This window comes from Chlorocebus sabaeus, chromosome 20 (assembly GCF_047675955.1).
Source record: "Chlorocebus sabaeus isolate Y175 chromosome 20, mChlSab1.0.hap1, whole genome shotgun sequence".
Taxonomy (NCBI): domain Eukaryota; kingdom Metazoa; phylum Chordata; class Mammalia; order Primates; family Cercopithecidae; genus Chlorocebus; species Chlorocebus sabaeus.
The window spans coordinates 26,927,371-27,053,804 of NC_132923.1; the positions used below are offsets into that span (position 1 = coordinate 26,927,371).

The 126,434-nt window shown below is 44.8% G+C and overlaps 4 protein-coding genes and 1 non-coding gene across 11 annotated transcripts; 2 read left to right on the plus strand and 3 right to left on the minus strand.

Moving 5' to 3' along the window:
- Positions 1 to 4,122: 4,122 nt before the first annotated feature.
- AMPD2 (adenosine monophosphate deaminase 2) lies at positions 4,123 to 16,302 on the minus strand. Of its 4 annotated transcripts, XM_007977676.3 has the most exons (19): positions 15,855 to 16,273; positions 14,866 to 15,372; positions 10,705 to 10,835; positions 10,347 to 10,477; positions 9,912 to 9,980; positions 9,713 to 9,821; positions 9,228 to 9,414; positions 8,824 to 8,965; positions 8,622 to 8,711; positions 8,237 to 8,366; positions 7,863 to 8,057; positions 7,645 to 7,776; positions 7,356 to 7,519; positions 6,924 to 7,050; positions 6,669 to 6,832; positions 6,241 to 6,361; positions 5,752 to 5,925; positions 5,383 to 5,493; positions 4,123 to 5,233 (listed from the first exon to the last, which is right to left on the minus strand). In XM_007977676.3, exons 2-19 carry the CDS (start codon positions 15,116 to 15,118, stop codon positions 5,024 to 5,026), a joined length of 2,640 nt encoding a protein of 879 aa, XP_007975867.2. In that variant the 5' UTR covers positions 15,119 to 15,372; positions 15,855 to 16,273; the 3' UTR covers positions 4,123 to 5,023. The 4 variants fall into 4 exon arrangements, with proteins under 4 accessions (XP_007975867.2, XP_007975869.2, XP_072864609.1 ...); XM_007977678.3 differs by lacking the exon at positions 14,866 to 15,372 and having other exon boundaries at positions 15,855 to 16,302; XM_073008508.1 differs by lacking the exons at positions 10,705 to 10,835; positions 14,866 to 15,372 and having other exon boundaries at positions 15,855 to 16,016.
- A 44-nt stretch (positions 16,303 to 16,346) lies between these two features.
- On the plus strand, positions 16,347 to 32,821 carry GNAT2 (G protein subunit alpha transducin 2). Of its 2 annotated transcripts, XM_007977681.3 has the most exons (9): positions 16,347 to 16,655; positions 23,159 to 23,329; positions 25,582 to 25,624; positions 25,903 to 26,044; positions 27,024 to 27,181; positions 29,080 to 29,208; positions 29,417 to 29,546; positions 31,229 to 31,382; positions 31,785 to 32,821. In XM_007977681.3, exons 2-9 carry the CDS (start codon positions 23,212 to 23,214, stop codon positions 31,973 to 31,975), a joined length of 1,065 nt encoding a protein of 354 aa, XP_007975872.1. In that variant the 5' UTR covers positions 16,347 to 16,655; positions 23,159 to 23,211; the 3' UTR covers positions 31,976 to 32,821. The 2 variants fall into 2 exon arrangements, with proteins under 2 accessions (XP_007975872.1, XP_007975871.1); XM_007977680.3 differs by lacking the exon at positions 16,347 to 16,655 and having other exon boundaries at positions 22,998 to 23,329.
- Positions 32,822 to 40,185: 7,364 nt separating this feature from the next.
- GNAI3 (G protein subunit alpha i3) lies at positions 40,186 to 88,410 on the minus strand. Its single transcript, XM_007977682.3, has 9 exons — positions 88,150 to 88,410; positions 62,143 to 62,185; positions 61,885 to 62,026; positions 56,580 to 56,737; positions 53,380 to 53,508; positions 49,581 to 49,710; positions 49,043 to 49,196; positions 43,730 to 43,942; positions 40,186 to 43,639 (listed from the first exon to the last, which is right to left on the minus strand). Exons 1-8 carry the CDS (start codon positions 88,265 to 88,267, stop codon positions 43,752 to 43,754), a joined length of 1,065 nt encoding a protein of 354 aa, XP_007975873.2. The 5' UTR covers positions 88,268 to 88,410; the 3' UTR covers positions 40,186 to 43,639; positions 43,730 to 43,751.
- LOC119624536 (U6 spliceosomal RNA) lies at positions 44,345 to 44,451 on the plus strand. Its single transcript, XR_005240702.1, has one exon. It is a non-coding gene; the product is annotated as a U6 spliceosomal RNA (small nuclear RNA).
- Positions 88,411 to 88,640: 230 nt separating the features above from the next.
- GPR61 (G protein-coupled receptor 61) lies at positions 88,641 to 97,340 on the minus strand. Of its 3 annotated transcripts, none has more exons than XR_012089992.1 (3): positions 97,041 to 97,340; positions 92,350 to 94,572; positions 88,641 to 91,678 (listed from the first exon to the last, which is right to left on the minus strand). XR_012089992.1 is itself a non-coding variant. In XM_073008509.1 (2 exons), exon 2 carries the CDS (start codon positions 93,965 to 93,967, stop codon positions 92,612 to 92,614), a length of 1,356 nt encoding a protein of 451 aa, XP_072864610.1. In that variant the 5' UTR covers positions 93,968 to 94,572; positions 97,041 to 97,340; the 3' UTR covers positions 88,641 to 92,611. The 3 variants fall into 3 exon arrangements, 1 of the variants encoding a protein (XP_072864610.1); XR_012089993.1 differs by having other exon boundaries at positions 88,641 to 90,262; positions 91,600 to 94,572; XM_073008509.1 differs by having other exon boundaries at positions 88,641 to 94,572.
- Between the last annotated feature and the right edge of the window lie 29,094 nt (positions 97,341 to 126,434).

Genomic DNA, 126,434 nt, shown 5'->3' on the forward strand with positions numbered 1-126,434 from the left:
TAGGCCATTCTCCTGCCTCAGCCTCCCGAGTAGCTGGGACTACAGGCGCCCGCCACCTTGCCCGGCTAGTTTTTTGTATTTTTTAGTAGAGACGGGGTTTCACCGTGTTAGCCAGGATGGTCTCGATCTCCTGACCTCGTGATCGGCCCGCCTCGGCCTCCCAAAGTGCTGGGATTACAGGCTTGAGCCACCGCGCCCGGCCCCTCACTTGTATTTAAAATGCACCCACATCCCTCATTAAATAGAACTCTACTTTGCTTTAAAGGGGTTTTTATAAATTTGCTTTTGAAATTATTTGACTCTGAGTAACTCACTTAATTTACTATTGGCTATGATTTCTGTTTAATCATATTGCATATTCTGGAACTCTTGTCAAAAATCCAACTTACAAATTGTTTTCAAATATAATGGCATGTGACTTAACAAATATTAAAGCTGACGTGCAATTTTCTGAGGGCATTTCATTAAACATTTGTCAATTTCAACTTTTCTTTCTTTTTTTTTTTTTTTGGCAGCCCTCAAAGGTTTTCTTTCAGCCCCCTGTGTTGCCCGGGGGTGGGTGGCATTGAGGGTCTGCCAGGACAAGACAGGTATGCGCACAAAATCAAGGCATTTGGATGGTCCCCATCTCTAGACCTGCAGGCTGCCCGAGTCAGGTCCAGCTGCAGAGACCACCCACCCCAGATTGTTCAGGGCATCCTAATTTGGGCAATTTCACTCTCATTTTGAAAATAAAGTGATTTGTCAAACATTGAATTAAATCTGAGTTAATGCTTAGGCCTTTATTGGAATTTCATATGAATACATTCATAAGTGAGGCAATACTTTGATATGGTAAATGTTCTGATGTAGGGTTTAGAAATCAGGATTATTGTCACCCAACCAAACACCCTTACCCGTCCTCTACCCCAGCCTGGGGACCCAGATAGCTCCCCAGTTACTCTCCTCCACTCCCCCAGGAGTGGGCATGAAGAGGTGACCCCATGCAGGGCATGTGAGATGTGGCCTGGCACACAGCCCTCATGCTTCCGAGTCCGAAAGCTTTAGGGACAGATGAGGGACAGTCCCTCAGTGTCGACTTCACTCAGGACAGGCCCCAAACATTGGAAGGAGACAGGTTGGGTTGCCTGTTTTATTTACTCCCTCTGCCACCCACCCTCTTTCCCCCACCCCCCGATTCCATGTAAGATCTGGCCCCTGACCAGAAAGAAGATGTGGGCTCCTTCACACACACAGGCACACAGAGCAGGTCGAGAGGAAGGGTGGGGCGTGGGGCTCCAAAAGAGGAGAGGAGGTGACGGGCTGGCATGGAAGGTGTAGGCAAGGTCGAGGGCAAGGAAATGACTTTTTATTTCGGCTCACATACTTTGATTCATTTCTATCAAGAACAGTAAAAAAATTCTACCTTGGACCTGGTGATTTCACTCAGGGCATCTACACTAAGGGAATAATCCAGAGAGATTTATGCAAAGATAATAATAGCTAATATTTACTGAGTTCTTGCTTAGTGCTTTATATCCAGTGACCGAATGAATCCAAAATCAACCCATGAGAAAAGTGCTATTATTATCCCCATGAAATGGGTGAGGACCTGGAGGCACAGACAGGGGAAGTAACTCGCCTAAGTTCACACAGCCTGAAAGTGGTGGAACCAAAAGTCAAACCCAGAGTGCACATTGTTGGTCACATTAGGCCACAGTTATTCTTAATAGTGGAGAGCTGTAATCATAAACCACGGGAGGCTCACCAGGGGGTGGTGCACAGTAGTTCACATTCATATTTGCAGAGTATTTTAATGACATGTGGAAAGACATATGTTAAAATAATTTTTAAAATAGGCCGGGGTCAGGCACGGTGGTTCACACCTGTCATCCCAGCACTTTGGGAGGCTGAGGTGGGTGGATCAGCTGAGGTCAGGAGTTCAAGACCAACCTGACCAACATGGTGAAACCCTGTCTCTACTAAAAATACAAAAAATTAGCCAGGTGTGAGTGTCACGTGCCTGTAATTCCAACTACTTGGGAAGTTGAGGCAGGAGAATCACTTGAACCTGGGAGGCAAAGGCTACAGTGAGCCAAGATTATGCCACTGCACTCCAGCCTGGGCAACAGAGTGAGACTCCATCTCAAAAAATAATAATAATAAAAAATTTTACAAAGCCCAAATCATCCATGTGAAATCAACTCAAAAATACCATTTTAAAAAGAACTGAAAAGAACACACAAATATGCAGATATGCATTAAAATATCTACATATATCTCAGGCATGCAGCAAATATTTGGTGAATCTGAATATTTGGTAGATTATGAGTGGGCTTTTTACTTCTTCCTGTTTTTCTTTATTTTCCAATTTTTTTTTAAATGAAAATTATTTTCTTTTCAGATAGGAAGAAGTATTAAGGGCTTACTGTTTTAAGATTATTTTCTCTTCATAAATATTTGAAAGAGAAATTTCTGAGAAACTAAGAAACCAGAGGGAAGTTGTTTAAAAAATAAATTGTGGGTTGGGCGCGGTGGCTCACACCTGTAATCCCAGGACTTTGAGCCCAGGAGTTCAGGACCAGCCTGCACAGCATGATGAAACCCCGTCTACAGGTGGCACGTGCCTGTAGTCCCAGCTACTCATGAGGCTAGGGTGGGAGGATCACTTGAGCCCAGGAGGTCACTGCAGCCTGGATGATAGAGCAAGACCTTGTTTCAAAAATAAACCATGGAGAGGCTGCTAGGAACTTCAAATTAGTAATATTCTTAGAGCTAAGCCTCAGCACACACTAAGAAAAACAGGAGACAAGAAAGTGAACTGAAGGATTCTATTAAATGACAAATTCAACGAGTAAATATGGAGTTCTAAGTGCTGGCAGACAGGACAGGCAGTTCTTGCCTCGGAAAGACCTTCTAGAAAGATCTTTTAATCCTGCTTCCTTGTTAAAACAAAGACAAGACACAGCTCAGGTGTGTTATTATTCACCTACTTGAAAAGTGAGTTCCTCTCACCCTTGTAAAGGAGGATCCTTGGGCAGCCAAGGCCCAGCCTGGGTGGGGGAGCCCTGGACTCACCACCTCCCACCCTCATTGGGCTCCAGCATTCAATTCTGTGACATGTAAGTGGCCAGGATGAATTGGCAAGGGGTGTCTTCTGAACTGAAGGGCCTCGGGTCTTGACCGGGAGAGGGCTTGGCCAATGGGAAGTGAGGAGGGATGAGGAGAGCTTCTTCCCGGGGCACTTGCTGGGAGGCCCAGGGCCAGGTGCAGACCTGCTTGCTGAAAGAGGCTGGGGTGAGGGAGAGCAGCTGACAAGAAGGGAGGAGGAAGCCAGTGGCCTCCCAGCCTCCCCCTCCTGCTCCAGCTGCTCTGGCTCTGGGCAGGCCCTCAATTACACAGGCTCATGCTGTTCCAGGGCTAATCGCTTCTGAGGCAGCCAGCCAGGGGAGGACAGGCCTCCCCAGCCAGCAGCAGGGGCAGCGACAGGCTTCTCTCCACCCACCCAGGACCCTGCACAGCCCAGGGCACATTCCACTTTCCTTCTTTACCTGGGGAACAGACTCCAGCAACCTCTGTGCCAGGGAGGTGCTCCAGAAATTGTGTATTAAACATGGGACAGAGGCTGAGGTTGTGGGGGGAGGCGCTGGAATCAGAATGCACAGGCTTGTGCCAACCTCTTGCAATAGAATCTGCCCGAGAGTTTGCAGATGTCTGTGCCACACCTTCTGCCTATTGAATCAGAATCTCTGAGAGTATGGCCTCGAGAGGGCCATCTAAATAAGACCCCCCAGAAGACCCTGGCCTCGGGTTTGCCTGTAGGCGCACAGTCCCCACCTACCAGGCCATCCCCTCAGAGGCTGGAAGAGGGGAAGAAGTACAAGGTGGGAAACAGACACCAGCCCCCGAGCTGGTGTGACAGGGATGTGCTGCAGACCTGGGGCTAACTGTCCCCCTCATGGGGGACAGGCTAGATGAGGGTCCGATGGGTATCTCCTCTCTTCCACAGCTTCCTTTGTCAGTTTCCACAAGCACAACATACACATCACCCAAGACTAGCCCCTCCCCTCAGAATGTGCAGTGCCTCCATCCACAGCCACCTCCCACCATGGTGCTTCCTCTCCCAACAGAAACCCCACCTGCTTCATTAATTAAATAATCTTTATTTCTCATGCACTAGGAAAGATGGGTCGTATGAAACACTGCAGTTCACAGCAAAGGCCTCGGTCCAGAACATAACACAGGGGCCAGCTGGGATCAGGATCTGGTCAAAGCTCTGGGAGCCACACTGGGAACACAACTCCCAAGGCTGAGTGGCAGATCCAGGACCTTGCAGCGACCGTGGCCCCAGACATAACACAAGGCAGCTGCCCTCTCCCACAGAGGCACAGGAAGCTGACACCCAAGGAGCATGTGGGCTGGGGACAGGACGGAGAAGGCTGCTGGGCAGTGACTTGGTGGAGATGTGGTCCAGCACCTCTGCCACTTGCGTCGACCCACTTAGGCCAGGAAGCCCAGGGCTGTGACCGAGCTCTCAGCCCAGCTCTAGCCAGTGCGGAGCTGCTGGAGCTCCACAGACCCTCAGCAGCCCCATGCCCACAGCAGAGGTGTACAGGTCCCCCACCTGCCCCTCGGTTACATGAACAAGACAGGGGCCTAAACTCCAGCCCTGGCCAAGGCTTAGATTTGTCCAGGAAGGACCTGAAAGGCTAGAGGGGCCAGCCCCCCACAACCATCCCAAGCCCCTATGGACACTGGAGAAGCCCATAGGACAGTCAGGCTTCTGAGGACCCCAGGACAGGGCCACCAGCAGGGGGGACCCTCAATACCTGGGCCGTCAGGTGCTATCTGAGCCCGAACAACAACGAGCAGATTCCCAGGCTTTGCTTTCACTGGGCGGCTCAGGGACAGAGACATGGTCGGAGACATGCAAGACAGACACAGACAAGAACGGAGACATGCAGAGACCACACAGCATGGGAGGGGTCTGAGGACAAAACGTGGTAAAAGTGCTGCGATGTGGTGGGCACTTCATGGACCAGGCTCACTGAGGCCCTGGGCTCATGGTGATACCCGCCTCCTCCGGAATGGTCTCCAGCATCTCACTCTGGACTGCCTGCGTGATGAGTGCCAGTTCCTGGCACAGGGTCTCGTAGCGGTAACCCACGCGGATGTCTGGCACGTTGGTCCGGCGGATGTCATTCCCCTCAGGGCCTTCCTTGGTATAGTTGGGTCCCAGCCAGTGGCTCTTTACCTACAGGGAGCAGGGGTAATGGGCAGGGCTGCAGCCAGTGCTGAGGGGCCGTGCCCCACCCCAAGCCATCCCAGGGACAGGTCAGGACCCCAGATGCAAAGGAGGGGAGGAGCGATGCCATGCCAAGGTCCAGGCAGGCGCTGTAGTACCTTGTGCGAGAAGCCACTCATGAGCACGCTGTTGCGGGCCAGCTCACACATATCGCAGGAGCTGAGCTTCCACACCTGGGTGGCGATGCTGTATTCCTCCATCAGCGGCTCCTGCACGGGCCAGGTTCCCTCAGACGAGTGCGTCCTGGCTAGCTGCCCCTGCCTCCCTTCCCCCGCCTCCCCACACGCTCTACCCACCCCCGCCCCCACATCCGCCCAACCCCCCAACTCCGTAGGACTTGCCAATTGGCCTGCTATGCTCTACCACCAGGGGGCAGCACCAACCCAAGAGACCCCCCCACCCCCAACCCGAAAGACCCCAGCGTCCTGGGACCCGCCCACCAGCCTGGCTGCCTGCTGGGCTCTGACCTTGGTGAAGTGGAACTGCAGGGGATCATCAGTGGACAGGGAGACCATGAGGCCGCGGGACAGGTACTCCGGTAGCGGATTCCGGTGGTAGCTGAGGAAGAGGCTGTTGTTGCTGAGCGGGGACATGGCGATGCCAATCTGCGCCAGGTAGTACAGGTACTGCAGGACGGGGGCCTGGGCAGGCAACAGGGAGGGATGGCCTGTCAGGTGGCCTCAAGGCTGGGCAGGGCACAGTGGTTCTGGGGGTCCAGGCCACAGAAGAGGGAAGGGGGAGGAGAATCCAGGCTGAGCCTGATGTGCAAAGGGTGAATTAGTCAAAATCCAAGTTGGGGCCCCAGGCTGGAGGCTGGGTGGGGAAGGGTAGTTACATTGGGAAGGCAGAATCTAATCTGAGGGCTGGGTGGGAGGAGGATCGGTTACTGAAGGGGCTCGAATGGTTCAGAGGAAGGTGAACAATTGGGAGGGAAGGCTGGGCGTGCAGATCCTGACCTTGCGCAGAAGCAGCCCATGGGAAATGTTCTCAGCCAGCATGAAGGCTGACACCAGGTGGTGGATGGGTCCAGCCTCCCCACAGTGTGGCCTCAGCACAAACGTGTGGAAGCCCCTCTGCCTGGGGGACATGAAGACAGTGTCAGCTCCTGAGCCTGGGATCACCTGGGCTCACTGGAGCCCCTGACCTCCCAACCCAGCCTGCATATGTCCTCCAGCCGATAACTATGCAGGCCTGGGATAAGGGGGACAGGGGTAGGTTACTGGCTGTGAGGGGTGAGAGATGTAGCTCCAAGGGCAGAGAAAGAACCCATCTAGTCCAGGCAACAGGTGGGTCAGAGGTCTGGTGGCCCCAGCCCAAGGTGCCAAGAGTGAAGTTTGTTGGGCAAGAGACGGCACAGCAAACAGACACAGGGTGGTGCAGGCACCTGCGCAGGTGGTTCAACATGGCCATGTTGGCAAAGGTGTAGTACAGGTAGTAGGCATAGGGTGGGTTGTCCTCCTCCACCCACGCCTCAGGCAGGGGGCTCTCCAGGTTGAAGACATGGTTCTCAGGCTTGGACTCGTCATCCACACTGTCAAAACCATCCACCTAATACAGAACCCTGGGGTCAGACCCAGAGCTGCAGCTGGACGTGAAGCTGGCTGTGCTCCCCATACCCAGCCCTGTGCTGCCTGCTCACATGCTCCAAGAACAGATGCAGCTCCGGGTGGCTGGCAGGGTGCACAGTGGCCTCGAACAGTGGCAGGAAGATGTTCTCCAGCATCTCCTGGAAGTTGGCCAGCTGGCCCTTGGTACGGTACACATCACTGCAGGCGAGACATAACATGCAGGTATGTGCAAGTCAGGGCCAATGGGAGGAAACCCAGCAGGCCAGTAAGGGTCAGAGCTCAGCCCAAGAGCATAGGGGCACATCTGAACCACACTGGGAAAGCAAGGATACCCAGGTGGGCCAGGCTGGACAGACCATGGGTGGGACCAGGAAGCCCTTCCTTGCACTCAGAGGGGTTGGCAGGGACAAGGGAGGCTCAGCCATCCTAGGAGGGCAGGAAGCAGGCCCTGACCCCTTGAACATGACCCCACAGGTTCCCCTCCCACTCCAAGGGACACTCACAAGAGGCGGGGCACCTGCACCAGCCAGCGCACGTTGGGGGAGTGCACACGGTGCATGACGGCCCAGCGCGCCAGCTTGTCCCACTCATCCCTCGAGCGCCCGTAAATGGAGAGCCGCAGCTCTGCATTCTGGTATTTGCTCTCCTCCAGGTCTGACATCACCTCCTAGACATGAGGTGAGCTGAGTCAGAGCTCTTCAGGGGGTCATCTGCCCACCCTCCTTGAGTCTCACCCCCCAAAGCCCCCAGATCCTCAGGCTCGAGGCTTGGCAGGGAAGGCGGCCTCCTTACCTTAATGATGTGAGCAAAGTACTTCCCAGATACCCTGTTGTCCGTCTTGATGAAGATCTCTCGGAGGACGGACTCCCCAATAGGGTTGTATTTGGCATTAAACTTGTCAAAGCGATGGAAAGTGTTCCTGTCCTGGGGGATGTGGGAAGGCTCAGGTCACCCCTGACTCCTGGTCCCCTGACTGACTCAGTCCCACAGCCCACACCACTGGCACAGACCGCATGCACATCCAGCGTGTCCACACTCAGGTCGTAGGCCGTGAGATTCATGCTCTCAAAGACCTCCCGCAGCGTCTGTTCACGGCCCTGCTCCACGTGCACGATCTCCTCCAGGTGCCGCTTCATCGCCCGCTTGATGAAGCGCAGCAGATGCTTCTGGTTCATGCAGGACGAGGCATGGATGTGGGTGTCCACCTGGAGTGGAACAGGGCACTGCTGATCCACCAGAGGCCAGGAAGGTCTGGGGCCCAGGGCAGTGCGATGGGAAAGGACCCTCTGTACTGGATGCTCTGTGGGGGGCCTGGCCCTTGAAGGGGAGGCTGGGCAGAGGTGTGGGATGAGGACACGGAGAGGGTCATGGGGTCAGGGCCCACCTTGCGGATGTTGTAGAAATCTCGGTGTGGCACTTTCTTCTGGGCGGCCAGTTCCTTCATCTCATTGAGTAGCACGTGCATCTGGAACTTGGAGCTCAGGTACTGCAGCCGGCGGTAGCAGAATGACTTTCTGGGCATGAGGAGAACAAGGCAGGAACTTAGGCCCTGAAGGGAGGCACCTGGGGAGGGCTCGGGTAGCAGATCAGAGGGAGCAGGTGGGAGGGTAAGGATGGAGGCTGCCAAGAGGCCAGTAGACTGCAGGCAAGTCGAGGGCTCAGCAACTAGGAAGGGCAAGACACCAGGTGATGGGAGTCTGGGGCAGAACTGGGGCTGAAGAATCTGGGCTAGGAGGCAAGCGAAGTATCTGGGATGGCAGGGGACTCACATGGGGCCATTGATAATCAGGGCCATCAGCACATTGACATCAGCCACAAATTCCTGCAGGTCAGGGTATGGCAGCTCCACCTCTGAGCAACTGGCATGGAGGGGAGCTTGGGTGAGGAGAGCAAGCTGAGCCCTGTGGCCTCTCCCAAGCCAATGCAACCTCCCACGCTGCATCCCCCCAACACGCACCACACCCCTCTTACTGCTCGTCAGGTTCCCTTCGGGTGTAGACGTGCACCACACCCCGCACCATGCGCAGACCCAAGCCCAGGTCCCCAGGCATGGTGCTTGGCTCACAGTGCTCGTACGGGTGCTGCTCCAGTGCAGGGGGGTGCACCGGGGCATCTGCAGGGGTGAGGAGGGTAAAGTCAGAGCAGGGCTCTTCCAAGCCACCCACTGCCCAACCCAAAGTCCCCACAGAGGGCAAGAGATGTTGAAGACCCAGTAGGTCAGACAGCTCCTGCCCAACCTCCACCCCTGCACACCACGAGGTTGGAATGAGGCTGGGTGTAGGGAGAGGCAGGCAGGGCAGAGGTGCCCAGGCACTAGGCTGAGGAAGCCCAGGAGGTTAGGGCACATGGGGTGGGGCAGAGATGGGGGGTCCCACCAGCAGACACAGGGGTGTCGGGGCCCTGCTCATAGGTCCGGGTCTCCAGAGGCTTTTCAGCCAGCTGCTGCAGGTAGCGGCGCGTGGTGGGGCAGAAGCTCTGCAGGGACAGGGCCATGTACTTCTCCCGGATGAAGAGCGCCCGCACCACACTCTTGGCTGCATCCAGCAGGTCTGTGAATGGCACCTGAAGATGAGGACATGCAATCACCATCCTCAGTCTCGGACTCAGAGACCTCCTCCCTGAGGCTTTATCTCAGACCCCAAACTATCCCCACCTCCCACAGGCCCTGGCCCCCAGGAATACTCAGATCACCCTGGTCCAGCACATCAAGTGGCTCCCAGCCAGCCCCTCTGCCCCTCCAGCTGCTGGAAAGAGAAACACCCTCTCCAGCCCCCACCCCCAGGTCTCCAGGTTGGGGGAACCCACTAAGACATAGGTGATGGAGATTCAAGGCCCTGCCCCACGTGCACCCCATACTCACCCCACACTTCTCCTCGCCGGAGATGGTGACCCGCTGAAACTCCCGTTCCAGCACATCACGCTCCCGCAGGCTCCGGTCACCCTGCCCCTCACCCTGTTCCTTGTAGAGCCTGCAGGGGGTGCATTCAAGGGAGGGGTTTGGAGCCGGCAGAAAGGCAGACTCCAGCTCCGCATCCCCTGTGCCCCTCTGCCCTCCTCACTGTAGGTCTGAGTCACTGTCTGTCTTCAGGAAATCTTGCTTGGCCCGAAGCAGGATGTCTGGCTCCAGCCTAGAGGCAAGAGGGGTGAAAGGTCAGGCAGATCACGAGGGATGGCCCTTGCTCCCAGGTCCCAGCACCACACTAGGTGCTGTGCACATGTTGTCACATGTGATCCTCAAAGGCAAAGCTGCAGAACCCTGTGCTGTTCTCACCCACTTTAGAGATGAGAAAGCAGACCCGCAAGTTAAGCAACATGACCCAGCCACACCGGCGGCTAGAAGACAGAACAGAACCCAGCAGCCCGACTCCAAAGCCCACTCTAGGCTCCCTGTGCAGACCCCCAAGGGAGGGCGCGAGGGAAAGAGGCAGAGAAGGGGCTCTGAAAGGGTCTGGATGGGTATGGAGGGAGACTAAGCAGCTGCCTGCTGGGCTCACTTGACATCCTGGCTGATCTGCCGCTCCAGCCGCTGCCGCCGCTCCTCCAGCTGTTCAATGGGGCTCTCTTCGGGGAACTCATACGGGGCACTACGGAGCTCACTCTCAGCCAGCGAGCGGGTGAACAGCTCCTGCGGGGAGGGAAGGAAGGTCAGCATGGCTGGCCCTCCGCCCTCGGGCACTCTCCTACACAGTGTAAGGGTGGGGTGAGGGCAGCAGGACCAGGGGTACCTGGGAGAGGCTGAGGATCAGGAGACAGCCAAGCGTGAGGTGAGGGGACAGCTGAGGTGAGGGGTGTGGGGAGCAGAGGCAGGGCATGGAGACACAGGGTGAGGGTGCGGGTGGTGCCAGGTGATACCTCGGCGATCTCCTTGCATTTGCCATCCATAGACGTGCGCAGGTCGAGCGGGAAGTGCTTGAGGCAGGGGGCGGGGCCCGGCAGGGATCGGGCAGACTGCAGCGGAGGGGCCCCCAGACCACCCCGAGCCTCTGCAGAGACAGTGATGCCAGGGTCAAAGGGTGGAGGGGCAGCCCCTGAAAGCCCTGGGCCCCTGCCCTGACTAGGCCAGCTCCCGAGAGAGCCCAGGGTGGGGAAAGAGGGCAGTCTCTCCTCAGTAGCTGAGGAGTAGGCCTGTGTGTGTGGCTCCCAAAGGGCTCACCCTCACCTCTAACACAAGGACCCCTCACCATTTCAGGCTTGGGGTGGGGATTCTGAGTCTGCCCCCTAGGACAAGTAGATCCATTACCTCCACAAATGAGAACTGAATCCCAGACTAGAGCCTGCTCCCTCAGGCCATGAGAATCTCCACATGACTACCTCCCAGAGGCAGGTGCACGTGTACATGTGCGCACACATGCACGTACGCACAGACACCCACAGAGACACACACCAGGCGCCTGGTAAGGACCAGGCGGCCACACCAGGGACCCCCAGCTTGCAGCTGCCAGGGCAGGCAACCCAGGATCAGACCCGCCCCTGGACTAGCAGATTCTCCAGTCAAAGGGGCAGGGCCCTGCGCCTGACATCCTGGACCTGTGCAGCACAAGAAAAGCCACAGCTGCTGCTCAGCACTGACCTGGGGACCAGCCCTCAAGGGAAGAGGAGAGGAAGTGGAAGGCCTGGTTGGCAGGGGAACCCTACCTCCTCCCTGGAGGCCTGCCCTCTCCCCCAGGGCCCCACGGCTGCCAAAATGTGGCCTGGCCTGCCCCTCTAAAAGGAGCTGCCACAAACAGTCTATGTCACTCAGGCTCCAGGATCTGGGCTGGGGGCACCACAGAGGACCCTGGGGAATGGAGTGTCAGAAGCCAGGGGTCTTTCTCCATCAAGACTAGACTTTTCATCTGTGCCACCCGGAGGATGGCACCAGAGGGCCGTAAAGCCGCCGATCTATGGGGGCTGCCAAGGCTTCCAGCCTACCCCGAAGGACCCTCCCTGGGCTCAGCAGCCCCAGCTCCTCAGTGGGAAGCTTTCCACACCCAAACTGCCTCTCTCAGCCGGCTGTAAGGAGTGCTCCCATCTAGCACCCTCCACCCTGGCTTAGGGAAGGATTACAGGATCTGCCTGGGTAGCCGGCCTTAAAGTCTCTGCACCCATTTCCCAATACTCCAGGACTGGTCCCAAAGCTGGACGAAGGGAAGAGGGAGGGGCCTTCCCCAGATCCAAGACCCCATCCCCTGCACACCCTGGGCCCTGCCTGAACCCTACCTGCAGAGTGCAGGCAGCTCCAGCCAGCAGCCCTGTGCCCCTTGCCCGCCTGTTTGCCAGTGAAGCTGCAGCCAGTCCCTCAGGGGCTGGCACAGGCTGTACCAAGTGCAGCTGGAAGCAGGGGAGACCCTGAGATGGCCGTGAGCACAGAGCTAGGGGGAGTTCAAGGGAGCCCAGAAACCAAGGAAAGGAGCATCAGAGTTGGGAGATAAGATGAACTCCAGAACTGAAGAGGGCCTCTACAGTGCCAGGGAGGACCCAGCCAGATGTGAGGCTCCTAAGGGGGAGTAGCAGGGTAGGCTGATTTGGGCAGGGCAGGCGGCAGGGAGGAGCCAAGCCTCCTTAAAATCCACTGCCCTAGGGGACAGTCAGTGGACAGGGCCTGGCTGGCCAAAGAGTAAGAGGGGAGAAAAAGGAAGGGAACAGCCCTCCTCATCACACCCACAGCCCCAGGTCAGCCTCCCCTGGCAGTGGCCTTGTTGCTCACCACTGTCCTCTGGGCCCTGACTATGGGGTCCCTTAGGAGAGACAGGGCCTTTGCTGGGGAAGAAGCTAACTGGCAGCTGAGGAAATGGCCCAGTCTAGGTAGGGACCAGTCACTGAGGTTTCCCCACTGCCCAGCTGCTCAGGGGGCTGGTTCACAGGCCCCTAGACTTGCAATCCCTGATCCAAGCCTATCATCAGGGACAGGACAAACTGTCCAGAATAAGTTTGGGAGAAAGGGAGCTAGAATTTGGAGGACATGGGTCTGATTCTGTTCCTGCTTCCAGGCATGTCTCTACCTACCACTGGAAGGCTTTGGGTCCTCATCTACAAGTGGGGCAGTAAGTGCTCCCTTCCCTGCCTAGCCACAACTGCCATAAGGTTCACAGAGATAATGGCTCTGCAAGTGTTCTGCAAAACACCAGGCTCTGTGTTGAGGCGAGGCCTGCAATTACGAACTCCTGGGACCTTCAAAATACATCCTACTTGTAGCCCTGCCCACTGAGGACAGTGGGAGGTTCTCTGGGCCCAGTGCAGGGTGAAGGCAACAGGCCAGTAAAGGGCAGTGAAGTGAACTTGGCAGGGGTGGAGATGGGGTGACTCTATCTCTTTCTTGGAAAAGGACAAAGTAGAAAGAGGAAGAAAAGAGGGGAACCTGCCTCACCCCCAGAGTGTAAGATCTTTTCTTGCCCAAGAACCCTGATTCTACACACCTCCTCCCTACATATGGCCCCAGACCACTTCTAACTCCATCTAGGGGAGGCCGACCACAGACCTCCATGGCTGCTTCATATTGGGTTAGCAGGAGTTGAGTCAAAGGCCCAAATCTCAACCCCTCTCCTAGCACAGGGGTCTGGGGCTCCACAGCAGTCCTGGGGTGAGCAGGACAGATTCCAACAGCCAACGCCATCCCCCCAGCCTGCCAGGCCACTCTCCAGGGCTGCCACAGGCTCACTGAAGGTGACACACAGGCAGTAACCTCTACATTCTCAGAGGCCAGGCCTAGAAGACTCAGCTGCCTACTGGTCCTTTTTCTGGGGGCCAGCACCACACACATACACCCACACTTACAGAGAAGTCAAGCAAAAGCCAGAGTGGGCCGCTCCAGAGCCACTCCCACCAACTTTGAGATTCTGAGCACCCCATCTCCCCTCTCGACCAGGAGCCCCTAACACACTGCCAGGACTGCCTCAGTAGGCACAAGGGTGTCCACGGCTTTGACCCCACAAGTGTCAGATGCTCTTACCATCTGACCACTGAAGGGTATCCAGTTCTGGGCTAGATCCGTATCAGTTGCCCTACTGCTGAACCAAACAGGGTCAGGGAGGGCCCCACCCAGGGGACACCCTTTCTGGATGGCACAGACCTGGGCACAGAGAACACCCTCAGGGCAGTACAGACCTAGCACCAGGCATCTTCAATGAAACAAGAAAATATAGGAGGTTGATAATAGGGCTATGGCTACAGACAGCTGCAAGGGTGGGGGCAGTCAGCATGATCTGGTCATCAAAGTCAGGGTGGGTCTTTCCTTAGCCACAAGGCCTGGGAGCAGACAGCAGGCAGACAGCCCTCTGCAAGCACAGAGCCAGGCAGCCAAGCCCTCACTGAGAAAGGCACTGCCGCACCTCGCTGCCTGCTCCAAATGATGCAGAGATGCTTACTAGAGTGAGAGACGAACCAAAGGGTGCAGGAGCACACGCAGTGCGGGCGGCAGCCCCAGTCTGAAGCCTGCACGGACCTGACCAAGGACGCCCCATACTCCTAAGGAGGCTCATGACATAGACAAGGAACGAGCAAATAGCAAACGATAGATACAGTCAAGCCCCCAGTTGTGGGATGCCAGCCAACAATGGTTGTGCCCAGATGTCAGACCCCCAGTGAGGGGGATCTAGATGTGGGGTCCTAAAAAGTGGAACTAGTCACAGAACAGCCTGAGCCTGCCTGGTAAAGGCACAGGCACCAGTCAGAATGGCCAGTCCACAAAACAGTCCCACACACCCCCACTCCATTCACACATGCTCCACATGCAGTCTTAGCACATGCACACGCTGACACGTGTGCACACACACCTCTTGCTGCACCCACACCATGCCCACTCCTTGTGACAGAGGACAGCATCCCTGGCACAGATATCTCAGATCCACCCCCACCCCCGGCCACCCCTCACCCCACCTTCCAAGCCGGCTGTCCCTGGGACTGAGGTTAAGAGGCACCACCACAGAGAGGATGCCAGAGGAGGTGGCCTCCTCTGAGGGGACCAGCAGCTTGGGCGAGAGGTGGCAAGACGGCGGAGCCCAGCATCTATCCTGAGGCCAGGAAGCACACACTCACCTGGAGCTGCAGTGGAGGCCTGCAGGCTGGCCCGCTTCTTAAAGGGATATTTGGCCTTGGGCTTGCCAGAGCCAGATGGATAGGATGCCATGGCTGGGACCACGGCGGCGACAGCGGGGGAGTCTGAGCGGCACCGGCTGGGGCCTGGCTCTGCCACATCCAACCCCTTCCTCCGCCCCGCCCCCAGCGGGAGTGACTGATGCAGGAAGCAGCGGCTCCGCAGGCGGAAGAGGCCCTGGCCACGATTTCTCATGTTGTCTAGGCAACCTCGGGGAGTGGGGCCTCCATCTCTGCCCCCTATCCCTCCCCTCCCTCCTCAGTCCCAGGAGTGACGTGACTGATGGTGGCTGGGCTTGGCGGGGGTGGGGGGAGGGAGTGGGTAGAAAAGAAGATGGGGAAGGGCCAGCCCCCAGCTCTCCACTAACCCACCAAGAGCCCTCACCCCATTATGCCAGGGCTCCAGGGCAAAGAAGCCAAAGTCCAGGCTAGCTGGTCCTTCCAGCTAGTCTGGAAGAAAAAAGAATAACAAATAGGAATTCAGCAGCGAGCGAGTCCAAGCTCAAACACAGTCCTCCCGGGGCAGGGCTGGCATACTCCGTGAAAACCCAGCACCCACTTTCCTTCCACATCTGACCCTCAGCTCCGGGGGTAGCTCAGCTCTGGGAGGAGGGGGAAGAACCGAGAATCCCAGCCCAGGAGGGAGGGGCCTGTCTTGGGAAAATTCCACCGTCGCCAAATAGCTACCTCCTAGGAAGGCACGAAGGCCAGGAGACCCCCTTGTCTGGGGGTCTGGGACAGAGACCCTAGCCTCTTCGGATTTTTCCTCTGTCTCTGCACACTCTGGCTCTGCTCCCCAGGCCCTCGTAGGAAGAGCTGACCGCCTTCCCTACGTCCTGCTGCTGTGCTGTGACTCCCACCCTCTTGTCACCCTGGCCACAGCACTTTTCTGTCCCAGAGACCCTCCCTCCAACACACGTACACACACTCACCTGAGGCCATGCTGTCCGAGTTCCGAGGGGAGGCTGCCCACGAGGGTCTGCACAGCAGAAAGCCCGGGTCCTGAGAGAGGGCAGGGTGGTCGGGCCCCAGACTCCGGCCAAGTCACTCCAAGGGCCCCTGCCCTGGCACTGAGATGGGGAAAGTAAGGCAGTCTTTCAAAATTGCCAGCTGGCCGGAGGTGGACTCCCGCAGATCTCGGCAGCCAGACTGGCCTCAAGGCGACCCCGGTGTCGCGACCACCCAACCCGGCAATCGCAATCGAGAGACGGGTAGGCCACGTGCTCGCAAGGGAGCGGGACCCGGAACTCGCCCAGGTTTCTCTCAACACTCCCTGGGCATTCAGGGTCGGACTCCCGCAGCTGGACTGTGGGGGAGTCACGCAACAGGTGCGACCCCACGAAAATCTCGCCGGCTCCGCGCCAGGCTCTGCGGCCCTTGGCCCCGCCCCCGCCTGGCCCCGCCTCCGCCTGCCGACCCCGCCTCGCCATTTTTTTCTCTTCCTGGGCGCCACGTGGGCAGCCACCACACCGCGGTAGGGCTGGCCTGAGCTGACCCTTGATCTTGGGCCAGTTTCGTGCGTCAGCTTCCTCATCCGTAAGATGGGGTAATGACAGTACCTCACTCAAAGGGGTTACTGTGAAGATTAAACGTAAAGTCCCTTTACACAGTGCCTGGCACGAAGTCAGGGCCCAATGAAAGGTAGCTGTTGTTATCGTCCCAGGATTCATTTTAAGCAGAAGTCCTGCCCCTGCAATCTCACCTGGTCGTCTGTTTTCTTCCGGCCGGCATAGGTAGGAGGCTGTGCCCTGCAATTCTGGCTCCCCTGCCCACATTTCTGTATTTGGTGGTTAAGAGCTTTAACTCTAGCCAGAATGTCTGCGTTCAAATCCAGATTTCACCTACTTCCTGACTGATACTGGGCAAGTTACCTAACTTCTCTGTGCTTCTGTTTCTTCCATAAAATGAGTGTAAGAGTACCTGCTTTATATGGTGGTTAAGATGAATGAGTTAATATAAGTTAACTGCTTAGAACTGTGCCTGGCCTGTAGTTAGCACTTTTTTATTATTACCATTGCTTTAGCCTTGGCTTTGGTTCTCTATTGACACTCACAGGTTGATTCACTTACAGCCGTTCTGGGATCTGCAGACATCCTATCCAACAAGCATCCCCACTGCCAAGGGGTAGAAAATCCGACCTAAAGGGAACTTGTGGAGGGAAGTCCCTAAGACTTCACTGAATATAATTAAATGCATTAGCAGGAATTAATCTCTTCCCTATTTTCCCTCTTGTGGGAGGCCTTTGCCCCCCAAACCCAGTTGTTCTAATGCTGTTTGTCTGGCTCCTCCCAGTTCTCACCACCCCCACAGCAGAGTTCCTTCCCAAACTCTGCCTGCCTCTTCTCTCCCCACGCTGGATTCTGGACCTTGAACCCTGTGCTCCACCTGCATCTGGTGCCACTTCCATTGATCCCTGTCTACTGTTCCCTGAACAAACTTAAAAAAACTTGGCCTCTTCACCTCACACAGAATCCACAAAACTAAAAAGAGAACAGAGATAACCAGGTTTACCTATCAAAATAGCAAAGACTAAAAAACAAAAAAACAAACACTAATGCAGGTGGCAAGGGTATAGTTAGTGAGATGGGAGACACACACACACGTACATGTGCACACACATTACTGGTGGCCTTGAACACTGATATAATCTCTCTGAAAGCCATCTGGTAATATATAATCAAAAGTTTCAAAAAGGTTCTTATTATTTGACCCAGTAATCAATTTTCTGGAGTTTTTCTAAAAAGAGCTGCCAGAAAAATATGTATGCAAAAAGTTGCTCAGCACCACAATGTGTATTGCATAGGAAAGTTAGACACTTTAAAGGCCCAAAAGTAGGGGAATGTTTATGGAAGATTCATACCATGAAATACAGCCATTAAAAATTGTTCTTGGAGAAATGTTTAATGATGTGGAAATGTTTACAATATAAACTTAGGTAAAAGAATGGATGCAAAACACTATATACAGAATGGCCCTACTTATGTGATATACATGGGTAGAAAAGAAACACACCAACAAGTTTACCAATGATTATCTGTAGTGGTGGAATTATGGGTTATATTTTATTTATTTGCATTTTGAAAATTATAATACATACCCATAACTTTTATAATCAAGGGACTAGAAATCAACAAAAATCGGTACAAATCCATAATTGACTCCACAGTCCCCCCAACCCAGACTTCCCTGGGTCTTAACCCCAGACTTAAACTATTCTGTTTACATTTATGGCCCACTGAATTGGTCTTGGGGCCCTTAGGGATTTTGAGGCTGATGGACTCTCAAGAATGAATAAAATGAATCTCAAAAATCAAGCACCATGTAACTACATAGAATGTCATGTATCTTCTGATAAGATGCAAATGTTGACATAGTTTTAAAGATAGTATCTTGCATTGGGCCAGGCCTCTTGAGCATCCTGCTTAATGCAGACCTACCTACCTCAGCAGCCAATAGGTGGCAATCCTTGCCCTCCACCCAGCCCAGGCAAACCAGTTCATTAGTCCCTTTATGCTAGTCCCCTAGTCCCATCTGCAACAGACCCCTCACTCTACAACCCTCCCCTATTTCCAGGTCATCTGGTATATTGTCGCTGCTAGGAAGTCGGCCCTGATTACAGTTAAGCATCAGTCCCTCCACCCACTCAATACCAGCAAGAATCTCAGTGAGGTTTCATTGTCTATGCAGAATAGAGCTTGGGAAATAAAGGCGTGAGTCATCCTATGGCCTGGGCTTTTTTCACACTGAGGCCTTAACATTGCTTTTGAGCCTCTGGGATCTTCCCTAGCTCCAAACACAGCTTCCTCCCCTCCTAGCCTGTTCCCCACATGGCTCCTTAACTGACCCTCCTGGAATCCCAGCTCCCTAACGATGGTGCACTCCTGTTTCTCTGAAGAACTGCTTTTCTTTGCTTCTGGACTTCAGCTCACTGTGATGTCAGCCTCCCTAGCTAGGCCAGAACAATCTTCACAGATACTAAACTTGGGAGAGAATATCTGCATCTCCAAAAAGGTCCTTGGCCAGGGCAATTTCCCAAACCATACCTTATGCTTAGGCCCTTCTAGAAACAAGCTGTTCAGCTCTGCTTTCTCAGCTTCTCCCAGCAGCCAGCTCCCTCTACCCCCATCTCAGTCACCCAGCATTGTGTTTATAGCACTGTGCAGCTGTTTCCATCTATACTTGTTTATAAGACCCCAGTGGATTTTAGCCAAACCCCTTGACATTGAAGGCGCTTCACTGGCTGGCTCCAATTTCCCTTTCTTGTCCTTATCTTCACCTCCCAGCCCTCCACTCTATGCACCTTTCACTCCAGTCCAGTCACATCAAAGTCCAGGTCTTCTCTGAGCACACCTTGTACCTTGTACCTCTACCTGTTTTTTCATGCTCTTTCCTTTCCCCAAAACACTAATCTCCCATTTCCACTGTTGTTCTGCTTCTCTGTGGAAAGTCTATTCATTTCACAATCACCCTTTTCTTTCTTCTGCCATAGAACTTGTCAGACAGTCAGCTGTGTGTTTAATTGCCTTTCCTACCAGGGGTGAATGCTAGGTCTTAAATAGCTCTGAATTTCCCAGCACTACTGCAGTATCCCTTTCACTAATTTGTTTTTCTGTGAGTTTCCCCCATCTCTGCCTATGGACTGGAAGGTCCTGAAGGTAGTTCCTCATCCTTCATGTCCTCCCACTCTATCTGGGACAAGTCTTGACCCACAGTTCACTTAAGACAAGGCTTACCACGGATGTCAGACAGATCCCTTAACTCAGGAAACATGCCCAAATCACTGAGAAACAGTGATTTACTTTTCATCCAAGATGATATGGTTATAAAGGGCTGTGAATCAAAACAACTGAGCTCTGGCTTGGCTTCTGATACTACCTTGCTTATTAATGTGAGGATCACTTTTCTGTACTTCAGTTCACTCACCTCCAAAATGGAAATAGCACTACATACCTTACTTACTTCATCAGGAAACTGTCCCTAAATGTGATCATAAAGTGGAACAGCTACAACAAAGGCACAGAGTTGACAACAGAGGCAGAGGCAGGAGGTCACAGGCATCAGGATGATGTATGCACAGTAATGGATCTGTGTTCTCAGGCCAGGTGAGGGCTAGCAGTTCCCTCTCTCAGCTTTCCAGTGAGAATGGGGAACTTCCACCCAGTAGGTTAGGGAACAAAGCAGAAGCAGCACAGAAGCTTGCAGAGGTAGCAGTAGAAAAGGAACGAGCCCACTTTCCCTATGTGTGAAACAAGTTAGTGGTTCCTTTAACAAGGGCTGCTGTTATTGAGTTCATGCATTTGCCCATGCTTTCTCTCTCTGGCTACTTATGTGGGAGTAATAGAAAGAAGGATCACTGGTTTGTCTGTTCACTAGGACATATAACTTCGTTTTTTTGTTTTTGAAACAGAGTCTCACTCTGTCGCCCAGGCTGGAGTGCAGTGGTGCAATCTTGGCTCACTGCAACCTCCGCCTCCCGGGTTCAAGCGATTCTCGTGCCTCTATCTCCCAAGTAGCTGGATGTATGCCACCACGCTGGGCTTTTTTTTTTTTTTTTTTTTTTTTTGACAGAATCTTGTTCCGTCATCCAGGTTGGAGTGCAGCGCCTCCTGGGTTCAAGTGATTCTCCTGCCTCAGCCTCCCAAGTAGCTGGGATTACAGGTGCCTGCCACCATGCCCGGCTAATTTTTGTATTTTTTTTTAAAGTAGAGATAGGGTTTCACCATGTTGACCAGGCTGTCTCAAACTCCTGACCTCAGATGATCTGCCCGTTTCGGCCTCTCAAAGTGTTGGGATTACAGGCATGAGCCACCACTCCCGGCCTAATTTTTGTAGTTTTAGTAGATACAGGGTTTCACCGTGTTGGCTAGGAACTCCTGACCTCAGGTGATCCGCCCACCTCAGCCTCCCAAAGTGCTGGGATTACAGGCATGAGCCACTGTGGCCAGCCGACTTTAAATGAGTTACTTAACTCTCAAGTCTCTGTTAATCTAGTCTGTAAATTGGGGACGATAGCAGTTATTGTGAGAATTAACTGTTATGAGCCACTTACATTGTTCAGCAGTTATTATAATAACTATAACATAATAATTATTAATAGTTCCAGGCAGCCCCTTGAACAGTGTAGCCTTCAGCATAGCTCTGGCCTCAGTGTGTTACCAGTATTGTGGGTAGGCTACAGCACGTCTAGCAGTGGGGTATAATTACTGAAACCTTATAATGAAGATTCCAAGATAGTCACAATTTCAAAGAGACTCTCCTGTTTTCCCTTAGGTCAATAAGCACTTGCCAATTTGATGGGAAAACATGGCTACCACGGAAAGCCCCTCAGCAGCTGCCTATTTCTCCATCAGCCCGTACAGTCGCTGAAAGGTGGTGTGAAGGAGGAAGATAATTAGCTATGGCTCAGGGTACCTGATAGGCGGGGAGACCTAGATTCTACTCCTGACCATCCCAGTCCCAACTGGCCACTGCTGCACAAGTCCAGCTCTCAAATGAAAGAGCAAATTACATCCTTCGAGCTCAGTTCTCCACCTTGGCTGTACACTAGAATCAGCTGGGGATGTTTTTAAATTCTTGCGCCTGGACTGCACTCCAGACCAATTTAATCAGTATTTTTAAAAAAGCACTCCAGGTAAATGCTACCATACACTAAAAGTTGAGAACTGTTTCAGGGCAGGGTTTTTCAAACTTCACAGGCGTAATAACTACCTGTATTAGCTTAAAATATTTTCTCTGGCTCTGGAGTTTGATTCTAACATACCCTTTAAAAACATGTACACTATTTTAACATCTCAGAAAGCAGGGTGATCTTCTAGTCAGTGGCACCTAAGACTTGAAGACACACAGAAACCAGCAACCCAGCTGATTCTTAGGATTAGGCAAGTTGAGGGGAAACAGTTCCCAAAGGCAGTGCTTCCCAATCTTTAATGTCTTTAGAGTCACCTGAGATCTTGTTAAAATGCGGATTCCGAATCAGAAGTTCTGGGTTAAAGCCTGAGATTCTGTATGTCTAATGAGCTTCTGGGTGATCTGATGTTGCTGGCTCTTGATCCGCATTTTGGGCAGCAAAATTCTAAAACATCTCCACCTGAGGAGGCTCCGCCAGGAAGACTCATTTAAGTCAACTGAAATAACTGGCATAGAGGAGTACAACCTGTGGAGTCCTCAATGTCTGTGAGGCAGTTACTAGACCGCACCCTCATTTTTCCCCCAGGAAAGGGCAGCTGGGATGAGAGCCAGAGGGAGAGAGAGCTGCCCCGACCTTTGAGAAGCCAGAGTCTGGAGTCCAATTTCCCAAAGAAGCAGAGTTTGTTGTGTGAGGCAGCACAAACCCCACACTGAATACCAGCAAAGTTCACTTATGAAGTGAAGCTGGGACTCAGCTGGCTTTAGTGGGCCGAAAGGAAGCAACCCCATTCTCTTCACCATACACCCTTTTTCTACATTTATTCATTCACCAAACCTTTTGATCCACGAACAAACTACAGGTTCTGAGAGGTTCAAAGATGAGTCAGATTTGGTCCGTTGAGCTCCACGGGGAGAAATGCAGTGAGGGAAAAGATTTGTAAAACGACATACAATATGAAATGATAAGTGCCAATAACAGAAGTACAAAGAGAGGGGCCAGTACAAAGGAGCAATGCTAGTAGCTTCCTGGAGCAGCAGCCACTGTGGGACCTGAAACATTCCTAATCTTCCCAAGGAAGGGCACCACCCAAAACAAATTTCCTTGCCAGGACTAGCCTATGGTAAATGAGTATGCTTTGATACCCTGAGCCCTTGAAACCAAGACCTCATGATCTGGAGACTCAACATAAGGAATGTTTCCTACCTGTGTGCCCATAATCTCTAGCTCTATGATGCAAATAAATCCAAGGAAGCAAGAGACTTTCAAGGGATGAGCCCCTTAAAGGATGGAAGTGGTTGTGCATCCTATCCTTCTGCCAGAACCCAGCACATCATTTCCCTAGTTACATAAACATTTGAGTCTTTACCCCTTACCATATTGACAAAGCTCTTAATTGGCTTGACCTATCACATTGCTAGATATAAAGGCTACAATCCCCAGACTAAGAAGTAGGTCTCCAGTTGGAGTAGGGAGTCTCAGTCAATGTAGGCAGAGTACAAGACCCTACAGCCTGCTCTCTTACCTGGCCTCGTACAGACCAGCTTTTAGGGGAGCCAAGTTGGGATACTCAATTCCAACTCTTTTCCTTCTCTTCCGTCTCACATACAGGAAACCTTACGAGAAAGGTTTAGGGGCCTGAAAAAGGTGACAAGACGGCAAAGATGGGAAGTGGAGCCAGTGCTGAGGACAAAGAACTGGCCAAGAGGTCCAAGGAGCTAGAAAAGAAGCTGCAGGAAGATGCTGATAAGGAAGCCAAGACTGTCAAGCTGCTACTGCTGGGTGAGTGAGATGGGAAGATGAGCCAGAGAAGGCAGGGGTCCTTCCTGCTTTCCTAAAGGGTCAGTGGGTTCCACCTCACCCCGTGGGAAGGAGAGGTGGCAGGTCATTTTTCCTCTCCTCTACACAGTCTCAGGCTAGGTGATCAGGAGATCTAGAGCTGAGTTAATATGGGGCCTAAAGAGCCACCCCAAGGGGATCCAGAATGCCAAGGCTATTCCGGAGTTTTTCTACTCTTGAGTGAGGAATAGTGCAAGGGCCACCATGAACCCTCCCATTTCCAAATCTAACCAAATCTAACACATCCTTTAGGCTTCAAGGACCCTGGACTTGCACATTGTACCCAATCTGCAGTCAGAGAACCCTAAGCCAAGAAATCAGAAGAGAACAGGACCTTCCCTCACCAACAGGCTCACGAGTCCCAATATACAGTCAGTGCCAACAGTCCCAGAGATAGTCCCACTGGTTTTTGCCAAGTATAGTGGTTTCTTCTTGTTTGCAGTAAAAATTCTGGAAGTAGGGGGCCCTGAGTGAGGAGGAATGGTGTCTATGTATAGCAGTCCCTTCTGGCTCTCTATTCAATAGCCACCTTCAAAGCCTCTGCCAGATGGAAGGTTCATCAACTTGATGAGCTCCTAAGCAGATCACTGGTCTGTGCTGAGAAAATAAAAGCACCTCAATTTGTCAGGGAAATTGATCTTGGCTGTAAATAAAACCAAGACAAGAACATTTGAGTCATGTGGCTTAGGAAAAGAAGTCACTGGTACCACAGAAGTAGGGTAGCTGGAGCAGGTGGGGTCTATATAGCAGAAGATTGGATGCCTGAGCTGGGTTTCCAAGCCCTCATAAGGGATCTGGGAATTGACGCACTAGGCTAAGGTACCTTCTTTTCCCCCAGCTGATCTGTGGCACAGTCGTAAGGACACACTAAAGGAGCATATCTCTGTAAGCTGGACCCAGACTCTAAGGAGCCCAGGAGGTTACGCAGGGGGAAACAGAGATGGTGGGGCCACTGAGAGATCTTTTAAGCCTAAGCAGATTTCTTCTAGATTCAGGATAAGCTGCTTAGAGGGAACAAGCACAAGCGAAATGGGAGGAGGTCGAGGCATTAGGGTAGTATAAACTCAGTATTGAAGGTATAAGTTTTTGATGGGGAGAGCAGAGTGTGAATGAGGACACTAGGACACTTTAGTCAATAAATGAAACCCACTTAGTCCCATCCAAGATCAGGCTGAGCAACATGGTGAAACCCTGTCTCTACAAAAAAAAAAAAAAAAAAAAGGCCGAGTGCAGTGGTGCACGCCTGTAATCCCAGCACTTTGGGAGGCCAAGACAGGTGGATCACCTGAGGTCAGGAGTTTGAGACCAGCCTGGCCAACATAGTGAAACCCTGTTTCTACTAAAAATACAAAAATTAGTCAAGCGTGGTGGCATGCGCCTGTAGAGTCCCAGCTACGCAGGAGGCTGAGGCAGAAGAATTGCTTAAAACCCGGGAGGCAGAGGTTGCAGTGAGCCAAGATAGCACCACTGCACTCCAGCCTGGGAGACAGAGCAAGACTGTCTCAAAAAGAAAAAAAAAAAAAAAAAATGTAGCCGGGCATGATGTCACACGCCTGGAATCCCAACTACTCCGAAGATTGAGGTGGGAGGATCACTTGAGCCCGGGAAGTTGAGGCTGCAGTAAGCCGAGATCATGCCATGACACTCCAGCCTGGGCTACAAACCTGAGACCCTGTCTCCAAAAAAAAGGGAACCGGCAAGGTGATGAAAATATAGTATTTTGGTGAAATGATCCAGCTCTCTCCAATCCTACCCCAAGATCACTCTCCTGAGTCAAAAATAGGCACAGAGGAGAAATGTTAAAGGACTCCCCCTGTATCTGTTAGTGGTTTTCAACAGGGAGATTTTGACTCCCAGTGGTCATTTGGAAATGTCTGGAGACACTTTTGGTTGTCATAACCAGGGAAGTGGGGTGCTATTGGCCTCTAGTGGGTAGAGGCCAGGAATGCTGCTGAACATCCTACCATGCATGAGACAGCCCAAACTAAATAGTACAGAAGTTAAGAAACTGCTCTAAATCCAGGGTGAATGGCCTAAGCTCAAGCATGCCAGAAATTGAGGGCAGCAGTCATCCCTATGTGTTCTCCTCTAACAAGACCCCCAAGCAAGCAGTGGCTCTGACTTCTCCCAAGCCATCTCCTGGAAGGCTGGGGAGAACTGGTGGAAATCGAAAGCATAAGCATTTTTCCTTCCAGGTGCTGGGGAGTCAGGAAAGAGCACCATCGTCAAACAGATGAAGTGAGTAGCAACAAAGCCCCAAAGCACTGGGATAGGGTGAAGAAGTCAGCCAGTGGAGGTATTCAAAGTGAAAGGCTCTTTAGCCTCAAGGAGCCCAGGTATAAAGGATCTGATTCCAATGCCCCTCATCTGTACCTCTTGCCCCCACCCTCCACTTTGAGAAAGCAGTAGCAACAGAGAGAGAGGATTCTTATGACCCTTTAAATACCCCCAAATTCCTAATCCCTTAGGTCTGGTTACTCAGGTCCAACTAAAGACAGAGTGTCTGCCCCTTGCAGGATCATTCACCAGGATGGCTATTCACCAGAAGAATGCCTGGAGTTCAAGGCTATCATCTATGGAAATGTGCTGCAGTCCATCCTGGCTATCATCCGGGCCATGACCACACTGGGCATCGACTATGCTGAATCAAGCTGTGCGGTATGTGGTTACTATTATGTGGTTAAGGGTGGAAGCAGAAAGGCTAGAAGAAACATACAAACTATATGGAAAGATGGGTAAGAAAAATAGTAACTAAAATCCCACCTGCTGAATTTCAAATCTCTCAATGCAGTCCTGGAGAAGTAAGCAACCTCCACCTTTATTTTTACTGGGACAGGGTCTTGCTCTCTCGCCCAAGCTGAAATGCAGTGGTGTGATCATGGCTCACTGCAATCTCACCCTCCCAGGCTTAAGTGATTCTCCCACCTCAGCCCCAGTAGGTGGGACCACAGGTGTGCACCACCACCCCCAGCTATTTTTTTTTTTTTTTTTGTCAGACTCCTGACCTTAAGCACTCCTCTTGCCTCAGACTCCCAAGGTGTTGGGATTACAGGCGTGAGCCACCGTGCCTGGCCTCAAGCCCTGCTTTATAAGAAATATTTACAAAATAAAGCTGCTCACAGCCTCCTCTGCTTTTTTACTTTATATTACATTTAAATTGCTACCCTTGGGTTCCTGGCCATGGAACTTTTGTAAGTGAAATCCCTACTTCTAGTACTGGCCTTTTTCTAGCTTTAAATCGCTGAACAACAAAGGTGATTAGTCCCTGTCTTCTATCTTGTCTATTTCATGGTCAATCTGGCCTTTACATTCCCAGTCTCTCTGCAGCAGAGGACCCACGTTTTGTGGCAGTAAACTTTCAGACTAAGGATGGAAGCCAGAAACTCCAGAGAGGAAATACCTGGGACCCCTGCCCTGCTTTAGACACATCCCAGGGCTGGGTATAGTGCCACCCTCTGCATCTGGGGAGCATACTCAAAAATTAATCAGTAGTTTTTTTACATAGAATCTTCACTGCAGATTGCTTCCATCTTAGGTCTTTGTAGTAATGTAAAATGCTCCATTCAGCAGTCTTCCCAGAAGCCTCTTGGAAAGCTATTACTCCTGTGAAGTTCTTAACCAGGTTTCTGCATTACAGGACGATGGGCGACAGCTCAACAACCTGGCTGACTCCATTGAGGAGGGAACCATGCCTCCGGAGCTCGTGGAGGTCATTAGGAGGTTGTGGAAGGATGGCGGGGTGCAAGCCTGCTTCGAGAGAGCTGCAGAATACCAGCTCAATGACTCCGCATCCTAGTAAGACTCTTGACTGGGGAGAGGGTGGGTTGATGCTTAAGCAATCTTCTAGCCAGTCTTCTCTCTGGTTGGGAGAAATCTCACCCAACCCAAAATTTCAGGCATTGAAAGCTGGAGACCCAGACTGAATTCAGCCTGTGGATCTGTTTTGTTAGGCTTCAGCAATGTTTTGAATTTCATGCTATGGGGAGATCTGCCACAGTTGTCACTATTTTACATTGCTTTACACTGGCTCACTACAGCCTACAAGGCTGAAGATGCAAAATTCAAAAGAGGTGCTCTGCCTCATAGCCCTCAGCCCTGTTCTCTTGAGGTGTACACTGAGCCTCTCCTTCCAGAACCCTAAGATAGCCCTGCAGTTCTGTCATACACTCTCCCAGGAGTAATGTGATTCATGATGGCTCTTTCAGGGCAGAATTTTCTATCTGGTAATCTAAGATCTACTTAGGCCACTAAGCAGAAATGAGTCTCCTACACCTGGAGCATCTTATGTCAGGATGCCAAGGTAGGGGACACAAACTACGAGGGCAAACCAAAGGAAGGTGGTCAGGAATTAGTACCATCATTGCAAAGCTGCTTCCAAAAAGATAAGGGACATAATTTATCAATCCTACCTCAGACAGTATGGGATCATAGAAAAGTATGGGCTTCGAAGTCAAACCTGAGTTTATTTAACCTAACCATCTGTCTCCTAATCTTGTAATAATGCTATCACTTACTGTTCCTGGAGCACTCAAAGCCCAGTCACTGCTAGGTGTGCTGTGTATATCATCTCAAGGCCCTTTACCCATCTACATAATAAGACTTTAAGGTAGATGGTACCTTTCTAATTAGCCTCATTTTACACATGAAAAACTGAAGTTCAGAGAAGTTAATCAACTGCCCAAGGTCATGTAGATAAATGGCAGAAACTGCATTTGCATTGGGCTGCTTGACTACAAAGCTAAATATTTTTCATAACACACCACAATTTCTCTTGACCCTAGCCAAGTCTTTAACTCTTCTGAATTTCTCCATCTGTAAAATGGGGATATGAAACTTGATGGCTTAGGAGTTTAAACGAGAATCTGCACATTAAAATGCCTGGCATACAGCAGGCACTTGTGTTACTTGTGCTTCCCTCCTCCTCTCAGTCATCTCAGTTCACATCTGCCTTCCTCCTGCCTTTTCTTTTAAAAAACCTTTTCTTTTTTATGGTAACTTTCAAACATATACAAAAGTAGAAATAATATAATGAATTACCCCTCAACAGTTATCAACTCATGGCCAATCTTATTTCATTTTACCTCCATTCCCTACTGGATTATTTTGAAGCAAATTCCAGGTATCATTTCATGCTAAAAATGTCATTATGAATCTCTAAAATATTGACCCTTTTTATAAAAAGAATATAATTACACCCAAATAGTTAACAATTCTTTAATAGCATCAAGTATCACCAAATCGGTGTTCAAATTTCCCCGGTTATCTCAAATGTTTCCTCCCCAGTTTGATTCAGGATATAAACAAAGTCCATGTTTTGCATTGGTTCATGTCTCTAAAGTCTCTTTCAATTTACTGCTTCTTGATGGAACTTTTAGCACCCACTGAAACCACTAAATCTCATTCCAAAATCTACAAAGCTTGCAGTCAGGGGAAACCCAAGGAAAACTTACCTAACTTGATTTAAATGTGCTGGAACCCCAGCCACAAGTGGGCTTGTTCCTCAGTCCATCCCCCATTTCCTCTAGTTAATGACTTATGAAGGTTTAAAGGAAAGAATCCTAAATTTAACAGTGTGGCTTCTAGTCCTGCTTTCTATCACCAAATTAGCTGTGTGACTTTAGGTAAGATACCTTTTACATCTCTTAGCCTTGTCTGTGGAAAATTTGTCACTGATGCTAATCACTTTTCTCTAGCTACCTGAACCAATTAGAACGAATCACAGACCCTGAGTACCTCCCTAGTGAGCAAGATGTGCTCCGATCCAGAGTCAAAACCACGGGCATCATTGAAACCAAGTTTTCTGTCAAAGACTTGAATTTCAGGTAAGTGCATGGTTCCCTGGGGCACCTCGGATACACGTGTGAAATCCTGAAAAGGGGCACAGGCAGGCTTCTTGGCCTTTGGTGAAGCCTAATCTAAATTACTGTTCTGCTTCTCCCCCTTTTCCTCTCCTACTTCATGGGGTGAACATCAAAGGCCTATGGGTCAGATGCTGGGCAAACCTATGAAAATAGCTGCTTCTTCCCTCAGGATGTTTGATGTGGGAGGGCAGAGATCAGAGAGAAAGAAGTGGATCCACTGCTTCGAGGGAGTCACGTGCATCATTTTCTGTGCAGCCCTCAGTGCCTATGATATGGTGCTGGTGGAAGATGACGAAGTGGTGAGTGGCCCTTGCACCAAGCAGCTTTGGTAGAACAAGTTCTCCCCATGAGCCTTTCTCTAAGTCTTGTGTCACTCTACTGCCCAACTTAGGTAATTTCAGTCTAGCAGACCAATCAATGTCTCATGCAAATAATTCTAGAAAAACAACTTCTTCTGCAGGTTCTAGGTTAGCATTTTAGAGCTCCAAATTTACTGAGAGTGAGCTTGGTCTCAAATTAGACATCGAAGTATCACTTGGACATCACAAAGCTCGTAAGAGGAATTCAATGTAAAGAGATAAGGGACCATCAACTAGGCAAAGCAAAGGAGTTACACTTAGTACTCTCCCAAGTTGCCTAAGGAAGGAGATGAAAATGACAGAACAGAGAAAATAGCATATATGAATCTTCATTGCAACATAATAGAGGGGTTGAACTAGTAACCCCACTTAGAAGGCTAAAAATGTACTGTCCATAGGAGTAAGGAGAGACTGGCAGACCAGCTCTCATGCCAATTAAATTGGCAGCTGGAAGACTACCCAAGAGTGGTTCTCTTTAGCCTGTAGAATTCTGTAGGACAGGAGTTCTACAGCACAAGTGTTAGAGCCCAGCCAGTTACCTTCTCTGAATTGAGAAAGGTTAGAGGCATGAAAAACGTTAATTTCACCCAAGCATCTGCTTACAAATGGAGGTCCACAGCTTGCTGATGAAAGGGATACTCCTATCCCTTGCCACAGCTTGTTCTCTTCCCTTCCCCTTGGTAGTTTTAACTTCACATTAGGGCACTCTGAATATCATCTAACCAAAATGGCTTACAGAGCTATTCACTTCCCATCTTTAACCCTAAAGATTAAAGTATATGAGACTTTCCATCTTTAACCCTAAAGTCTATAAACCAAGTCTGTAAGACCTTAAAGGGTTGTACAGGAGTATTATGGGGGGAAAAGCCACAAATGAGATTGTTCTTGTTTTATTAGATAAGTAGACTGAATTCAAGTCAACTGATAGCATACTTCAAAATCCTAAAGACCTGCTCCCTAAAAGCAGGCTGGGCTGGGGCAATGGGCAGCCTCTGCAGATATATAGCACGACTTCTCGCTCTCTAAGTAGCAATCATAGAAGGAAATGAGAGAGCAGAAATGCTTGTGGTATGACACTGGGAAATTCTCCAACCCTCACCATGTGGCAACAGGACCAAAGTAGCCCAAACTGAGATCTGGGACCCCATGAAAGAAGCCTATCAAAATCATCCTGGAGATGCATATGGGCACATGCTAACTTGGGCCTGTTTCAACCCATTATCAGCACTACTTATAAAATGTCAAGTTCTCAGTTGCACCCTGGCTGCTAAAGATCTGCATAACACATATTATAGACCTATATGCCAGCCACTATCATGGATATGTATATACAATACATATACAATCTCATTTAGCTTTCATTATAACCCTATAAGACAGGAAAACAGACTCAGAAAAAGCTCAATAATTTTCCACAAGTCACACAGCTATTAAAAAGACAGGGAACTGGAATGAACCCACATCTCTCTGGCTTTACTCTGGTATATTAAAAAGAGATAAGCTGTTCTCTGTCTTGCTTTTTACATTTGGAGCACTGGTCTCTCCAAGGGGAACAAGAACAGGAAGTAGGTAGCTATTCGTAAGCCAAATCTGATATTTCCAATGGTGTTTCCTCTTACTAGAATCGTATGCATGAGTCTTTGCATCTGTTCAACAGCATATGTAACCACAAGTTCTTTGCGGCTACTTCCATCGTCCTCTTTCTCAACAAGAAGGATCTCTTTGAGGAAAAAATCAAGAAAGTCCATCTCAGCATTTGTTTTCCAGAGTATGATGGTAAGTGTCAGGGGCTGGAAACAATAATAATGCCTTTTAGTAGTGACTGGCAATTGTCTCATTTTTTAGGCTAAGGTGACATAAAGGAACTTAAGGGAAAACCTTGGGCACAGTTACAGGGTTTAAATTCAGATTCTCTGGAATACAGCAGGGATTAGATACAGGAGAGCCACTGACTTCATATGATACCTACTGAAAACCAAAGGTGGAGAGACACCTCTCCTCAATTTCTTTTCAACTAAAGTGAGAAACACTGGAGTGCAATCGAGAACCTTCCCTCCAAAAACAGGCCCCCAACTGCTGTTGTCTACATTTTAAGGATCAAGTCAATCACCTAAAGTGAGTCAGCAACTAACAAGGGTTCATTTATTCTACTTTTTCACTATTTTTCTGGAAAACCAGGTAACAACTCCTATGATGATGCGGGGAATTACATCAAGAGCCAGTTCCTTGACCTCAATATGCGAAAAGATGTCAAAGAAATCTACAGTCACATGACCTGTGCTACAGATACGCAGAATGTCAAATTTGTGTTTGATGCAGTTACAGATATTATCATCAAAGAAAACCTCAAGGACTGTGGCCTCTTCTAATCCTCACCATTCCTCAGGTATAAGTTCTATAAACAGGCTTGGAATCTGGGTAATTAAAAACAGAAAATTATAGTCAATATACGATGACATGAAGAATGAATCCATTCTTTGGAGATGAAGTATACATGACTGCAACTGTGTTTCATACATTCTTTTCAAAGTGGGATAGCTAGTGCAGCTTAAAGAGCACAGGCCAGTAGTTAGAAGACCCTCCAGGTTCCAGTACTGGTTTTCCAACTTAATACAAAAATGTGAATACTTTATTTCTGAGTCTTGAGTCTTTCAACTATAAAATGAAGATGACTTCCCTGCCTACTTCACAGGGTTATTCTGAGGAACACGAACATAACTGAAGGGAAGGCACATAAAAACTGCTTGTGCAGGCTGGGCGCAGTGGCTCACGCTTGTAATCCCAGCACGTTGGAAGGCCGAGGTGGGCAGATCACGAGATCAGGAGTTTGAGACCAGTCTGGCCAACACAGTGAAACCCTGTATCTACCAAAAATACAAAAATTAGCTGGGCATGGTGGCGGGCGCCTGTAATCCCAGCTACTCAGGAGGCTGAGGCAAGAGAATTGCTTGAACCCAGGAGGTAGAGGTTGCAGTGAGCCAAGGTCGCGCCACTGCACTCCAACCTGGGCAACAGAGGTAGAATCTGTCTGAAAAAAAAAGAAAAAAGAAAACTGCTTGTGTTTAGGGTCACAGAAATAAATCCTATATAAAAGCTGCCATATATTAAATTCAACACCTGGTTTTTAGAATAAACTACTGCAACAAACTATTCCAAGCAAAATAGCAAGGCTTCCTCTAGTCTATAGAAAACTAGTATTAACCAAACCTAAATAAACCTGCCATTCCCTTTTTACTAACAGACCTCTATGTGCCTTAGCTCAGAGATCTGGATCACTGGATAGAAGATGCGAGTTTGTTAGTTTCTAAGGCACACATCCCAAAACGATCATCTTTATTAAGCAAAGATTATCCCTCTGCCCCTATCAAACAGACCTTTATCTCTACAAATGTTTCTTAGCTACAGAAGATACTTTCTGAATAAACTTAGAGGACATCAAATACTCTTATTTAGAGTATTAATGATTGTGCTACTGCCGCTTCTCTGTCATAGAATTTGGAACAAGTGAACAATTCTAAACTTTCATTTCAACTGCTACATGTTTCAGAAGAACCAAGACAGGTGAGCTTGTTTTAGGCACTGAAAATCTTTGCAGCTGGGTCCATGTGATGGTGGATGTAAACAACATCTCCCCAAACACGCCAACAAGTTTTCCTTTGGACTCCTTTGAGGGGAAATGCAGTTTGCATTTATCTTGACAGAAGGTGATGAAGTTAGGTATATAGATTTAGCATTTACAACTACCAGTGAGGAAAGCTCTTGGCATCCAAAATTTAGTACATAGAAGAAAATGTCAATTAAAATGGAAATTGCTCCTTGCCAGAAACACCCACTCACACTTAGGCTGCTACTAGCAGTATTAATACTAGAGAGCCATATGAGCTTGAAATACACAAGAATAAATTTGTAGCTAAATTAATTCATTTAATAGTTAAATTCATTTAATAGTCTTTCGGATTTCCTAAAAAGAAAGCAGCTTGGGAGAATTATCCGAGAAACTACTCTGGCTACTGCTGATGAAAAAACAAGCCAAAGAACAAACCTGGCCAAGCACAGTAGCTCACACCTGTAACCCTAGCACTTTGGGAAGCCAAGGCAGATGGATCACCTGAGGTCAAGAGACCAGCCTGGCCAACAGGGCAAAACCCCATCTCTACTAAAAATACAAAAATTAGCCAGGCGTTGTGGGGCATGCCTGTAATCCCAGCTATTCAGGAGGCTGAGGCAGGAGAATCACCTGAACCCAGGAGGCAGAGGTTGCAGTAAGCCAAGATCATGCCACTGCACTTCCAGCCTGGGCGACAAAGTGAGATTCCATCTCAAAAAAACAAAACAAAACAAAAAACCTGGGAAAGACTTCTCACATTCAAGAGCTGTTCAGGAACTACTCTGAATATCATGCTGCAACCATTACTAACCTGTTCACTTTACCTCAACATACAGGAGTTCTGAATCTGTTTTGTATCATGGATCCTTCCAGCAGTCTGATGATACCATGTATCTCTTTTCATCATATTTTTAAACACATAAAATTAAATTCAGAGAATTACAAAGAAAACTAGCGTATCAAACAGTCTCTTTGTAGACTCATGGAGCTCTGAAGCCCCAGGTTAAGAACCCTCAATATACAGCCATGCTCTTGTCTATTCAGGCCCCAAACGTAATTTATCCCATTTATTCCATCTCCATATAGGACAGCCCTACTTTCCCTCACATAGTACTAGATTGTTGCTTATTTTATTAACTTTTCCTTGGTCTTTCAATCTAGGTGCAAATTCGTTATCGACCCAATTATAAGTCTAACTCAGGATCCTTGGTTATTAATGTTCACATAGAACCTGCCTTATGGTACTAGTACAGAAGCAGAGCCAGTGGGACAGGTCTTCTGTCAGAAGACAAGTCTCTAGCAGACTAAAACAGGGTTGTATTTAGTCCCCTTCTTTTGGGATAGCTGGTGGATATCCCAACTTTTATCTGGTTTATAAACAAACTCACACAAGCCACCTTGTACAAACTTTATGTAAAGCGTTCATCTTGGAGGACAGAGGATAAGATAGTAGCACTTAAAGCAACATTATATAGCTGTTTTTTACTGAGGTTGGGATCTGCCTATATTCATCTTATGATATTTTCAAGCTAAAACTCTTCTGGCAAGTCTACATGAAATGCAACAGGGGCCCTTGAGCGCCCATTCACCTATTACCTTAGAACAAAGTCAAAATAATTTTCTCAAACTCTTGGTCCAGACTGGGCTCTCCCGTGATTAAAGGTAAGAGGACTTCACTTCGATGCTCTTGATAGGCTTCCAGAAGAGGCATTCACCCTTACCCTAGCTTAACTGTTTGTCAGGCCCAACGATTGTTCCCAAACCTTACATGTTAGAGCTAGAGAAAAAGTGCATTTGTACTTTTCCTTCATAATTAGCTTATTTTTATCTCATGGACATTTTGACTGTATTCATGAAAAGTTCTTATATAAAACAGCTGTAAGATTAAAATAAAAAGTCATATATTCTGCTGTCATTATCTTTCTTCTTTTGCCTCATTTTAAATTTACACTGTACTGATGAATTATTTACTTTAAGCCATCAAGTTTTTTTTGGTAAACAGATCAGAAACAAATATTTAACCCTATTTTCTGGCACTGCAACCTTAATTCTTAAGACTGCTAAAGTTAGAACGAACTTCAAAATATTCCATCCCCAACACTAGCAATTTATAGATTGAAGCCCAGGGAGGAAGAGTATCTTCATCAAGATCACAGTGCTAGGCAGTAGCAGAACTAGAACTCCAAAACAGGTCTTCTGAATCCAAAGCCTGTGGTGACGTCCAGCTACCAACAGCCCACCATACAATATAAAATCAAAGCCAATTTCTCGTTCTTCTAGGCTCCTCCCATTCCCAACCAAATTCTTGGTTATTTTTTCATTATGCCATCTCTAAATCATGGACATTTAACAAAACCATCTCCAAGCTAAGACAAATAGATCTCAAAATAGAATATGAAAATAGCATAAAATCACAAAAACATAACTAAGTTTGCTTGTTTGTTGAAGGTAAAATTTCCTCTTCATATTCTTAGAGGGAGAGACTATAATGTACTTCCCTAGTATAGCACGATTAAAGAGACATTACCAACAATAAATCCAATGTAAATTACGTTACATTTCACATAAATCTGAAAGTTTTCCTTTTTTAGACAAAAATACAATATGATTGACACAAAAGGACAAATACTATGATTCTACTTATATGAGGTATCTAAAATAGTCAAATTCATAGAGACAAAGGAAAATGCTGGTTACCAGGGGCTGAAAGAAGACGGGGCATGGGGAGTTATTGTTTTTTTTTGTTTTTTTGAGACGGAGTCTCGCTCTGTCGCCCAGGCTGGAGTGCAGTGGCCGGATCTCAGCTCACTGCAAGCTCCGCCTCCCGGGTTTACGCCATTCTCCTGCCTCGGCCTCCCGAGTAGCTGGGACTATAGGCGCCCGCCACCTCGCCCGGCTAGTTTTTTGTGTTTTTTTGGTAGAGACGGGGTTTCACCGCGTTAGTCAGGATGGTCTCGATCTCCTGACCTCGTGATCCGCCCGTCTCGGCCTCCCAAAGTGCTGGGATTACAGGCTTGAGCCACCGCGCCCGGCCTGGGAGTTATTGTTTAACAGGTGTAGAGTTTCAGTTCAGGAAGACGAAAAAAGTTCTGGAAGTGGATGATGGTGATGGCTGTGCAACAGTGTGAATGTACTTAATGCCACTGAACTGTATACTTAAGATGGCAAATTTTATGTTATATATGCTTTATCACAATTTTTAAAATAGAAAAAATACACTATAATTAGAAATTTGTATTTCTGTGGATAAAAGGAAGAATGGATAAAAGCGGCATAAAAGTTGTCTTAAAAGCAACATAAAAGACATGTTAACTTGAAACAGCTCCTACTCTGATAATAAAATCCACTCACATGTATACACCCCCAAATAGTCCAAATCAGAGTATTCCTTCCCATCCCCACAGTGAGACATAACAGCATTCAAAACCCACTCTATACTTGGAGATGTGCCGTAGACCAAAGTGTGCCGGCCATGCTGGGTGGAGAAGGTGGTGAAGGGTGAAGAGCTCTTACCTCCCACTGCCCTCTCTACCCGGCACAGCCCCTGGAGCACAGATTCCAGCAGGATTTCGGTGTTGGGCCAGGGACTGCAAGTGTGACAGAGCCTCTGGTGGTCCTGCTAGGTAAAAGCATGAAGACATTTCTGTGAGGTCAGAAGACACTGGAGACTGCAGAAGGGAACTTTTCTTTTTGCCAGGAAAAATCACTAGTATAAGCAGAAGATAGACAGCTGGATTTAAATGTAAAACAAAGCAAAGACCTTTTTCACCCTGCTTCACGAATTTTAGAGCAATTTATAGTTCAACTACATTTCAGGTCTTCAAAATGAATATGGGCAAAGTAACGCTGTAAAAGACCACTAGCTATGTTGAATACCTTTGTTGGTGCTGCCTTAGGATTTTTTATTTTTCCCTGTGGAGTATAATCCTGAGTATCATAACATTTACAAAGCACTTTCAAATATGTTATTTCTATTTGATGAGAGCCACAGAATACCACAGCAGGAAGGAATAATTTAGTCCATCTTTAGATAACAGATGAGCGATGTAAGACTGAAAGAATACACAAGATTCCATAGCTAGTTGGAAGCAGAGAAAAGACCAGAACCCAGCTTTCCAAACAACTCTCCAACCTCTTAAGATTCTGAGAGGTCTTAGGACCTTTATCCTACATGAGCAAGAATAAACAGAACAGGTAATTTCTTGTGTTTTGTTATGTCTACTGGAAATCTCTCTTACATATAAATAAGCCTCTTAGTAAAAATGTCTGGATAACTCAAGGAGAATTTTGGGGGTAGAGAGAGGTAAAAGGTAAGAGGAGACAGATAAACCAGGCTGTTCATAATTTAATATTCCTGCTGTCAACGATTTTACAGCTTAGTGAATGCTAGTACACTGAGATACGTCTATCCCAGTAGTGTATTAATATTTATTAATATTTGATTATCTCTGGTACCTTGTGATTCTCACTGGATTTCAGAAAAACACTAGCACTGGGCATACAAAGGCTTTTACATGTGACTCAATCATTCCCCTTATGTACCCCCTTACCCATTTCAAAATGACTTTCATTCTAGTTTAGAGCTAGTTAGCTTTGCTTTCTCTAGGAAGTGTAAATAAATATTCATGTTATTACATATACCGTTATCTGTCACAAGGTTTTATCTTTAATTTGGTGTATCTTTCAATTTTCACTGCATAAATGCAGTAAAATAAATGAAATAAATGTTTGGACATCCTAGGTTTCTTGTTGTCTTAATTTTGTATAAAACTAAATACTCTGTATCCAAAGTGTAGGAATGTTATGTGACCCAACAGTCTTCAGTAATTTTCTTGGTAGAAGGCACTTTAAGTCATGTACAAATGGTACTTCTTCTCAGGAAAAAATAGGTCATTCACTAGTGATTTTGAGGTTATTTGTGCACTGAAGTTGCTTTTCAATGTTTGTGTTGACTTTAAAAAAAAAAACAACAGAGTCTCACTCCGTCGCCCAGGCTGGAGTGCAGTGGTGCCATCTCCGCTCACTGCAACCTCTGCCTCCCAGGTTCAAGCGTTCTCCTGCCTCAGCCTCCAGAGTAGCTGGGATTACAGGCGTCCACCACCATGCCTGGCTAATTTTTGTATTTTTAGTAAAGATGGGGTTTCACTATGTTGGCCAGGCTAGTCTCAAACTCCTGACCTCAAGTGATCTGCTCACCTCGGCCTCCCAAACTGCTGGGATTACAGACATGAGCCACTGTGCCCAGCCTGCGTTGATCTTTTTTTTTTTTTGTGAGACGGAGTTTCGCTACGTTGCCCAGGCTGGAGTGCAATGGCCGGATCTCAGCTCACTGCAGGCTCCACCTCCCGGGTTTACGCCATTCTCCTGCCTCAGCCTCCCAAGTAGCTGGGACTACAGGCGCACGCCACCTCGCCCGGCTAGTTTTTTTTTTTTGTATTTTTTAGTAGAGACGGGGTTTCACCGTGTTAGCCAGGATAGTCTCGATCTCCTGACCTCGTGATCCACCCGTCTCGGCCTCCCAAAGTGCTGGGATTACAGGCTTGAGCCACCGCGCCCGGCCACCTGTGTTGATCTTTAATATAGATTGAGCATTTCAAACCTGAAAATCCAAAATCTAAAATGCTCCAAAATCGGAAGCTTTTTGAGTGACAACATAATGCTTAAAGGAAGCACGCACTGGGGCAGTTTGGATTTCAGATTTTTGGATTTGGAATCCTGAACCAGTAAGTATATAATGCAAATATTTCAAAACATGACAAAAATTAAACTCTCAAACACTTCTGGTTCCAAGAGATTTGGATAAGGGCTACTCAACCTGTATTAGGTCCTACTCAGTTGTCCCCAAATGTTGGCCCAGATTGGCTACATCAAAATCACCTGAGGAATGTATTAAAAACATGTATATTCCCATGACCTGGCTCAGACATTTTAATTTACTAGGGTTTAGCCAAAGAATCTGCTAAATCAAATTAACCACGTACCCCAGGTAACTACTGCTGTTTAACATTCGTTATTACCTCTTATTCCTGAGAAGATCTGAGTCAGCCCAGGTCTAGGCCTGATATGGTATCAGAAAAAAAAACTGCCCTGAGTGGGTGGAGTGGTTCACACCACCTGTAATCTCAGCACTTTGGGAGGACGAGGCAGGCAAATCACTTGAGGTCAGGAGTTTGAGACCAGCCTGGCTAACATGGTGAAACCCTGTCTCTCCTAAAAATACAAAAGTCAGTCAGGTGTGGTGGCACACGCCTGTAATCACAGCTACTTGGGAGGCTGAGGCACAAGAATCGCTTGAACCCACGAGGCAAAGGTTGCAGTGAGCAGAGATGGTGCCACTACACTCCAGCCTGGGCAACAGAGCGAGACTGTCTCAAAAAAAAAAAAAAAAAGAAAGAAAGAAAAGAAAAAAGAAAAACAAGAGAAAAACCTGCCCTATCCTGGTATGTTCTGAAGTATGTCGTTCTCAGCAGAACTAACTCATAAATGTTGAGAAAACTGAGGGGAAAGGAGGGAGAGAAGGGATCTTAAAAACTAAAACATAAAGGAATAAAGACCTTGATCATCATTAAAAATAGTTCTCTAGTGCCTGAAAAAGCCTTTCTTTTACTCCCTGACAGTTGTCAGCAAAATCATCTTTGAACTTGAGGTCTCTAGGCAGCCTGCCTTTTTCTCTTGTGCTTGTTGGGAGCAATACAACAAAATATGATGACCATAAAGCTATGTAAAGAGCTGAGGGTGATCCAGGTCAGATCTCTGATTTGCACTACGAAGCCTCAAGTAGAACACAATAATTACCTGGCACTGGCAAACTAAGATCATTGTTCTTAAAATCAGTATTACACATGAAAAGGAAAGATCCCACAAGTACTACTGCTCAAGGAAAACAGTGACGTTTTAGGTTTATACAAATGAATAGAGGGCTGCTGATTTTTTTTTTTTTTTTTTTTTTGAACACATAAAAAGGGAAAATAATCAATGGTAGGTTTTTAATAGGAACAAGAGGCTGACTTTACCTTATATATGACTGCAATACAGCAAGGAGTTCTGCAACAGGAAACTCCAGAACTATGTACACATGCTAAGCAAATGAAAAAATTATATTAAGTAACTAATCAGGCCAGGGAAGCAATGTCCAAAGAATGTCACAGCTATAAATGAGAGAATAATGACCAGAATATAAGAATATAGAGCGACTGAATGAATTACAAAAACCAGCTGTTATTTTAAAATAGTCTAATGTGTATATACAACAAATAGAATATATATGAAAATTTAAAAAACAAGACAAGAAATTTTTTTTTGTAAATTTTGGTCCCATCTAGTCTTACACTGTAAAAATGTAGTACCTTGTGAAAAATAACGATCCATCAGTAAAAATTTAAAAAATGATTCACTGTGAACTAGAGATTTAGAATTCAAACTGTCCAAGATGAAAATGTCATCTCAAGATCCACTTATGAATAATTGTTAAAGTTTTTGGAATTTTCATCCTAGGAGGTAAAATCTGTTGCAAAGCTGAATTTATAAGGTTGGGGGACTGTCCATTAAGAATATTTCTTCTTTACACAGAGACTAATGGCTTCTTAAATGGTCCAAAGCATAGGCACCTGAATTCTGAAACATTATCCATCACAAATCTCCAGCATTCTCCAGAGGAAACACACAAGGCAACTTTTAGCTTCTTTGACTACAAATGCCGAAGTTTTTTTTCAGGCTAGTAGATTTAATGTTTCATCTCACATTTTAGCCCTGCTACAAGAAAATATCTTTTGTTTCAATACAAACCAGTGATTTGCAAGCCTGACTGGTAATCAAAATCACCTTTTAAAAATTATAAATTGCCGGCCGGGTGCGCTGGCTCACACCTGTAATCCAGCACTTTGGGAGGTCGAGGCGGGTGGATCACGAGGTCAGGAGATCAAGAGCATCCTGGCTAACACGGTGAAACACCGTCTCTACTAAAACATACAAAAAAATTAGCTGGTCGTGGTGGCAGGCACCTGTAGTCCCAGCAGGAGAATGGAGTGAACCTGGGAGGCGGCACTTGCAGTGAGCCAAGATAGTGCCACTGCACTCCAGCCTGGGCAACAGAGCAAGACTCCATCTCAAAAAAATAATCATAATAATTGATTGCCAGCCCACCAGCCAAAAGTCAATCTCTTAGATGGGTCCAAGTGATTTTTACTTAAGTCATATTAAAGACCACTTACTTAAATTGTCTCCCCGTGTCCTCAAGGAATGTGCATTTAGATAAGTTATTTGGGATGGTGAAATAAGAGTGATCGTCATGTAAACAAACAGAGAGCAAATGTAAACGGTACAAAGGCAGAAAATGGGGACCTGCTATTTTTCTTTAACAGAAGGGCTAAAAATTTAACATATCAGATAGATATTCAAATGAAAATACAAATTCAAAATAAAATGAACTTTTTTGGATTATTGGTTATTTTAGATTATCAATAATACCGTTCCATTATGAGTCCACAATATAGAAAGACTAAAGTTGAAAATAATATTCCACCAGTTCTCGTTTCCAGATGATCCTATATTACAGAATACAATAAGGAAAAGATATATTCAAAATGAATAAGAACTACCAACCCTGTTTACATTGTGGGCATTGAATCAATCACCAATTGAAGCTGATAATTTTCTTTCAGATCAAGTTTTCCCAAATCTAAAGAAAATTTCATTATATAATACAGTTATACCATCTGTAAGCTATCATTTTCCAAAAAGAATCAGAAAAAAAGTTAAAAACAACCAACAAAGGCACTGAACTGCTATGACTTGCTTTTTTGTTGACACCAACCTTTTTCTGTAAACTAGTGAAAGGTCACATCAAAAGATGAAATAGAATCCAATCCAAAAAGATTGGACCCCAAAAGGCACTGCTCAAACTTCTGATTTGAAATGCTCAAAATGGATTCTCTTCATTTGTATTCCCCCAATTGAGCATTCAATATTTAATGACATTTGCTGTACATTATACAAAAGGGTCTGTAGGTTGAAGTGAATATAACTCTCCACACAAGCAAAATGTAAATCTGCAAAATGAATGATGATCACATTCACTCGTATGCAGATATAACATAAAACCTAAGGTTCAACAATACTATTACACCAAAGGACTAGACCTACAGGAAACCCTTCTACCTAAACCCATTCTCAGACAAAGGCTAAAACACATTCTGCAAAGGCAAAAGGAAACAGAAGACAGTATTTCCATTAAAGACTAGTTATAAACAGGAGCAAACCTGGGCTCTTTACTCACCATTTTAATACTGCTGCCAACTATAACAGATTAAAAATGTACACATGACAAAGTGGAAAAAAGTCCCAAAATGCAACAGTTTCAGCAAAAGAACATACTAAGGATTACTACAGTTAACATTGCTACAGTAAAAACGATGGCAAACAGGGATTTGGCACCACATTTACAAAGTAAAAGCATGCACTGTTAATACACTTTAGAGGTCTCTCAACAGAAAAGGCCATGAAGATGGAAAACAAGAGGCACCTTGTACAAAACTCCCTATAACTGAGACAAACAAGCAAGAATCAAAGTGGTCAATTTAGTAAATATGTAGCAGCAAAGTCACTGGTTCTGTTTGGAATTTAGCAATTTGCATTTCTGATTGGCAGCTGTCCCGGGCATGTCTGTATCCAAGAAGCTGACTTTATCATACTACATCACAGCAGTAATTTGGTAATCTGCATAAACAAAGTTAACCTTCAACCATAAGCTTAAAGAAAAGAGAGAACTAGAATCTTATTGCAGAACTTTCCAATGTAATTACCATATGGAAACCATAATGGTACTTTGAGCAGGATAATAACATAAATTTCATCAAAAAAGTTGTATGCATAGCCCCAGTAACTGGAAAGAATTATAAGTAATTATGGAAGTATTATATTCTGACCACACCAAGAGTTACAAACAAAGAGTTCCTACTAAAGAGGAATATTTTCAAGATGATCTGGTCACATCATGTGCATAGTTAACATTGTGTTTTAATAAAGATTCTTTTGCAAATAAAGAAATAAAATTTAGTAAAGTTATTCTTCTCTTGATGAAAAAACCCTAAAAATGAACCACTGGTGGTTTGTTAAGAAGGGGGAAAAAAAGAGTAAGCTACATATTGAAGTTCTAGAATGCAGCACCTCAACTTCACATCTTCCATAAGCATTTAAGATTAAGAAATCCAAGTGATGTCTTGATGATCAAATCACACTTTACAGTTCTTCCAATTCCAATGTCTGACTTTAGCATCTCATGTCAATTAAAAGTTCCCTAATATAGAAGATTGTGCTAAAGAGTGCTAAGATTCTGCATGCTGCTGCCATTCCCTGGTCCCGTTCATGCTTGTAGCTGCCCCGTAAGACAGCAAAAGGTGTCTGGTCTCAACACTCCACACTGTAGTAACTAGAAGAGAAGAATATTCTTAATTAGAAAAACTTTACAAAGCTAAGAGACATCACTATAGCACTGTAACTACCTTGTATGAAACTTTACCTTTCACTAACATCCATGCTTTTCAATAAAGTCCACATTCCTTTAAGTTGTTTTTAATGATGACATCTGTAACAGCATCAAAAACAAACTGCACATTCTTCGTGTCTGTGGCACAGGTGAAGTGAGTGTAGATCTCCTTGGTATCTTTTCTTCTGTTCAGATCTTCAAACTGGCATTGAATATAGGCAGCTGCCTCTTCATATGTATTGGAACCTAAAACAGACACCCGGTACTCTCAGTTCAAATTGTAACAGCTGCCTGAACTCAACTAAGTCAGACCATTACCATTTACTTATGGAGAGGAAACATAACCCAATTAAATATGAATAGAATTTTCTATTTCTATAATCATTAGATGTTTCTATAATTAGGTTCTTCGTGAGAGTAGACTCTCATGGTAACTAAAATAAAATCATCACACACAAAGATTGAAGAAAACATAACATTGTTTCTCTTTACCCTTTCATTTAGACTTTTCAGCTAAAAAAAATCTAGAAAGTATAAAAGGAAACTAGGAAAGTAGGAAGGTGCATTTCTAGGGAACACAACTGCTTCAAAGGTCTGAGACAGGCTGTGTTCCTTGGAGTGATCTTGGACTAAAAATTCAACAGGGTAGTGCTCACTTTGGTAGCACATGTACTAAAATTGGAACAATACAGAGAAGATTGGCATGGCCACTGCACAAGGATGACACGCAAATTCATGAAGCATTCCATATTTTTGAAAACAACTGGGTCGGATCATGCTAAAGGGAGATAATGTTACTCTGCTACAAAGTGTTTCCAACTAGAAAGGATCAATGAAGTGAGAAATTGTTGAGAAGGATACAGTTTGCTTTTAGATGTCCTTTGTCCAATATGAACATTTACTCATATTGTTTTAATTACCCTTATGTTACTACAAGATGGCAATAAATGCTATGGGATTGTTTGTATTAAAACAAACAAAAAAAGGAATTCAACAGGGTAAATTGTTCTTTTCAAAATCATTCCAGTTTTAAGGAGGTTTAGCTTCAAAGCCTTAAGGTAATAATTTAAGTAAGGAAAAGCAATACACTTTAAAAGAGTGAATTTTAGGGTTTCTGAATTATATATCAATAAAGCTCTTATTTTTTACAAAAAGAAAGGTGGCAGGAACCAAAAGTAAAAGCTGTCTCAACAATATTTGTAATTAATACCCTTAAATCACCTGCTTTTTATACCATCTTGTCTACTTATGGAACCTTTAGAGTAGCCTTAGAAACTGGCTATAAAGTCAGGGAAACGCAACAAAGACAATTCATTATTCCAATAAACTAGAGGCTATTTTCAGTAACATTAAGCATAACAAAAATATCAATAACAAAGATATAAAGAAGGCCAGCTAACAAAATGGAGCTTAAGAAAAAAGGAGCTGGGTGGGGTGGCTCACACCTGGGGCCACAGCAGGTGGATCGCTTGAGGTCAGGAGTTCAAGACCAGCCTGGCCAACACAGTGAAACCCTATCTCTACTAAAAATCAAAAAATCATTAGCTAGGCCTAGTGGTGGGCACCTGTAGTGGAGCTGAGGCACAAGAAGCACTTGAATCTGGGAGGCGAAGGTTTCAGTGAGCCGAGATCATGCCACTGCATTTCTGTCTGGGAGACAGAGCAAGACACTGTCTCAAAAAAAAAAAAAAAAAAAAAAAAGGAAAGGAAAAGAATATTAATTAAAATATTTAAAGAACTGAAGGAAAACAGCTTTGTAGGTGCTTGAAGCAAGTTCTTAAAATCTGGAAAACAACCTCTGTAAATTAGAGGCAGATGAGTGAAAAGTGAATTTTGTCTGCTAGGAACAGATACTAATACCTAGCAAATAAGGACTGTAAGAATTGGTACGTAGAATGAAGACAATGGAGGATAGGCTTGGAAGTTAACAACAACAACGAAAATGGATACGATATTAAAGACTCTTTGCTTTGTGTGAAGACTCTAAGCTGGGCCTTCAACATTAATGCCAATTCTTTTACTTGTCTTACATCTCTCTCCCCCCGTCCTAAAACTTGGTTGCTTTCTATAAACTCACCTGATTCTCACCTCCCTCTGTTCTTTACTCTGAACAGGTAACCACATTTTCAACTTCCTTAAGAAAACAGAGGCCATGAGGATTAAACTACATCTCAACTTTTTGTCCTACCACCTCACTCAAAATGTTACATATCGGCACTTATTTGTACTTCTGGTCTTAGAGGTGTCTTGCTTCTTCCTCAAAAATCAATTGTTCTACCTATACTCTTTTAAAAAAACTGAGGAAAATTAACATAACAGATGTTTAACCATTTTAAAGTGTACAATTCAGTGGCACTTAGTGTATTCACAATGTTATGCAATCACCACCTCTCTCTAGCGACAAAACTTTTTCAATGCCCTATTCCCATTAAGTAATCACTCCCTATTTTTCCCATTCTCCCAATTCTCATAACCACTAATATGCTTTCTGTCTCTATGGATTTGCCTATTTTGGATATATCATATAATAGAAGTATTGGCCTCTTTTACTTAGCACAGTGTTTTGAGTTTCATACAAGTTGTACCATCTATTATTATTCCTTTTCTTGGGTAAATAATATTCATTGTATGTATATAACACAATTTGTTTATCCATTTATCCTACTTAGACTCTTAATTCCTTTTTTCCCACCTGCTTGCAAATCTTGCTCCTTCAGTTACATCTGTTTTTTCAACATCTCTTTTGCTTATAGGATCTTAGCCCTCAACCTATAAACATTCTTAAATTTCTCCCTTTTACCACGTTGCTCAAGAGTAGTCTACACTTGTCTTCTTTCTTCACTTTCCACTCTGTAACTCACTGTACTCACCTTTCCATTGACACTGCTCTCAAGAGCAGGTCACCGACCTCCTGTTAACTCCAAGGCCATTTTTCAGTATTTATCTTACTTATCTGCAGATAACACTGTTGACTGAAATATTTAATCAACTCACTTTTTAAGCTCTCCTTTTGGTTATGATATCTTTCTTTCTCTCCTGCCAATAGAGGCTGCTATTCTCTCTCATTTTATCTGTGGTCCTTTTTCTCCTCATTCTATATTATTATCTCCATAGGTCATTTCACCCATTTCCATGTTTTCATTACTGATGATCTCAAACTCCAACCTCTCCCCAACCTCAAATATAACTCCCCATGAGATATTATTTCGATGTTCCATAAATAATTAAAAATCAACATTCCTAAATATGAATTCAGGTCACAGCACCAGCATCCAAGACAGAAACCTGGGAGTACCTCTGACTCTTCCCATTTCCTTAACCCTGCTTTACCCCTTCACTTTATTGATTGATTGACTGACGGATGGAGACTCACTCTGTCTCCAGGCTGGAGGGCAGTGGTGCAATCTCAGCTCACTGCAACCCCCGCCCCCTGGGTTCAAGCGATTCTCCCGCCTCAGCCTCCCGAGTAGCTGGGATTACAGGTGCGCGCCACCATGCCCAGCTAATTTTTCTATTTTTAGTAGAGACAGGGTTTCACCACATTGTCCAGGATGGTCTCAATCTCCTGACCTCATGATCCACCCACCACGGCCTCCCAAAGTGCTGGGATTACAGGCATGAGCCACCGCACCCGGCCTCACTTTATTATAGAAAGCATTTACAGTGTCTCCGCTAATAAGAGTTCCTATTCTCTGGAAATACCTGACTCTGATGTCCTAGTTTCATAGTGATCCATCCCTGGCAGGTTACATTTCTGCCCCTGACCTCAACTGATTGGCCTACAGATTTCTGCCTGACTTAACCATAGCCAGAATCTCTCTCCTTGGAATTTGAAACCAAGGCCAGGCAATCCCAGTCTAGTCTTATCTTTTTTTGTTTTTGTTTTTGTTTTTTTCAGGTGGTGTCTTGCTCAGTCGCCCAGGCTGGAGTGCAGTGGCGTGATCTCGGCTCACTGCAAGCTCCGCCTCCCAGGTTCACACCATTCTCCTGCCTCAGTTTCCCAAGTAGCTGGGACTACAGGTGCCCGCCACCATCCCAGCTAATTTTTTTTTTTTTTGTATTTTTAGTAGAGACGGGGTTTCACTGTGTTAGCCAGGATGGTCTCAATCTCCTGACCTCGTGATCCACTCAGCCTCCCAAAGTGCTGGGATTACAGGTGTGAGCCACCACGCCCGGCCTAGTCTGATCAGAGATACAGAAACTGTGACTAGGCTGTTATCACATAAACTGAATAGCAGAGAAAGCTGGTAAGGAGAGAAAGAATAATAAAAAAGATACACAGAGGAGACAAAAAAGATAGGGATAAAGAGTGCTTCCAGGGTTCCTGACAATTATTTCCTAGTTCTAATTCCATTCTAAGACCTGTCCACTCTTGCCTTTGGGTTCTAAGATCTATCCCTTAATCCCCATCAAGAGTTTTTATTTCTATCCTGAGTTCTTACTAATTCAAATCTACTACTATCTTTATTATTTATTGCATAAACTTTCTAAAGCACAGTTTCTTCTATATCATGTACCCCATGATATGGATCATGGAAGGATATTAAACCTTCAACCGATCATCATTGTCTCAGCATGAGATATAAGGCCCTCCATGAGTTGATCTCTGACCATCTCTCCAACCACTTCTTCCCTGCCACTGTAAACTCTAGTAATACCAAACTCCTTCTGAGTTCCACAACTGGTCACACCATTTTCCTACTTCCATATTTTCATATATGCAATTCCTCTTTTCTAAAATGCTTTTATTCCCGTCTGCCTGATGATTTCTATTGCATCCTCTTAGCCGCTCTAGAAAAAGACTACACTGACCCCATCAGAAGTAACCACTTCTATTCCCTTTCTGTTAATGCACATTTTACACTACAATAAATTTATTTATGTCCCTTGGCAACTACATGTCAGTTTCTTGGGCACAATGATTACAACTTACCCTTGTATTTTCTTCGACATATACCAAGTTTTACTTTATTTTTTGTGAGACAGGGTGTCACTATGTTGCCTAGGCTGATCTCAAACTCTTGGGCTCAAATGATCCTCCTGCCTCAACCTTCCAAGTAGCTAGAATTATAGCCACCATGCTCAGCTCCCAAATTTACTTTTTCTCCTTTTTATTTTCCTCAAAAAATGAAGAGAGAAATTTAAAATAAACACAGAAAATTCAATTGTGTCTGATATGGCACTCTTGACTTAGGGGGTTTTAATCACAGGCTTAATGCCAATGCCACTACCACTGAATACTCTCCATCAATCACTAAAAAAAAAAAAAGGCAGTTTTAAGAATGCCACCAAAGTGTCGATCTAAGTAAGATGTGTACCTCCACAAAGTCTTTCATAACCTCTTACCTGTGTATTCTGGATAACAGATAGTTAACGGACTCCTCTTTATTTTTTCCTCAAACAGGTCTTTCTTGTTAAGAAAGAGAATGATTGAAGTTTCTGTAAACCATTTGTTATTACAAATGCTGTCAAACAGTTTCATGCTTTCATGCATTCGGTTCTGAAAAAGAAATAAAGGATGATAGGTCAGTAGCAAATAGTAAAAGTGGATTAACTTAATGAAAAAGACAAACCAACAAGTTTTGCAGCACTGAATGGCATTAATGGAAATAAGTCAAACACCAATAAGATAAAGTTGAGTGTCAGTCCTCATTTGTGTAATTTTGAGGCGAGAGGAGGTAGGAGGAAGGGCTGGCTAACATCCTTTCCACATAACTCAATGTGCCTATAACATCTTTTTTAGAGTAACAGGACACAGATCAAAAAAATTAAAGATACTAAGTTTTGACTGAATGAGCAAATGGATGCAGACAATTTTCCTAATAAGTTATTTTCTATTTCCTGGTTACATTAGACAGGCTTTTTACCAGAAGCTCCAACATACCATCTCCTCGTCCTCAGCCAGAACAAGGTCATAATCACTGAGGGCCACACAGAAAATAATTGCTGTCACTCCCTCAAAACAGTGAATCCACTTTTTTCGTTCTGATCTTTGGCCACCTACATCAAACATCCTGGCAACGGGAAAGAAAGCACAAATTCAGCAAGGTCATACATACACCTCTCCCTAAACTGAAATAATTAGGAAACTTCCCACTATTACATATTCAAAACTTCATTTATAATAGAAGACAAACAAGGAATAGACTAAATGCAGTCAAAATAATTACCTTGGCTAAAAGTACAAGACAACAATATGAGAAAATAAAATTTGTGAATAATCTAGATTCTAATTTTAGACAGATAGTTGAGCCTCCTCTCTATCAAAGCTTGTACCAGATGTGTGAAAAGTCAGCAGAATAAGCACTGAAATGGATTAAAGGAAGGAGAGGAAAAGATAGGAAAAGCAAAGAGCTAAATAATACAGTTTGAGATAATAATAATAATGGCATATTTATTGAGTGCTTACCATGGTGCCAGACACTACTATTAAACACCTTAACTCATTTTGCCCTTGTAACACTCCTATAAGTACTATTATTATTACCCCAATTATACAGATAAAGAAATTGAGGCACATTCAATGTTAAATGATTTGCTCAAAGGTACACTACTAACAAACAGGGACTGGGGATCTGAACCTAGGCACTCTAACTCCAGCACCCATGTTCTGACTCTCAAAATGGTTTGCCTATAAATGCCCAATGTGCACCCTGCTTCCATAACTTCTTCTTACTAAGTTTGTTTTCCTTACCTTTAAAAAAAAAATTTGGAGATTAATTGTAAAAACAAATAAATTATATTTTTATGGTAGGATTCTATGAACCCAATAACCAAAAAACAGCCTTGACCAATATTTCCAAACTTCAAGCCTTACTTAAACCTAATTAATAAAAACAAAGTCTCAACTGTTCACAAACTTTATGTTCCACTCCAGATCAGTTTTAGTCCAATACTCTCTTCTGGGCGACTTACTTGGTATTCTGAGTCAACTGCTGAACTTCCATCAACAGCATCCTCAACTACCTCCTACAGTAAAAAGAAGATCTGCACTGCTTTGTGTTTTAGCTGATACTTAGGTCTAATGACGTATACATGCAAATTGTTACTCTGTGACCTGTGTTTGAAGAAAATGATAAAATTTTTAAAGGCTAAACTCTGCTGAACTGGTTTAATGTATAAGATCAATAGTGACTAGAGGCCTACATTTCCATTGATGTTTTTGCCCAGAAATTGAAAGAAATAAGACACGGTGATTTCTCAATGTATGCTTAAAAGGAATTATCTCTTTATGACCCAACTCTTCCTTTGGGTTAATCTTGCACAATTCTTTTTGACCTTTGGTCATGACACCTGAAATGATGTAATCACAAGTTGGCTTTAATATAGGGTCATAATACAGGTTTTAGGAAGGCTAACATCATATATTTCACCATGGAAGTCTCAAGGGGAGACACACCAATAACTTCAATTTACTCCCCCATTTTCTCTACAAAGTCTATACAACACTGTGAAGTTCCAAGGTGGGCTTTTAGCACATATTAACATTTACAATATCATTCACTAAGAGATCAACATTTCATAAACATTACCTCATTAACTGAGAGGCAAGTAAGCAATTACACAATGCCTTGCATATGGTAGATGCTCAATAAATGTTTGAATAAATGGATAGTAGTTTTGCCTAGAGAGAAGAGGAAAAGGAAGAAATGATAGTACTTCATAACAAGATAACTACATGCCAACAATCAAGTAGGTGTGGCACCTTAATTAGATCTGGCTATTGATCATGGCATAAAAAGACAGGACAGTTAGGATTTTGCCTAACTAAAGACTGATCTATGTAACAACACCAATAAGAACGTTTCCAACACTAAATAATGATCACAACTTTTAATTATAAGTAGATTACAAACCTTATACAAAGAAATCTCATTCTTATTGTCTTATGAGTGATAATCCATGTGGTCTTTGCTGCTCTTGCTAAATAAATTCATCAGTACTAACGATAAGCAGCAAGTCTATTCTAAAAGCATTTAGAGCTGAACTGCTATTTTCCTGTACCAGGAAAAAATCTAGTTTAGTGTATTAGGATTTCAAGACCCTGACTGGTATCTAGTAATAAGTAAACCCTATGTGGATTTCACAAATCCTGTGTAAGAGTTGGTTTCAGACAAAAAACCTGACACGCTCTGAGGTAGTAGTTACATCTGTATGCAATAATGCCGAACATCACATTCTACATATAAGCATAATAACATAACTAAAGAACACATGGTGTATTGAAGGAGAAAAGTTTACTCCTAATCTCAAAGGTCACAAAAGAAGAAAATGGGAACCAAAAAAACATTTCTAATATTTATAAAAGACCATTAACACAGAGACAAGCTGAGGCTTGTTTTAGAATTACTAATGCTGCCAGGCATGGTGGCTCACACCTGTAATCCCAGCATTTTGGGAAGCCGAGGCGGGCAGATCACGAGGTCAGGAGATGGAGACCATCCTGGCTAACATGGTAAAAGCCCGTCTCTACTAAAAGTACAAAAAAAAAAAAAAAAATTAGCCGAGTGTGGTGGCATGCTCCTGTACTTCCAGCTACTCAGGAGGCTAAGGCAAGAGAATCACTTGAACCCGGGAGGCAGAGGTTGCAATGAGCCCAGATCGCACCACTGCACTCCAGCCTGGCGACAGAGCAAGACTCCGTCTCAAAAAAAAAAAAAAAAAAAGAATTACTGATGCTAATGAGAAGGTTATTTGTATTAGAATACTAGAATTTTCTCTCTCTAAAACTATCACAGTTGGACTGGGCATGGTGGCTCACACCTGCAATCCCAGCACTTTGAGAGGCTAAGGCGGGAGAATCACCTGAGCCCAGAAGTTTGAGATCAGCCTGAGCAATAAAGAGAGATCCTGTCTCTACATATTTTTTTTTTTTTGGTAAACATTAGCCAGGCACAGTGGCATAAGCCTATAGTCCCAGCAACTTGGAAGGCTGGGGCAGAAGGATCACTTGAGCCCAGGAGGTCAAGGCTGTAGTGAGCCATGATCACACTACTCCACTCCAGCTTGGATGACAGAGTAAGACCCTGTCTCTAAAAAATAAAATTTTAAAAACAAACCAAAAAAAATCACTGTTTAAATGTCATCTTACCAACCCAAAATACCTCTATCCCCATATTTCTGCACTGTATTAAGAACTTAATTGTACATGACACTATGCACAAATTACTTCAAGAGCCATGATAATACTTGCTCCATTCCACTCAACTGGAAGGGAAATTCGAACCAAAAAGAAGTGACACTGGGGAGAAAAGCATTTCTATTTTAATATCAAAATGGCAAAACAAAACCATGTAACTAACCAAAAAAACCGGTTTTCATAAGTTCAATATTGTTACCCTATTAAACATTCAATATCTGTTTTGGTGAGTCTAACAAGCAGCTGAAAAGAATAAAATTAAAACAAACCAGTTATCACAGGAAAAATTTTACTGGGAGGTAAGTTACAATTTATTTTTGAATTTAAATTCCTCTAAATGGACACAAACATTTGATGCTATTTGGAGAAACAAGAGATGTTTGGGCCCCCATTCAGTTAAAATATTCAAACAATGCTGATAAATAGGTTAAGTTTCTAAACCAAGGAATACTGCCCAGAGAAATTTTACCCTGATTAAGAGATGGTAAACTAAAACAAAAGATACCTGTATTTGGCACACCTAGTAAAAAGGCTAATGACTTACTTGAAGTATAGGTCTTTGAAGGTGAAATGCGTTTCTACAATGCCTGTGGTCTTCACTCTCGTCCGAAGAACATCTTGCTGAGTTGGAATGTAGTTAGACTGGGATATTCTATCCAGATCATTTAGATAACTAAATAAAAGACACACTTACTTTTACTTGGTGAAGCCAACCATGTGTATAGCAAATCAACAGACTAAATTAGTTCCTATTCTAAACCTGTTACTAGTTACTAAAGTGGCAAAACAGAATCAGATCTTCACTATCATAGAAAAGATAAGAAGCCAGGCATGGTGGCTCATGCCTGTAATCCCAACACTTTGGGAGGCCAAGGCAGGAAGATCGCTTGAGGCCAGGAGTTCAAGACCAGCCTGGGCAACATAAAGAGACCCCTGTCTTTACAAAATATTTTAAAAATTAACTAAGCATGGTGGTGCACGCCTGTAGTCCTAGCTAATCCTCCTACCCTTGAGTGAAGCAGGAGGATCACTTGAACCCAAGAGGTCAAGGCTGCAGGGTGCCACTGTACTCCAGCCTGACTGACAGAGTGAGACCCCCGTCTCTTAAAAAAAGAAATAAATAATAAGAAAAAATATGAATCCAACATAGGACAATTAAAGTATAGAGTCTATATACATTAACAAAAGTAGGTTTTTGTTTTGTTTTGTTTTCTTTTTGTTGTTTTTTTTTTGAGACAGAGTCTCACTCTGTCACCCGGGCTGCAATGCAGTGGTGTGATCTTGGCTCACTGTAACCTCCGTCTTGCAGGTTCAAGTGATTCTCCTGCTTCAGCCTCCTGAACAGCTGGGATTACAGATGCTCACCACTACACCCAGCTAATTTTTTTGTATTTTTAGTAGAGATGGGGTTTCACCATGTTGGCCAGGCTGGTCTCAAACTCCTGACCTCAGGTGATTCGCCTGCCTTGGTCTCCTAAAGTGCTGGGATTACAGGTGTGAGCCACCGTGCCCAGACACAAAAGTAGGTTTAATTCTACAGAATTAAACTGTGAAGGCCAATTTAAAAAATTAAAACAATAGGAATAGGAAATGTTTTCAGTAAAGAAAAATTCCTGAAATGTAATACTAAATTAACCGTGCACTGTATAATACCAAAACCAAACTATACCAAAAGTCCTCAGACAATTAAACTTAATAGGTCATGTGTGTTTAACCATTTGACAGGACATTAGAGAATGGTGTTTGATTTACTAAAATTAAGAGAACTATAGTGAGTAAGAATATTTTCCATTTTCTTTCAGTAAACAGAAGAGTTGGGGAGGTTTGGGGTTTTTTTTAATCTAAACCAAAAACAAATTGTAAATACGTCCAAAAAAAATTAATTTGTTCAGGGAAATAATTAAAAGACTGCTTCAAACCTATATTCTTTGCTGATTCCAGGCTAGAAAACTGATGAGCAGATGGCACCAATATAAGTGAATCATTAATGATCTATAAAACCAAACACTATCACTAACGTAAAGACGCAAACTTAGATCAACTGTTATGAAAATCTCTACAATATAAGCACATGTAGTTAGAGGATTCAGAGCTTTCTGAATGAATGATGAAAAAAAGCAATTATAATTTACTTTTGATGACCACTGGTAGAATTATTTAAGCTCTCAATACCTGCAACTAAAACATGTTATTAAAAGGTAGGCAAGAATCCTGAAACGTTTCTAAACCCAAGTTCTCACTGAAAGAATAAGAAAGTTTTCAAATACAGTCATGTGCTGCATAACAATGTTTTGGTCAACAACAGACTCCATAAATGCATGCTAGTGATCCTGTAAGATTATAATGGAGCTGAAACACTCCTAGTCCCTAGTGACATCATGGGCCATATTACCCTTTTATATGTTTAGAGATGTTGAGATATACAAATAATTACCATTATGTTACAATTGCCTACAGTATTTAGTACAATAACATGCTGTACAGGTTCATAGTCTAGGGGCAATAGGCTATACCACAGAGCTTAGGTGTGCAGTAGGCTGTACCATCTAATTCTGTGTATGCATAGTCTATGATGTTCACACAATGACAAATCACCTAATGATGCATGTTTCAGAATGTATCCCTGTCCTTATGCACAGCCTGACTATATCATTTAATTTCTTCTTGTAACAATTTAAGCTAGAATGATGATGTGAAAAGTAGGAAAACAGTAATATTGGAGAAAAAACCTTAATGCTTAAAAGTACAAAGAGAAATACAGATAACAAGTGCTCACCAGGCCCCGCAAAAGTACATTTAAAAAAAACATTCTGGGCTGGGCACGGTGGCTCACTCCTATAATCCAAGCACTTTGGGAGGCCGAGGTGGGTGGATCACGAGGTCAGGAGATCGAGACCATCCTGGCTAACACAGTGAAACCCCGTCTCTACTACAAATATAAAAAATTAGCCAGGTCGTAGCGGGCGCCTGTAGTCCCAGCTACTCGGGAGGCTGAGGCAGGAGAATGGTGTGAACGTGGGAGGTAGAGCATGCAGTGAGCGGAGATCACGCCACTGCACTCCAGCTTGGGCGACAAAGCGAGACTCCATCTCAAAAAAAAAATTCTGAATCTAGGTTTTATAAATAAGTATATGTAAAAGAGATAAAATAGGATAACATGTAATAGCTTCATATAAGTATTCATTACAAATTCTCTAAAACTATGTTAACACTCAAGATAATATCCTTGACAAAAAGATACTTCAACTTCATTCCATGACTCAACCTTCTCTTTCTATACAAAGTCTACTATTGTGATCTGGCAAAATATTTATTAGTGAAATCCATGGTGCAGCCCAGACACAGAGAGTTGGCTGCATAAAAAGGAATACCACAATTCTAATTTCCCTCTCTAGCTGGCTATCAGTGCCAAGCCCTTACACAGAAGAACTTACGAGTTGGAACAGGTTCAGAACCCAGCCACAATAGATGTCTCTCCCCCTTCACTTGCTTATAATAAAATGCCATGGAACTAATTTAGTGGTGCCAAGTCTCCCATTTACATTCCAAGAGGGAACTTCTTTCTCCAAATCATACAAATGACCAAGGGCTCTATAATCCTAAACTTAGACAATTTTTATAAAGCATCCTATAAACTTCTAAGAGTGTCTATTACTTAAACATTTCCTTAAGGATGGACACTAAACTTTCTCTAGTGTCACCAAGTTATTCTCTGTTATAGTTTCACGGAGAAAAATTACTTACTATGAAGCAGAATCATTGAGCTGATATTCCCTGGATCTGCTGAAGCAAGCTTGTACCCCACCATCTCGCCATAACCGTTTAATCACTCCTGCTAGTTCTGAAGTCATGACTCCTTCTTCAGCACTGCCAGCTAAAACAAATAATTGTCGGGCATCATCCTGAAGAAAGCAGTTAAGAAAGAGACAGATGACTCTCCATTTCCTTCAGACTTGATGACAATCTCTTTAAAATATACACACATTACATGTTATGTTAAAACAGGTGTTGTTACAGAGACCTTTTCTGACAGGCCAGCATGACAGAATTTATAATTAAGTCTTTGCTCATTCTCATTCCACTACCGTTTTAAGTCCAGAACTGAGCTGAGAAATGATTTTACTTCCCCACCACTCCTCCACACATCACCATCCCCAGAAAAGATCATTTCTGGCCAGCCCACAAATCTCCATCCAGATTGCTAATAATTTTTGAGAGAAAAAAACTGGTTTATGAGACAGGCTTATGTAAAACATTCCCGTTCTATTAAAGGAAGCCTACAATAAAAATAGAAATAAAAAGACTAGCACGTAAGAGGTAAAGTCTAAACACCTCAAAGGGAGTAAAACATTAATCAAGTTTAAGAAAAAGTATTATCTTCTTTGCCTTCAGCCCAGACAGCAGAACAAGAAGAGGAGATGGAGGCACTTATGGAGTCTAGAAGTCTAATGGGGGAAATAAATCCCTCAGGGAAAGATTCAAACAGTCCCTAGATTTCTCTAAAGGAATAATAATAATGTTCTGAGAGAGGGAAAGGAAGGCAGCAGGAGGAAAAGAAAGTAACCAAAACTTCATGAGTCATAGCCACAGTTTTCTTTTTTTTTTTTTTTTGAGATGGAGTTTCGCTCTTGTCACTCAGGCTGGAGTGCAATGGTGTGATCTCTGCTCATTGCAGCCTCCACCTCCTGGGTTCTAGTGATTCTCCTGCCTCAGCCTCCCAAGTAGCTGGGATTACAGGCGTCTGCCACCACATCCAGCTAATTTTTCTATTTTTAGTAGAGATGGGGTTTCACCATGTTGGCTAGGCTGGTCTCGAACACCTGACCTCAGGTGATCCACTCGCTTTAGCCTCCCAAAGTGCTGGGATTACAGGCATGAGCCACCAGGCCTGGACATAGCCATAGTTTTCTAGGTTGTTATAGTTTTTAAACATAAAATATGTGACAGACAGGACAGAAATGGATTATGAGATTTTTATTGTTTTGCTTTATTCTATCCATCCCTACTTGTTGTTTAAAAATAAACACAGGTCTCACAGGATGATTTTCCCAACCACATCTAATATTTATCTACCTTGAGAGATTCCAAATAACTATAAAAATAAAAAATTTTAAAAGTATATAACGTGTAAAGAAAAAGTAAAGGAGAAAAGGGAGCAATCATTTGTATCTTAAGTAGTCATCAGGACAAGTAAACTAACAAACAAAAGTCATTTCAGACCACAGGTGAACTCACAACCAAAAACTCCAAAGATTTGTGAATTACCAGAACTTGTGCATCCACCTTACCAAAACAAAACCATCCAAAGTGCATTCAAATTATTGTTGCCAAACTCTGGGTCTCCAGCTCTGATGGTTTTTACCTAGTAATATTTCCTCCTTTATGATCCTTTCCTGTATTCTTTCTAGTAATATTTAGGCTCAACCCACTCTCATTTAGCTTCTGAGATCAGGCGCATTCAGGGTGGCATGGCGGTAGACTAGGCTCAACTCTAAGAAACCTTAGCTGGCTGGGCGCGGTGGCTCACGCCTGTAATCCCAGCACTTTGGGAGGCCAAGGCAGGTGAATCATGAGGTCAAGGGATTGAGACCATCCTGGCCAACATGGTGAAACCCTGTCTCTACTAAAACTACAAAAATTAGCTGGGCGTGGTGGCGTGTGCCTGTAGTCCCAGCTACTCGGGAGACTGAGGCAGGAGAACTGCTTGAACCCAGGAGGTGGAGGTTGCAGTGAGCTGAGATGGTGCCACTGCACTTTAGCCCGGGCGACAGAGCAAAACTCCACCTCAAAAAAAAAAAAAAAAAAAAAAAAGAAACCTTAGCTGAGATCTATATGCCCCTCCCTTTCTTTTCAAAGATAAAATTTTAAACAAATGAAAGAGAAAAGTTGAAATATTAGACAAATTGGCAAACATACTCAACAGTGAGCATGTCCTTCTACACATGCAAGGTATGGTGCTTTATCTAACATTTGAAGTCTTTATAATCCCTTGGTTCCGAAATTTGACCTATACTCATGCACATATTCAAATAATCTTATTAAGCATTACTTAAAAAAAAACAAAACACGATTCTAATTTTAGAAACTTCAAAAGAGAGGGAATTATTACTACTTTTTTTGCTGTCCTGAATCTATAAATATTCTTTTAGGAGGAAACACTTTTTTCTTATCACTTAATTTCTTCCACTGACCTGATCTTGCTTCCCCACAATAAACCCTCTCTAAAGGTCTATAAAGAGGTCCCTCTTGGCCAGGCATGGTGGTTCACGCCTGTAATCCCAATACTTTGGGCAGCCGAGGCAGATGGATCACCTGAAGTCAAGAGTTCGAGACCAGCCTGACCAACATGGAGAAATCCCCGTCTCTACTAAAAATACAAAAAAATTAGGCGGGCATGGTGGTGTATGCCTGTAATCCCAGCTACTCAGGAGGCTGAGGCAGGAGAATCACTTGAACCCAGGAGGCAGAGGTTGCAGTGAGCCGAGGTCACACCATTGCACTCCAGCCTGGGCAACAAGAGCAAAACTCTGTCTCAAAAAAAAAAAAAAAAAAAAAAAAAAAGGAGGGGCCCCTCTTAATATTAAACTTCACACCCCACACCCCCACACTTAAGCAGATGTGAAAAAGTTACCTATTCCACACCCAGCTCTATTTCTTTTTTTCCATTCACACTCTCTAACCAACTATAAAAAACTAGAGTAGAGGCCGGGCACAGTGAATCACGCCTGTAATCCCAGCACTTGGGGAGGACGAGGCAAGTGGATCACCTGAGGTCAGGAATTCAAGACCAGCCTGGCCAACATGATGAAACCCCGTCTCTACCAAAAATACAAAAATTAGCCAGGCATAGTGGCGGGTGCCTGTAATCCCAGCTACTTGGGAGGCTGAGGTAGGAGACTCGCTTGAACCCAGGAGGCAGAGGTTGCAGTGAGCCAGGATCATGCCATTATACTCCAGCCTGGGTGACAAGAGCAAAACTCTCTCTCAAAAAACAAACAAACAAACAAAAACACTAGAGGACAATAAGAGAGGAGCTATAAACATAAAACCTTACACACAGAAGGAAAAAAAAAGAAACATTTAAAAATTATAATATAGGATTACAGATTAGGTTATGTGGACACCAGAAAGCTGGATGATTTAGGAGGCCTGACAGGGATTAATGATGTCAACTGCATCTGGTGACACAGGAGTGTTAGGACCCAAAGATTAATGACAATTGATTTGATAAGGGAAATAAACGGGGCCGGGCGCCGTGGCTCACGCCTGTAATCCCAGCACTTTGGGAGGCTGAAGCGGGCGGATTATGAGGTCAGGAGTTCGAGACCAGCCTGCCCAACATGATGAAACTCCATCTCTACTAAAAATACAAAAATTAGCTGGGTGTGGAGGCGCACGCCTGTAATCTCAGATACTCGGGAGGCTGAGGCAGGAGAATCACTTGAACTCGGGAGGTGGAGGTTGCAGTAAGCTGAGATTGCACCACTGCACTCCAGCCTGGGTGACAGGGCGAGAGTCTGTCTCAAAAAAAAAAAAAAAAAGAAATGAAAGGGTAGGGAGATAAATAAAGGAAGACAGACAGTGGGGAATAAAATTAAAGAGGGAAAGAGAAAAGGGACAAACTAAAAGAATCAATAACTGAGACAGAGAAAAAGCCAACAGAGAGAGGGAAGAGAATAAATACAGTACTACTGACCAGTTATCAGATACAACAAATACAACAGAGAAGTAGAGTTAGGTAACAGGGAGAAATGAGAAATGCGAAAAAGAAAATAAGACCACAGATAGAGCTGGTATGAAGAAGAAAAAGAGGAAAAGAAGAAAAGAAAAGCAGGAGGTGAGAGAAGGAATAGGAAAGGGCAAGACAAGGATAAAGGCTTTTTTTTTTTGCTTGACTGCCAAACTTCCCCACTCGGATGCATAGAAAAATAGTTTCTATGTGATATATTTTACAAAAATATAAAAGTCACATTCACATATTTTCTCTTATTTTTTGATACTCATCTCTCATTTTACAATTCCTAATCTAGCTCCTCTTCCTTTATGCCATTTCTAAGACACTTTCCAGTCTAACACTATCCAACTGTGACCACCCTTTCAGTATTTGCCCTCAACAATTTCCTATCTTTTTATCAAATATAAATTCGCATTTGGTAAGTTGGAAGTGGCTTATAAGAGTTCCTAAGCGACTTTAAAGACATATAGGTTTTGCCTTTCCAGGCAGACTTCCCAAATCATCTCCTTTTATTTTGCCATGGCACGTAAGTATGACACTCTGAACACAGCCAGTGAGTCCCTTAGATGTAGGAAATAATTCTATAATTTCCCACCCTTTTCTGGAATTTAGCTGATAGTAATATCAAAGATCTCCTGCCTTCATTTTGGCCCCCTCCCCAATGGCATAAAACATCCTAATTACACATGCTCTAATTTTATAAACTAGATCTTCAGGGTCCACTAAGTATTATTATAATTAATAATACAACTTTTTAAATAGCTGACATGTGCAACGCATTAAAGAATTATACTAGGGCATGGTATATGCCAATTCTATAGCCTAAGGTTCCATGTAGTATACAGTATTCTTGAATATCTGATGTAGATATTCAAGAATTTGGACTTAGTGCTCATGTCCTTACAGAATTTATTCTGCAAGACTGATTTTGGCCTTTAATCTGTACACCTCAGAAAGCAGAGCTACATATCATGGCAACCTTTCTCTTAGATTATTATTTTAATGTACTATTATCAACTACTATCAAAGTCAACAGTGCTGTTAAAAAAAAAAAAGGCAACTGAATAGAACAGTTATCTCAGAAACCTATGATGCATCCACAGAATCCCATTTCCTAGACTCCTCTTGGGGTGGTTACATCTAACACCTTCTAAAGTAGATTGCTAACACTTCTCAAGTGAGCACAAAGTACTTTACTACATTTTATCTTGTTGCTTAAATTCATTTCCCTAAAACATGAAGCAAAAATTTTGCTTAACTTAAAACTGTATCTGCTGAATAAGAGCAAGTGAAGAGGAAATGAGAAACACTTACTGCCCTGGCAGCTTCCCCAAAGTCAATCTTTAGCCGTCCCATGGCTCTTATGATTGCAATGATGGACTGTATAGTATTGCTGTAGACAACTACTTTATATTGTTTACATTCATCCTCTGAATAGCCATCCTCATGAATGATTCTTTAAAACAAAGAAAACCACAAGTCAATAGCGTGGACCTAAAATGAAAAGATACTATGAATTTTATATGCATTAGGAGAAATCCTAGTCTAACAAAATGCCACATTCCAACTTACTTCATCTGTTTCACAATGGTGCTTTTACCAGATTCTCCAGCACCTGAAAGAAAAGAAAACCAGACTTTGAATTTCTCGGTAATCAATATAAAAGTATAATATCAACATGAATGATAACTCTAGATTGATGGAAACCACGGGTCCTAGGGAAAATTTTGGTGAGGCTTTCATGTCTACTCTCAAGAAAATGTATGGAGCTTCTCCACTACAGCATTTTACTTTCTTTACATAACTCAGCAACCAAGTATAATTTATTGAAAGTGTCCTAGGGCTTACTTGGTATCATTTGTATAAAATAGGCATATCCAAGGACAGATGGCAACATAAACTTTTGGAGGAACTCATTCACTACATAAAACATGATATAAACACTGAATATGGGCAAAAATGTAATGATTATTTTTTGGTCTATTCATTTTTATTAATTCCTCTGTTGCTGCCTGCCCATACCAGAGAAATGTTCTGAGGGCAATCCTATCAGTCAAAGAATTAAAGATGTTTTAAATAGAAGCAGAGAAGGCACTGTTCCTATCAATTTCTCACCATATACCATCTCAAGACCACCCTGCCCTCCTTAGCCAGCTGGAATCACTTTAAACCAATGACCGCAAATGTCAAGCTGGCCTTCTGACCACCTTGACAAAGCCACCTGCTAGATCTTCCCTAGTCAACTCATTTTCCTATCTTTCAAGATCCCTATATCACACCACTTCCTCTCTCAAATTTTATAAACCCCTTCCCATTTCTGACTCTCAGCTGATGATCCTGCCCTACTTTTCCATAAAAATTAAAGCAATCAGAAAAAACTACCTCATTTTCCCACAACCACATCTACCAGTCTATCTGTACCTCCATTAATATTCTCTACCTTCATCAACGGATGAAAAGTCTCTGCCAATGTTTTAAAATCAACTTCTCCCCTTGTGCACCTTCATTTTACCTACTCAAGGTCATGGCTGCTGCAATTTCCCATGATATTTCCCATGTCTCAAATACGATCAATTTTTTCTTTCCACTGGGTCATTCTCATCAGCATACACGCTTACTATACTATTTTCCATCTTTAACTCAACACACATACACACCCTTAACTTTCCTTGACCCCACACATTTTCTTCTAGCTACCACTCCATTTTCTCTATCCCTCTTTGCAGCAAAACTCCTCTAAAGTGCCATCTACACTCAGTGCCTCCAATTTTGTACATTCAATTCTGTCCTTCAGCTATGCTAATCAGGCTTTCATCCCCACTACTCTACTGAAACCACTTCTCAAGGTCTCCAAAAACTTCCATCTTGACAAACCCAGTTGGTCAATTCTTGCTGCTCATCTTAGCCTCTCAAGCAGAATTTGTCTAAGTTGAAATATTTTCTTCACTAGGCAGCCTTCTAGCCAACACACCCTTCAGGTTTGATTCCTACTTCACTCCTCAATCTCCTCTCTCCAGTTTGAATCCTTTTTTTTTTTTTTTTTTTTTTTTTAAGATGGAGTCCCACTCTGTAGCCCAGACTGGAGTTCAATGGTACAATCTCGGCTCACCGCAACCTCTGCCTCCCAGGTTCAAGCAATTCTCCTGTCTCAGCCTCCCGAGTAGCTGGGATTACAGGCTCCCACCTTAACATCCGGCTAATTTTTGTATTTTTAGTAGAGCTAGGGTTTCGCCATGTTAGCCAGGCTGGTCACAAACTCCTGACCTCAGGTGATCTGCCTGCCTCAGCCTCCCAAAATGCTGGGATTACAGAAGTGAGCCACCGCACCCGGCCCTAATCTCATGGCTTAAATACTATTCATAAACCAATCATAACAGGTAACATCTAGTGAGTAACCTCGGCCATGCTGTTCTAACCACTTTGTTTGTAATAACTAATCTAATCCTCACAACAACCCTATGAGGTAGACATTATCATCCCCATTTTACAGATGAGATTAATGATGCAGACAGATGTCAAGTAACTTGCCTACAATTACACAGTTAGTAAGTGGCAGAACTGAAATCTGCATTTACAGTTTGGCTCCAAAGCTGGTGTTTACTGCCTCTATACTACTGATTTCCAAATTAAGATCTCTAATCTTGGCTTCTAACCTTGGTTCCAGATTCATATATCTAAACCATCTACCTGATACTAGATTTCTAGCAGGTATTTAGATTTCACAAACCTAAAATGCTCAAAACTGAGATACTGATTCCCAAACTCACTCTCACCTCGAAACAAACCCTGCTCCTCCCTCAGTCTTCTCATTCCAGTAAATGGCACCAACATTCACCAGTTGCTCAAGTCAGAAATGTTAAGTGACATGTGACTAACATGCAGATAAGACAAGGATGCCAGTGCCAATCTGTATATTAAATATTAGTAAAGCTTAATTTTTTAAATAAAGCAATATAAATAGTTAATGTAATAGTTTTAACAGTTTGTTCCTGAACATTGAAAACCATAGGCCTAGATCACTGCAAAAGCTTCCTAAATAGTCCAGTGCTTCAGACCTTGCCTTTTCTACAGCCAGTTTGCCAGTCAGTAGGTAGAATAAACTTCGTAAAATGTAAATTAGACCATGTCACACGATCTCCAGTTATACTCAAAATCCATGGGCATTATTGTGCAATATACTCTGGCCCCTGCCTACCTCTTCACCCTCATTTCTTGTTACTCTCCACTTTGTCCTCGCTGCTCTTGTCAGACCAGCATTCTTGCTTTTCCTCCAACATACCAAACCGGTTCTTACTGAGTTAGGTCCTGACTCTGTCTTTCCTGTCTTTGAGTTTACTGTTACCTGAAACAAGTTTTGCAAGATTTTATTTTTCACAGGAACATCTTTTTCTGACTAATCTATCTAAATAGTTCTCACCCCGTCACAGTCTCTCCCCTTATTCTGTGTTATATTTTTTCATAGCACTTACCACTTCCTCACATGACAGATTAGCTCATTTCTTATCTTCCACACTAAAATATAAGTTCCATGAAGGCTTATTCATCCCTGCATTCCCAGGGCCTTAAATTGGTCATGACATAAATTATCTACTCAAATAAATATTACTAAACAATGAATAATATTTAGTAACCATGATTCTTTACTAAATATTTCTCAACTTTACTAACCAAAAGTTAATTAAAATCCAAATATAAAAATTCTAGACAACTACATTCTTACAGAATCAAAAGGTACATTTATATATGACCTTGTCTCATTACATAATCGATAATCAGGGGTAGTATTACATAGTTAATATTCAAGTAGCACATAGTGACTTTCTTAGGATGCTATTATAAAAAGGTGAATCCTCTCATTCATATCTAAAAAAACCAATGATTCTACTCTGGGGAAGAAAATACAAATGCATACCAGTTATATTTTAAATTGTTTAAAAGACAAAATTCCCAGATTATCCATATTAACAAGAGCTACTAAATTAAGAAAAGTTGAGATTAATGAATCAATGTGTACTATTCTTTTATATATTGAAAACCACATTTCCATCATCCATATGAGATTATCTTGAATGAAATAATAAATCTATTAATCTCAGAATCAATTTCTACCTATCTCATTAATCCTAGCCTACGGATGTGCTGATTAAAAAAAAAAAAACCCTCTGTTGCCCTACCTCTCTCACATTTTTCCAAGGCTCCCTGAGAAAATGTCAGTTTGCCTTTCCCTTTGTTATCACACTAACATCTTCCGAGCTTCCAGTTCCGTCTCTTGCACCTTGGCAGGGCACACTGGCTCACGCCTGTAATCCCAGCACTCTGGGAGGCTGAGGCTGGTGGATCACTTGAGGTCAGGAGTTCGAGACCAGCCATGGTCAACATGGTGAAACTCCGTCTCTACTAAAAATACAAAAAATTAGCCAGGCGTGGTGGTGGGCACCTGTAATCCTAGCTACTTAAGAGGCTGAAGTATGAGAATCACTTGAACCCGGGAAGCAGAGGTTGCAGTGAGCCAAGATCACACCATGGCACTCCACCCTGGGTGACAGATTGAGACTCTATATTAAGAAAAAAAAAAAAAGGCACTTCTGACTGCCCACAGAACTAAATACGGATTTGTTTCAGTGGGTGTTCCGGGGGGCATTTTATACAAATAAAGAGTGAATCACTTTATACCAAAAGTCTTTGACCCACTCGGCTTCTAGATCACCATGAACGGTGCCACCATCTTATCCATCTTCCAAGTATGAAATATAAGAGTCATCTGGAACCCACTCACTTCTCTTCTCTCCTTACCAAGCTGTAACAAAATCTTCTTTCTTCTTACGCATTTCTCAAATTAATCCTTTCTATCCTTCACATGTCTGAGCCTGATGTTGCACCTATTATACGTTACTGCTGTGATTTTCTGAAGCTTCCAGTTCAAAACCCCTCTCCCTGTTCTCATCATTTCCAAGTGGCTCTTTTTTTTTTTTTTTTTTTTTTAATAGTCTTGTTCCATTGCCCAGACTGGAGTGCAATGGTGCAATCTCAGTTCACTGCAACCTCTGTCTCCCAGGTTCAAGCAATTCTCCTGCCTTGGCCTCCCAAGTAGCTGGGATTACAGGCGCCTGCCCCAAGTGGCACTATTTTTAAAACCATCAGTTTATCTAACAATTCTCCAAATTATTGAAACACTTTCTATACCCCTTTCTTATTAGGTCTGGGTTCTTCACGTTTACCTCAACTCTCTGTGCTCCATTGTTCTAGCAGTAAGCTCCCTTTCCATAACATCTCATTGCTGCATTTTCCCCAAGCTGCTTCCTATGTTCCATCTCCCTACCCCACAACACCCGTGGTGTTTGGAACTTCCTAATTTTATCTGCATCTTTTATCTCTTTTTTCAAAAATTTATCACAAGTTTAAGGGGAGATTCAGTTGCCCATCTTCAATACACCAGGGAAGTGATAGTTGAAATACAAAGAATGGGAAGATGTAAAGGATATTGCAAAGACAGCATCTATGGCTTGGAAAGGGAGGAACTGAAGAGGACTCTGTGTGCAGAAGGGATGGAACTGCGCAGGGGGTTAGGATATACAGGGGAGAAAAAGTTGGAAAGGTCCCAGAAACAGGAGGGAATAGGATCCATTTAACATAGAAGCTTTGTCCTTTAAAAGATATCCTATATAAGTAGGAAAAAAGGATGAGAGGTGAAGTCACAGAGATTTTTGAGAATAAAAGGAGGAAGGAAGCCATGTTAGTCTCATTCTCAATAAAAGAGGCAAGGCAATCTGCAGAGAATAAAGGAAGAGGATTAATTTAGAAAACTATCTGGGAACAGGGCATGGTTGGTTCACACCTATAATCCCACCACTCTGGGAGGCCAAAGCAGGAAGATCACTTGAGGCCATGAGTTCAAGACCAGTCTAGGCAACATAGGCAAACCTCATCTCTACCAAAAAAAAAAAAAAAAAAAAAAAAACCAACAAAACAAAACAAAACAAGAATAACGCAAAAAATTAGCTGGGCCTAGTAGCACACACCTGTAATCTCAGCTACTTGGGAAAATCTCTTGAGCCCAGGAATTCAAGGTTGCAGTGAGTTACAAGTGTGCTACTACACTCAAACCTGGGCACAGAGCAAGACCTTGTCCCAGCAAAAAGAAAAAGAAAATCATCTGTGTTTACCTACAATTTGAATACATAATCATCAACACTGTTAAACCAAAAAAAAATTCACCAATATGGAGCCGGGCATGGTGGCTCACGCCTGTAATCCCAGCACTTGGGGAGGCCGAGATGGGCAGATCACGAGGTCAGGAGATCAAGACCATCCTGGCTAACACGGTGAAACTCCGTCTCTACTAAAAACATTTAAAAAATTAGCCAGGCATGGTGGCGGGCACCTGTAGTCCCAGCTACTCGGGAGGTTGAGGCAGTAGAATGGCGTGAACCCGGGAGGCAGAGCTTGCAGTAAGCCGAGATCGCGCCACTGTACTCCAGCCTGGATCACTGAGCGAGACTCCATATCAAAAAAAAAAAAAAAAAATTCACCAATATGTACTCTAATGTAGAATCACTGTATTTACCTAAACATGGGTTTTTTGTTTGTTTTTTGTTTTGAGACAGTGTCTTACTCTGTCACCCAGGCTGGAGTGTAGTGGCGCAATCACAGCTCACTGCAGTCTCAATCTCCCAGGCTCAAGCAATCCTCCTCCCTCAGCCTCCTGAGTAGCTGGGCGTAGCTAGGACTACAGGTGCACACCATCGTGCCTGGCTAATTTTTTTTTTTTTATTTTTAGTAGAGATGAAGTCTCACTATGTTGCCCAGGCTGACCTCAAACTCCTGAGCTCAAGCAATCCTCCCGCCTCACCTCCCAAAGTGCTGGGATTACAGGAGCAAGCCACTGCACCCAGCCACATGTTCTTAATTGAATTTTTTAAATGATCTCTGAGCAGGTACCAGAGCATATGCTCTCCACCCCTCAATAACATATATTACATTATGGGTATGTAAAGTGAGAGATGGTGATAATTTCTTAGCAAGATGATTTTTAAACAAGGCCTAAAGTGATTGGAATTTGGAACTGCTAAAACAAATAAACCATTATCATATATGAGCAAACTCATTCAGCTCACATACAGACTGATTTTAAAAATTAACCCTGACAGATGGTTAATTCTCAAAAAAAAAAACACTATCCCCTGAGGCCTTCTCTTTTTTCTCTTTCATTTGACTAAAGCCAGTCTAAAGAAGATACATGAGTATATTATGCGAATTTCTATTTCTGTGCCTTCAAGCACAATGAATTTCCTCATTTGAATGGGGGTCAATAGAAAATGCTTAAAACAGTGCCTGGTACACAGTAAATGTTCCATAAATGTTAGCTAGTTATTATTTATGAATGCTGTTTTCAATGTTGAGAATATCACCAAGTAAAGTTAAGGCCTCACAAAGTTTCATTTAGTAATAACAACTTGGATACTGATGTTGGTTCAAAATTCCAGTAAAAATGGTATAACTATTTAGCAGTGGTTTCATAATAATAAAATCCTAGACAGAATCTGGATTCACATACATAAACTTCAACTTATAACCTGAAAGTTACAGCAAACTATAATATATCAAAGCATTAGTCGTTTTCTTCACCCTATCCTGAAGAACAAAAACACTCTCTTTCTTAAATGTATTTTCAGCCCCAGATATTCCTGTCTACTATCGCCTCTCCTTTTCATCCATTTATACCTCTATAGCTTTTCCTTGAAGCTTTCTCACAGGTCTCTCTGTACTGCTACCACCTGAGATAGTGGTTATTCCAAGGGTACCTGAAACATCTCTTCTTCCTGTTAAATACTGGTTTCTATAGAGAAATCTTAAAATTTTTAGTAGCAGGATTATAATTAGAGTATAGCCCCTCTTCCAGAGGTCTGGACAGTCAAGTCCCAGTATGGCACTATTTTTAGATAACCTTCTAGTCAGTGCTAGACCAACACTCTCTCTTCTACCAGCCCCCGTTATCAGACATATAGGAACGTATGACCAAAATAGGCGCAGACAGCCCCTCTCTCACAGCAGGCTGAAAGCTTGATCAGCAAATAAAATTGATTTTTTTGCTAACTTATTCTCGCCTTTCATTTACAACAGGAAAGAAAAAAGAATTGTGAGCATCTACAACTAAAGATCATAGGAGAAAGCCCATGCTATTTCCAATAGGAGTACCTACTGCTCCTGGTTGATTCCTTTTAGTAACAGATATAGGTATGTAATTCTAAAAATTCAGAGTAAAGTTAAAAATGACATTTTAGGCCAGGTGCAGTGGCTCATGCCTGTAATGCCAGCACTTTGGGAGGCTGAGGCGGGTGGATCACCTGAGGTCAGGAGTTCAAGACCAGCCTGGCCAACACAGTGAAACCTCATCTCTACTAAAAATACAAAAAATTAGCCAGGTGTGGTGGCGGACACCTGTAATCCCAGCTAGTCAGGTGGCTGAGGCAGGAGAATCACTTGAATCCGGGAGGTGGAGGTTGCAGTGAGCCAAGACCACGCCACTGCACTCTGCCCTGGGCAACAAGAGCAAAACACCGTCTCAAACAAACAAACAAAAATGACATTTCATTCAAATGGCTTTTCAAGGTACTACACTTAATTTAAAAACCCACTGCTTCTTAGTTCAATAAAAGAAAAGGCTAGAAGAATAACAGATAGGAAAAACAGCACTGAGCAAATAAAAAAAAAAATTTTAACAAACACGTCTCCTACATGCCTGAAAATGCTGAAAATTGTGACTTCAAATACAAATAAGTTTATGGACTTTATGGTCTGGTGGGAGAAGTTAGAGATCTATTTTTCTTGTGAAATTACCAACTTTCCTTAGCCTACAATCTCAAAACAGTTTTTCAGCCAGCCCACTATCCCTCTAAACATGACAAGCCTCTATATATGCTATAAACATCCGTGAAACCCCTATTCAACTCAGACTTCAACTCCTTGCTGAAGCCCTCCTCATTCATTCTGAACAGTTATCACTTCCACCCTGGTGGCTGACATAGATTACTCCCTTTGCACATCAGTTCAAGAGGTTAACTTCCAAAACTAGCTCCCAAACTGTCCTTCCCAGCCACCTCACCTCATTTTATCTCTAGCCAGCTCTGGCTACTGTAAAAAAATTATTTGACTCTCTTCCTAGCTCCTAATCTCCTTGCTTCTCATAAGTTGCTAATTGGTTTGCCTGATTTTGATTTAAAATAGTAATGAAACCCTTTCTGTCACAACCTGAAAACCCTTCCATATCTATGTAATCCTCAAGGCACCCTGACCAGGCTCAACCTGGCTTTACAGGGTAATGTCAAACACTATTACATTAGTACTTGGTCATATTATCATAATTATTCGGGTTTGTGCCTGTTTAGGACTCCACTAGCCCTAAGCTCAAAGCACAATCCTTGAAAGCACAAAATTGTGATTTCTTTTTGTGCACCCCCCGCCAATCTAGAGTAAAATCTAGGACAGAGTAGGCACTTAATGACTATCTGTGAGATGAATGGCTTGAGTTTCTATAATATTCAGTGGTTGCTTAATCACATGAATCACGACGCCAGATGCAATGGATGGAATCTTCAACGTGGGTAGTTAACAGAAACAGAAGATGTCCATTCCTATGCTATCTTTATTCCGCCTCACACCCACTCTTGGCCCTTCTACTCTTATCCCATGACTGTACTGACAATAAATTTGGACTCACTCACTAACCTCACTCCCTTCTAGCCTTACTCTCAAACCCTTGTCCTAGTTCCCTTGCACTCATCATCTCATTCTATCCCCAACCCCTAGAAGAGTATATAAAACATAGTGAGCACTCATTTATTATTTGTTCAGGGAGATCATCAATGAGTACTTTTTTTTTTTTTTTTGAGACAGAGTCTCACTCTGTCACCCAGTGGCACAATCTCGGCTCACTTCAACTTCTGCCGCTTGGATTCAAGTGATTCTCCTGTCTCAGCTCCCAAGTAGCTGGGATTACAGGCACCTGCCACCACGCCCGTCCTATTTTTTTTTTGTAGTTTTAGTACAGACGGGGTTTCGCCATCTTGGCCAGGCTGGTCTTAAACTCCTGACCTCATGATCCACCAGCCTCAGCCTCCCGAAGTGCTAGGATTACAGGTGTGAGCCACCGCGCCTGGCTACGAATGAATATCTTAAGGATAAAAGAAGGCAGTGAGTTGTAACTGGAAGAGAGCTAATGGTCTTTTCTTTGAAAAAGATCGTTCTAGGAAGCAATCACATACCAATTATCAAAAAAGCTTAAAGGGCATGAGAAAATTTTGATAAAACTTAACTGACATATTAGAATTTCAGAACACCTGCCTGCCCATAATCTCTTCTATAAAAATCCTTACTTCACTACCTCAGTGGGGAATGGCCCACACGATCTAGGCCACATCCTTTCCTGTGACTGAATTGAGAGTAAATACCTAACACAGGAGTCACCCAGTCACAGACTGTTGGGGGCCTACGTGACCTAGCTCTAAAAGATGAGCAGGACCAATTGGATTATCTGAGGAATCTGCACTAGGAGATATATGTGAAAAAAACCTAGGCTACCATAATAGAGCTTCATGCACAACAAGGTCACAAAGGAAGAGATTCAGAGGAAGGTTGGTCTGGAGAGAAGAGAACAGACAAATGTGCAGTGAGACTTAAAGGAGAGAGCTCACGAAAAAAGAGACATCAAGTAAGTGAGGAAACAGAGAGTGAATGGGGGAAGGGCACCTTTGTTTTACAACAAAGGTTGTTGCCCCAGTTTAAAAAACAAAAAACAAACAAAAAAACAAATGGGTGGGACCAAGGAAAGAGAGAAAGAGGGGAACAAGCAAAAGTAACAAAGCAAAAAAATAAAATAAATAAAATAAAATAAAGGCAGAAACAGTGAAGCCAGCAAGAGACAAAAACAGACAAAAAAGAGACAACAGTCTGGCCAGTCTAAGAGCTGCCTCAGTTCCTGCGGCCTGATTCTCCAACTCTTCCTGTATTCCCACATACACTTTTCTATAGTCTAACAATAACCTATCAACCCACCAACTTTTGGTCCTAGTTTGAATGAGTTTTCTTTTTCTTGCCACCAAAAAAAAAAAAAAAAACACACACACAAAACAACTGAATGGAATCAGCCTTAAGGACATGAGAATTATCTTTTTTGCCTTTAAAACTTTAGGTTTTTCTTATTAAATATTGGATACATAAAAGGGAATACTTACAGCAAATGTATAACAAAAATATCTGTGTACCTATTGTCCAGCATAAAAAATTAAACATTACCATTTATCTTTGAAGCAACCTATGTGATCCCTCCCAATATCAGTTACTGTTTCATTAAATATTTCTAGAGGGTAAAATATGTAATGACAGAGGGGGAGATGTTTTTTAAAGGCCCTAACAACCAAAATATGTTCATAACTTACATGGCACTGTATGGTTTGTTCTGAGTTTCACATCCTTCATCAATTACATACATGGACAATAATTCTATCATTTTACAAGCATCATAAACCATAAAGCAGAAAGTTAACAGGCATTTTACATTCATAAATCATCTAAGGAAGGGTTGGTTTGAGTTTTTTTTTAAAAAAAGGCAGCTCACTCAGCTAAGCAGCTCTCCTCAAAATGTTATCACTTAAAGGGGGAGAAGTACACAGAGTTCCTTCCTTGGCTTTGAATGCTTAAGGGAGCAGTCATTTGTGAGCAAGGACAGGGATCATCCTCTGGCTGCCTCAATGGTTGTTGGTTTGTTTGTTTTCTGAGACAGTGTCTTGCTCTGTCACCCAGGCTGGAGTGCAGTGGCATGATCTCTGCTCACCGCAACCTCTGCCCCGCCCCAGGGCTCAAGCAATCCTTCCCCTTCAGCCTCTAGAGAGGGGGACCACAGGCGCACATCACCACACTGGCTAATTTTTGTATTTTTAGTAGAGATGGAGTTTCATCATGTTGCCCAGGCTAGTATCAAACTCCTGAGTTCAAGCAATCCCAAGGTGCTGAGATTACAGGCATGGGCCACTGTGCCCAGTCTCAGTGTTCTAATTTTGGCCTGTGGTACGTTTCCCTCTACTTATTTGAAAGCAGGGCAGCAAAAAGTCATTTTGATGCTAATATTAAATTACGCAGTATTTATATACGACATGACTGAAAATTATCTTTTGTTTAGAGTAAAAGGGAACAGAACTGACAGAAGCAACTGTAATGCACAAATAATCCAAATATTTCATTTTAACCCATAGAAATAATTATTCATCACACTGCAGATGTCCTCCAAAGTTAACTGCAATGCTAAATTATTTATCAAAACACCTACATCCCAAAATTCTACAATTTTGGGATTTAAAATGTTGAAGTCACATTCCTCCCTACCTAGGGCCCTCTAACATCGATAGCCGCATAGAGCACGTTTCTACAGGTATATTTAATCAAATGTAAATCAAACTACACTTTCAAAATTCACTAACAGCAAACACTACACACTGAGTTGCCAGATAAGAATGCCTGCAATTTCAATTTCCTTTACTTAATAAATGCTCACCAAAGTTGTTAAGCTAAAACCCAAAACAGTCTGGATTTCACATATGTATTTACTTCTACTTAATCTTTTGTTACAGCATGAATTAGTGGTGGACTGGCAAAAAAAAAAAAAAAAAAGGCAGGTAATAAGAAGGAGAACAATGCAGTCTCTGGATGAGTTCCCCTAAATTTTATACACACACACATACCTTAGTATCCACAGGGGATTGGCTCCAGGACTCCCCTAGGATACCAAAATCCACCAAAGCTCAAGTCCCTTACATAAAATGGTGTGGTATTTGCATATAACCTACACCCAATCTGCTGTACAGTTTAAATCTTCTCTAGATTATTTATAATACCTAATAAAATGTAAATGCTATGTAAATAGCTGTTATACTTTAATTTTTGTCATATTATTTTATTTTTCCCAATATTTTTGATCTGTCATTGGTTAAATCCAGAGGCAGAACCTACTCCATATGTGTGCATACATATATATTTTGTGTATGTATATACACACATATATTCATATGTACACACACATACATAATACAGCTTAAACTACAGCTACCAAAAAAATTCACATAAACACTCTCCAAATCCTCTGCATACCTTTTCAGGCTCACCTTCTACACTCTTCCTGTACCAACCCTTCATTTTTTTTTTTTTTTTTTTTTTTTTTTGAGACGGAGTCTCGCTCAGTCGCCCAGGCTGGAGCGCAGTGGCGCCATCTCGGCTCACTGCAAGCTCCGCCTCCCGGGTTCACGCCATTCTCCTGCCTCAGCCTCCAAAGTAGCTGGTACTACAGGCGCCCGCCGCCACGCCCAGTTAATTTTTTGCATTTTTAGTAGAGATGGGGGTTTCACCGTGTTAGCAAGGATAGTCTCAATCTCCTGACCTCGTGGTCCACCCGCCTTGGCCTCCCAAAGTGCTGGGATTACAGGCGTGAGCCACCGCCCCGGGCACCAACCCTTCATTTCAATCAAATCTATTTGCTCACTCATGTTCTGAGTCTTTGTGCTTACTATTCCCTTTATCTGGATATGCTTCTCTCCAGCCTCTGCCTTAAGAGTTCCTATTTAACTTTCATCCCAGCTTTTTGCTTGGTAAAATATTCTAAAAGGAAGAAACTAAAAAAAAAAAAAAGAAAAGAAAAAAGAAAAGAAAAAAGAAAAGTTGCTATTTAATTTTCAAAGCCCATTTCAAATGTCACCTCCTCTGGGAGGGCCTCCCTGATGTAAAGGTCTCTCTCTCTTCCTCCTCCTCCTCCTTACAAAATTGACTATTCCTTCTGTAATCACATTTTATTACCATTGTTTACTTGCATATCTCCCCTACTTGAACTGCTTAAGAATTCTGTGTATTTCTCATTTGTATCTCCAGGCTGGAAAATAAGTTAATATATGAGCCTTCCACTGAACAGTGCAACACTGAAAACCAAAAAGCTCAATAAAAAGTAGCCTTGACTAAATGCAATAGCGTATCCTGGATTGGATCCTGGAGCAGAAAATTAGTGGGAAAACTGCTGAAATCTAAATAAAATGTGAAGTTTAGTTAACATTAAGGCACCAATATTAATCTCTGAGTGTTTACAAATGTACCATAGTTACGTAAGGTATCAACATTAAGGAAAAACAGGTGTAAAGTATATACGGACTCTGCACTATCTGCAACGATTTTCTGTAAATCTAAAATTTTCCCAAAATTAAAAGTGTATTTTTAAAAAATTGAGTAGTCTAGAAAAAGTTGAAAGAACTACTTCAACTTTTTACTGGGGACATGAATGTGAATTTTAATTACAAACATAATAACAAAAATAGAATAAGAAATACTTCTCTTCTTAGAAGCAGAAGGAGAAAATAAGCAAATTATTCTCAATACCCTGGAATGAACCAAAATTAAGACTGCACTATCCTAACATATACCTCAGGACTACATTACCTACAGAAGTCATGGTAGTAGTTTTATCATTATATCAAACAAAGCCCTGTTTTGAAGTTAATGATTCTCAAGTTCTAACTTGAAGAAATACAGGGAAAATGTTCTGCTAAAGATATGTCACTTTCAAACAATCCTTCAAAACTCACTTTCACATCAGCTCTTTAAGAGCAGTGAATCAGGTCAGATAAGGTGGCTCACACCTGTAATCCCACCACTTTGGGAGGCTGAGTTGAGAGGATCACTTGAGCCCAGGAGTTAAAGACTACCCTGGGCACTGTAGACAGACCCCATGTCTACCAAAAATTTAAATTAGCCTAGCAGTGGTGCATGCCTGTAGTCCCAGCTACTCGGGAAGCTGAGGCAGGAGGATCACAAGAGCACTGACTAGAGAGGACTTTTGCTGTTCCTCAAATGACTTTTTTTTTTTTTTTTTAAGAGACAGGGTCTCACTCTGTCAAATTTTTTGTAGAGACAAGGTCTTGTCATCTTGCCCAGGCTAGTCCTCCAGCCTCAGCTTCCCAAAGTCCTGGGATTACAGGACTTTGCCCAGCCAGTACAATTTAAATATACAAACAGAGTGTATGTTTTGATCACAGCAAGGCATGCCTGACTCAAGAGCTGCTACAGCTAGAAAAAATTCAGAATATTATACTGAGCAGCAAAATAATAATTATTATTATTACGACTTAGAATACTATCTACTTCCAAAAGCAATAAGAATTCTTTGAGATGTAAAATACTAACATCATTCAAAACACAGATGTTTTGTATTAATATTAAAAACATTTATCCATCTGAAAACGTGACTTGGTGACAAAAAGAGGCCCTAACAGCAATTAGTAATGGATCAACACAATAACATCTCAACTAATCCTTAACAATCTTTCTTAAACTTTTAGGTATCTAAGTCTAACTTGGAAATCAAAGGAAGTTCAAATCTGAAGACTAGCTCTTCCTGAAACTTGTTTCTAAGATCACTAGACCATTATTCAGGTACAAGTCAAACAAATTTGGTCTTTTAGGTATCTTTCTTCTTTGCTTAGTTCACATCAGATATATGAATTTCTGTTACAACTTAACAGAAAGTCATGAAAAATAGGGTATTTCACTTACATAAAGCACTGTATCTATCAAAACTAGAACAATTAAACAGTGATCCTAACACAATGTTATTCAGTTCAAGCAGCTTGAATTACAGAAATGATACAGCTGATTACTAAGCCAGTAACAGGATCACCTGGACAGATAAAGGCTTAAAGATAACTTTAACTTGCTCAACACTGAAAAAGAATTATACCAAAAGACAATTAAAATTGGAGGGGAAGTCAAATACCAGAGTGGTTTCTTTGTATTTTCTTTTGAACATTAACATTAGGGGTACTTCATGAATTTATGTTTTTCAGGTTTTTAACTTCAGTTTTTAACTATCTTTCTAACCAGCTTTATGATGTTAAACTAATTTCAATCAAACTCAAGAATAAGAGACATAATGCAAAAATAATTATCTTTATAATTTGCTAAAATATTCCATCTGGTTAATAATACTAAGCTCACAGACAAAGGACCCCTGAGGTTCAATTTAAATCCCTCAGTGGTAAAAAGAAAGGAAAATGAAGCTCAGTGATAAGGACTAATCTCTCAATTTTCAGTCTCTTTGCCCTATATTAATTGCATGGTATCTCCTATTTCTGATGTGAGTTACCAGTTCAAAGAGATACGTTTTATTATTGCTAGTCTACTATATTTTATTGACTAGAAAACAAAGTTTAAAAATGAACTTCAGTAACGTGAACAAATTCAGTGCACACTGCTCTAGACATTTCTTTTTCCTTTTTTTTTTTTGAGACAGAGTCTCGCTCTGTCGCCCAGGCTGGATGGAGTGCAGTGGCACAATCTCAGCTCACTGCAACCTCCGCCTCCTGGGTTCAAGCAATTCTCCTGCCTCAGCCTCCTAAATAGCTGGGATTACAGGCGCACACCACCATGTCCAGCTAATTTTTTGTATTTTTAGTAAAGATAGAGTTTCACTATGCTGGCCAGGCTGGTCTCCAACTCCTGACCTAGTGATCTGCCTGCCTCAGCCTCCCAAAGTGCTGGGATTACGGGTGTGAGACACTGCGCCTGGCTGACATTTCTTATTAATGAAGACCTGCATCCCTTCTTCCCCATTCCCTTCAACAAGCCCTATGCTCCCGCCACAGAACTAAACTAAAGGTAAAAACAAAGCATGGATAGCTTAACTCTATGAGCAATCTACTTTGCCAAACATTTTTACCTACTCTCTAACAAAAACTTAGAAGCAAAATTATTAATAAGGAGCAAAAATAGTGTTTTATTTCTTCCCCTAGCTTTGGACAATTTTCTGATACTCATAAAAGTAGTAAGAGGAAAAATTAGCACCAAAAAAAAAAAAAAAAAAAGCCGGGGTGATGATGAAGCACAGACCCTGAGCTGGTTATATGCATTTTAAAAAATTAATTCCTAAATTAAAATCAAAGGTAATTAAATTCAGGTTACATTAACTATTCTGAGTTGAATGTATTGATAATGGGACTTTAAAATCCTGTACCCTACTTCAATTTAACTTCAAATTTTGTTTTTGCTTTTTGAGTCAGAGTCTCACTCTGTCACCCAGGCTAGAGTGCCGTTGTGCCACGTTGGCTGCCTGCAACATCCGCCTCCCAGGTTCAAGTGATTCTCATGCCTCAGCCTCCCAAGTGGCTGGGATTACAGGTGTGCGCCACCACATCTGGCTAATTTTTGTATTTTTAGTAGAGACAGGGCTTCACCATGTTGGCCAGGCTAGTCTGGAACTCCTGACCTCAGGTGATCTGCCCACCTCAGCCTCCCAAAGTGCTGGGATTACAAGCATGAGCCACTGTGACTGGCCTAATTTTAAATCTGAATTTAAGTTCTCTCTCCCAACCTTACAAGATAGTAATATTGAGAATGAGCAGGCACGTTCTCACGAACTAACGAGAAAGTAATGCAGTGGTATGTTTAGTTCCTCAATATTCCCATGTCATTCCATTATGTTCAACTTATATTTAGTGAGTGCCTACTAGGTGTTAGGCATTGTCATCTCTTTATTAAACATTAATTCTCTGGCCATGCCTTTAATAGAGAATTTGACCCACTGCAGTCCTTGAAAGGGTTACCTTATAAAGCTCATGATACCCCATCAACCCTGCTATACCCCAACCATACATGACTGGATTGTGGTTGGCACATAACAAGGTTGGGCCAATCTGATACTCTTGCCCAGGAACTGGGAATGGGATCCTGGAAGCCTGCATCAGATAACATGAAGCACTTAACTACCAGGTCGGGCAGTGTGTGAGCCACAGAAGATGTCAGAGTAAGCCAAAGTTGAAGACTCGGGGGAGGTCATTCTGCTCTAGGAGAAATAGGGGAGAGGGTGGGAGTTGGGTATCATAATCCACGTACATACAACCTACCTGTATTTCATTTCTTACCTATTCTCGAATGTCTAACACCTATGAAGTTGCCTACTGTGTCCTTTCAATATACCTCTTTTACTTGTGACTTGTATGAGTGGTGTTCCTATCCCTTATGGGCAAAAACACTTTAGCATTATATTAGGTCCTGCAACAGATACAAAGATGAGAAATACTTAGTCCTCCTGCCCTAAAAGACCATATTGTTAGGACCAGGTAAGTACATAAATAACCATATATAAGGCAGACTAAAAGTGGCATAGAAAGTACTATGAGGTTTCAAAAAGAAAGAGTCATGTCATATCCAATTCAGAACATCAAAACAGTTTCACCAATGATGAAGCATGGTGACTCACATTTGTAATCCCAGCACTTTGGGAGGTCAAGGCAGGTAGATGACTTTAGGCCAGAAGTTTGAGACCAGCCTGGCCAACATGGTGAAACCCCATCTCTACTAAAAATACAAAAAACAGCTGGGCACAGTGGCGCACACCTGTAATCTCAGCTACTCAGAAGGCTCAGGCACGAGAATTGCTCGAACCTGGGCGGCAGAGGTTGCAGTGATGCAAGATTGTGCCACTATATTCCAGTCTGGGCAACAGAGTGAGACTGTCTAAAAAGTTTCACGGAGGAAAGAGAATTAAATAGTAATCATAACAGACAGTAGTCTGAGATTTTTAAAATGTATTTACTAAGAAAAATAAAATATTAAAATCCTAGGTCAGTCTACCAAAAACCTTAAAGTCCAAAAATCTGGAATCTAGTAATGACTGAGTCATAGGACCTCACAACTGACTGATTGTAAGAGATGAGAGTAAGGGAGGAGTTAAAAACAAGTGCTGTTTTCAGCCTAGATGATGTTGAGAATGGTGGTACTGAAACAGAAAAGTTTCCAACAGGTGGATTTGGGGGTGAAGAGTGAAGGCAAGTTCTGTACTGGATAAACTGACTTGAGGTAAGTAGCAGGATGTAGTTCATTAATACGCTGGGGGAAGAGCAGAAAGAGAAGCCATCTCAAGTAGAGAGAACAGATTTTTCAAAAATTCCAAGTAAAAAATTGTCCTCTAATAAAGGAACCAAAAGACTCTTCACAATGTCTCAGTTTTTTCTTCCGCGCTTTGAACATTCCATTTTTGCATAGCTACTGATTTTCCTGCCATCTGTCTCTCTATATTGCTTTTTCCTGGTTACAGATGAGGGACTTTTAAGAATGGAAGTTAGAGGCTGAGCACAGTGGCTCAGCCTATAATCTCAACACTTTGGGACGCTGAGGTGGGCGAATCACTTGAACCCAGAAGTTTAAGGCCAGCCTGCGCAAGATGGCAAAACCCTATCTCTACAAAAAATTAGCCAGGGGTGGTAGCATTAGCCTGTAGTCCAAGCTACTCAGAAGGCCGAGATGGGAGGATCGTTTGAGCCCGGGAGGCAGAGGTTGCAGTGAGATTGCGGAGGTTGCATTGAGATTGCACCACTGCACTCCAGCTTGGGTGAAACAGCAAGACTCTGTCTAAAAAAAAAAGAATGGAAGTTAGTGGAAGGACCTGATGAAACACACACACACACACACACACACACACACACACACACACACACTCCTTTCCCCAAGAGAAAGTATGCTGTAGAAGAAACCAGGGAAGGAAGAGAGACAGGATAGGAAAAAAGGAAATACCTGCAGAGGCCTAACAACTGCCTTTTCCTTCCCAAGAAGCTAGAGGATGAAGAAGCTTAGCACCATGGGGGAGGAATGGCATAGTGCTTCAGATTTTACTAACCATCTCTAAAAGATCTCTAGGCCAGGAATTACTTTTAACAGAGACAACTGCCTAAAAACTAAAAGACTTTTCTGTAATAGTGCATATAAGTTTAATATGCTAAAAATTATTTTTTAAAGAAACGTAGTAGCAGCACTTATTAGAACTGTACATGCCCTGCAAATCTAGTATTAAGCACCCTACTCTATGGCCATCAGTGTACTACAGGAATAGCGTAGTCAGGGAAGATTACATTATTTTAATTCCTGAAAAGGGTCGTATTTTCAGACTGCAAAAGTGATTAGTGCTTCTACATGTGGCTTGTCAATTATCCCAGCACGATTTGTGGAATAGGGTGTCCTTTCCTCACTTCACCTTTTTGTTTCTTTGTCGAAGATCAGTTAACTGGAAGTTATTTGGCTTTATTTCTGGGTTCTCTATTCTGTACAATTGGTCTATATGCCAGTTTTCACACCAGTACCATGCTGTTTTGGTGATTATGGCCTTATAGTATAGTTTGAAATTGGGTAATGTAATGCCTCTAGGCTTGTTCTTTTGCTTAGTCTTGCTTTGGCTATGCGGGCTCTTCTTTGGTTCCACATGAATTTTAGGATTGTTTTTTCTAATTCTGTGAAGAATGATGGTGGTACTTTAGTGGGAATTGCACTGAATTTGTAGATTGCTTTTGGTACTATGGTCATTTTCACAATATTGAATCTACCCATCCATGAGCATGGGCTGTGTTCCCATTTATTTGTGTCATCTATGATTTCTGTGAGCCGTGTTTTGTAGTTTTCCTTGTAGAGGTGTTTCACCTTCTTGGTCAAGTATATTCCTATGGTATTTTTGTTTGTTTTTTGTTTGCAGCTATTGTAAAAGGGATTGAGTTCGTGATTTCATTCTCAGTTTGGTTACTGTTGGTGTATAGGGCTAATGACTTAAATCTAAGACCCAAAACCATAAAAATTCCAGACGATAACATTCAAAAAACCCTTCTAGTCATTGGCTTAGGCAAAGACTTCATGACCAAGAACCCAAAAGCAAACGCAAAGACAAAAACAAAAATTTAAAAAAGGGGTTTAACTAAACTAAAAAACTTCTGAACAACAAAAGAAATCAGCAGAGTACACACAACCCACAGAGTGGGAGAAAATCTTCACTATCTATACATCTGACAAAGGACTAATACCCAGAATCTACAAGGAACTCAAATCAGTACAAAAAAAACAATCCCATCAAAAAGTGGGCTAAGGACATGAATAGACAATTCTCACAAGAAGATATACAAATTGCCAACAAACTTATGAAAACATGCTCAACATCACTAATTATCAGGGAAATACAAATCAAAACCACAATGTGATACCGACTTACTCCTGCAATAATGGCCATAATAAATAAGTAAATAAATAAAAATAGATGTTGGCGTGGATGTGATGAAAAGGGAACACTTTCACACTGTTGGTAGGAATGTAAACTAATACAACCACTATGGAAAACAGTGTGGAGGTTCCTTAAAGAACTAAAAGTATATCTATCATTTGATGCACGAATTTCACACCTGGGTATCTACCCTGAGGAAAGAAGCCATAATACAAAAAAGGTACCTGCACATGCATGTTTATAGCAGCACAATTCACAATGGCAAAATATGGAACCAGCCCAAATGCTCATCAATCAACAAGTAGATAAAGAAAATGGGACACACACACACACACACACACACACACACACACACACACCCCTCTACACCCATGGAACACTACTCAGCCATAAAAAGGAATGAAATAACAGCATCTGCAGCAACCTGGATGGAACTGGAGACCAGTTACTCTAAGTGAAGTAACTCAGGAATGGAAAACCAAACATCATATGTTCTCACTCATAAGTGGGCACTGAGCTATGAGGACACAAAGGTATAAGAATGATACAATGGACTTTGGGGACTCGGGGAAAAGGGTGGGAGGGGAGTGAGGGATAAAGGACTATACATTGGGTACAGTGTATACTGCTCAGGTGATGGGTGCACCAAAATCTCAGAAATCACTGCCAAACTTATTCATGTAACCAAAGACAACCTGTTTCGCAAAAACTTATTGAAATGTTAAAAAAAGGAAAAAAAAAAACAGTGACTAATGCATTTAAATAAAAGACACAAAGAATGATAAGTGCTTACAAAACACGAAGCTTTTCTTCCCCTAGACACAAGATGCATCCTCACATGAAATGTAACTGGCTATGAACCTTATCCCAAGTAAATGGAAACATAATAAAGGGTATAATCCTATAGGAGGATATAATGTAATGGCATGTTTACCAAAGGGCAGTCTTATTCTCAATAATAAGCATATTCAGCCAATAATATGCAGCGATTTAAATATAAATAACTAACTGTATAATAAACAGTACAAGTAAATTAGATGATTCCAATTCTCTGCATGCAACTGGCTTTTTGCCATACTACCACCAGCAAATCCCAAATAACAAAGTATTTTTTTAAGTTTTCTCAGAACCTGCTAAAGGAAACTATCAAGAAATGGAAATTCAGAGAGCAGATCATTCAACAACGTACAAAACTAAATATCTTCATTAGTATAGTGACGTGTAAAAAAAGAAAAGGACTAACATTTAATTCCTTTCACCACAAAAGGATATTAAAATTATTTGAAGATATTTGAAAACAGTATATTAATACGGAAAATAACAAAATAGCTGTCTGAAAAACCTCTGAAAAAAGTAGCTAAAATGGTAAGTCTCACAATCATCATCGACAGAAGTGACCACTTACGATTTTTTATTTGCTAGGCACTAATGTGAAGCATTTTACATGCATTATCTCATTTCATATTATGAAACATCATCTCTGCTTTACATATGTAAAAATTATGATTCTTATGGTTAAGTTACTTGCTCTGGGTCTCAGAGCTAATAAATGGAGGTGGAACTTAAATTCAGTTTTGTGTGAATCCAAAAGCACTGCTCTTATCCATTATACCAGTGCTTCCCAACCTTTGTCACATGATGGCACATATTAAAAATATTTGTAAGGCTCATTGGGGTGAGCTGAAAGAGCTTGGTGAAAAAAAATTTTCTTGCTTGTCCTGGGGTCAAAACAAAACAAAACAAAACAAAACCCACACACACAAAATTTATTTTTATTATGAAATCATGGCATAAAAAACACAAAAGTATTACAGATAATATTAAATATAAAATTGGTATAAATTTAGTATTTATACCAAATACAATTTTTTCAAATTACCAAATTCATGGTAGGGTAGGCACAGGGGCTCACACTGGTAATCCCAACACTTTGGGAGGCTGAGATGGGAGAATCATATGAGGCCAAGCATTTGAGATCAGCCTGGGCAACATAATGAGACCCCCATCTCTACCTTTTTAAATAGTAAATAACCAAATTACCAAATTCAGGAATTTTAAAGAGGAAATCATACCAAAGACGTTCAAATGTAATTTCAACTGCTGTAAAAGTTTGAACTTCTAAAAATGATTTAAAATTTCAATGCTATAAAAAATTTGCAAACAGCACACCTATATGCCATCCTAAGCACTGGAACATTGGTTGGGAAGCTTTGCATAGTATTTTTTCAACAGAATGTCATAAACACTAATTTGATTGATATACCTACCAAGATCTTTCCAAGAACACTTTTTTTTTTTTTTTTTTTTTTGAGACAAACAGTCTCACTTTGTTGCCCAGGCTAGAGTACAGTGGTGCCATCTCTGCTCACTGCAACTTCTGCCTCCCAGGTTCAAGCGATTCTCCTGCCTCAGCCTCCCAAGTAGCTGGGACTACAGGTGCACACCACCACGCCCGGCTAATTTTTGTACTTTTAGTAGAGATGGCGTTTCACCACGTTGGCCAGGTTGGTCTCGAACTCCTAACCTCAGGTGATTCTACCAGCCTCAGCCTCCCAAACTGATGGGATTACAGGAATGAGTTACCATGCCCAGCCCTTTCCAAGAACATCTAAAGGAAATTCAAACCAAAGGTTATCAAAGGAAGAATTACAATACTGAAATGTCTGTTAATAACCTGGCCCACACTAGCTTCTTAATTTGGTATAATTTCCATAACACCTACAATCTGTAACATTCATTTTGACTTAATAAGAATAGCTAATCTTCATGAAGCTAGTACTATGTGCCAAGCTGTGTTCTGCTTTACATCATTATCATATTTAATCCTCACACCAATCCTAGAAGTAGCTCTATTTTCTCCATTTTAAAGATAAGAAAACTGAGGCCAAGAGAAATTAACTTTCCTAAGGCTATAACTAGTAAATGGGAATTAGGATTTGAAGCAGTCTGACTTCAGGACCCACGCTATTAATCACCATGTTAAACTATACCCCCATAAGAAAATATATCATGTGCCAGGAGACACAAGGGTAAGTAGATAGATCTCAACTTAAACTAAGTTCCATAGTGATAAAGTAAAAACGACTTGAATCTACAGCAAAGGAGGTATTATTCAGGAAAAAGAAAACTGTATACTGTTTTGGGTACATTTTGCTTACAGAAATAGCATAGAAGATAATTTTAATTTTCTATGTGTGTTATGATATGGCTCAAGCAAGAACATATGTTTCTGCAAACTATTTGAATTTCTGGATTTAACTTGCTCAAGAATATTAAAAAAATACATTACTTAAAAAAGAATGAAGATAAAAATTGAAAGCAAATATGTTTAGTACTTTGATTTTTACTCACTGCCTTTCAAGTTCCCTAAGTCATCAAGTGTCTAATTTTGTTTTTAATTAAATGCACTATTTGTAAAATCCTGAATAAAAATTCTTCTAGACATATGGACAAGTTCCGCCTGTCCAAATTGTGCCTGCCTAATCCTGCCTTTTGGAAGAAAGTCTCAAAGTTTCCAACCACATTACAATAAGCTGATGTCCTGAGGGTATCTCTGTTGGTCAGTGTAAATCAAATCACTCATAGAAGATGAGAATACATCTTTAATTTCATAACCAATAAATCAATAAAGAAAATGTTGGCCAGGCGCGGTGGCTCACGCCTGTAATCCCAGCACTTTGGGAGGCTGAGGCAGGCGGATCACGAGGTCAGGAGATCGAGGCCATCCTGGCTAACACGGTGAAACCCCATCTCTACTAAAAACACAAAAAATTAGCCGGGCGTGGTGGCAAGCGCCTGTAGTCCCAGCTACTCAGGAAGCTGATGCAGGAGAACGGCGTGAACCCGGGAGGCGGAGCTTGCAGTGAGCCAATATCGCGCCTGGCGATAAAAGGAGACTCCGTCTCAAAAAAAAAAAAAAAAAAAAAAAAGTGAATGCCCTAAATATTATAGTTTATATCAAATTTCTCAAAGGCCCCAAGGACCAATGTTCAACATTTGCTGGCTCAGGCTGGTTAACAGTAAATATTTAAGGAGCACCTACTATGTACCAGGGACCATGCTTATCCACCTGTTATACAGACAGTGGCAGTCTAGAACAATTTGAACTCGCATCTTCTGGAAGTTCAAGCATACAAACCGGAAGCTTAAGCTCCAATACATAACTTTCCCTTTATAGTATATCCAAAAAAGCTATTACCAGAGCTTCTGCAATCTACAACCAACCAAATACGTTAAGAAGAGACTACCGGGGTACTTAGCATGTCCTAGAGTACAAAATAAGTCTTGGGTTACAATGGTACATTCTGTCCTCTGGAGCTTTATACCACGAAAATTTAGCACTTCCGCTAAAGTGACTCCTTTTCCTCAAAAATCAATTGTTTTAAAAAGTAAATTTCTATTGCTTACAGAAACCCCTACTCCTACTTATTCACCTCTAATGGAAATACTACCCTAGAAAATACTAATAATGAAATGTGATTTGATTTATTAGTAAGCTAATGCCAGGATTCTTTGTATGATTTACTGAGCCTCTCAAAAATTTTAAAACTCAAGTTGAGTAAAACACATCCGACTGCACCAAAAAAACCACTTAAAACGACTATCAGATAATATAAACAGTAATTCCTGAAACCAATGGTTTTGCTTTGAAGAGGCCAAAATGGATACAACAGCCACCAGAAGTCTACCATAGTCTTTACAGTAAATATGTCCAACTCTGTAACTTATCCTAAGATAACTATTCCAACTGCACATCATCTATACCAACTGCTCAGCACTCTCCAATGTGTAATCTCTTGTTCACTATATCTTCTGCTACAAACCTCAAACAAATCATTCTTTAAATTTCTTCAGCTCACACCATTTCCCATCCTTTTATAAAAACAGAAGGTGTTATAAAACTTTGAAAATAAAAATGATAGAAAGCGGTGGAAAGGTAGAGATGGCCTCTGCACCCAAGCTCTTTTCCTTTATACTTGATAATTTGTCATTTATCTCATCTACCTACCTTCATGTTCCTGGATAATCCAGGGTTCCTCCAACAGTTCAAAAGGCTCTCTCAATAACAAATGTCAACGTCCTTACGTGACCATTCTGTTCCATTCAAGCCTCCTAGCTTTATCCTGCCAAAGAACCACGAAGCTCCAAACTCACAAACCATTACCAACACGCTCCAACCCATGTAAAACCTTCCCGAGTATCAACTTCCTTTATGAGCTTTTCCCATATTCCTACTCCCTCAATATCCTACCTGCCCATACTCCCAAGTCTCTCTGCTAAACGCAATTCCAGCCCGGAGTCACACCCTCTACAGCCTAATTCCCGCAACCCCAAAACCCCACCCCCCTCATCACGCCCTCTGGGGCCTCAGCTATGAACCCCAACACCCCGCCCCACACCCGGCACGCCCTCCAGATCCCTTTAGAGTCCTTTTCGTCGGCCCGACTAGACCCCGTTCAGGCCTTCCAAGCGCCTAGGCTCTCCCGACCACCACTCAGTCCCCGCCTCCAGCCCCTCACCGAGTAGCAGCAGCTTCACTTCTTTGGCCGCTTTTTCCCCGTCCTCCCGTAAGTTGCGGTCGATCATCTTGCTTCGCTCCACTGCCGCCTTGTCTTCGGCGCTCAACGTGCAGCCCATGGCGGCGGCGGAGGAGGGGACACCTGCCCGGGCTCACTCACACACCGCGGGAACTTCGGCTCGGCAGGTTAAAGCAGCGTCTACTGCTGGGCGGCGGCCCTCTCCGTCAGCTCCCTTAGCGCCCTGAAGAACCGGATATCCGGCGTTTACGACATTTCCGGTGACGCCCCGCAGCCTTCACTGTTTAAACCACTCTCCTCGGGGAGAGGAGTTGAGACCGAAAGCGGAAGTCACGGGGACCTGGCGGCTAGCTTGGGCGGCGGATCTACAGTTTCGAGGTTCTGTCAAGTTCGCTGGCCGCCGCCCAACTCGAAGCCTCATTTACCTTTCGGCTACCTGATTTGGATAAATGGAGAAAAACCGGGGCCTCCAACAAATAATGCCCTCCCGCGTTCAAAATGCCAGTTTTGGGGCGGAGATGTCTAAATTAAAGCCTACATCCCGCGCGGGAATTTCTGCTGATAATTTCTCTGCTGTTAGAAAACCCCTTTGATCTCTTGCTGTGGAGACCTGGGGCCCCTACCCAAGTGGGGGACACTGCCTCTGTTGGGGTTGTATCGGATCAATGGAATGGGAACAAGCTGCCCGGCCTGGGCGCCGTTCACGTCTCACATCTGAGACCGTAACACCGACTGTGTTCAGGATCTTAGCAATACCTTTTTGCCCTCTCTGGCCCACTGACTCCTCTCAAAATGTCCCCTGGTCCTTATGCCTTTCACGTTTTTTTGTGGGCTTGAGATTTGCTTAACTCATGTTGGCAAAAGGCCACGTGAAATCACTAGCAGATACTCGATAACCTTAAAGTTAAGCCTGTAGTTCCTCCATAAAATTTCCATGCTGCCCTTCTCTCCAGTATAATTCAGATCTTCCTACCTTAGGGTCTTAGAACTAAAACCAAGATAAGTCAACTTCAGTTCCACACCCTGAAACAAACCAATGCATCCTGTGAATCTCCTATTAAAATTTCCTGTTGCGATTACATACAAAAGGAGAAATTCTAGTAAAATTTGCCTCTCAGCCCTATTCTCACCTGAAACTTAAGTCCACTGTGAAAGCCCCAGGCCGATAGCATCTTTCACTAATAACCCTGGATACTGCGTGAAGGTAGTCCTAAATGAACTTTTCAGGCAAATAAGCCCATAATTACTATACATTCTAGGGAAGGGAACTCAGTCCCTAAAACCTTTCCCTGTGATTGTAAATTACTTTCTTTCTCTAATAGAATCTGAACTTGAGAATGTAAGGTCCCAACAGAGAGGGCTATATAGTGATGATTCATTAATTAGAAGGATTTAATTAGAGGATTAGAGCCACTTTAAAAAGCCTCGTCCACCATAACTCTTAGCAATGCCAATTCTTCAAGGTTTGAATAGTCCCCCAGTCATTCCCAAATGACTGTTAGAATGAAAGGGACCGCTTTTCCATTATCAATACTTTTGGGGAAAAAGGGCAAGAGGAAAGGGAAGTAAAACCAATATTTATTGAGTACCTATTTGCCAGATATGGCTAGGTGCTTCCACATCCCATCTCTTAATCCTCACAACAACCCTGTGAGGTAGGTAATAAAGATCCCCATTTTTACAGGTGAGGAAGTAGGCTCAGAGAAATTAAGCAGCTTTCCCAACTTCACACAGTGAGTAAGTAGATCTCTCTGACCCCAGAGTTACCTTTTTCTATCATGCCCCTCTACGATATTGCCTGGGGACACCTGACAACAGAAAGTCTAAGGTTTTCATCTAGGATTGGGAGTTACCCCAACACCAGCAGGATGCAGGAAAAAGTAACTGACCGGATGGTTGCCTCAATCTGTTGATTCTTCAGTGAGTTAGCTCAGATTTTGTCCAGGAACAGCTTTCAGAGCCAAAGATTACGTATCGAACTTTACCAAGGCATCCTGGTGACTAGAAAACTCCTGGAAGGTGGTCATAGCAGAAATTGTTGGGAAAGTTCTCAGCATAATAAAAGAGAAATTTTTATTTCCTTCATGATCCACTCCTACAGGGAAAAATAAATGGCAAATGAACCCATGTATGTCAAACTCTGTAAGAAACACCAGTGAGATCACAGTGTCAGGAAATTTCAGCCTGAATTAAAGATACCCTTACTCTTAAAACTTTCTTCTTTGATGTATGTGAAGGAAGGGTTGGAGGGCAAAGTCAAAGGAAAAGGCAAAATAAATTAACAAAATGGCTGCCAGGCAATGTTTAATGCCCTCCCCTTCCTCCTCCCACCACATACACTCGCGTTTCCTCCTTCCATTGGACTCACACTGCCACCTGCTGGCAATGCTTTGTATCTAATAGCTGATTAGTGGTGTTGGAAAGAAGTTTTTTTCCCTGTCTAGGAATGATTGATTCCTCAGTATGCATTTATTTTAATAGTGAGGAGAGGTGAACATGTTTTTCAATCACAAACGACTCTCCTCCCTATATATACTATGTTTTTAGGTGACTTCCTCAATGTAATAGGCACTACACTGGTATAATAATCTAGTGGTAGGAACACAAACCTGGAAATTTTCCTACAACAAAGGTGGAAAGCTGTTTGCCCAGTTTCATTTAATTTTTTTTTTCTTCATTAGAGAGTTTCATTTACAACCCCTATGCTTTCTACAATCTGCAGGAAGCTTCCAGGTATGCATCTTGCTGCCATGGGCTGAACTCTCAGAAGTTAGAACCATGGACATATTCTCCAGTATATTTCTCAAGCACATTCTGTAGTGCTTTATCAGTTCAAAGTGCTTTGTGAAAATACAAGGTATCTCATCAAATTAGACTATGAACTCCTTAAAAGCAGTGACCACACACCCTGTGTGGGTCCCAGGGACTAGTGGGTGTTCAACTATTATACACTGAATTGAACTAAAGGAGTCAATGTTGATATCAGTATAACCTTTTATAAAAATTATTTATTAACTGTTTAAAGGGGAGACTATCCCACTCCCACCAGCCCATTTCCCCCTTTGATGCTCAGTGAGCCAGGAATTTGTTCAAATGCAGACCACACCACCCTCTGGCCCTGCCTTGACCCTTTAGTGTTACCTGCTTCAATTGAGGGAAGTAGGATGGACAGGTGGTCCCAGATGGGTGTCCTGTCCAGTTTGCAATTATTCCCTCTTTGTTGAAAATACCACCACCAATACCAACCAACACAGTTCCTACAGTCTCAATCAATGAACAGCCAAGACCAACTCCTGTGCCCTCTCTCCAACCCAGTGCTGCAGATAGGAGAGAGATTTAAGTCTTTGTCACTGAAGCTAATTTTGAGAGCGATGAATGGGAGTAGGAAGGCATTTAATGGATCATGGAAACCCCACCCTTCCCATGCCCAACCTTAAGTCTCTTGTACCCGATTGTCCACGGGACTGGAGGTGGGTCACTGCCATGAGGAGAGAGATCAGGGAAGCCAGTCCTGGAAAGAAAAGATTCGCAGTATTATTGATCAGGCCGATTACTTGGCCTCTCTGTATCCAGCTACTTTACCAATTCAAATGCTAACCTCCACCCTCGCCCATCTGACCCCCAGGCATTCTAGTTCTTCCTCCTAAAAGAGAGGAAAGCCATCCTGCCTTCTTCTTGTCTCTGCTGAGATCAGGCTCTACCCTTGATCTCCTGTGTGCAGGAGAGAGACAGAAAAATAGAACAGAACGGCTTATCCTGAAGAGTGGGAGAGAGCGAGCTGCAGTCAGCTTTCCTATCTTCTACTTCATGTACCCTAATTTCTATTTTGCCTTGTTTCTGGCCAAACTCAGTAAAGGAATACACCCTACTGGTCCTCTCGTTTTAAAGAAATCTCAGGTATAAAACCAGAAAAATGATCTATTAACTCAAGTGGAAACACTTGGCTATAATTTAGTTCTTTTTAAACCTAGCAAGGAAATGAGAAAACATGGGTCATTTTCTTACCTTGCTTGGGTGCAATTACTGCCCTGGACAATTACACTGAAAAATAAAATATCCTAAATGGCCCCTAGAATAACTCCAAACCTGGCCTGCTGCCCTGTATCCTCCAACTCCTACCCTTAGAGAACTCCCTGCTTCTGGAAGCATGGAAATTTCACTGGTTGAGAGGTTTCACCTCACCTTTGTGACCCTTTTCTCTCGTCACCGTCTCACCATACCCAGGTTCCCTCCCCCAGCAGTCAAAGATCACAGCCAAGTCCAAGGCTTTTGCACACGTTCGTCCTGTTGACTCTGTTCCTGACCCAGGAAACACTAAGCAAAAGCTGTGTGCAGAGACCCCAGCCTCAGCCCTAGCCAGCTGGGAAAAGGTGATCCCACAAGGTGGTCCTTGCGATCATAACTGGCCCCCAGCCCCATATCCCTCCGAGTGTCCAGCGGCCCATCATGACTCCAGCCGGGGTGAGGGGGCAGGACGGAGGTAGCTGTCTGACATGATGATGTCGCTGGTGAGTTGCTGCTCCAGGAACTCAGAGGTCTCCTCAGCTATCTGGCCTGGGATTCGAAAGTCAACAGCAGGAGGCTCCTGCTTGGGGCTGGGTAAGGGTCGGGAAACCCAGGACTCAGAGGCACAGCCAGTCCCCTGAAGGAACTGCAGGAAATTCTCCTCAATGGAGCCCTCCCGGCTAGGTAGCCTCAGCTCCTCCTCTGGAGCTGGCTTGAAGAAGCAGACAAACTGCTTGCTGAGCTCCCCCCGGATCTGCCGGTTGAGACATCCATAGAAGAAAGGGTTGGAAGTGAAGCAAAAGTAGCCGATCCAGGTCACCACACTCTCCACCTGCCCAGTTGAAATGGGCTGAGCACTCAGGGCAACATAGAGGTGGAAAGAGAAGTAGGGCAACCAACAGAGCAGGAACTGTCCCCCCACAGCCAGGAGAACCACTGCTGCTTTCCCTCCCCCAAACGTCCGGTGTGGGGTGGTCTGGGGGGCCCCCGAGCTGGTGACCATCGTGGAGCGGCTGCTGAGAGATTCAGAGCGTTGCCGGGGTGTCTCCATCCACGTGGGCAGCGGCCCGTGCTGCATGGCAGCCACACGGGCCACTCGGAACATGCTGCAGTAGACCACAAGGATAAGGAGCAGGGGCAGCAGGAAGTAAAGGACAGCAAAGACCACCACAAAAAGCTGGCAGTAGGCACTGTGGCTCCATTGGAGTGAACAGCCTGGGGGGACGCTGGGAGCTCCTTCCTCCCAGGTGACCCTTCCCAACACTGGCACAGAAGCCATAGCCAAGGCCTTCACCCACACACCCACCAGCACAGAGGCTACCAGCCCCAGCGTCATGCGCACCTCATAGCGCATGGGGTGGACCACGTAATAGTAGCGCTCCACATTGATGGCCGACACTGAGAGGATGGCCAGGCTGACAAAGCACACGCTCAGGAACAAGTAGAGGCGGCAGGCCACCTCCCCAAAGAGGGCGTGGTCAAAGAGGGCGGAGCTGGAGAGCATGGCCAGGGGCATGAGGGTCAGGGCAGCCAGCAGGTCCACCAGGCAGAGGTGGAAGACAAAGACAAATTTTCGGAGGGCGGGCGTCTTGGCAATCACAGCCATCACAGCGGCATTGCCAGCCACAGCAGTCAAGTCCAGCAGGAGCATGAAGAAGAGGGCCACAGATTCTGAAGCGACATCCCGCAGCCCCACCTCCGGGACCCCACTGGCAGTAGAGGGACCTGGGGTTTGAGGGACCTTCCCCAAAGTCGAAGAGTTCCCTGATGACTGGGGGATGGGTGAGGACTCCATGGGGCCGAAAGAGGACACCCAGGGTACCTCCTGTCACAGGCCCATCCCCCATCCTAGTCCAGCGACCCTGGGATGGCGAGCCCAGGCCCAGGCTTCCCGGTTTCGTAGGGGGTGCCTCCCACTGGCGCCTCTTGGGCAGGTTTGTCTGCGTACAGAGCGCCAGGCCAGGCAGCTGAAGGATCAGAAGCTCATATCCCCTTTCTGGCCAGAGGTAGCTCCAGGATCTGCCTTGGTGACTGCTAAGAAGCAGGAGACGTGAGAGGTACAGGAGCCTGACCCACTCAACACTTCGCCTTCGGAATGGCCTTCACCTCTTCCTTTTCCATCTCCTTTCTGCCATTCTCATTCTCCATACCCTTCTACCCTTTCCAGAACTGTCAGCCGGGGATTCTAAATCCTCTGTCTCTCCTTCCCAGGGTCCTGCTGATCTCTGGGATGGTGCCTCAGTTTTAGGGTTCCTTATGTAAATTTCCTGATTTCTTGTCTCCTCAGAATGGCAGGAGCTGCTGGGGAGTAGAAGGAGCACAAAATTTAGTTTCTAGTCCCAGTTCTGGGCATTACTAACTCTGTGAATCTTCTGAAGTTCAGTTTCCTCATAAATCCATCTGTAAAATGAAAGGAAGAAGACTTGCTTCACAACTGTGTTTCTGGATCCTGCGTGATTTGTTAATCATAATATTAATGACAAGCAGTAGCATTAATACGGCGTTTTCCACATGCCAGACCCTGTTCTCAGCACTCTACCTATATTAACTCATTTTATTCCTCACACAGCCCTATGAGGTAGATATTATTTTTATCTCCGTTTTGCAAGGGATGAAACTGAGGTCTAGAGAGGTTAAGTAACTTACCCAAGGTCACACAGCTAGTAAGCAGCAAGGGCTGGGCACCTACCTGGGCAGTCTGGCCCCAGGGCCAGTACTCTTGCTCACTGTGCCATGCCATATGTGAAGGTGCCCTCCATGCCGGCTGGACTATAATAGGCATCCAGTAAATAGTTGTTGAATTTCAGCTGTGTCTAAAAATGTCTCTTGCTGCTCTGGGGCTATCACCTGAGAAGGGGAGCTGTGCTTTAGGCTCTTTTGACATCACTACTCCCAGCACAAAGAGCTGCCACTTTGGGAATGTTGAGAAGGAGCAGTAAAAATAAAATGTCCCGGCTGGAAGGAAACTGGGAAGCCAGCTCATCCAGCCGCCACTGCTCCCAAAGCCAGAAGTCGCTTTCAAGCTGCCCTCCTCCACCCACTCCTGAACTCTTCAAGGCCACTGTGTCCCTCTTGTGGGAAAGGACCTGCTGCCAACCTCCGGCTCCCCAGATCCCCAAATCTCTGGTCTCTAGAGCTGACCCTTGGAGGATCCCTGACCAAGAACCCCCTTGGTTCTAGACTATTACTGCAGTCACAGAACAAGAAGTAGGGAGGAGGCACTGAGGTTGCTCAGTTTAAAAACCCATCATTTCTATGGCTGTAATAAAGAGGACCACATGGCAAGATGGGCCTCACTCTCCTCCAGTTACAGCCTTACAGTCACCTTTGGTTTTTGGTGTTTCCACAAACCTTACACTGATCCAACTTCTAACATGCTATGCCTGCAATAGGTGCTGGATACAATTTTGTGAATTGAATCAAACTCAAATTGATAGTTGAATCCCTGCGCCCTAGGACAAACTCCAAGAACACTCAGTCAGCCAGCTGTGTGCCAGCCAAGGGACTCTCTTGTGGAAAGGGTAGCCGGGGTTCCTGGACTTGAGGAAGCCCTAACTTTGGGCAACTGCCTAGAGACATGCCTCTCTCTAGGGATACAGAAAGCTCATTTCACAGTTAACATGCCCACAGAGATTTAGGGTCTGCAGAGAAGATGAAGAGTGGGCAAAAAGTGAGACATCAGCTTCTCATAAGAGTCTACCAGGAAAAATGCCTGAAAGAAATGCTAGGAGAAGCATCCTTCCTCCTTACTCTCCATGCTGCAATTTACCTATCCCTTCTGCCTATGAGTGAAGCCCAGACGATGTGGTTCAGAGTCTCTCCCTGGTGGCTGAAGGAGGAGAGACCCACCATGTCTGGATGGACATCAAGAGTCCCAGACGGAGGGAAGCAGATGTGGTGTCCACGTGGAGCTGGAGGGATGCCATGCAGCCATGATGGAGCCCTGAGCACGAAGGCATTGGACATTGCTCTTTTTCATAGCCCCCTCAAGCTTGCCAGTGTCTCCACAATGACTCCTAAATGCCAGGACTCCAATTTTTCTCTTAACAGACAGATCAGTGTATCTGGCTACTTGGCACTCCCTCACTAATGGACGGGGGCTATGGAGGGGAGGGCTGTGGTGTAGCAGTTTCATAGGTGAAACCAGGGATCCTTACTCTTCTCCCAGGTCATTATCATTATGCCTATTCCCCCAACAGATGCTTTCCTTCCCCCACTACTTCCTTCCAACAGCACCCCTCTTACCTCCAGGACCTTCAGTACCTAGAAGGCTGTGCCACTAGGGCCTGAGATCTGGGCCTCTAGCAGGGGTATGGTCAAGTTACAGGATGCAAGATGTGCATAAGTGCCCAGCCCAAGGCCACAGAGGTATTGGGATTCACATGCACCTGTTTTCCAGATCCAGAGCTTCCATCCCAAAGACCTGAGCCTAGCCTTCCTTCCGACAAGAGCATGCCCCTCCTAAGCTAGGGAAGATTTCCGGGGAGCTACAAAACCTCTCCTCAGCAGAGTTGCCCACGCCCAGGACACAGTTGCCCATCAGCCTGGATGCTGAAGGGCCCATTCCTAGAATGTGGGAGACCCATCTCCATGACATGGAGCAAGACAGATGGGGAATGCTGTTTGTCTGCAGGATGTGGGTACTCCTGCCGGCAGGAGATGATCAACCCCCCAGCTCTGGGCTTCAGAGATGCCCACACCCCAATACCGCCTTTGGGATACCTGAGAGCCCATCTCCTGATCAAACTGCTCACCAGAAGGTAGGCAGAGCTGGTCCTTGGAAAGCCACCCTTCTATGGGGATACCTTGGCACTCACCACCAGGCCCTGGGTCTGGCCCCCATTCCTGGCCTAGTCGGCAACTCCTACCTTTGCTGAGCAGTCCCGGCTCCCATGTGATAGCTCCTCTCAGCTGATGCTTCTCCAAAGCTGCTGAAGCCTGAAGCACTGCAGTGAGCGGTGAGAGGCAGCCGGCAAAGCAGAGTGCTCTGAGAGCCTCTGGGTCCTAATGGCCTCCTGCTTCTCACCCAGCCCCTCAGAGTCACTTCTGGAGCAAAAAGATGGGCACCAATATCCCAGGCAAGGTGCCGGGCAGTGAGCTCAACTCCTCTCACTTCTCTCAGGCTGCTGGATTGCATCTCAGAAGTTTCGTGGGACCAGGTAATGATAGGTAGAGGAGACCCTCCTGACCAGCCTGATGAAGTAAAAAAAAAAAAGTACATGGAGTCAGAAAATCCAGGTTTAAGGCCTGGCTATGGCACTTACTAGCTGTGTGACCTTGGGCAAGTTACATTTTGGACTTGATTTCTTAGTGGTTCAAAGAGAAGATAGGAGAGATGCATGGTTCTGTGTGACATCAGAACCAAGGTGCTGATGCATCAGGCCAGCGCAGACCCACGGCCCCAAGGCTTAGGCCAGGGAGGGGACTGAGGCTCCAAGGGATGGTCCAAAGTTTGGTACCTTTGGAAGCTGCCTAATGCATATGGGGGACAGGTTTAGGAGCAGCACTCAGGTTTGAAGGGCAGCTGAAGGCCTTGTCTTAAACCTGTCCTTGCCACCAAAAAGCAAATTGTTATTATTTGCTTAGACTGTATGTTTATTGGGAGTGGGGCTGTGAGGGCTGATGGAGATTGGCAGGGAGGGGGCGGGAGGATCTAACCTCCCCCCAAGCCACCATGGGAACCACACAACACTGCTTCCTGAAGGAGACAGAGTGGGAGCCAGGGACTCACGAGTGCTCACACTGATCTGGATTTGTAGGACTGGAGAGAGCTGGGGAGCATCAGCCACTGAGCATCGCCCATCTGTAGCATGATGGGCCTTTAGAGATGCAATGAAGGGGCATGGCTTCCCTCTAGCTATGAAGAAAATGATCATTTCCCCGGGTACATGACTGATACCCAAGGATAGAATCCTAACATTGCAAAGCTGTAAGACGTCCTACAGGCCAAGGTGTCCATGTTTCTGAGACCCAGAGAGATAAAGAGATTGCTGAAGGCCACATAGCTCCACATGGCAGAGCCATGAGCCTAAACAGGGAATTCAGGCATGATACCCTACTCCAGAGCCTTCTTCCCTGAGACTTGCCTATCTAGGGACTCCTTCTGCCTCTAAGAAGGAAAAAGGGAATTCTGGAATTGTTTACCAGACCCAACCCAAAAAGCCATAAGAACAATGAGTTACCCAAGGACCTCACTGGGACAAGTTGGCTGCCCCAGGTCAACAACAAAGAGGCCACTGATCAACCAAGAGCCGATGCAGCAAGTGCCGCTGTCACCAGCCACCACTTTTTGAGCTCTTATGAGTGCCAGGCCCTTTACATACAGTTTGTTCAATTCTCACACCAATCTATGAGGCAGCCATGACTTGCCCTATTTTATAAGTGAGGAACCAGGTGCCAGAGGAGAAGTGACTTTCCCCAGATCACACGGCTAATAAGTGCCAGAGCTGATATTTGAACCCAGATCTGTTTGAAGGCCAAGTATTTCCTCTTTCTTCTCCCTTGGCTCCATGCCTTCTCCAGTGGCCTGACACAAGACTGCAGACTACAGCCCTAAAAGCTATCTTCATAGAAGTAGTCACTGCCTTCCAGAAAGCCTAAAACAGTCCTCAAAACTAGGTATACCTGAGTACAAGAAATTCAAATGGAAATACCAAATTGAAAACCTGTAGACAGCAAAGTGATTTTTATGAAGCCCTGTGCTGTTGTGTTGGCAAGATTAATTTGGCATCAAGCAGATTGTCTGGGATTAGGTAAAGCCTGTCTCTGCTCAGCACCCACATTCTTCCTGCAGGGCCCCAGCCCAGACTGGCATGGCCCCTTCCAAGGGGTTCAATAAGAACCAGAGCAGACCTGGACCCATTGGAACAGGATTTTAGAAAGAGTGCTAGACTGGAGTCAGAAAACCTTGGTTCCAGTTTGGCGCCATTCTATTGGTTGGTGGTAAGACCTTGGCCTGTGAGTTGGCTGTCTGTGAAAATGGGCAAAATTCTTCACTTCCAAGCTTACCTAATAGTGATAGGGAGCCTGCAAAACAAACATAGCCTGCCTCTCCGGCTTCAGGGAGCTAGTACAGGTAATCACAGCTCGTGTGGTGGACAGCAGGCAAGGACTCCGTGTCCTGAAGCCCCTCCCAGAGAGCTACTGGGAAAAGTGGTACCAAAGAGGGAGCATGTTTCAGCTGTTGGAACCGTCTTGGCTCAGGAGGTCGGAGGGGGAACTGCTTATCCTAGCCTGTGGGCAAATAATAAATAATAATAATCGTCATGCTGGCTGGGCACAGGGGCTCACGCCTGTAATTCCAGCACTTTGGGAGGCTGAGGTAGGTGGATCATGAGGTCAGGAGATCAAGACCAGCCTGGCCAACATGGCGAAACCCCATCTCTACCAAAAATATAAAAAGTAGCCAGGCGTGGTGGCACATGCCTGTAATCTCAGCTACTTAGGAGGCTGAGGCAAGAGAATCGCTTGAACCTGGGAGGTGGAGGTTGTAGTGAGCTGAGATTGCGCCATTGCACTCCAGCCTGGCAACAAAAGTGAGATTCTGTCTCAAAATTATAGTAATTAATAATAATAATAGTAATAATAATAATAATGCTACTAGTTCTTGAAAGCCCACTCTGGGAGGCACTTCTTATGCTGTATCTCATTAAATGATCTCAGTCAGGGTGTGGAGTAGCTACTGACAGCACACCCCCAACTTCACCTGCCAGTCCCTCCTTTTAGTAAAGCTTAGCACAATGGAGGGGGCAAGAAGACCAAGATGGAGAAATGGGGTGTGATCCCCCAAACCACGTAAGAAATCCATGGCTCACTATGCTGTGCACATACCCAGGAAGGGAATCCTGTTACAGGACGGGGACCAGGCCCTGTTCCCAACAGTGGCACCCCTCCTGTTGGTATCGTGGCAGGGCCCTTGGTGCTGAGGACTGATATTTCCATCCTAGACTTGCTTTCTGGCACATTCCTACCCAACCCTTGCCCACCAGCACCTCGTGACAGGGTCGTGTCTGCCTTTCTGCCCCAGGATGAGACCTGTAAGTCAACCAAGTTCATCTTTCAGTCATCCATCCACTTCTTCAATAAACATTGAAGGCTTCTTAGGTTGCCACTGCCCCCTCCCTAGAGCCCCTCGCCTGCTCAGTGGCACCCACTACCCTCCTTCTCTGCCTTGTGTCAGAATCTGCTCTCAGGAAAGAGGTTGATAAATCCATTTGCACTGATAGCAGCTTAACGTGTTCTCTCTCCCAGGAATATTAACAATTTAACAGGGAACAAAGAGGAGAAGCAGAATGTTGGGATTCCAGCATCGACCAGGGATGTCCCTGAGATCCCACAACATAGACTGCCTGTCAGCCGCCTACTCCCTAGCCAGGCCTCCCCCGCCAAGCTGCTGGCATTGTGTCCTCTTGGCATCCACCTCCATCCACATAGGCACCCAACCCCCGCACCCCTGCCACCCAGACAGCAGGCTCACAGCTGGGACCTCCCCACCACAGCTCAGTTCCTGGCTGCCTGGAGACCCCTGTACCAGTACCAGCCATGCCTGCTTTCCAGGCACCCGCCTCACCCTGCCCACCATCTGGGGGCCAGGCCAAGGGGCCGAGGAGGGAGGCAGAGGAAAGCAGAGGTGAGAGCCTTTCCATTCTCTTTATTCCCCCACAGTCTGGCCCATACCCCCTGCCAGGAGCTGAGATCCAACGGTATATTCAGCCTGCAGCTGCCACTGGTCATGTGAGCCCATTGCTAGGTTACAGGGACCCAAAAATAAATCCTTCCCAACCAGATTAGAAACTGGGGGCCTTGGATGAACCAGGCTCAAAAGAGTGGCAGGAACACCCACAGTGCATGTTTAGGCCAGGCCTGCTATGGACCAGGGCCCTTCCCATGCTGCCCACCTCCTGTCCATCAGCAGGGGCTCAATGCTGGAACCCCACAGAAAAGTCCCAGAGAGCTCCTGGGTCTCCTATTTATTAATAACACAATAAATAGGTCTACAGGCTGAGTGACCCTTCCTCACTAGCAATCAGGGTAATATCCTCTGCACGTTCTTCCCATCCAACCTTCCCATCATCAGCCTGTCCCTCCACAGGCCTTGCCCCACACCCAGTGCATGGGCAAAGCAGCATTAGTTATTTGCCCTGTGGCCTGGGGGCCATCTGTCCTAACAGTCCTTTTCCAGACTCAGGAAGGGAACTCTGGCAGTAGGCACAGCACTAGGCGTATTCGTGTGAGTAGTCTTACACAATCTTTTGTGTTAGTCTCAGTGATTCCATTTACAGATATGGACACTGGGGCTTAGAGAGATTAAGTGACTTTTGCAGAGCCACATAGTTGAGCAACTGGGGTTCAAACTCCAGATCTATACTATGGGGATGAGGCAAGGAAGGAGACAGGGAAGCACAGTTAAGGAAAGGGGAGTCCTCCAAAACCCTTCCCTGGGGCCTGTAAACTTGGCACTTTAATTGCTCTGAATTGGAGGGGTGTGATCTCCCCCTAGAACTGCTTTCACATCCTCCAAACCAGGACACAGCTTACCTAGGTCACGTACCTCCTTCCCCGTGGCTTTGGGTTCTGTTCCCTTCTCTGGGAAATACTGTCCAGGACCTGGGTGGGGTCATCCCCAATGCTGAAGTCTGGGGAGGCAGACACCAATCCCCACTGCTCAGCACAGCCCTGCTTCAGAAGCTTGGCATGGGGCCAGAGTAGCAGAGCTGAAAGGATCGCAGGAGGTCAGGTGTCTAACTCCTGATTTTACAGATGAACAGGCCCGGAGTGGAAAGGTGACTTGCCCAGGGCTCGGCTACACAGCTAGAGAGTGAAGGAGGTGCAACCAGAACCCAAGCCTCTGGAGTCCTGCTCCTTTTCTCAGCCTGTCATTAATGGTGCACAGTTGGGTTCCTGGGGCCCTTCCTCACCCCCAGGACCTCCCAGCTGTCTGTTTTCTTCAGCTCCTCCTTTCTTCTCACCACACCTCCAGGACCTCCTAGCTGTCTGTTTTCTTCAGCTCCTCCTCCCCAGCAAGGTTCTGAGCAGGCCCAGACACCCTGCTTACCTCTATACTGTCCTTGTCTCCCCATTTTGAGTACATTCCTATAGTCTTCTGAAGCCTGGGAGCACCCCATTCCCACCTCCTTCAGCTCCTAGCAGCCCAAACTGCAGGCTCTATGTCACTCCATTCGAGACATGTTTATTGAGCAACTACTATATGCAAAACTCTGTATAGGAAGTGAGGAAGAGGGATACAAAGATTAAACAAATACAGACTTGCCCTCTTGGTGCTTATGTCTAGGATGGGGACAATGCAGGTTTTAAGTGTCAAGGGATGGTGAAATTGCTGGGGAGAGTCAAAGGAAAAAGTGAACTTACTTTCTTATGAAATCTAGGAAGACTTCATGAAGGAAGTGGTATGGGTCTTAAAGGAGGAGTAGGATTTTAACTGGGAGTAATTGAAAGAGGTTGAGGAGGACAGTAGTCTAGATGGAAAAAGAAGGTCTACCAAAAATATGGAAATAGCAAGTTTAGGAAATATTAGGGTGCTGTGAGTTCTCCAATTTGACTGAAAAATAATCTGGATGTAGGGAAGAAGTGAGAATAGAAAGGTAGATTTGTGGGACCGGGCCCCCTGCAAGCCAGGCTGAGAAGCCAGACTGAGAAGTCAACGTAACAAAATGTTTTGAGCAGGGAAACGTTAAGGCCACAGATGTGCCTATCTCCTATCTTTTTTTTTTTTTTTTTTTTTTAAGATAGAGTCTCTTTCTGAAACCCAGGCTGGAATGTGCAGTGGCACAGACATGGCTCACTGCAGTCTCAACCTCCCAGGCTCAAGTGATCCTCCTGCCTCAGCCTCCCGAGTAGCTGGAACCACAGTTGTGCCACCACACACAGCTAACTTTTTATTTTTATAGAGATGGGAGTCTCACCACATTGCCCAGGCTGGTCTCAAACTCCTGGGCTCAAGCAATCCTCCCACCTTGGCCTACCAAAACACTTATCAAAGGACCCACCAAAAGACAGGAGACTGGGATTCCAGGCCCAGCCTCCTGTCTTTTGGTGGGTCCTTTGATAAGTGTTTACTGAACCCACAAGTTCCAGAGCAAGGGGCTGAATCAGAGACGGGGGATTTTCCTTTGTCATTCAGGCCTAAAGGGAGAAATAAAAATCCATATAGGTCATCAAGGAGATCGTGCATGTGAATGTGCGACAGAGTGCACTCAGAAGAAAGGGGAGGTCACAGATGAAGTGATACGGGATCAGATGACTCATGTTTCTTAGGTAGGGCTCTGAGGATCTTTGGCCCAGGTCCTCATGAGTGACCTGCATGTCCATTCTTCGGAGAGGAGGAGAAAGGGTGGAGTGGTCATTAAAGTGGCAGGAAATTCTCCCTATAGAGTAATGATATCACAAGAAGCTGTCCAGCCTGTCCTGAGAGGACGTGGCATCTGGACTATCAGCTGGTCCTTCCACCCTGGAACGCCCAGCTCAAGGCCTACTTCTATGGCCCTGGCCTGAAAACAAAGAACTGTGCTGGATTTCCCAACTGAGAGGTCCACAGAGCACTCCCAGCAGTGCCTGGTGTCTGACTCTGGGGGGCACCCCTGCTCTACGTCTCTGGGGCAGTCGCCCCTAACCATCTCATCCTCAGCCAAGCCAACCCCTGCGGAGCCCTAAGGCAGCCTGACTCTTCCCTGTCCAGGCTGGACACCACTGGACACAATGATACTGGTCCTGTGACCTCTTTCCCAGACATTTCCTTCCCTCCAAAGTCCTCTCCCTGCTTTCCTGCCCCACCTAAAAACAGCACCCCCCGCCTCCTTTGACTCTTATGCCCATTGGTTGAAGGGACGGCCAGACTTCCAGACCTAGAACTCTTGGGGACTCCTTGGGGATCCAGAGATGACTTGTGAGTGGCCCCTGGGGTTTGTGGGGGCCCAGGAGGTGGTCAGCCCTCACCCACATGCCTGGGGACCCTATTGCAGAATGGCACGTGGAAGCTCAGTCTCCTGGATGGCCTCCCCTGGAGGGGTATCCCTGGATGATCTAAATCAGCATTGCACTAGGCAGGAGTTCCTAGAGGGTGAGGTCCTGGGTGGGAAAGAGGACCCAAGTTGCTCCAGTTCCGGCCCCCAGACTGCCTTGACAGCCAGCAGCCACAGGGCGGCAGTGTTGGCCACAGAGATGCAAAGAGTTGACTGCAATACCCGGTGACAGGCTTCTCCCTGCCCAACCGCCACCTGCCTTCTCCCTCCTGGGGACGGTGGTCCTGTGGAACCTGACCTTTTTACACCATCACAGTCAGCTGGGAGGGCCAGGCAAGAGGGCCCTGGCTCCTTAGATAAAATCCCTCCTACTCCTAAGAGCTTGTGAGGGTCTGGGACTGATGTCCCAGAAGGAGGCCTGAACCAGCAGTCCAGCGTGCATTCTCCTTAAGTGGGCAGTACGCTTTGGGCTGCTGTCCCAGCTTTTCGGAGCTCGGGCTTCTTAGAGCCCCAGCTTCCAATGAGGGATTGGACCACAGTTTTAGGCCTTCTCTAAGGTCCTTTTCCACCCTAGAATGTGAGTGTCTGAGTCAGCAGCTGCTGTCCTTGAGTGGCTTCTCTCTCTAGGCCCCTGACAGCTTCAGAGGCTCAGCCTGGGTGGGTGGAGGGACGCAGGAAACAGCAGTGGGCATTTCTGATCTCTACAAACCAGGCCATTCTTCTGGAAACCACAGTCTTGAAGAAGTGTAGTCCTAGGACTGGGAAAAGACTGAGAAAGGGATGACCAGGGTCAGCTGGATCCCAGGAAGACCCCTCTCAGGGGCTCCATCTGATTGATTTGTGTGACTGTGTGAATGGCAGGATGGCTGGAGGCTGGCTGAAGAATGCCCTGTCCCAGGCCATGGAGCTATGTTGAGCTTCTTTGAAGTGGAGGCTGCAGAAAGCCTAGACATCCCTCCCTTCTGGTCCTCCTTACTTCCAAATCTCCACAACAGTCCCCTTCTCTCCTCCCCACATTGCTGCCACCTGCTCGTAGCTGCCTGCCTGAACCTAAACCTCCACCCACAGAGAGCAGAGCCCACAGCCACAGTTCTAGGAGGGGATCCCTGCCTGGCCTTCCTATCCCTAGCCTATCCTGCCCAGCCCTGTCCCTCCAGACTAGCCTCTGGTCACACCCACATGGCCTTGCTCCTATGCTTCTGAGGCACTCTCTCCTGACTCCTGTAATTTCACACCAGGCCCCTGGACGGTGTGTGTCCATCACCTCCGCTTCCCTGATCAGTCATCTGATCCAGCACCAGGGACCTGACCCCCACAAGCACAGGGTGTGTCCTGGTTCTTCTATCTCGTCTTCTTTCTTCCTTGATGACCCCATTTTCTCACTTTTCCTGGCTCCCTTATTTGGTTTCTCTTCTTTGATCTGTCCTCTGCTGTCTGAATCCTGTTCTCAGAACTCTCCGAGTCCTGGAGCCTCTTGGCCATGGGCCTCTGCTCCTTGACCTCTCTGCTTCTTTGCCTCAATGTACACCTTTCCCCATTCCCTTTCCATCTCTCTCTCCATCTTCACTTCCTCCTCTGCAGTGCATACACTGAGTATCGGATCCATCTCTCCCTGGACTGAGAGTATAAATAGCAGAGGGAGGCTGGGCTAGAAACCAATTGTGCTACCAGCCTCTTCCTTGCAGTCCCGAGCTTAGCATTCAGGACCAGTAGTGGGAAGGGTCCTGGGCAGGGCCTCAAGGGTAGGGAGTTGGAGGGTTGCAGTTGAAGGCCACTGGATGAGTGACAGACCCAGGCAGAGAGAGGGGTGCTACCGCAGCTGGAGGGAGTCCTGCACTTCACGTGCAGGCCAGGCTCCCCATCTAATGTGGGTATGAAGTTGCTGCTTCTGCTGCTGCTGGAAAAGGAGCTCGGGGTCAAAAGACCCTCCCAAGGGCTGCTGGAGGGCCCTGCCTGCTCCTCTGGGGTGTAGATGCCTGGGCCCAGGTGGCTGCCAACAGACAGCAGCTGGGGACTGGAGTAGAAGTGGTGCCCTCAAGAAACAGGCCGCACTCTCGCTCCAGCCAGCTCCCTGGCCTAATTAGAGACCGGAACGGCATTGATCGTCCCTGAGCTCATTATGTCACAGCTGGGGAACAGCTGGCCAGTTTTTTCCAGGCCATTAGCTGCGCCATGAAGTGGAGAGTGTTGGTGAGAGGGGGGTGGCGTGCAAGCAGGATCAATACCCCGTCTGTCTGGGGGAAAGCAGCCCAGTGACTGCCTGCTGTGGCACTCTGGCTGTGCTTCTCTCCAGCGCTGCTACACTAGCTGAGCTCCTTGGAGTTCACACACAAAAGCTCCACTCCTTCAATCCTGGAGCCCAGAGAGATGGATTCGTGGCTTCTGGGCTGGCCCTGACCTGGCTGCAAGAGACCCTCGGAGCCTTCTCTCAGAGAATTAAGAAGGGCAAGAAAGAGGCTCAGATTACCTAGCTGGTCTCAGAGGGGACCTCAAAAGTGCAGCTCCTCTCCACCCCCATGGCAAGATGACACCTAAGGCAGCTGTTTCTGTTGGCCCTGGGCCCACCTCTCTGTGCCCCTGGGCTCTGCTGGGTTTGGTTTCCTGTGGGGTGGAGAGATGGCAGGGGATCCTCTGGCCCTTAGGGAGTGGGGGATACTGGAAGGAGGGAGGGAAGAGACAATAGTTCTCTCTTTCTCCCACTCCCTGTCCCGGGCCTGGGCAAGCAGAAGCTTAGCTGGGCAGCACCCGAGGCAGGGGCAAGGCTCTCCACACCGCCTGACCTGCCGTGTGGAGGGAGGACAACAGCAGAGAAGCCAGGTGTCAGAGGGGAGTTCAGTAGGACCTAATGAGCTGGATTCTTACTTACAGGGTTATAAAGTGTGAAGGCTAGAAAAGACCTCCAAAATATCTCGAGCCACACTCCTCATTTTACAGAGGGAGAAAGAAAGCTCTAATAAGCCTTAAGCTCTGCTGTGCCTGGCTGATTCTGCTACCGAAAGCTTCATTTTAGTTCTGTGTTTCTCCCATTTGTTCCACATTGAGGGTTTTTTCGGGGGGGGGGGGGGGGGTAGGTTGTTGTGGGTGTTTTTTTTTTTTTTTTGAAACAGGGTCTCGTTCTGTTGCCCAGGCTGGAGTGCAGTGGCACAATCATGGCTCACCGCAAGCTCCACCTCCCAGATTTAAGTGATTCTCATGCTTCAGCCTCCCAAGTAGCTGGCACCAAGCCTGGCTAATTTTTATATTTTTAGTAGAGATAGGGTTTTGCCATGTTGACCAGGCTGGTCTCGAACTCCTGACCTCAAGGGATCCGCCTGCCTTGGCCTCCCAAATTGAGTTCTAATGTAGCTCCAAGGTGTCCTGGGCACATGTCCTCAGGCCACTGGTGGAGGCTTCACTCTCCAGGAGAGGCGTGGGGCTTGCCAGGCTCCCTTCCATCCTACCTCCACTCTCCAGCCCTGCACCCCCACCTTCCAGCACCACCATGGGAACAGCACCAATCACTGGAAGTCCTGTTGGGTCCAGCTGCTGGGTTACTGGGCAGTTTCCTACCCACTGGACAGAGGCCAGGCTATGCATAGCACCTGCCGCTCCCCAGACTTCCCCCCATGGCCTCCACTTCCAGAATCATTGGTGAATAGAAAACACAGAGGTCAGAAGGCCTGAATTCCAGATGTGAGTTCTTTCTAGGCCCAGGCCCAGGTCCAGCCCTGAAGAGCTGGTAGAATCATACAACCAGAGGTGTACAAAGGGCAGAAGGGCCCTTACAGCGGTACAGCGTATTCCTCATGTTACAGATGAGGAAGCTGTGTCCTAGGGAGGAGAAGGATTTGCTCAGGGACATCCAGCTGTTAGAGGCGGGTTTCAGATGAGCTTTCCCATAGCCCAGATAGTCAGTGTTGGTTCCATTCCACCACAGGGCTGCGGCTCCACGTTCTGAAAACCACTGATTAAGGTCTAGTGGATCACCCTTGACCCATTTAACATGCTCAGCAAACCCAACAAACACTCCTTACAAGCCCAGGGTGCACTCTCTTCCTCAGGACTCTCGGAACAGTGAAGGCAGCTGGGGCCATCAGAATGTGCATTGGTCACACCACTGTCACCAGAAGTAGGCTCCTCTCGGGTGAGCCTGTCAGTTTAGGAGCAGCTGCACCCAAAGGATGGAGCAGAGACCCCTAGGCTCTGCTGTGCCTGATGTTGATCCATCTGTCTGTCTGGATCCAAGAGGTGCTTAGAGCAGAAGGAGCCTAATGGTAACTTGGCATTGCTGGAACTTCCTCAGGCCTGATTCACATGGGTAGAGTGAGTTAGAAGGAACCAAGTACTGCGATTGCAGGGGCATCGTGAGGAAAGGGAACGTGCGCCTGGGCTAGAAGATGACATGGCAACCGGACTGGGAACAGAGAGGGCACTCAAGTGAGTTCCTGGGGCCAGCTTCCTGAAGCCATGGGCTGGGTAGCCTCTTCCTTGTTTTCTTCTCTCTTGACTCTAGAACAGGGGCTAAGATGCTGAACTCTTGTGGCTCCAGCTAGAATGTGGGGGCAGTGGGGACGGAGTTGTTGGACAGTCTGGAGAGGCAACTCTAGCATAGGGTGCTTCATGGGCCAGAAATCTGGGGGTGGAGATCAGTGTGGCTGACATAGGAGAGGAGAGCTCTGAGGAGCCAAGGATATGGGAAACAGAACCCAGAGGCAGAGGAAAAGGGCCCTGGAAAGGGAGGTGAGGGAGGTGCTGTGACAAACCATATCCTCAGTCAAAATGTCCATGGGATGGAGGGGCATCGTGAAAGTCCTGACCTTGTGTCCCGTGGGTACCATTTATTAGCTCTGAGGATGGGCAAGTCCTGATCCGTGAGCAATGCAGAGAGCAATGTTTGCCTCACAGGCTGCTGTCGCTCTAAGGCTCGCGTGAGGGAATGTGAATGAAAGGCTTTGGAAAGTGCACAAGCAGGTCTGATTCTCATCACCCCACACTGCTGGCTGTCAGCTCATCTGCAGTGTGTGGCGTTAGGACCCTGATTCCTAAGTTACTAGAGAATGGTATGTATCATAATGCTGTGTGCACAAGTATTTTTGTCAGGAGTGACAGAAGCAAAGGGGCTTTCCTTCTAGAAGGGACTACCCAGGCCACACGAGCAGATGTTTATGAATCTATAATAGCATGCATCCATCCCCACAGGGTCTCTGCTCACAGAGAAGGCGCCTGAAACCAAGGCTTCCAGGAGGTGTGTGTGCACACAACAGGAGCACACATGGACACAGATGCATGCACTGTTGCCATCCCTGGTGGCTTTGCCGTCAGCTATGCCTCTTCCTAGGTGCTGGTCTCTTCCATTCTCAGTCTGTAAGCACATTCTTACATCTCTCTGAGATGGCAGCTGAATGAAGAACTGAAAGAGATGCGCGGACTGAAGGGACAGTTTTACATTCATTAGTTGTAGTTTTCTGGGAGAAGGAAGATACTACTAATGATTTATATTTGCAATAGTGTTTTTACAAAGCACTGTCACATACCTTATTTAATAATTTAAGCCACACAGCACTGCTGTGAGATTATTACTATCATCAGGCTCAGAAAGGTGAAACACCTTCTTGCAGATCATCCAGCTAATAGGTAACAAAATTGGGACCGAATCCATGTCATTTATTCCAAATCGTGTTCACCTTATATGATGCTTTGCTGCTTCTGACCTCTTGTTAACTTCCAACTCTTCTCAAGTGTCTCTCCTGCAGGAGTCCAAAGGCACAGGTGTTCTGATACTGTGGATGTTTCCTTCATTTGTTATTTTGAAATTATTTCAAATCCACAGAAATGTTGCAAGAAAGGTATAAAGAACCTCTGTTCCTGCATCCCTTCCACCCAGTTCCTCAACTTGTTTTTTTAAATTTTGTTTTTGTTTTTTTAGATGGGGTCTCACTCTGTCACCCAGGTTGGAGTACAGTGGTGTGATCTGGGTTCACTACAACCTCCACCTCCCAGGATCAAGCAATCCTCCCACCTCAGCCTCCCAAGTAGCTGGGACTACGGACATGCACCACCACACCCAGCTAATTTCTGTATTTTAAAAATAGAGATGAGGTTTCGCCATGTTGCCCAACCTGGCCTCAAACTCCTGGACTCAAGTGATCCACTCGCCTCAGCCTCCCAAAGTGCTGGGATTACAGGCGTGAGCCACAGTGCCCGGTCCTCAATTTGTTTTATATGTGTTCTCTCTCTCTCTTTCTCTTATATATATACATCATATATACATAATTTCTGATCCATTGGAGAGTATATTACAGACATGATGACACGATGCCCTATTACCCCTTAACACTTCAGTGTGTATTCACCAAAAACAAGGACATTCTCCTACATAACCAAAGTACAACAACATCCCAATCAGAAAAGTAACACTGACACAGAACTGCTGGCTAATTAGAGACCCCATTCAAATTTCACTAATCCTTTTTTTTTTTTTTTTTTTTTTGGAGACAGGGTCTTACTGTGTTGCCCATGCTGGAGTGCAGTGACATGATCACGGCTCACTATGGTCTTGACCTCCCAGGCTCAAACAATCCTTCCACCTCAACCTCATGAGTAGCTGTCACTACAGGTGAACACCCATGCCTGGCTGGTTTCTTCATACTTTTTGTAGAGATGAAGTCTCGCTACCCAGGCTAGTCTCAAACTCCCGGCCTCAAGTGATCCACCCACCTTGGCCTCCCAAAGTACTGAGATTACTTACAGGTGTGAGCCACCGTGCTGGTCTCACTGATTATTCTAGTAACATTGTTTATAGGTCTAAGCATTAATCCAGGATCATGTGTTCTATTTAGTTGTCATATCTTTTTAGTCTTCTTCAGTCTGGAACATTTCCTATCTTTCCTTGTCTTGTTAATATTTTTGAAGAATCCAGCCTGGAAACTTCGTAGAATGTCCCTCAGTTGGGATTTGGCTGATGTTTCCTTATGAGTAGTTTCTGGTTATGCACTTTGTCAGGAATACTGCAGAAGTGAGGTCATGTTCTCAGTTCATCTCAACAAGAGTTACACAATGTCCATTTGTCCTGTCCTGTTACTGGGATGTTATCTTTTTTTGGGGTGGTGGCAGGAATGGAGTCTCAGTCTGTTGCTCAGGCTGGAGTGCAGTGGCATGATCTTGGCTCACTGCAATCTCAGCCTCCTGGGTTCAAGCAATTCTTCTGCCTCAGTCTCCCAAATAGCTAGGACTACAGGTATGTACCACCATGCCCGGCTAATTTTTGTATTTTTAGCAGAGACAGGGTTTCACTATTTTGGCCAGGCTAGTCTTGAACTCCTGACCTCAGGTGATCTGCCCGCCCAGCCTCCCAAAGTGCTGGGATTACAGACGTGAGCCACCGCTCCTGGCCTGGAGATGTTAACTTTTATCACTTGGCTAAGATAACGTCAGCTAAGTTTTTCCACTGTAAAGTCAACTGATAGTATTGCGCACTCATCAATCAAGTATTTGTAGGGAGACACTAAAATTGTGTAAAAATCATATTGCTCATCAGACTTTCACCCACTAGTTATAACATCCGCTGATGACTCGTGCCTACATCATTTTTCATTTTTTATTTTTTATTTTTTTGAGACAGAGAGTTTTGCTCTTGTTGCCCAGGCTGGAGTTCAATGGCACGATCTCAGCTCACTGCAAACTCTGCCTCCCGAGTAGCTGGGATTACTGGTGCCTGCCACAACACCCAGATAATTGTTGTATTTTTAGTAGAGACGGGGTTTCACCATGTTGGCCAGGCTGGTCTTGAACTCCTGACCTCGTGATCTGCCCACATCAGCCTCCCAAAGTGCTGGGATTACAGGCGTGAGCCACCACACCAGGCCTCCCCTACATTGTTTATTACTGTGATGGTTACCAAATGGCAATTTTCTAAATGCAGCACATATATATATAAAATTGACATTCTAACATAAGGTAACAAACATTAGGTAAAGCCTGCTCTGTCTCTCCATTTATTTATTTATTTATTCAGTCATTCCTGTTTTACCATATTTTACTTGTAACCTAATACCAAAATTATTTATTTTGATGCCTAAATTGTCCCAGATTTGGCCTGTGCATGCCCCTTCAAGTTGGATTCCCCATTTTTTTCATGTGTTTCCGTCATTATTTGAGTACTTCCTTACTTTCTCCACAAGATATTTGAGGCTTATCTAATAATTTCTAGGCTGATCAGTCCTGGTGGAGTTTTTGTTTTTGTTTTTGTTTTAAGTAGAAAATACCTTTAGAAGCCAAAATCTGGGTGCTTGGTGTGCTCGCTGGCGTTGGGGTATCATTGCTTCTAGTATCATTCAGAGGGCACATAAATGAGTCCCCTCATTTGTATACATGGGACTAGAAATAGATATGTACACACACACACACTTACATCATTTACATATATTAAAATCAGGAGTTCAAATTAATTACCCCAATTCTGATTGAATACTGCAGGGTTTATTCTCTTTCCACATATGTAATTCCTGTCACTAACCATGAGAAATATAGGTCCCATCATCCTTAACCTACTAGGTGTGTGCTCAGTTCCTCTGTTTGTAATCAATCTCCTAACCACACAGGCCACCCTCTCTGCCTCAAACTCACCACACATGCTGGTTGAACCAGCCAAATCTTGGCCCTAGCCACACTGACCACGCCATCTGTGCTGGCTGATTCTTTAATCCAGATCAAAGGGAAGGGGAGGGAAAGGACACATTATATAATTTTTTAAGGATTTAATTTATTGCAGAGTATTTATTCACACACTGAACTGAACTCCAACTGTCATTTAGAGACACTTGTCATATAACCCAAATATGTTTGTTTCAATAATAGAGCATTTAGTGTTTCTAATAGAGCAAGAGAGCCAGTATTTATGAAGTTAATTCTAGATTAATCTGAGAAACACATTATGTGTATGTGTATGCGTATATATATGTGTGTGCATGTATGTATATATATACACACACACATTATAATTTTTTAAGCTCTCTCAAAATCTGTTTTCCTAACTTATATTCATGCTAACTTAGATGATGAAGTAGAGGCCCTTTGCCCTATGGATAAGTTTGGGAACAAAAACTGCAAATAATATGTGCCACAGACTGATTGGTTTTATGAAACCACTTCATTTTACCTCCTGGGTGCATAGTCTGACTACATTTCCTAGCCTCCCTTGTAGCCAGGTGTGGTCATATGACACAGTTCTGGCCAGTGGAATATGGCAGAAATGATGAATGCCACTTCAAGAGCTGGTCCATAAAACCTTCCACACAATCCTGCATGCTTCCTGTCTCTACCCCATCTTCTGACTGGAAACAGGGAATACAGAATCCTCCAGTAGAGGATTCCAAAACCTGTAACAGTGACCAGAGCCACAAGGCGGATCGTTCTGAGTCTCATCCAATGGGAAGCCATCAAGTGAAAATCTTCATTAAACTGTTATTCCAGGGAGACGTTAATTTCCATTGAGGTAAGTCAGAGACTTGGAGGTTATTCATCACATCAGCCAGCTCACCCTAACCAATGCAAAAAGTAAATGAGTTGTCCAAGTTTACCCTTTAGAAGTTACAAAGCATGATGTTGAATGTGACCTTCTGATTCTTACATGAGATCTCTTCCCATCAGATCAGACCAGGTAGCATGAACTTAGTACTTTGGGAGGTTGTTACCCTATCTTTCCACATGCAGTATTTTCCTCTTTAGCCCAAGTATACTCTTAGCCCTATCTTTTCTCCCTTTCCCTTTCCTAAGGGTTTCCTAGGTTTGCTTTTTCCTAGATTCATCTTTATCAGATGAAAATATCTGGTTTGTCTAACATCTGACCTCCAGCAGAAGATGGCTTACCCACCCTGTAGAGATGAGTCTCACCAGCAAATGGAGACAGCCCTTCAATTTCCTACAAGTGAACTCTGCAACTGACGTGCAGGTAGGGGCAGGGCCCATAGTCGGGATGGGCCAAAATGCCTAGGAGGCAAGTAGATTTCTTCCTCTATACTCAGTAGACCAGCAATAGTTACCACTCTTGGGAAAAGACACCTCCACATCTTGTCTTTTCACAGGCTAATAATTACTTGTTCAGCAATTTAGCATGGCCCAGGCTCCTGGAAACTAACATCTTCCTGAAGAGGATGTCCTTCACCCTTCTCCCTCCAGGCAAGACACGTTTTCAAGACCAAGAGAGTAGAGAAGTCAGGTAAAGTGCGAGGGAAGATGGGAAACAATGCAATAATATGGGGGAAAGGAAAACCTGAAGACGTGGCCACAAGAGGTGTCGGACGCTTTCCAAGCCTGGGACTCCAAGAGAACAGTACAGTCCAGTTTCAGTTTCTAGAGTCACAAAGCTGACTCTAGAGCTGTTTCTAGAGCTGGGCAAAGCTCCAAGGTCATGATGCCTAACTCTCTCGTTTCACAAAGAGGGAATGGAGGACCTGAGTGATTAAGGACTGTGTCCAAAGTCACAGAGGCAGTCACCGTAGGACTAGAGTCCCGTACTAGTGCTCTCCAGTGCTCTTTGTACTTTCTACTCTTGCTTGCAGGCCTGATAGGAAGCACTCAGTTCAAGGAGTTGGAGTAGCAGATGTAATTAGGAAGCTAAGTGCTGGAGTATGTGGTCCCTGAGGATTCATCTCTCCATGCCCTTGGCCATCCGCGTCCTCCCTGAAAGCCTTTCCCTGCTTCTCTGAGAAGCCAGCTCCCATCACCCACTAGGGACAGACACAAACAGTCTGTCTGGGGTGAGTCTCTCAATTCCTAGGTGAAGCAGGAGTGGGAACATCTCCAGTTAGAACTCCAGAGCATCTGGGAAGGGAAAGTGTCTCCAGGCTGGAAACGTATGGAAATTTCCCTGAACCCAGAAGCATGCTTGGAATAGTTTCAACTGCCTCATCTCCACTCCAGCACAGCCGTGTTAGTGAGGCAAGCCGCAATCAGGGAGATAATTAGCTTGCTGTTATTTATTCCCTGCGCTAATCAGCAGCCCACTGCTTGCACAGTGGAGAGGGCTCCTGCCCCCAGAGCCATGGGGGTTCTCAGGGACCTTTAGTTACCCTCCAGGAAACAAGTAGCAGAAGACAAAGGGCTGGGAAGAGGGACAGAAAGGGAGGAGGAGGCCTAGACCCCAAGACCCAGTGCTGTAGGCTTCTCTACCATGCCCAGAGCCCTTGGGAGAGGCGGTCCTGCGATCACCAGGGGCCCAGGGCAGCACGGCACTCCTCTTCATTTTGTTCTTGGGGTTGGGCTGTGGTCAATAAAGGGCGGCTGGTGTTCAGCTCCCTGTTCTGCCTCACTGCAGTCAAATTGCCTTTTTCCAAGGCGACTTTCAAAAAAAGACGACATTGATCAAAGCCTGCTGAGTGGTGACCTCGGTGGGAGGGAGAAAGGGCGGGTGTACTGTCTGTGGAAGCAGGCAAAGAAAACGAGGAAAACCTGCAGGGAAGGAAATGCTTTCAACCCTCAAAGTTGTTAGAACAATCATGGGGAGATGACTCCAGGTTTGAGACAGCCACTCCATGCTCAAACGCACTCCTACCTGCCCCCTTCCTAATCTTCACCAGCACATTCTCACCAGCAGTCCCTGATTTTCCAGCCCAAACAGTAGACTGATGGTGCTCCATTCAAATAACAATGTCTAGGAAGGCCTCGGGCCATTATTTGATAACTTCATGAAATATAGACCTGGCATAGTAGAACATGCCTATATAGCCCCAGACTCAGGAGGTTGAAGTGGGAGGGTCACTCGAGCCTAGGAGTTCGAGTCTGGTCTGGACAACATGGTGAGACCATGTCTCTAAAAACCAAACCAAACAAAAAGATCAGTAGCAGTCCGGAAGGCCCATATAGGACAGTCTAAGAAGCTGCCATGTGGTTGAAAGGCAGAAGGCAGGAGGAGGTGGGGGGAGCTGGAAGACTCCTCCTGAAGCTGTATTTGTGTATCAAGTACATTTTTTTAAAAAACATAAGTCATGCATCTGTTTGGAGTGGCGTGGCTAAAGTCCACCTCGTGCCCCCAGCTACCCCTTGGCCCCACTGCTGCATGGGGTACTAGAGTTGGAAGTGGTCATCTGGTCAACCTCTGGCCCTATGGACTCCTCCACAAGCTTGCTCCCTTCTCTTCTCTGTCTTCCTAAGCTCTTTACACAAGGGCTCTTATATTACCTGTCACCATGCATTGTGGCCATCTTGGTTTCCTTCACTACACCACGGCACTTGAGGACAGAAACAGTTTCCTATGTGTCCATCTTTGGAGGTTTTGTTTGTTTGTTTGAAACGGACTCTTGCTTTGTTGCCCAGGCTGGAGTGCAGTGGTGCAATCTCAGCTCACTGCAACCTCCACCTCCTGGGTTCAAGTGATTCTTGTACCTCAGCCTCCCAGGTAGCTGGTACTACAGGTGTGGGCCACCACGCCTGGCCAATTTTTTTTTTTTTTTTTTTTTTTTTTTGTATTTTTAGTAGATACAGGGTTTCGCCATGTTGGCCAGGCTGGTCTCCAACTCCTGGACTCAAGTGATCCACCTGCATTGCCTCCCAAAGTGCTGCGATTACGGGTGTGAGCCACCACACCCAGCCTATTTGTTCATTCATTCTATCACACACCCCCATTCACATATAGCAATAACTCCTATGCGTGTATAATAGAAAAGTGGAATACAAAGATAGACACATAGGCTGGGCGCAGTGGCTCATGCCTGTAATCCCAACATTTTGGGAAACTGAGGCAGGTGGATTACCTGAGGCCAGGAGTTCAAGACCAGCCTGGCCAACATGGGGAAACCCTGTCTCTACTAAAAATACAAAAATTAGCTGGGCATGGTGGCATATGCCTGTAATCCCAGCTACTCAGGAAGCTGAGGCCTGAGAATTGCCTGAACCCAGGAGGTGGAGTTTGTAGTAAGCTGAGATTGTGCTACTGCACTCCAGCCTCGGCAACAGAGCAAGACTGTCTCAAACAAACAAACAAACAAAACCCCAAAGATAGACACATAGGAAACTGCACTCCAGACTGGGCGATAGAGTGATACTCTGTCTCAAAAATAAAAATAGTAATAATAAATAAATGAATGGACATCTGTGCAAAGTCGTCATCCAGCTCCTACTTGAGTGCTTCCTGTGATGGGAGTTCACTACCTCAAGATTGAAAAGATTCGTTATTGGACAATTGAAATGTCAGAAGATGTTTCTATACATGCGAAGGAAATCTGAGTCTCTGGCACTTCCACCCAGTAGTATAGTTCTGCCCTTTAAAGGCCCAGGAGAGCACAGATTCTCAACCTAGGTGTCCATGGATGGGCTTTATAAAGTCCATGCCCCCAAGAAATGTGCAAAAAACTGGGTGTGCCTTGCCTACGTGCTTCGGGGAGGGAATCCATGGGTTTCACAAAGAGATGTGTATTACCAAATTTTAGAATCATAGTTCATTTATTCCCTCTTTCCATGAAAATCTATACTAGATAAACAGGCCTCAAAATGCTTTCTTTTTAATATATTCCCTGCTTACTTTTCTGAAGAAAGCATATACCCAAGGCGCTGAGCAAAACTAACTGCTACTCTTACCACAGATGATGGAATGGGGATTAGTCCACCTACTGAAATTAACCTTGTATGGATGGGGGACACAGGAGGCCAAAGGAAAGGGTTTGATAAGAATTCTGCCCTAAAAGAGTGCTCAATATTAGATGGTGGCAATTTGACTCATTCAAGGCTTCTTTTTTGAGTAAGTAAACACCCTGATGGAAATGAAAGAAGGTGGATGACTTTTGGTTATGGGCCTCTTTCTGCCATTTCAAAACACGAGTTCAGTTCTCCAAGTCTTGGAAGCACTGGGACCACAGTGACTACAGCTAATAAGGCACCTCACCAGCTACCCTGTGGGGTCCTGCAGTAAACCTTTCTTCCTAAAGCCTGTTAGGTATCATTCTTCTTTGCAGTTCCAAAGATTCCGACTAATGCACAATGCTTCAACTTTCAGAAATGGTTATGATGGCTTCCTCCCAAAGTAAAAATCTCCCGTTGCTTGGTCATCTCTCATATATGAGCTATCAAAGTGTTTACATCTGTTCTCATTTAATCCTCACCAAAATTCTATAATAGTGGTGCTTAAAGTTGGAGGTATAAAGAGTCACTTTAGGCTGGGCGCGGTGGCTCACGCCTGTAATCCCAGCACTTTGGGAGGCCGAGGCGGGTGGATCACGAGGTCAGGAGATTGAGACTATCCTGGCTAACATGGTGAAACCCTGTCTCTACTAAAAATACAAAAAATTAACCAGGCGTGGTGGTGGGCGCCTGTGGTCCTAGCTCGAGAGGCTGAGGCAGGAGAACAGCATGAACCTGGGAGGCGGAGCTTGCAGTGAGCTGAGATCGGGCCACACCACTGCACTCCAGCCTAAGTGACAGAGGGAGACTCTGTCTAAAAAAAAAAAAAAAAGAATCACATTAAATACAGATTCTCAGGCCACCATCTCCAGAGTTCTAGGAAAGTCTGGGGTGGGCCTTGGAATCCTCTTTTTAAGTTCCTTGGAGATTCTGATGTAGACAGTTTGAAGCCTAAATATGGAGAACATGGCCCTGAGGGTGGTGTTTCCCAAGTGTCCTGATGCTCAAAACGCTTCCCAGGCTCCTCCCACGAAGATTCCAATTCAGTTGGTCAGGAGCTCTAGAATTTGTATTTTAATAGGGCAGGTATTATAACTTCCATTTTATATGTGAGAAAACTGAGCCCCACTGTAACTTGGCCACAGTCACACAGCCAGATGACTACAGGGGTCATATGGTTTGGATATTTGTCCCCACCCAAATCTCTTGTTGAATTGTCATCCTCAAAGCTAGAAGTTGGATCATCGGGACAGATCCCACATGGCTTGGTGCTATCTTTGTGATAATGACTTCTCATGAGATCTGGTCATTTAAAAGTGTGGGGCACTTCCCCAACCCCTTGCCCCTGCTTTCACCATGGGAAGTGCCTGCTCCATGAGTAAACGCTCTCTGAGGCCTCCTGGGAAGCAGATGCTGCTGTGCTTCCTGTACAGCCTGCACAACAGTGAGCCAATTGAACATTTTATTTACAAATTATCCAGTCTCAGATATTTCTTTATAGCAAGGGAAGAATGTCCTAATACAAGGGGTGAGACTGGAATCCAGCTTTCTTGACACTCAGTCCAATTCTCTTTCTATTGGCCACAAAGTACATACCCTACATAGAGTCCTTAACATAATGAGCAATTGACAGATATTTGCTAAACTGTGTAGAATCCACATATCTTACCTTCTAAGTCCTGGAGGGAAGAAATTATTTCTAAAGCATATTTGCATCCTGCTTCACCCAGCCTCACCACAGGCACATAACACAGTGCTCTGCCCTAGGGGCTCAACAGATGTGTGTGAGTGAATGCATATGAATGATTACTAGACTGTGTACCACTCCATCAACTACCTCTGGCTGTGCTCCAGACTGTAAATGAGCTGCCCAGAGCTGAACTTGAGACTCCAGCTATGGTCTGACCCAAACTAAGTACAGCCGGAGCACCTTTGCCTGTGATTTTAAAGGAACTGCTGCCTGCTCTGGGGAGAGAGACCTTGCCCTTCCTGCTGGTCTGGTGTGTGCCCTCGCAGGAACTGACTGCTCCATTACTGATCCTGAGTCCTCCTCACTCCTTCAGCCCCTACCATGGCTTCCTAATGACTTCCTAATCCTAGCCCCCCATTCATCAACACTGAATACTTAGCTCTGCCTATCACCTTGGCCTGGAGCCCTAGAAGGCAGGCTCTGGAGAGCACAGACTACAGATAGAACTTTTCCTCAGTTGCATTGAAAAGAACCTTGACCAAGGATGCAGGAGACAGCCCACTCCTACCTCTTCATATTTATAGGGAGCCTGCTTGGTGCTCGAGTTTCTCCTAGATGCCTGAACTCAGTAAGTCCTCACAACAATCCCATTAGGCAAGTATTATTATTATCCCCATTTTATAGGTTAAGTAACTAGCTCAAGTCACACAGTGAGTGGCAGAGCCAAGATAGGATCCCAAGGAGTCTAGCTCTAGAGACTACTCCCTTAACCACAAAGCTACACTCTTTCTCTAGGCTTCTAACTCAGTTCTGCCATGAACCAGCTTGTGAACTTGACTGCTATGGCCTCTTCCAGCACAGGCAGGTAATCTAAAGTTCTCTCATTATAGGTAAGAGCTAGATGAGCTAGTACTGCGATTACTCTGAGACTTTGCTAAGAATGCTATAAGTGGTTGAAGAGTAGAAACGTCAAAGGCAAATGAGTAGGTATGGGCTCAGAAAGCATGATTAGAGGAGACAGATCTATAAACTCAAATAGTAATCAAATGGCTGCAGATCATGGAAAGAAACTTTTAACTATAAGCTAAACATTGAATTTAACTATAATCCTTTCCCAAATCATAAAAGTGCTAACTTCCTAAACTGGAATATTAACTTTCCAAATATAAGACAAACTAGACCGAAATTTATATATGGGCCAGGCACAGTGGCTCACACCTGTAATTTCAGCACTTTGGGAGGCTGAGGCGGGCGGATCACTTGAGCCCAGGAGTTTGAGACCAGCCTGGCCAATATGGCGAAACCTTGTCTCTACAAAAAGATTAAAAATTAGCCAGGTGTAGTGACACATGCCTGTAGTCCCAATTCTTTAGGAGGTGGGGGTGGGAAGATCACCTGAGCCCAGGAGGTCAAGCCTGCAGTGAACTGTGATCACAACACTGTACTCCAACCTGACAGAGTGAGACTTTGCCTCAAAAAAAAAAAAAAAAAAAAAAAAAAAAAATTCATATATGAAAATTAGTTTAGAAGTTTCAACATTAGCTAAGATTTAATTTTAGATATAAAGCCTTTAGAAATCAAAAGAGAGGGTTGCATGTACAGGAAAAGAAAATATTTTCAGACTTATGACAAAACTTCTTAATGAAAAAAATATAAGATTCCTTTTGGAGGACTTCCTGGTTATCCAGGCCCCCATGGCAGTAGGTCCAAGGTAGTCTTACTTGTAGCAAGGCCTTGGAACTACAGTCTTCCATCTTTGGGATATCAGGTCAGCTGTAGGTGGACTGTGGTGGTGAATCCCATCCCTAAGGGCTAAAATAACATTTTGAACCATGAATTTATTGTTCAGCCATACTTCAAAGACACATCTATCTGATGACTCAGTGCAGAGTTATTCTGAGATGTCCATACATGTTAAAAGTCAAGAGAATGTTCATGACTTAGTCATCTACAGTGATCACCACTTTGGTGGCAGGATAGTCCTGACTGTAGTGCACAAGCTATAGATTAAGCAGATGCCTTCAGATTTGTTTGACAAACCTGAAGAGCCCAGGACATGGATAGGTGTCCATGGCATGCCTCCACCTACATCAGTGAGCCCTCAGCTGCCTCCAGTTGGTATGCATATTCTTGTGGTTTCTGCAGATCAAGTGGAGCTTCCGGAAAGTGTGCAGGGTTGAGGTGGAAAGAGAAAAGACTGGAAAAAGAGGCTGCGATGCCGGTTGTCTAAACAGAGGGAGTATTTGCCTCCTGGATAATGAGTAAATCAATGTGTGAGCATTCTAAAAGGTTAAAAGGTCAGTGAAATGATTGATGGTTTATGGAGGTGGGGGCAGGAGGATGGCAAAAGGAATCCTCAAGAGTGAGCACTTTCAGGAACAAACCGAACATGGAACCATGAGTGAACTGCTAGATATAGAAAGGGCTCAACCTGGCCAGGCGCGGTGGCTCACGCCTGTAATCCCAGCACTTTGGGAGGCCCACGAGGTCAGGAGATCAAGACAACACTGGCCAACGTGGTGAAACCCCGTCTGTACTAAAAATACAAAAAATTGGCTGGGCATGGTGGCAGGTGCCTGTAGTCCAACTACTTGGGAGGCTGAGGCAGGAGAATTGCTTGAACCCAGGAGGCGGAGGTTGCAATGAGCCAAGATCGCACCACTGCACTCCAGCCTGGAGACAGAGCAAGACTTTGTCTCAAAAAAAAAAAACAAAAGCGGGGGGGCCTCAACCCAGTAGTGAGGGCTAAAATGTTAGCCATTTAAGCAATTCATAACAGAAGACTCATCTTTATTGCTACCCACCCCCAAAATAGCCTAATTTTTAGAGGCCCCCCTCTTCTTGGAGACATCCCAAAAAATACAAAGTTGCTGATATGAGTAGAACTACTGAGATCTCCACAAAATACAAGAATACTTAAAATATTTAAATTTTTAAATTTTTTTGGAGACAGAGGCTTGCTCTGTTGCCCAGGCTGGAGTGCAGTGGCATGATTTTGGCTCACTGAAACCTCTTCCTCCCAGGTTCAAGCAATTCTCGTGCCTCAGCCTCCCGAGTAGCTGGGATTACAGGTGTGCCACCACGCCGGGCTAATTTTTGTGTTTTTAGTAGAGACAGGGTTTCGTCATGTTGGCCAGGCTGGTCTCAAACTCCTGGCCTCAAGCGATCCGTCCTCCTTGGCCTCCCAAAGTGCTGGGATTACAGGTGTGAGCCACTGCACCCAGCCAAAAGATAGTTTCTTAATAGGGTGTCTTCCCACGGCATTGTCCGTTCTAATTCTTTTCTTTTCTTTTCTTTTTTCTTTCTTTCTTTCTTTCTTTCTTTCTTTCTTTCTTTCTTTCTTTCTTTCATTCGTTCGTTCGTTCTTTTTTTTTTTTTTTGATACAGCATCTGGCTTTGTTGCTCAGGCTGGAGTGCAGTGGTGCGATCTTGGCTTGCTGCAACCTCTGCCTCCTGGGCTCAAGCCATCTTCCCACCTCAGCCTCCCAAGTAGCTCGGACTACAGAAGCATGCCACCATGCCTGGCTAATTTTTGTATTTTAAGTCGAGATGAGTTTTTCCATGTTGCCCAGGCTGGTCTTGAACTCCTGAGCTTGAGTGATCCACCTGCCTTGGCCTCCTAAAATGCTGGGATCACAGGCATAAGCCACCACTACCAGCCTTCTCCACTCTGATTCTAATGGCCAGTATTAGCTTTTAAGAAAGCAAAAAAATTCTTGTAGTGTGGAGAAAAGGAATTCATCCAGTCTCATAAACTGGGACACATATCCATTTGCTTTTGCTCAAGTGCTAAGCTAACCAAACAACCTCTCAAATTGTATTTAGGAATACTGAGTTGGTCCATTTCAGCAAGTGGAAATACATACTCACTAAATAACCTGTTGCTATTTATCTTGCCCAGGTCTTCTTTTGTTGTGAATTAATAGTTGTTCTGGTCTAAAAAGCAGCTGTGGGAAAGTTATTATGAGCCAATTATCTAAACCAGTGCCATCATGAAACTTCCTGTGACAATACGTTGTTCAACAGGGTAGCTGGCCACATATGGCCATAAGCATTTGAAATGTGGCTAGGGAAACTGAAGAAGTGATTTATAGTTAATTTTAATTAATTTAAGTAGCCACAAATGGCTGCTGGCTACCCATTAGGCAGCACAACTCTAGATTCCTGCTACTTAAAGTGTGGTCTCAAAGAAGCATTGGCATCATCTTGTTAGCTTGTTGGAAAAGCAGAATCTCAGGTCACACCCCAGTCCTGGTGATTTAGAATCTCCATGATTATAAGATGCTCTGCTGATTTGTCTGCACATTAACATTTTTAAAAGATATGGTTATTTATTTATGTATTTATTTTCTGACAGAGTCTCACTCTATCGCCCAGGCTGGAGTACAGTGGCATGATCTTGGCTCACTGCAACCTCCACCTCCCCGGTTCAAGTGATTCTCATGCCGCAGCTACCCGAGTAGCTGGGACTACAGGCGTGTACCACCACGCCAGACTAATTTTTGTATTTTTAGTAGAGATGGAGTTTTGCCATGTTGGCCAGGATGGTCTTGAACTCCTGCTTCATGTGATCTGCCTTGCCTCAGCCTCCCAAAGTGCTGGGATTACAGGGGTGAGCCACCGCACCCGGCCAAAATGATTACTTTTAAAAGGATATGGATTAGCTGAAAAAAGTGATGAGCAACATATCTGTAGTGACCCTTCCAAATTGCAGACACCTACTCTTGAAACTGGTATCCATCATAAGGGGCCTGCTTCTTTTTTTGTATCTGTCTCTCTCCCATACCTTGAACATAGCAGAAAGAGGAAAGGGAGGCTGGGGATGATGGCTTACACATGTAATTCCAGCACTTTGGGAGGCCGAGGAGGGCAGATTACCTGAGGTCAGGAGTTCCAGACCAACCTGGCCAACATGGTGAAACCCTGTCTCTACTAAAAATATAAAAATTAGCTGGGCATGGTAGCAGGCACGTGTAATCCCAGCTACTTGGGAGGCTGAGGCAGGAGAATTGCTTGAACCCAGGAGATGGAGGTTGCAGTGAGCCAAGATTGCGCCACGGAACTCCAGCCTGGGTGACAACAGAGAAACTCTGTCAAAAAAAAAAAAAAAGAGGAAAGGGAGAGGAGAGAGCCTGGAACAACACTGGGGTGAAAAGTATGCAATATGGAGATGAGGGGTGGGGTGGGAGGAGCATGTGTTTCTCAGGAATATTTGTACAAAACAAAATGATGACATTTCTTTAATAATTATTGAAATGGGTGATGGGTATATCGGAGTTCATTGTACTATTTTCTCTACTTTTGTGTATGTTTGAAAATTTTCAAAATTAAAAAACAGATGTAACTTCAGAGATGGTGTGTGTGATAGCCAGCCTCCAAGATGGTCCCAATGATCCTCTCTTCTTGGTATTTGTGTCCTTGTGTAGTTCTTCCATATTGAATCAGGGATTGCATATGTGACCAAAGTGGAGGTGATACCCATCACTTCAAAGAGCCAGATCACTGTGATGTCTGTCTTGCTATCCCTTGGATCTCTGGCTCTGAGGTAAGTCATCTACTGTGTTGTGAGGATACTCAAGTCATCTTGTGGAAAGACCTTTATGGAGAGGAATTTAGAGGTTTCCTGCCAACAGCCAGCCACACGAAATTAAGTGAGCTTCTATGGCCCCAGTGAAGCCTTCTAATGATAGTAGCTCCATCTAACGTACAACTGCATGAGAAACTGCCAAGCCAGAACTGTCCACCAAACTGCTCTTGAATCTCTGACCAACAGACACTGTGAAAGGCAATAAATGTATATTGTTGTAGGAAGTCACTAAGTTTTGGGGTAATGTGATTGTACAGCAATAGATAACTGATGCAATGTGATTTCAAGATTCTTCACTCTTTGTCCTCCAAAAAGATTACCCTCCTCATCTTTTCAATGATACCTGAAATGAACAGGAACAGAAAGACCTTTCTCTTTTCTTTCTTTCTTTCTTTTTTTTTTTTTTTTTTTTTTTTTTTTTTTGAGACAGGGTCTTGCTCTGTCACCCAGGCTGGAATGCAGTGACACAAACATGGCTTACTGCAGCCTTGACCTCCAGGGCTCAAGTGATCTTCCTGCCTCAGCCTCTCAAGTAGTGGGCACCACAGGTGCGTGCCACCATGCCTAATTTTTTTTTTTTTTTTTTTTTTTTTAAGAGACAGAGCCTCACCATATTGCCCAGGCTGCTCTCAACTCCTGGGCTCAAGCAGTCCTCCTGCCTCAGCCTCCCAAAGTGCTGGGATTACAGGTGTGAGCCACTGCACCTGGCAGAAAGACCTTTTCACACTATGCGAAAGGTTAACATGCTAATACTCCTTGAAGAGATAATATATTCACTAAAATTCATGGTAAAACGTGACAGATATAAATTCTTTCTTTTTAAAACTCTTAGCAAGCTAATCTATTGAGACATTAATTTCAGTCTTGATCTTGCTATTGTAAGAGACTGGAAAGAATAAAAAGGTAATTTCTCGCTTACGGTCCACCATCTCAAGAACAGCTAACATCTTGAATGATAAGGTCTAGGCCCTTCCTGCATCTCTCTTTCCTCACTCCCAAACCCAAACAACATATACTAGTAACAGCTTCTTGTTGTTTCAGGGGTCACCCTAAAGAAGACACCCCTCCACCTCTACCACTGGCCTTCATCTTGAGCATTAGGTAACAGAGAAACTATGTTGGAATTGCTCCATAAGGGGAGTGGGGAGCTGGCACTGGCTTAGGAAGAAGGCAAGTGGCCAGACCTAAGGGCTGAATGACTTCCTCCAGGCTGGGAAGGGTTTCGGAGTTTCCAGGAATGGAATTTGTCCCTGGCTTGTATGCAGTCTGTGTGTGTGTGTGTGTGTGTGTGTGTGTGTGTAGCAGGTGGAGTGGTGAGACGTGCATGAGGTGTCTATAAAGGGGTGTTCTGGGGCCTGGACTCACCGAACATCCCCTTTCCCCCCACTCCTGCGCAGCTTGCTTGCAGGCTAAGGAG

Excerpts from the sequence above, each read along its gene's own strand:
- GNAI3 (XM_007977682.3), bottom strand. The coding sequence starts at position 88,267 with ATGGGCTGCACGTTGAGCGCCGAAGACAAGGCGGCAGTGGAGCGAAGC. Across the intron at positions 53,509-56,579 it reads CTCAATGATTCTGCTTCATA|TTATCTAAATGATCTGGATA; the intron begins GTAAGTAATTTT and ends TCTTTTATTTAG. Across the intron at positions 49,197-49,580 it reads TGGCTGAGGACGAGGAGATG|AACCGAATGCATGAAAGCAT; the intron begins GTATGTTGGAGC and ends TTTCTTTTTCAG.
- GNAT2 (XM_007977681.3), top strand. The coding sequence starts at position 23,212 with ATGGGAAGTGGAGCCAGTGCTGAGGACAAAGAACTGGCCAAGAGGTCC. Across the intron at positions 23,330-25,581 it reads TGTCAAGCTGCTACTGCTGG|GTGCTGGGGAGTCAGGAAAG; the intron begins GTGAGTGAGATG and ends TTTTCCTTCCAG. Across the intron at positions 25,625-25,902 it reads ACCATCGTCAAACAGATGAA|GATCATTCACCAGGATGGCT; the intron begins GTGAGTAGCAAC and ends TGCCCCTTGCAG.
- AMPD2 (XM_007977676.3), bottom strand. The coding sequence starts at position 15,118 with ATGAGAAATCGTGGCCAGGGCCTCTTCCGCCTGCGGAGCCGCTGCTTC. Across the intron at positions 10,836-14,865 it reads GGCCTCCACTGCAGCTCCAG|AGGCTCGGGGTGGTCTGGGG; the intron begins GTGAGTGTGTGC and ends CTGTCTCTGCAG. Across the intron at positions 8,058-8,236 it reads ATTTCTACAACATCCGCAAG|GTGGACACCCACATCCATGC; the intron begins GTGGGCCCTGAC and ends GTTCCACTCCAG.
- GPR61 (XM_073008509.1), bottom strand. The coding sequence starts at position 93,967 with ATGGAGTCCTCACCCATCCCCCAGTCATCAGGGAACTCTTCGACTTTG.